Source organism: Zingiber officinale, chromosome 8A, assembly GCF_018446385.1.
Source record: "Zingiber officinale cultivar Zhangliang chromosome 8A, Zo_v1.1, whole genome shotgun sequence".
NCBI lineage: Eukaryota > Viridiplantae > Streptophyta > Magnoliopsida > Zingiberales > Zingiberaceae > Zingiber > Zingiber officinale.
The window spans coordinates 4,514,431-4,635,051 of record NC_056000.1 but is presented as its reverse complement, the minus strand read 5'-3'; the positions used below and the strand labels follow the sequence as shown (position 1 = coordinate 4,635,051).

Genomic DNA, 120,621 nt, shown 5'->3' with positions numbered 1-120,621 from the left:
TCCCCAGCATCTGTCACCTCGACTTTCGGACAGGATCAAATTTGGCGTCGTCTGTGAGAACACACCTGCATCTAAGCCGAGAGGATGGAAGAAGCTAGACGACTGCACGCGGTGACGCTCACTCAAGAGGAGCTTGACGCACTCATCCAAGCATGACCTGCAAAGATAGTCGAGCAGCAACAGCAAAGAGCGCTAGCCAATCGGCTCGTCCAACAAGCAACATCGACTTCAGGGGGTCGAGCGGTGCACGAAGACCGACCGGAGCAGCTCTCCATCTGGGGGCAGAATAAACTGCCGACTGGCACTCATGGAGAAGCTCCACCCGCGTCGATTCCATTCCACCAGGCATTGTTTCAAACACCCTTTGAGATTGCTCAAGCTCATCAAGAAAGGGACTCTTCTTCAGATAAAGCACCCGTACGGGACGCAAGGAAAGGCAAGGTGCCCCGAGTTAATTCTTCACCCAAACGGATCAATCGCCAATTCTCCGAAGCAATCTTACAAGATCCGCTGCCAAGACATTACACTCCTTTGGCGATCGAAGAGTATAACGGATCAACTGACCCGGACGACCATCTTGGTAAGTTCGATAACACTGTTACTCTTCATCAGTACACAGAGGGAGTCAAGTGCCGAGTCTTTCTCACCACGCTCTCCGGCTCGGCACAACGCTGGTTTAGAAGGCTATCGGACAGGTCCATCCAAAGCTTCAAGGACTTCCGAATGACCTTCTTGCACAACTTCACGAGCAGCAGACGATACCAGAAGACGAGCATCAGCTTATTCTCCATGAAGCAAGGCCCCAGAGAGTCCCTCCAAACGTACATCCAACGCTTCAATCAGGTGGCCATGGGCATCCCATCGGTCTCGTCCGAGACCATGATGAATGTGTTCACCCAAGGGCTCGTGGACGGAGATTTCTTTCGGTCTCTCATCCGGAAGCCGCCTCAGGATTACGACCACATGCTAAAGAAGGCTAGCAAATACATAAACGTGGAAGGGGCCCAGGCGGCGAGGAGGAAGGAAACACCGTTCGAACTATCGGCGTAGACCGAACAGAGGTTGCTAAGCAGCCATCAACCACCATGAGGATCCCGAGCCAAAGTAGCACGGCCACAACACGAATCAAGGCCACACGCCATTCAGCATGTGACCTCCGAGCATCCAAACCCAAAAGGAAAGGTATGGACCCTCATGTTCTGTTCATTCCATCAGTCAGCAACCCACAATACCCGCGACTGTCGTGGATTCAACTCAGTCGCCCAACCGGCGCCCAAAAATTATTGTCGCCGATCTCCATCTCCTGATCGGCGAAATGAGCATCGGAGCGCTGGACGGTGAGAGGAGGCGAGGAGATAATCACAACAACCTCATCGTAGCACCGAGCCACGTGCGAGCAAAGCAGGTCGTCCACTCGGGAGGAGGAGAACAGAAATAACGTCGCCCGAGGCGAGATCAACATCATTGCTAGCGGGCCGACTAGTAGAGACTCCAACCGGGCCCGAAAGTCCTATGCTCGGTGGTTGGAAATCCACGTCGTTGGTTGCAGCTGGGAGAATGTGAGCGGACTCAAGATCAGCTTCGACCCCAGGGATCTCGAAGGAGTTGAAGTGTCACATGCAGCCCCGGCCCAGAGGCCGGGCGGTCCTGGGCGACTGCCCAGGGCCCAAAATTTGGAAGGGGCCCATATTTTTTAAAGTATGTATATGCATATTATTTTAAGGAATTAGGTTAAAGAAAGTTGACTTTTTTTCATCGTGCACTTCACTTCTTGTAAACTTCTGCCGCTGTTCAAAAGCCTCAAATTGCTCCGTTTTCTCATATTTTCTCTATTCCTATTTCTCTCTTAGATTTTTTTTTAACAATTACACCTCTCTTCTTCCTTTTTTCATTTTTATTTGCTCTCCTCTACCTGCGACTCCGCGACGGCGAGGTTGTGCCTTTGCGGTTTTGTCTCTGCTGATCTGCTCAGTGCTCTACACGGCTGCATGCTTGCACCAGCACCACGACAACACCTGCACACAGCGTTGCAAGGGCCAAGGAGAGTGCAACTTCCGCTTTATCGTTGTGATTTGCGAGTTGCGACAGTTGACAGTTGACTCATCTTCTGATCTTCTTCAATCTTCATCATCCAGGTGCAATTATTCCAATTATTCATTTTATATTAAGTTTTTTTTTATCTTGAGTTGATTTAAATTATAGTTTTGCAATTGTTGTGGTTTTGTGCATGATAAATTTATAATATGTTGCCTAAAAAATATATTTTTGGATGCGAAAAAAAAAAAGATTAGAACAATTAAGTGAATCACAAAGAGGTGCTTTGAATAAATTCTTTGTTAAAAGATCAAGTTCTAATGAGAATATAGAAAATCTAAATAGGGATCATATAGATGAGTTTAAAGAAATATATGATGTTAATAAGGAGTTTAATGAAATTCATGACGCTAATAATGAGTCTACTGAAATTCATGATGTTAATGAGAATAGAGATAATTTAAGAGAACATGAAAATGTTATAGTAGATAATGAGAATATTAATATTGATAAACAATTTATTCCTCCATTTGATATATATGATCCAGGGAATTGGGATAATCTTGATAATAATGCACATGATATTTTAATTGAAAAAGGACCTGTAAAAAATTTAGATTATTATCTAAATGTTGCAATTGTTTATAGAATATTGTTAACTATGTCTGTTACCATAGGATCGACTGAAAGACAATTTTATCTATTGAAAAAAAAAGATATTTTAGAAAATCTTGAAATTAATAATATTATAGATGATCTTACATCTAGAAAAATTAGAAGAAGTCATTATAAATAATTTTTACTTTATTAAAAAAAATTGAGGATTTATTTTGATCGTTTCGCCCCGGGCCTCTTAAATATTAGGACCGGGGCTGGTCACATGACGACACCCTCATTATCCGAGTGATAATTGCAAATTTACAATTCACCGTGTATTCATTGACACTGGCAGCCCGGTCAATATCATCTTTGAGAAGACGTTCGACCAACTCCAAATCGAGCGTGGTGAGCTGCTGCCGATGACAACCCCGCTGTAGGGGTTCATCGACAATAAGGTCTAGCTGATTGGCCAAATCAAGCTGGCCATATCACTTGGGGAGGAGCCGCTCCGAAGGACGAGGGCCACGGACTTCATCGTGGTAGACGCCGCCTCAGCCTACAACGTCATTTTGGGTCGACCGACCCTCAACAAATTCCGAGCGATCGTCTCAACCTTCTACCAGAAGGTCAAGTTTTCGATGGAAGACCAGGTAGGAGAGGTTAAGGGGGATCAGTTGGCCGCTCGGCGTTGCTATGTCGAGATGGTCAAGACCGAGGTGAGGTCCGCTCGGAAGACACCCCGGCTGGAGATAAATGTCATAACTGAAAAACCCCCTACTTTAGTTTACGAGGAGAAGGAAGAGGTGCAGATCCACCCAAGCCGAATAGAAGCAACTACATTCATTGCTACCGATCTGGAGGCCAATCAGAAAACTGAGTTGATTGCATGTCTCCAGTAGAACCACGACGTGTTCGCATGGTCGACGCATAAGTTGCCTGACATCTCCCCGAGCGTCGCCCAGCACGAGTTGCACGTTCGACCAGACGCTCGGCCGGTAAAACAGAGGAAAAGATATTTCAGTACAGAGCAGAACTTGATTATCCGAGCAGAGATAGAAAAAGCTCTTGGAGGCCGGCCACATACGTGAAGTTCAGTTCCCGAGCTGGCTTGCAAATGTGGTGTTGGTCTCCAAGTCCCGGAATAAATGGAGAGTCTACATCGACTTCAGAGACCTCAATAAGGCGTGCCCGAAGGACTTTTATCCTCTACCCCGGATCGATCAAATGGTAGATTCAACTGCCGTGTGCGAGTTGATATGCATGTTGGATGCTTACCAAGGGTACCATCAAGTGTCGCTTGTCCGAGAAGATCAGGAGAAAGTCAACTTCATCACGGTTGATGGAACTTACTACTACAACGTCATGTCGTTCGGGCTGAAGAACGCCGGCGCCACCTATCAAAGGTTGATGAACAAAGTCTTCCGACGACAGATCGGCCGCAACATGGAGGTATATGTCGACGACATTCTGATCAAATCGCTCCAAGCGGATGATCTTTGCGCCGATATTAAGGAAACGTGCCAGACGTTGAGGACATATGGAATCAAGTTAAATCCGAACAAGTGTCTGTTCAGCGTAAGAAGCAGACATTTTTTGGGCTACATCATTATCGAATGGGGAATTGAAGCAAACTCTAGCAAGGTGAAGCCGCTACAAAAAGACGCCGCTTGGACAGTTGTCGCCTGCCTGTCCTGCCAGAAATACCACAACCTCTCTCATCGGCCGATCGAAGAAATGAAGGCCTCCACGGTATCCTACCTGTTCGACCAATGGGGCATAGACATCGTGAGGTTCTTCCCCACGGCGACCGGTCAACGGAAGTTCTTGCTTGTTGCAGTGGATTACTTCTCCAAGTGGGTGGAGGGTGAGCCACTGGCAAGAATAATCGAACAGATGGTTCAGAAGTTTATTTGGTAGCACATCATCTGCTGGTTTGGCATCCCTCGTCGGCTCATCTCGGATAATGGGAGGAAGTTTGTCGGGCGAAAGCTCAAGGAGTGGTGTGAGAAGTACGACATTCAACAAGCCTTCATCTCAGTAGCATACCCTCAGAGCAATGGACAGATCGAGGTTGCCAATCGAAAAATCTTGCAAATCCTTCGGGCTCGGCTTGACCATGTCGGAGGAAGCTGGGTCGATGAACTTCCCAGTGTGCTATGGGCGATCCGCACAACTCCTAAGGAAGGAACCGGTGCAACCCCGTTCCACCTGGTGTACTGCGGTGAAGCAGTCGTCCCTGTGGAAGTAGGAGTTGGGTCCGACCAGATACAACACTATAGCAAAGGCAACGCCGAGCGGAGGCTTCTGGAGCTGGATTTTGTGGATGAAGCGCGCGACAAAGCAGTCGTTCGGCTGATGGCTTATAGGCAAAGAATGAGGCAGAACTACAATCGGCAGGTGATCTCAAGGTCGTTCCAGGTTGGCGACCTTGTATGGAAGAAGGTGAAGTTGGTTGGCGATGTCACCAAGTTGGAAGCCCCGTGGGTCGGACCCTTCAAGGTCGTGGAGAAGCTCCGGTCGGGCGCATATTACCTGGAGGATGAGGACGGGAGGCGACTCGAGCATTCATGGAGCGCAAACCATCTCCAGCCGTACCGATCCGGATGAGAGATGCGCTGATGTAATTAATGTATTTTCCATATCCCTGCGCCCTTTAAAATGCAGGGCTGAAATCAAATGTAAATGCTTGCCAAAGTCTTTGTCGATCGACAACACAAATCGTCGAATGGCGACGTTAAACCCAGATCTCCATCGGTAGTCGAGCGACGACCTTAAACGTCTGACTTCCTCGAATCGTCGAGCGGCGACGTTAAACCCAAGTCTCCATCGGCGGTCGAGCGACGACCTTAAATGCCTGACTTCCTTAAATCGTAGAGCGGCGACGTTAAACCCAGGTCTCCATCGACGGTCGAGCGGCGAGCGACCTTAAACACCTGACTTCCTCAAATCGTCGAGTGGCGACGTTAAACCCAGGTCTCCATCGACAGTTGAGCAGTGACCTTAAACGCCAGACTTCCTCAAATTGTCGAGCGAAGACGTTAAACCCAAGTCTCCACCGACGATCAAGCGGCGACCTTAAACCCGAGTCCCCACTAACTGTCGAGCGGCGACGTTAAACCCAGGTCTCCACCGACGGTCGAGCGACGACCTTAAACCCGAGTCTTCACCAACCGTCGAGCGGCGACGTTAAACCCAGGTCTCCATCGGCGGTCGAGCGGCGACCTTAAACGCCTGACTTCACCAAATCGTCGAGCGGCGATGTTAAACCTAGGTCTCCATCGACGGTCGAGCGACGACCTTAAACCCTAAAGGTAAAACCTGATAAATTCCTGAGGTCGAATGGTGGCACAAATCCGCGGAGGAGTCGTCTGTTCGGGATTATATAACCAATAACTACCCCCGATCGGGAAGACTGCGCACAAACATGGAAGAGGGAAGCATCGCTACAACAAGCGAGCATGCATTTCATTAACAAAAAGAGCACCACCGAACGACGAGAATACATTCAAGACTTACAAAAAATTCTTCCCTACAAACTCCTCGCTCACTCAATATAGTTAAAAGTTTCGTCAGGTATGGAGTCGAGGAGCTGGACGCAATTGACAGCACCATCAGACAGGGCTTCGGGGAGGTGGTCGTTCGTCCTCAGCTGACTAATTGTCGCGTCGATGGTCAGCTCAAAAGACCGGACGATCCGCTTGACTGCCTTGTCAAGGAACTGATTCGAGCAGAGGTATGCCTGCTTCATGGTCTCGAAGCAGTTCGTCTCGTCCGCCTGGTAAGTTGCCAGAGATGCACGGGAGGTCTCCAAAGCCTCTTCAAGGAGCCTCAATTGATCTTGAAGATCAACCTACCTAGCCGAACGACTGTCCCGTTCGACGATCAGAAAATCCTCCGCCTTCTTGAGCTTCTCGGCCAAATTCCGAGCTTCTTGGTTCTTCAGCTCCAGGTCAACTATGGCTCAGTTCTTCCAGTTGGTGGCCAGTTCGATCTTATGGTCGTAAGTTTTCACTTGAGTCTCGAGTCGCCCAACATAATGGTCTGATAAGCGAATTTCTTTCGTTCGGCCTCCAAGAGCTTATTGGCCTTCTCCAGATCGACCTGTAATTGGGCAATGGATGGCCCCTGGGAGGAAGAGACTCCCCCAGAAATATTAAGCTTCTTCAGCTCCTCCTCCACAAGCGTCAGGCGGTTGCACACCGCCACGCTCTCCACCCAATACTGCCGTCGAGCGGAAAAATGTTAGTACCGAACAGAGGTAACAACACAAATTGATTATTGCATACATACCCCGGTGGACATTTGCAGGTGGTTGTTGGCGAGCAACCCGGGCGGCATTGTGATGACGCGTGCTCTGGCTTCCTTCCAGACCTTAGCGAGCGGCCCGCGGATGTGTTTCTGATGTTCGGGAGTCTGCGTTTGATCGTCGGTCGCCTGGAACTCCTCCGTTGGGAGGTGGAGAATGACAGTCACAGATCAGCGACCACTCGGGGCTGACTGAGAAGAAGCTGCGGGGCCAGAAGCTTGGGAGGCTGAGGCCAAAAGGATGTCGGATCGTAAGACCCTCCGCTAAGGGCAGTAAATCGGCAAACGAGGGGGTTCAATCGGAGGAAATGACCTCGACTGTCTCAGGAACGACCGAAGAGGAGGTGCCACCACTACAAGAAAATTGGGCTTTTATAACACTTAAAAGACAACGCTTTTTTTTAAAAACGTTGTCGTTTTTTTTTAAACAACGCTTTTAGTGAAAAGCGTTGTCTATTTCTTTATTTCCTTACTAATAAACAACGTTTTTTTTAAAACCGTTGTCTTTTAGTGATTTTTGTGAGTCAACGACAACACTTCTTGAAAAACGTTGTCTATTACCATTTTTTTAGTGTTGTCTATTGTCAAGTTCTTGTCTAAATTAAATCTAGAATGATACAAACCGTTGGATCAAATAAGGAGTTGAAAACCCGCTAGGTTTCACTCGCTCGCACCCACCTATCTTCCGAAAACCTCCCGAACCCCTCTCACAACTTTTCATCTCTCGCCTTCTCCATCCAACTCCTCCTCTCACGCCCTCTCACCTCCGTCTCGCCTGCCACCGCTGCCCTCGTTTCCGCGCAAGGGCAACTCACGTACGACTCCACCTCCTCCTCTGCGTTCGCTCGACAGCTAAAGTGGTTCAACATTAGAGAGGGTTGTCTTGTATTTGAAGGCCTCTTCGAGTTCTACCAGGCCTCCGCTGACGGCTCCATCGGTGCTGCCGTGAAGATCAACCGCGAAGATGCCGACATTGCCATCAACTGGGCCGGCGGACTACACCACACCAAGAAGTACGAGGCCTCCGACTTCTGCTACGTCAACGACATTGTCTTTGACATCCTTGAGCTCCTTAAGTACCACAGGGTAAGCCGACTGTACATTTCCTTCTGTTACTCTTCCCTCATAGATTTTGTTCTTGCTTCATTGTTGGCGATCATGTTTAGCGTTGATTATTTTTTGCTTCTATGCAACTTAAGATTTAGTAGTAATTAGAGGCAATTACAGTTTTATTTAATTTAGTTGATTTTCATTTGTTTTCCTAGTCTTAGGAAAGCCATTTCATTTATTTTATGTTCACACAGAAGCTCCATCGACATGAGGACGTTCTCACAAGGCGGCGATGAGCTTTTTGTTAGCCTTGTTGTAGCTCCTGACATCTGTAAGCACACATCAAAATCTCTCCTTTCCTCTTGTTTTTATCAGAATCAAAAGGTTTCAGAATAACAAATTCCGAAAAGTAATCTAAGAGGTTCGTGAAGATAATAGTCATTGCTACAACTTTGGGCATCCTTTTGTTCTTGATCGCGTCTGTGTTCATTTGGTGGAGAAGGAAAAGAATCGAAAGTATGTATGCTTAACCGCTCATGTTAAATATTGCCGACTAGGTGTATGATGAAATGTCCTTATGAGTTATACTTGTTGATTGGTATTTATTTTTCACATTTAACTACTACATTTAGATGTAAGTTTGTTTAATGACACATACTCATTTGCAACACAAAGCAAAGTCATCGAGGTGAACAAGGAAAAAAACATCACCTGGCAAAGTGACAAAGATCACAAATTTGGCAGTGATGTCTACCCTAAATACTTCCAGCAGGGAGGTCTCATATGAGGTGCCAAGCTGTAAGTGCTTTTCTGTCTTTCATTTATATATCATATGTTGTATTTAAGTTGGTAGCAATCATTGTGATAAAATTTGCAGTTGAGCGAGCAAGAATATCTCATTGTTTGGATGAGGACAGCTGCCTTGCCATAGTTTAGAAAACTCTATGGGAGAATTGAGAGAGACCTCGCAGCCAATAAACAAATCTCAATGACAATAGAGAACAACTACAACACTTACAGTTTTGAAGGGGAGAAGAGGTTGGTACTTTCTACTACCTCATGGATAGGTGGGAAGAATGGTTTCATTGGTGTTTTATATCTTACAATCGGTAGCCTTTGCATATTTCTTGTGATAGCCTTCATAGTTCTTTATCTGCTCAAGCCCTGGTAAGTATCTTGCTCCTCTTTAGCATTTATGGTGCACAGTACAATGAATACATTTTTCTATAGTTGATAAGCAAAAATCAGGTTAACAAGGCTTGACTTGGAACTAATAGACTTGTTGCTCCGATTGATTTCAACTTCGATGTTACCTAGTGACAACTCATGCAAGTTGGTTCACTTGTTCTTGCAGGACCCTTGGAGATCCATCGTACTTATCTTGGAACAAAAACCCAGATGGACATTAGTGAAACTTTAAGCTTAAGTTGCATTCAAAAGTTGGTAAAGTTACAAATTTAGTTGCTCTAAATCAAAGTCTGCCAATCATGTGCAAACAATTTTCTTTGAGAATTCTGTAATCTGTAACTTCAATAGAGACTAAAGGAAATACAATGTTAGATCATTGTGCAAATTGAATAGTCATGTCATGTTGACAATAGTATCATCATTTTGGGAATTATGTACTTAGTTTTTATGTACACTGTGTATCTATCTCTATTATATATAGTGTACCTGGTTTTGATGCGTCATGACTCTATTATTTTTGTTAACTTATGGTTGATTTCATTTCTAGGGTAGGGTCAAAGAAACATAATGGTTTTGCAAATATAAAAACAATCATTTTGTAAATAAAAAATCAAATATAATTTTTTATTTCTTTATTTTAAAAAGACAACGCTTTTAAAACATTACAAAAGCGTTGTCTTTATAAAAAAAATAACAACGCTTTTAAAACATTGCAAAAGCGTTGTCTTTGTTACAAACGACAATGCTTTTAAAGCGTTGTCTTTGAGTGAATTTTTAACAACAGTGCTTTTAACAACGCTTTTTTAGTCACATAGACAACGCTTTTAAAGCGTTGTCTATTAGCTTTTTTCTTGTAGTGCACCCTGCTCGAGAGAGCGCACCACCAAAGTAGCCGAACGGGATGGGGTGGTCGTGCGGCGTCTCTTGCGCTGAAGTAAAGGAACCTCACCAGAAGACCCCGAGCCCTCGACTTGGGTGGCAGGCTGCAACTCAGGAGGAAGTGGGTCCACAGTCGGTTCAGTGTGGCGTTCGATCGGCAGCGCCTTCTACTTCAGTTGGCATTGCCTCGCTCTCGCTTTCATGAGAACCGACTGGAGTCAGGCCGAGGCTCGCCATCTCTTTCGCCGTAGCTGCCTCTATCTCAGCCTGCTTGACCTTCATAATACCGAGCACCCGGAAGCGCATCATGTTGGTGCGGGAAGCATCCGACGATCGAACCTAAGTTTTGATAATGACAAAGGATTCAAAGTTAAGGTGCTTTGTTTTCTGACAGCTTTTGCTGAGTGTTTCAGGAAAGTCCTAACTGCGGTTAGGCAAGGTAAAACCCTAGGGGGTGGTAACCCTAGGTCATAGGGGGTGGTAACCCTATGCGGAAAGCCTTGGCAGGTCGATGGCTTCAGGCAAAAGTCCTAGGGGATGGTAACCCTAGGTGGAAAGTCCTGGTGTCGCGAACCAGGTGAAAGTCTGAACTGGCCGGTGAAGCGGATGTTCAGCAGAAAGTCCGGGAGCATTGAGTGCCGAGCAAAAGTCCAGACGATCTGGAGGATCGTACTGGCAACAGGTAAAATCTCCTGAGTGGAGTAGGTGAGGACGCGTTCCCCGTAGAGGACGGGTCGACCTAGGATTTCCGGCTGGAAATCCGAAGTCAGACCCGGACAGTCCGGAGACTGTCATAATTTCATATTCATACTATTATTTTGTGTTAACTTTGTGTTGCAGGTATTTTTGGATTAACATACTTGCAGGTACCAAAAACACAAAGAAGAACTCGGATGAACAGTGTCCGAGGCGCCTCCATGGAGCTTGGAGGCGCCTCGGGTGCGAGCCAGGAAAAGGCCAGCGCAGCAGACTGGAGGCGCCTTGAATGGAGTTCAAGGCGCCTTGGACCGGAGGTTGAAGGCGCCTTGGATAGGCTGAAGGCGCCTTGAACCAGGTCAGTGCTGATCCACGCGGGTGACTCGGCTCGTTCAAGGCGCCTTAATGAACAGTATAAGGCGCCTTGAACCCCCTTTATAAGGGGTCTCGACCAGCAGCTTCAAACATCTTCTTCCAAGTGATTCAAGTGCTACGTGCTGCTCCAAACGACGTTCCGAAGTGCTGCTACTTGTGCCCGACGACCAGGAGCTCCGAATCTTCATTTCTTTGTCGTTGGTATAATTATTTACTGTTGTTTATTGTACTTCAACTTGTAATCGTTTATCGAGCTTATAGTTGTTGCCCACCGGAAGCGATCAAGGATCGCGGGCCTTCGAGTAGGAGTCGCCTTAGGCTCCGAACGAAGTAAACAACCGTGTCTCTGTGTTTGTGTTTATTTACATTTTCCGCTGCTTTAATTACTCTACGAACGCTTTACGATTCCGATAATCAAACGAAATAGCCGCGAGCGCTATTCACCCCCCCCTCTAGCGTGGTTTCGATCCAACAATTGGTATCGAGCGGGGTCGTTTTGAATTGGTGCAACCACCTTTCAAAACAAATTTTTCGCATTTTTTTTTCGGAGTCGAATTAGAATTTAGCCTTATAGCTATATTCTAATTTCGCTTCCCTCGAATCGACTTTTGCTCAAGTAGGTGCAACACCACCGAGTTTTCTGTATTTCTTATTCTTTCATTATTATAATCCAAGACTCGGTCTTGGAACATATTTTGTTGTTTTCTTTGTTACATATTATAAATGGCCCAACAAGAGGGTTTCAACATCGTACGTCCCCGCTATTCTCGAGAGGATTTTGCCACGAAGGAAGAATGGAAACGATCTAAAGATACACCAAACGTGGATGATCATAAAGACGGACCGAAACCGCCAATCGATGACGACGACAAAACTACACCCTGCGAGAAGTGGGACGCCTCTTTAAAAGGTTGAAGCCGACGCCAAAGCTACCGCACCTCCAGTGTGGTCTTACCAAGGAAGAACTCAATAGAGTTGGCCCGTTCTCTCCGCAAAGGAGCTCTGGGAAAAGCTCATCGAACTCCATGAAGGCACTGACGACACCAAGGTAAGTAAAAGAGATCTTTTGCTTAATAAATTATATAATCTAAAAATGCAGGAAGGCGAAACAGCGAGCTCTCTTCACGCGAGAATACAAGATATCCTTAACTCTCTTCACGGAATTGGCCAAAAGATAGAAAATCGGGACGTGATAAGGTATGCCCTAAACTCGTTTCCAAGGAATACATTGTGGGCATCAATAGTAGATGCCTACAAAGTTTCCAAGGATTTATCTTCTTTAAAACTAGATGAACTTTTTAGTGAATTTGAACTTCATGAGTAGACTAATGCACAGCCTACCGAGAAAGGTATTGCGTTGGTTGCAGGTACAAGCCGAACCCGGGAACCAAGACCACGACGGAGAACCGAACCAGCATCAGAAGTTGAACCAGATTCTGACGATGAAGAAGGTGACATTACAACCGAGCTGGTAAACCTCGTGAAGAAGCTTTACAAGACGAAAGGATTCGACAAAAGAGATCTAAAGAAGGCAGTAAAATCAAAGGAAGGCCCACAAAATACAAAGATGAAGTTTGAAGTTACGGGTGTAACCAAAAAGGGCACATCAAATCCAACTGCCCTAACCTGAAGGAGGTCAAAAAGCAAAGAAGGAAAAAGGTCCTTAAGGCAACATGGGACGAATCTTCATCGGAGGACGACGACGACGAGCTCGAACAAACGAGTCTACTTGCATTAATGGCCCGGGACCAAGTCGTCGAATACGGATGCGAGAGCGAGTCTGAGGCCGAGTCCGAGCAAAGCCACGGATCCGTATCCGTTTCCGAAGGACCAGACCCCGCTGTAAGTATTTCCCGGTTGAATACTTTAGTTAGCTATTTATTGCACAAATTAGCTAAGTCAAACCTGAAAGTTAAGTCACTTCTAAAGGAAGTAAGTGTCCTTAAAGAAGTGGCTAACACCAAACCTTTACCTGACCAGAGTCAGACTGAATTACCAACTCAAGTTCAAAAACTTGAGAAAGAAAATTCAAGTCTAACAAATCAGGTTAAAAATTTAGAAAATACCTTAGAACGGTTTACTTTGGGCTCCAAGAATTTGGACTTGATTCTTGGGACACAAAGAGCCGTCTACAACAGAACTGGGCTGGGATACAAAAGTAAATATAGATCTTATTTATCATTAATAAACAAACAAAGTGTTAAATCAGTCCAAGCATGGGTCTCCAAATCTAACTTGGTCAATCAAGTTGGACTTGGCCAATATTGAGTTCCGAAGGATCAAATACACTACCTCGATAAACCATATCGAGGCCATGATCCAGGGGGAGCAAGAAGAAAAACAATCCTAAAAATTTAAAATAAATAAATAAATAAATAAATTAAAACTTAAAATTAAAATTAAAATTCCAAATTGAAATTAAAAATTAAAATCAAAATTCCAAATTGAAATTAAAAATTAAATTCAAAATTCGAAATTGAAAATTAAATTCAAAATTTAAAATTGAAATTAAAAATTAAATTCAAAATTCAAAATTCAATTAAAACTCAAAATGAACCTAATCTAACCAACTAAATTACCCGGCAGGGTAACTGAACATAATCTACCCGAAATGGGTAAAACAAGAGTAGATCACCCGGCAGGGTAATTAAGGTTAGATTAAAACGGACTAAGGTTAACTTGAACCACAGTACTGGTGAAGTTTTTGGATGATAGTACGTTAGGGAAGCTTGGGCATCGCATGTCTAGGAAGATATGGCTTCGACCTGGTGCATTTGGCCAAGTGGAACTGACCGAAGCTACCCTTAAATGGATTCTAACTAGTTAGACCAAGGTTTAGTACTAAGCTCAATGGGTAGGACTATTTGGAAAACCTCGAAGGCATGATTACTTTAATGAGTTCCTTGTGACTCACCATAGCCCAGAAGTTTATCCAAAGAATGCTTACTTGTTGAACCCAAAGCTAAACCTGAATCTAACACAAAGTTAACCCAAACCTTAAAATTGAATTATAATTCATCTCACAACAATTATAGGATTCCCTGATTGAAAATCTAGGTCGGGTGAGATGATTAAGAAATTTAAAATTAAAATTCAAAATTATTTTAAATCAAATTTCAAAATTATTTTAAAACTAAATTTCGAAATTAAACTTAATTTCAAAATCCTTTCAAAAATCTTTTAAAACTTAATTTCAAAATCTTTTAAAAAAAAAAAAAACTTTTGAAAACTCAATTTCAAAATTATTTACAAAATTATTTTAATAAAAAAAAAACTTAAAAATTATTTTAAAAACTTAAATTTCAAAATTATTTTAAACTTAAATTTCAAACTTAAATTTCAAAATTATTTTAAAAAACTTAAATTTCAAAATTATTTTAAAAACTTAAATTTCAAAATTATTTTAAAAAATTAAACTTCAAAATTATTTTAAACTTAAATTTCAAAATTATTTTAAAAACTCAAATTTCAAAATTATTTTAAAAACTTAAATTTCAAAATTATTTTAAAAACTTAAATTTCAAAATTATTTCAAAACTTAAATTTCAAAATTAGTTTAAAAAAAACTTAAACTTCAAAATTATTTTAAACTTAAATTTCAAAATTATTTTAAACTTAAATTTCAAAATTATTTTAAAAACTTAAACTTCAAAATTATTTTAAAAACTTAAAAATTATTTTAAACTTAAATTTCAAAATTATTTTAAAAACTTAAAAATTATTTTAAACTTAAATTTTAAAATTATTTTAAACTTAAAATTCAAACTTAATTTAAAAACTTAAATTTCAAAATTATTTTAAAATCAAATTTCAAAATTATTTTAAACTAAAATCTCGAAATTAAACTAAATTTCAAAATTATTCAAAACTCTTTCAAAAATTTATCTCTAACAAGTTTACTTCAATTTAACTATCGTGAAATCCATTAAAATAATTCAACCACTTACTATGTAGGAATTGGATCAATGGATGTTGGATAGTGGCTGCTCCAGACACATGACTGGAGATAAATTGAAGTTTACTAAACTAACGTACAAGAACTTAGGATCAGTTGCATTCGGTAACGAAGGTCAACTTAAGGTAATCGGAAGAGGTAATATCGAACTCAACTCCGATTTTATTATTCGAAAAGTCCTTTTAGTTGAAAATTTCAAGTTTAATTTATTAAGTATAAGTCAATTGTGTGATAGCGGATACTTAGTAACTTTTGACAAAACCAGGTGTTTAGTTAAAAACATTGAAAATCCTGAAATCTTACTTAAGGGACTTAGGATAAATAATATGTATTCAATTAATCTACCGACATCCTCAAAAAGGTGTTTTCTAACACAAGAAGAGGAAACTGATTTGTGGCACAGAAGATTGTGTCACACTCACACTAGACTCATTTCAAAAATGAGTCATAATGGTTTAGTTAAAGGTTTACCAAAACTAAAATTCATTGAAAATTCTATCTATAATGCGTGTCAACAGGGAAAACAAACTAAGTCAACACACAAATCAACAAATCTTGAAAGAACCAACTCCTTACTTGAGCTCCTTCACCTTGACCTATTTGATTCACATGGAGCTAAGTCACTAAGCAAGAACCAGTATTGCTTAGTAATAATTGATGACTACTCTAGATTTTCATGGGTAAAATTCCTAAAAACTAAAGATGAAACCTATGAAATATTTAGTAACTTTTGTAAATTAATAGAAAATGAAAAGATACTAAAATTAAAAGAATAAGAAGTGATCACGGAGGGGAATTTGAAAATCATAAATTTACCCAATTTTGTAAAATAAATGGATATCAACATGAATTTTCATGTCCTAGAACCCCCCAACAAAATGGTCTGGTGGAACGTAAAAATAGAACTCTACAAGAAGCCGCAAGAACCATGTTAAATGAATATAATTTAAATCACCAATTTTGGGCAGAAGCAATAAATACTGCAAATCATATTCAAAATCGAATCTTGATCAACAAATTTCACAAGAAAACCCCTTATGAACTATATTATCATAAAATTCCTAACTTAAATTATTTAAAAGTATTTGGATGTAAAGTTCACATTTTAAATACTAAAGATTATTTAAGAAAATTCACACCCAAATCTAACAAAGGAATATTTTTAGGATATTCCTCAAACAGTCGAGCCTATAGAGTCTACAATCAAAACACCCTAAAAGTTGAAGAAACAACTAATTTAATATTTGATGAAGAATATAATCTACCAAATATAAATGAGAATGTTGAAGTTGACCCAAGAAATATAGAAGATGATGAAATTCAACCAAATCTTAATATACCAGAGGAACCAGCCCCTGACCCACTTATCAGACCAACAAGGGTCAGTACCTCTCACCCATCTGATCAAATTTTGGGTGATCCAAATCTAGGGGTAAGAACTAGATCCTCCTATAGAATTCAGTCAGATTGCCCTAATTTCTAAAATCGAACCAAAAACAATAGAAGAAGCACTACCTGACCCGGACTGGACCATAGCTATGCAGGAAGAGTTAGCCCAATTTGAGAGAAATCAAGTCTGGGAACTTGTATCTAAACCCTCAAATAAGTCAATAATCGATACAAAATGGGTATTTAGAAACAAGCTAGATGATCAAGGCGAAATAATTAGAAATAAGGCTAGGCTTGTAGCTAAAGGATTCAGCCAAGTTGAAGGTTTGGACTATGATGAAACCTATGCCCCAGTAGCTAGACTCGAATCCATTAGAATGTTGTTAGCCTATGCAGCAAACAAAGGATTTAAACTATACCAAATGGATGTCAAGTCAGCATTCTTAAATGGATTTATTAAGGAGGAAGTATATGTAAGCCAACTCCCAGGATTTGAGGACTTAGGATATCCTAATCATGTATTTAGGTTAAAAAAGGCCTTGTACGGACTTAAACAAGCCCCTAGGGCATGGTATGAACGATTGTCAAATCACTTAATATCCAAAGGTTTCAACCAAGGTCAAATAGATCCAACTCTATTTGTAAAAACTGTAGACAAAGACATCTTCATAGCTCAAATCTATGTTGATGATATAATTTTTGGATCAAATAACTCTAAATTTTTAAAAGAATTTATTAAATTAATGGAAAATGAATTCGAAATGAGTATGGTTGGTGAACTTAATTTTTTCTTAGGCTTACAAATAAAACAAACTAAAGATGGAATATATATTTATCAAACTAAATATGCAAAGGAATTAATTAAAAAATTCTGCATGGAAAATTCAAAAATAATAAATACACCAATGGCAACCAACATTAACATAGACTCTGACCCTGAAGGAAAACCAGTAGATCCAAAGAACTATAGGAGTGCCATAGGAAGCCTGCTTTACCTAACTGCAAGCCGACCCAACATATTATTTGCAGTTGGTATGTGCGCAAGATACCAATATTGTGCAAAAGAGTCACATTTAACCTATGTTAAAAGAATACTTAGGTACATTAAAGGTACTCTAAATATAGGACTCTGGTACCCTAGAACTTGCACCTTTGACCTTCTTGGCTATTCTGACTCGGATTACGCCGGATGCAAGTTAGATAGAAAAAGCACAAGTGGTAGTTGTCAATTTCTAGGACAATGCCTAGTAAGTTGGTCAAGTAGAAAGCAACATTGTGTTGCTTTATCTACCACTGAAGTTGAATACATAGCCTTAGGTGAATGCACATCTCAATTGCTTTGGATGATGCACACTCTTAAAGACTATCAACTGAACTATCATAACACAAAAATCTCAATTGATAATATAAGTTCCATAAATTTAACAAAAAACCCAATTCATCACTCAAGGACTAAACATATAGAAGTAAAGCACCATTTTGTAAGGGATCATGTAGCTAAGGGTGATATTATACTCAACTATGTTGAGTCAAAATCAAATCTAGCTGACATCTTCACAAAACCCTTACCTGAACTTGAGTTCAGCTCACTTAGAAGACAAATAGGAATGTGTTGGGTAGAATAGACAATTTTTTTGGTTATCATTTGCTTTTAAAAATTCTAGGAAAAACAGTTTTCAAAACTCCAATTTTGTTAGATTTTTAAAATTTGGATTTAGCCTAGGTTTCCCCTAGATATCATGTACCCCTAGATTAAAGCCAGAGCATCTCACAATCACCTAGGTATACCTTGCTTGTGTTTTGAAAACTTAGAAAGGCGTGAGATGCATAGGGTATTGCCTGGACTCAAGAATGCTTATATCTGTGCATCAATATGAGTCTGGGCGTTAAATATGCAATAAACATTAATCAAGTTAAGTTCTCCAGCTCTAGTCAAGTCTACCTGGATCAAATTAACTCAACTTGACTAACCATGTGAAAGCTACTGCCCTCTAGGCAATCAGCAAGTAGCTAAAGGTTAGACAATTGGGAAAAGTGTGTTTTAATTTGTTTTAAGGTTCTAATCAAATTACTTTACCTGATTATTTTAAGGCTCTGATAATTAATCAAATTAAACTCAGTAATTTAATTTGACTCATGCTTGGACTAGAAAACAATCTACTGCTACTCCCTGTGTCCTAAAACTAAATATTTTTTTATATCAAAGTTTCTTCAAAATGCATATTCAAAACTTAATTACAGTTTTTCAAAACTTGTCCATGTAATTGAGTATTCAAATATTTTCAAATCTGGTCAACTTTTTATAACGTTTTAAAGTTTTCAAGTGACCTCATATTTTATAACTTCTAAGCAAATCCCTTTATTGAAAATTCAAATACTCATATTTTCAAACTTAGTTAGTTTTAAGACTATTTTAACTAGACTTAGTTAGATTGTACTCTAAACTTAGCTATTTGGCAAAATATTTTCTCAATACAAATCATTTCGAAGCTAAATATATAGCTAAGTATTTTCAAATTTGGCAATCTAAGAAAAAAATGTGTTGTTATCCTTCTTTGAAAATTTTCCTTCAGAAAAATACAAATCCACTTTCAAACTGGTTTATTTTTGATATATGGCAAAGGGGGAGAGTAGGTAAATTAAAGTTAAAAGAAAACTCAAAGTAATTAATAAAAGGAGGGCTTTTATTAAGGGGGAGTCTAATATTACCAAGTTTCCAGCTTAACTGTTATTGCATTTGAAGTTTATTTACTTAAGCTTGGTTTACTTTATGCATATGTTGTTTTTTTTTCTTAACTTTGAATTACGTATTGCCATAATCAAAAAGGGGGAGATTGTTGGTGCGGGAAGCATCCGACGATCGAACCTAAGTTTTGATAATGGCAAAGGATTCAAAGTTAAGGTGCTTTGTTTTCTGACAGCTTTTGCTGAGTGTTTCAGGAAAGTCCTAACTGCGGTTAGGCAAGGTAAAACCCTAGGGGGTGGTAACCCTAGGTCATAGGGGGTGGTAACCCTATGCGAAAGCCTTGGCGGGTCGATGGCTTCAGCAAAAGTCCTAGGGGTGGTAACCCTAGGTGGAAAGTCCCGTGTCGCGAACCGTGAAAGTCTGAATCGGCCGAAGCGGATGTTCAGCAGAAGTCCGGAGCATCGAGTGCCGAGCAAAGTCCGACGATCCGGAGGATCGCATCGGCAATGTAAAATCTCCCGAGTGGAGTAGGTGAGGACGCTGCCCTGTAGAGGGAACAGAGGCGCTTGTCGACTCTAGAGTTTCCTACCGAACCGGTCAGATCCCCGAGACCGTCATAATTTCATATTCATACTATTATTTTGTGTTAACTTTGTGTTGCGGTATTTTGGATTAACATACTTGCGGTACCAAAAACACAAAGAAGAACTCGGATGAGCATTGTCCGAGGCGCCTCCATGGAGCTTGGAGGCGCCTCAGGTGCGAGCCAGGAAAAGGCCAGCACAGCAGACTGAATGGAGTTCAAGGCGCCTTGGATAGGCTGAAGGCGCCTTGAACCAGATAGAGTTCGACCAGGTCAGTGCTGATCCACGCGGGTGACTCGGCTCGTTCAAGGCGCCTTAATGAACAGTATAAGGCGCCTTGAACCCTCTTTATAAGGGGTCTCGACCAGCAGCTTCAAACATTCTTCTTCCAAGTGATTCAAGTGCTACGTGCTGCTCCAAACGACGTTCCGAAGTGCTGCTACTTGTGCCCGACGACCAGGAGCTCCGAATCTTCATTTCTTTGTCGTTGGTATAATTATTTACTGTTGTTTATTGTACTTCAACTTGTAATCGTTTATCGAGCTTATAGTTGTTGCCCACCGGAAGCGATCAAGGATCGCGGACCTTCGAGTAGGAGTCGCCTTAGGCCCCGAACGAAGTAAACGACCGTGTCTCTGTGTTTATGTTTATTTACATTTTCCGCTGCTTTAATTACTCTACGAACGTTTTACGATTTTGATAATCGAACGAAATAGCCGCGAGCGCTATTCACCCCCCCTCTAGCGTGGTTTCGATCCAACACATCATGATGTCGGTTGCAAAAGAAGGAAAGAATCAGTTAGACTCAAGGGAAGAAGGTCAAGAAATTTCTTACCTAGGCTGCTCGGGAGCTTCGTTCGGATCGGACTCAACCCGAACATGTACATAACGCCCTCCGGAAGTAGCTGGTGGATGTTAAACTTTAGGTTGGCTAGCATGTTAGCCGCATGGAGGTATTCCGGCCGGGTCTTGTGCTTCTTCAAATCTGGCTGAGGTGGAACCCCGACCTGCCATTTGGTTCAGAAGCTCGACCGCTCGGGGAGTCTCAAGAAAAAGAAGTACTCCTTCCAGTGTTTATTGGAAATAGACATTTTGTCAAAAAAGACCAGGCCAATCCGAGACTGGAAAAAATAGGTGCCCAGTTCGGACTGTTTGGGATAATAAAAATAATGAAAGACTTGTGGGGTCTGTGGAATGTTGTGCACCCGGAACAATACTACCACGTCGCATACAGCAGGCGAAAGGAGTTGGGGATTGTTGGTGCAGCGGAGGCCGGCAAGAGGGGGGGTGAATTGCTCCTGAAAAAAATAAATATACCCTCCTCGTACTTTCAACTCAACTAGTGCAATAGTTAAATAAAACAGTAAAAGAAAGACACAGGAGAATTGACCTGGTTACAACCAAGGAGGTTGTTAATCTAGGGCAGTAGAAAAAGCGCAGTAAAAAAAATCTCCTTTGCTGAAGGCGGAGAAGCCTTTTACACTTTCAAAAGCTTAGAACTATTGCTAGGAAACACTACAGATTGAATGCTTGAGTTGATATTGAATTCCTAGCTCCAGGGGCCTTTATATAGGTCCTGGAAATCCTATCCTGAGGCTCCAAGGCGCCTCCAATGAGGGTCCAAGGCGCCTCCATGGGAGTCAGCGGATAAAACTTTATCCGCGCGCAGAACGGTCACTTTGACTGGTTGAAGGCGCCTCCAACCTGGCTGAAGGCGCCTCCAACCTGGCTGAAGGCGCCTCCAACCTGGCTGAAGGCGCCTTCAACCTGGAGGGGCCTCCAGTCAGGTTGGAGGCGCCTCCAAGCTGGCAGCTCAGCTCCTTTGACTTCGTTTCCAGCTTGTTGCGACTTCCAATGCTCCGATCTTTTGGGTGATTGTGGCCAACCGAAATAGGGCTCACCCGAACCCAATTTCCGGCCTTCCTCGAGCAGCCTTCCATCCCGGCTTAACGTCCCTCGAACGCCGCGCACGCTCTTCACGCCCACCGAAGTACTCTTCCACAACTCTCTCGTCCTTCGAACGCACCGAGCCCGTCGGCTCCCTTCCCGTGCCTTCCTTCTCGCTAGCTGCGTCTTCCGCTCGACTTCCTGTGCTCCTAAGCTCCTGCACACTCAGACACAGGGATCAAATACAACGCATGACCTAACCAACTTGGTTGATCACATCAAAACTATCACGGGGTCCAACAATCTCTCCCTTTTTGATATGCATCAACCCAAGTTCAAGTTAGGGACAACATAGACATAAATAGTAATAAAGGTAAATTACTAGACTAACAGGTTAAGTACAATTTTGTAATAAAAATTGCAACACCTTTTTAAAAAAACTTTGCAATAAGTAAACATTTAAAATTTTATCTCCCCCTTGTTTAACTCCCCCTTGAACTTGTACCTTTCTCTCCCCCTTTGATCACAGCAAAAAATGGGGTTAAGAAAATATGAAAAAAAAAAAACTTAAGTTAAGTGAAATGTATAGAATTTTAAAAAAAATTCTAAGTTAAAAATGAGAAAATTTTTTTTTAAGTCAAATTTAAATTTTTGAGTTTTCAAAAAAAATCTTCTAAGTCAAAATGAATTTTTCCCAAACAAATTTTCTAAGTCAAAAAAAAAATTTCTAAGTCAAATTTAAATTTTTGAATTTTCACAATCTGACTTTTTAGAATTTTAAAAAGATTTAAAAACTTTTAAAGCATTATTTAATTCTAGTTTAATGCTTTTTCAGAAAGTTAATTAAACATTTTCTTTCAATATTTTAGCTTCCAGGTTGTGGCGAGGCACTAGACCTTCTTGGTTATTGGAGCAACAACCACTTCCTTAGACAAAACTTCCATAAAGAATTTCAATGTTTAATTTTCTCACTGTAAGCTTTTAATTTTTGATAGATTAATTAAGTACAGATTTTGGAACCCAATAGAGGTTCCTTCCTACAGGATTATTCAAAAATCTAGGGGGTACATAGTTTCTTGGTATTTTCTTAAGTTGTCCTTGATGCTTCCTTATATACCAATTTAACTTATCATAAATTCTAATTTTTGACTTTGGAAATTTCTTTAAGCATGTATCATTTTTCAATTTCTAATTTTAAATTTTCATTTTCTGATTTCATACTATCGTACATTTCAAGTGGACATGCTTTTGCTAATTTCATTTTTAATTCATTATTTTCTTTTTCTAATTCAAATAAATCTTTAGAAAGCGATTTAATAAATCGAAATGACTGAGATGGGGTTAGATTGCGTACCTTACTTACCTGATCAGGCGACGCTCCCCCTTCACTGCTGCTTTCTTCTGACGTTCCTCCCCCTTCGTCGATGCTCATCTCTGAGCTGGACGTTTCTTCTTGCTGATGGTTGGCCATCAGTACTAGTCCCGAGAATTCTTCGACTTCCGATTCGGAGGATGACGAATCATCCCACGTTGCCTTTAGGTTCTTGTGTTTGGAGGGTTCTGGCTTCTTGAATTTTGGCTTTTCCCTTTCTTTCTCCTTTCTTTTTAGCTTTGGGCAGTCATCTTTGATGTGCCCCTCTTCGTTGCAGTTGTAACAGCGAACAGTCCTCTTCTTTCGATGATGCCTCTGTGATTTAAATTTGTTAGTACTAAAAAACTTATTGAAGCGTCTTACCAGTAGTGCCGCTTTGGATTCGTCGACTGAGGCTTCGGGGTCAGAATTGTTCATCTTTGCCTTTAAGGCAATGTTCTGACTTGTCTTCTCTGCTCCGTTGGGTTCTGAAACTCGAGATTCGTGAAGTTCAAAAGTGGAAAATAATTGTTCTAAAGTACTTACCTCGAGGTCCTTAGAGATGTAATACGCATCTACTAAGAAAGCCCACTCTGGAGTTCTAGGGAAGGCGTTGAGCGCGTACCGGATAGAGTCCCGGTTGGTTACCTCTTCTCCAAGGTTCTTTAGTTGCGTTATCAGCTCCTTGATTCTCGCTTGGAGTTGCGCTACCTTCTCGTCTTGGTTCATCCGGAGGTTTGTTAACTGGTTCCGGAGGATGTCACACTTTGCTAGCTTTGCTTCGGAAGTACCTTCGTGTAGCTCCAGGAATTTTTCCCAGAGATCTTTCGCTGAGTCGTAGCTTCTGATCCGATTTACTTCTTGTGGTGGTAGAACGCTGAGCAGGTCGAACTCTGCCTTTCCGTTGGCGACGAAATCGGCTTGCTCCTTCTTGCTCCATGTGTTTTCTTCTTTGTCTTTCGGTGCTGCAAAACCATATTTCATCATAATTAGAATATCAAATTCCGTTTTAAAAAATACCTCCATTTTGCGCTTTCATGTGGCGAAGTCTCCGTCGAACTTCGGGGGATGGATGTTCGCTCCGGCCATCGTCTTGATCGTAGTGCTTCAGTTGGTGGTTAGTCCTTCTGAGGTGATCAGGCTCTGATACCACTTGTTGGTGCAGCGGAGGCCGGCAAGAGGGGGGTGAATTGCTCCTGAAAAAAATAAATATACCCTCCTCGTACTTTCAACTCAACTAGTGCAATAGTTAAATAAAACAGTAAAAGAAAGACACAGGAGAATTAACCTGGTTACAACCAAGGAGGTTGTTAATCTAGGGCAGTAGAAAAAGCGCAGTAAAAAAAATCTCCTTTACTGGAGGCGAAGAAGCCTTTTACACTTTCAAAAGCTCAGAACTATTGCTAGGAAACACTACAGATTGAATGCTTGAGTTGATATCGAATTCCTAGCTCCAGGGGCCTTTATATAGGTCCTGGAAATCCTATCCCGAGGCTCCAAGGCGCCTCCAACGAGGGTCCAAGGCGCCTCCATGGGAGTCAGCGGATAAAACTTTATCCGCGCGCAGAACGGTCACTTTGACTGGTTGAAGCCGCCTCCAACCTGGCTGAAGGCGCCTCCAACCTGGCTGCGAGCCTCCCTGCGAGCATTCGGTCACCTTGACCTGCTTTGGGCCTCCCTGCGAGCATCCAATCACTCTGACTTACTCGTCTCCCCGCGAGCACTTGATCACCCTGAGCTTCTCCAAGCCTCCCTGTGAGTATCCAGTCACGCTGACTTGCTTCGGGCCTCCCTGCAAGCATCCAGTCATCTTGACCTGCTCCGGGCCTCCCCGCGAGTATCCGGTCATCCTGACCTACTTGCCTTCCCACAAGTATCCAATCACCCTGACTTCCTTCAGGCCTCCCCGCAAGTATCTTATCACCTTGACCTACTCCGGGCTCTCTGCGAACATCCAGTCACCCTGTCCTACTTCGGGCCCACCCTCAACTTTGTTCAAGGTTGCCCCACATGACATATAATCTGGACCATGACTCTGATACCATTTGTTGGGACAGAAGGATGCCCACATATCTCCATAATGACATGATATTGTCCACTTTGGGCCTAAACCCTTATGACTTTACTCTTGGGCTCTACCCAAAAGGTCTCATACTAATGGAGATATCATGTATCCTTTTAAACCATGATATTTTCTAAATCTTTCCAATGTGAGACTTTGATTGAACCCTAATATTAACGCCCTCTAGTACTAGCCTCATAGATATAGAGGGAGGCAAATACAGGTATATAAGCCTTAGGCATATGGTGAGATAAACCACATGTTGTCAGTTTCTGAGAATCGACCTCTGACCATTATACCAGAGATACCATACGCCCACCGTCTGAGCTAAGCCCTGGGGGCTGAGAGAGATGTCGTACTAAAATACATATATGATGGTTGAATGAAGGAGAGCATCGAGTGTTTTATGTGATCGTAAAATACCTTTAAACTTAAAAAATTATAAAATGGCCGTTAAACCTATTATGTTATATGACACTGAATGTTGAACTATGACTCAAGCATATGAGCAAAAGATGAAAGTTGTAGAGATAAGGATATTAATGTGGATGTGTGGACATACGAGAATGAACAGAATAAGAAATTAAAACATTAAAAAGAAAATCAAAGTTATATCTATTTAGAAAAAACATCGAGAGACATGTTTAAGATGATATAGATATGTACTTATATGAACAATAAATGTTCCGATTAGATGATATAAAACTATGATAAATATACACATAAAATGAGGAAGGTAAATACAAGTATATAAGCCTTAGGCGTATGGTGAGATAAACCACAGGTCGTCAGTTCCTAAGAATCGACCTCTGACCATTATATCAGAGATACCATACGCCCATCGTCTGCGCTAAGCCCTAGGGGTTGAGAGAGATGCCTTACTAGAATACACATATGATGATTGGAATGAAGGAGAACATCAAGTGTTTTATGTGATCGTAAGTATCTTTAAAACTTAAAAAAAAAGTTCTATAAAATGGTTGTTAAACCTATTATGTTATATGACACTGAATATTGAACTATGACTCAAGCATATAAACAGAAGATGAAAGTTGCAGAGATGAGGATGTTAATGTGGATGCGTGGACATACGAGAATGGACAGAATAAGAAATTAGAACATTAAAGAGAAAATCAAAGTTATATCTATTTAGGAAAAATTTCGAGAGACATGTTTAATATGATATGGACATGTACTTATATGAACAATAAATGTTCCGATTAGATGATATAAAACTATGATAAATATACACATAAAATGAGGAAGAAAAAGATAAAAAATACTTATTTAGTAATAATAAAATAATATAAAATTTATTTACATATATATTTCTATAAAATATTATATACTAACACCGAACATCCCATACGACTTGCCCCATAATCATATATCTAGAGAAGTAAATTAAAAAGACAAATATGTTTCTGGAGAATATTTTTATTATTATTATTTAAATATAGATCATAATACAGTTAAAATTAGAGTTTAATAACATAAAAATACTCATATAGTCAACTCTAAGATAAATCGAAATTAAATTTGTCACTCGATTATTTATATATATATACTTTAAATAATTTAACTCGTTTTGATTTAACTGCATGCAAAGGGTAAGGGATCTATTCTTACCGTGCCGAAACGGAAACCTCATCACTAACTAATTGATTAAGTTGTCGACCGCAATATTTAATGCATTCTTATACTGATCCACCTCCTCCCGTCCACTATCACTTCCACTGACACAATTCTTCTTCCCGTCTCCTATCTTTCTCTTTTTCTTTTCTTTCGCTTTACCTCATTCCTTGCTTGGATACTCCAACCCCAATGCCACAACTCTTTACCCCGTAAAAAGTTGAGATCGGCGACAAGAAAAAAGCAAAAGAAGCTAATCTTCCGCCAAAAAGCAGAAAAAGGATCGCCGAGTAGCCTTCTGATCGATCGAAGGAACCGATCCAATACATATAGCGAGAATGCCCGCCGTCTCACCCTTGATCTCTTTCTCTTGGAACCAGAAGAAACCCAAGGAGCAAGAGGAAGAAGAAAGGGAAAAGGTAAAGGGCGTACGGAGATGGCGAGCAGCGGCAAGCAGCCGGCAACAGGCGGAGGGGAGACCTCCGGCGGGCCTAAGATGGGGAGGACGTTATCGAGGAAGATGACACGGATACAGACCACGCATGACGTGCAGCAGGAGGAGGATGCGCCCGCCCCACCGGCCCCAGCCGACAGTGAGCTCGTCCCCGCTTCCCTCGCTTCGATCGTTCCCATCCTTCGCGTGGCCAACGAGATCGAGCAGGATAATCCTCGCGTCGCCTATCTCTGTAAAAACTCCACCTTACTCCGAGCTTAGCTCGTATATTGTTCTTGATGATGTGCAAAGTGTGATGTTGCGATATAGCAAACGTAAATTTCGTTGTTCCTCTATATTTTCTAAACATAGAGCACTCAACTATGCCGGTGCAGTATCTATATACATTATCTAGCTTTTGACCTTTGATCTTGCCTGGAGGGTTGCTCAAGATCTTTAAGCGGTTTTCGCATACTCAATGTATGTAGGACTGCATTCGTTCACTTATCTTCTCGTTTGAGCTATGTGGTATATCATCATTGAATTAGTTCTCAAGATATTAAAGTCCTGTATTTTAATTTTTCAAACATGCCATCTAATTCCCATAACCTCCGTGGATTCAATACCTTCAGTTTTGTAGGATAGCCTAGGGGACAATGACCAACATAAAACTAAAGGGCAAGGGAATTTGGGATAACTAGAGTGTCTGGTAGTACTGACTTTTGTTTCTCCTTTTCTATCGCTTACTAACTGATGAATGCCACCTAGACTTTCTCCAAGATAGTGAGTTTATTTTTCTTTGGTGGTTAATAAAATTTCAAATTGCTAACATTTCCATACTATTCTGCATAATCTTTTTGAAATCTTATATGATTGATGGGAATTGTTTTTTTTTCTTTCTGATCAAGGTCGTTTTCATGCATTTGAGAAGGCCCATAATCTGGATCCTACATCAAGTATGCGTGGTGTTCGTCAATTCAAAACATACCTCTTACGCAGGCTAGAAAGGGTACATATATATTGATTGATAATGATTTTTCCCCCAATATTTTTGTATCTTCTTGATCATGTTGTTTTTTTTGATTAGATTTTACTTGGAATACCAAATCCTAATGGTTTTAAGCTATTAGGAAAGTAACAAAATTGTATATTTTTGTTTCACCAGTCAAAATCTTAGTCTTAACACTTATTCGTTCTTTAGGTGGGATTTGTCTTGGATCTTACAGAGTAAATCAGAATAATGAGGCTGTTTTCTTTTTTGATAAGATTTGCTTGCTATGTCGAATCCTAATGGTTTAAGCTTTTAGGAAAGACACAAAATTATATACTTTTATATAACAAACCAAAACCTTAATCTAATACTTGGTGTCCCTAGGGCGTAGCACAACTGGGGGCGCATGGTTTCGTGACCGAGAGGTCCAGGGTTCGATCCTCGGGGTATCATTACCTGGGGTTAATGGCTTGGCCATGCGCTTTCAACTATGTTACCTCCCTCCATATCCGTGGGACAGGTTCTAGGGGGCACTGATGTGGCGGTTCCACATTTTCTTAATCTAACACTTGGTGTTGTGATTAAGGAAGATTTTAACCATAACAAACATGATTGTTTTAATTTTTTTTACATGTTTACTTTAGTTTGTGAGCATAGATCAAATTGAAAAGGAACACAAAATAAAATTATTTTTTGAATAATGTTAATACATTCATGGTAGTTGCACCAAAATTTGCATGAACTCTACTTGTCCACACAGCTCGAGGGGTTAAGGTTGACTTATGCTCAGAGATCAGAATATCATTTAAACTTAATTGTATTGTTGTAATGGTAGAAACTACACAATGCAACAATAATGATCATTTTAAATATTTACACGTTTGTTTTACCCTGTGAACTTAGATCAAGCTGAGAAGGAACAAATTTTTTTTTTTTTGAATAATGTTGGTACCTTCGTGCATAAAAATTTGCTCCATCTCTATGTAGGACCGTGATCGTTCGATAGAGGGGGGGTGAATATCGATTCGAAAAGTCGAGTAAAACTACGCAGCGGAAAAGTAAATGAACACAGTTGTTTTTACTTCGTTCGGAGCCTGTGACGACTTCTACTCGAAGGCCCGTGGTCCTTGACCACTTTCGTTGGGCAATCACTAGCAATTCGAATATAATTACAAAATGAATACAGGAAATGCTAGTGAAACAAAGTAATATCGACAAAGAAATTAACTAAAAACCGAAGGAGCACTTTGTCGGAGCTTTGTTGGCGTCGCAGGAACGTAGAGCAGCAGGACCAGCAGTAGAAGAGTTCTCAGATTGATTGTTGAAGAAGCTCCATCCCTGGGGCTTCTTTTATACGCCGCCCGGCGCTCGATCCCTTTCAGGCCCCGTGCGACGTGGTAGGTCTAATCGGCGAACTCCACGTGGCGACGACTTACCGATAAAATTCACCTCCGCGCCGATCCTTCCGGCCCGGACCTCTGCTTCCGAAACTTCCTTTCCGCAAAATGAGTTAATCCGAGGCACATATGATTCTCGAACACGTATCATAGCACAATTTATGAAATAGAATTAATAGTAAAATATGACTTAGATTCCATCTTTCCGAGACCGAATCTAGTCGTGATCTCGACTTAGATATCCGAAATGGATCTGCCGGATCGACGCCTAATGTTCCCTTCCCGAACGCCCCTCAGCTCACTTCCTCCAGCCACTTACCTCACTTACCGCTGACGTCCGGCCACCGTCGACCGTCTCGACTTCTCGCCACCATCTAGTCACCCGTCGACCTAGCCGACTTCTCGCTAGCGTCCGGCCACCGTCGACCCGCTTGACTTCTCGCCACCTATCCGGCCCGTCGACCTAGCCGGACTTCGTGTCATACGGCCCGCCGACCTGTCTGGACTTCCCCGCACACTCGATCAAAGTGTCAGACAACAACTAACTTAATCTATTTGTCATTCATCAAACCTAGGTTGGACCGTTTGCTACCCGCACCAACAATCTCCCCTTTATGACAACCGTTAAGTTAGTGAAAGAACGCAAAAAACAGGTACATCGGTTTTAAAGTTAGTTTTAGTGTTTTCAATTTTGGTTTATCTAACTTAACCACCTAACCCTCCCCCTTTGGCATTCATAAAAAAAAACAAGGGTAAGCAATCATAGTGTAGAGTTACCATAAAAAAACACAGCTAATCTTGAAAAAATATCTGAGTTTGGTTCAAAATTCAAAGATAAAAGTACAATTTTTAAATCTAAGTAAAAAAATCAAATTGACTTAGGGGAGACAAGTATAAATTTAAAGTTAATCAAGTTTAACTTTTCAAGCGTGTAAAATTTTTAAATCAGGTTTTTCAAATTTTCTTTTCAAGTTTAAGTAACATTTACTTTTCAAAAAAAATAAATTTTCAACTTCAATTTTTCAAAACAAAGCAAAAATTAAACAAGTAAGATTAAATTTGCCAAAATAAATTTTTAAGGCTAATTTGATAAAAGTTAAATTTGGAAAGTTTAATTTTCAAGCATATGTTACAAAGCTGAATAAGTTTAAATTTGCAATAGTCAACTTTAAATCATTTTTCAAACTTTAACTTTTTGTAAACTAATGTTCAAACATAAGTTAGTTTTAAAAAGCATTTTTCAAACACACAGAATTTTAATTAATTTCTCCCCCTGAACTTGATACTTAAATTTAAACAGCTGTCTAACCAATTAGGTACTAACTAACTATCAGAAGATAGTAACTTTCACTTGGTTAGTCAGATTAAGGTGATTATAAACAGTCAGTGTTTGACTTGACTGATGATCTTAATCTGATTACTGTCTGATTTGTATACTGATGCACTGAAATAAGCATCTTAAGGCCAGACAGTTGGCCTATGCATCTCACCCCTTTCTATGTTTGTCAAACACAAGAAAGGTAAACCTAAGGTGTTGGTGAGATGCTCAAAAACTAGTCCTATGGGTACATGCTTTCTAAGGATTCAAAACTAGTCTAAGGCCAAAACTGTTTTTGAAAAACTAAAAATAGGAAAGTTTTGAAAACAAACAAGTTTAACTTATAATTTGAAAACATTTATTTTGAAAACAATTTTAAAAAATCCTAGTCTATTGAAAGCACATCCCTAATTTTCGACGTAAGTTGCTAAACTCACTTTCGGGAGTGGTTTTGTGAAAATGTCACCTAAATTTGATTTGGACTCAATGTATTTGAGTTCAATATCACCTTTAGTAATATGATCCCCGATAAAGTGGTGCTAATTTCAATATGTTTGGTTCTTGAATGATGCACGGGGTTCTTGGTTAAGTTAATTGAACTTATATTGTCAATTAATACTTTTACATTTGTGATGTTTAAGTTGAAATCTTTTAGTGCGATCATCCATAATAATCATGCAACACATTCACCTATAGCTATGATTCGACTCAACAGTAGATGAGCAACACAATGTTGCTTTCTACTAAACCATAACAAGTGATGAACCTAATAATTGCATCCGCCACTCAGGCTTTCATGGTCTAATTTACATCCAAAGATAATCCGAGTCGAATACCCTATTAGTTCAAAATTATCGTCCTAGGATACCAAATTCCTACATTTGTTGTTCCTTTAAGATATCTAAAATTCTTTTAACTTGTGTCAAATGGGATTCCTTAGCACAAGTATCTTGCGCACATACTAACCGCAAATAAAATATCGGGTCAAAGTTAAGTACAGTAGACTACCTATTGACTCCTATAATATTTTAAGTCAACTGATTTTCCATTTGCATTCTATATTTTCATTTATTGCATGGGTGTTTTTATTTCTTTTGTATTTTCCATCCCGAATTTTTTAAGTAATTCTTTAGTGTATTTGTGTTGATAAATATAATTTCCTTCATTTGTTTGTTTGATTTGTAATCCTAAGAAATAAGTTAATTTTCCTACTAGGCTCATTTCAAATTCTTTTTCCATTAGATTAATAAATTCCTCTAAAAAATCTGAATTTGTTGAACCAAATATTATATCATCTACATATATTTGTGCAATAAATATGTCTGTATTTAATGATTTAACAAACAAGGTTGGGTCAATTTGACCTTGGTTGAATCTAAGTTAGGTAATTTTGGTAAGCCTCTCACAAGTCCATTTAGTTTACTTATATTTCGAAAGTTGGTGTGAGACATTCTTCTATGCCATAACCATGTTTCTTCTTTTTGTGTTAAGTAACACTTAATGGAAGAAGTGGTTAAGTTGATGGCATAGATGTTGTCTTTTCTAAAACCTTTTAGGCTTATGGCGGGAGTATCTAGATGTTTGATTAAACACTCTGTGGATAGAAATTTAACCTTATACCTAGTATCACATAATTGACTTATACTCAGAAGGTTGTATTTAAAATTTTCAATAAGTAAAACATTTGTAATTATAAAGTCTATTTTTAATTCAATATTACCTATACCAATTACCTTGAGTTTGCCGTTGTTTCCAAAGGCAACTGTTCCTAAGCTTTTGTAAGTGAGTTGAGTGAACTTGGTGTGATCTCCAGTCATATGTTTGGAGCAACCACTGTCCAAAATCCACTTGGTTTCCTACAGTAAGTAGGATTTAACGTTAGTCTTTTTATTTATGACCAGACAAAATTTTAAGTTTAAAATTAAAATTTTGAAATTAATTTTTAAGTTTAAAATTAAAATTTTGAAATTAATTTTTAAGTTTAAAATTAAAATTTAAGCCTTATTCATCTCACCCGATCTATATTATCAATCGTGAATCCTATGATTTTGTGAGATGAAATCGATTTAATTGTGGAGTTTTGTTTAACTTGTGTTGATTGATTTAGCTTTGGTTTCCACAATAGCAATCTTCTGATAAACTTAAGCTTGGTGAGTCACATGGACGTCATTAGAAGTAACCAACCTTTCGAGATTTTCCGAATAGTCCTATCCACGAGCTTAGTACTTGGTCTAATTGGTTAGATTCATTTAAGGGTAGCTTCGGCCAGTTCCCAAATGCACGATCGAAGCCATATCTTTCTGGACATGCGATGCCAGCTTCCCTAACGTACTATCATCCAAAAACTTCACCCATACGATTCAGTTAAACTTGGTCTCTAATCCCAATTACCTGCCGAGGTTAGTTTGTTTGTTACCTTGTCGGGTAAGTTAGTTTTGGAGGTGCCAGCTATTCTGGAGCCTCCCCCTGAATTATTGGCCATTAATTTAAATTTTGGTTTTAGGTTTGTGTCGATTCCTTTTATAGTTATAGTTAACTTGGTGATTATTTTGTTGATTAAGGTGTTTAGATTTTGAATTTAATTTAGGTTTGTATTTTGGATTTTGGTTTGGTTTATTCGAGTCTATATAATGTATTTTTTCTTTAGGTATATAATATTGATTAAGTCCTATTTGCGTGGTTAAGCACGCTTTCGGAACCCAAGCTAGATTGGTTGATTGGGTTATTAATGATTTGAAGGTTTTATTTGAATTCGACTTATATCCTAGTCCGGTTTTATTATAGCATGCCTTTTGATTATTTAGGATTAAGTCTAGATTTTTTGATCTTGTTGTGAATTTTTCTAACATCTCCTTTAAATTGTTTATTTCATTTTTTAATGATAAATTCTCCTCCTCAAGTGTTAGATCTTGAGTTGGATTCGAATTTTTTATTTGTTCCTTGAGGTCTTGATTTTCCTCAAGAAGTGATTTGTTTTCATTTTCTATTTTAATTAATTTACTATTTAAACAGGAAATAATTTTAAAAATTTTATTGTTTAAATTAAAGTATACCTCATTCGGGCCTTCGGAAACGAGTACGGACTCGTGGCTTGTTTCGGGTTCAGACCCGTCTTCATTCTGTTTCAGCTTCGTGGGCCATCAGTGCGAGGTGGCTCGATGTTTCCGCTCTTCTTCCTCCGATTCGTCCGAGGAGTCGTCCCACGTTGCTTTGAGGGCCTTCTTTTGGTTGGCTTGGTTTATCGAACTTCGGGGCATTCATTCTTGTAATGTCCCTTTTGTCACCAAGCAAGTCACGCTCTTTCGATCCGAGGAGAACCGATCTTGAAGGTCCTTTGTCTGAAGCTCCTTTTTCTCTAGTGAACATTTTTCTTACCAGTTCACGTGTGTTCTTCATCTTGAGTCTTGGTCGGGATCTTCTTCATACTCAGCTTGCTCTTCTTCTTTGGAGGAACCCGCAAATAAAGCTATACCTTTTTCGGCTCAAGATTAGTTTGTTCATGTAATTCTAATTCACAGAAAAGCTCATCTAATTTTAATTTAGAAAGATTTTTAGAAATTTTGTAGGCATCTACGATTGATGCCCACAAACTATTACGTGGAAAAGCATTTAATGCGTACCTTATTAAGTCTCTATTTTCCATCTGGTGGCCTATCACATGAAGCCCGTTAAGGATGTCCTTGATTCTTGCGTGGAGCTGATTCGCCGTTTCACCTTCCTGCATTTTTATATTAAAAATTTTATTTAAAAGCAGGTCTCGTTTTGTTACCTTGGCGTCGCTTGTTCCCTCGTGCAGTTCGATCAATTTGTCCCATAGCTCTTTAGCGTTTTTGTGTGGACCGACTTTGTTCAGTTCTTCTCTTGTCAATCCACACTGTAGAGTGTTGATCGCTTTATTTTCTGTTGATGCCTTTTTCTTCAAGTATGCTGTCCAGTCTTCATGATCCAGTAGATTCCCGGAGTTGTCCACTGGAATTTTGTAGGGTCTCGTAATGCTCATCCACTGGTCGAAGTCTGTTTTGAGGTAAACCTCCATCCGCTTTTTCCAGTACGGAAAATCGTCCCTGTTGAAGAGTGGAGGTCGTACTGTGCTGAATCCTTCTGTCTGAGACATTTTAGTCCTGCGCACAGACGAAAGAGAAGAAACAAAAAATCCCAAGACTTGGTCTTGGATTAGTAGTGCGGGAAGAGAGAAAAAATAGTAGTAAAAATCTAGATTCGTGTTGCACTAATTTAGATTAATTAAAAAATATTAAAGTAATGATACACCAGTTTTAGAATTAAGCGTCGAACTGAAAACAAAAAAGGAAAAAAAAATTTCACCCCCAGTCTGATTGGTGGTTACACCAAATCAGAGCGGTACCTGCTCTGATACCACTTGTAGGACCGTGATCGTTCGATAGAGGGGGGGGTGAATATCGATTCGAAAAGTCGAGTAAAACTACGCAGCGGAAAAGTAAATGAACACAGTTGTTTTTACTTCGTTCGGAGCCTGTGACGACTCCTACTCGAAGGCCCGTGGTCCTTGACCACTTTCGTTGGGCAATCACTAGCAATTCGAATATAATTACAAAATGAATACAGGAAATGCTAGTGAAACAAAGTAATATCGACAAAGAAATTAACTAAAAACCGAAGGAGCACTGTGTCGGAGCTTTGTTGGCGTCGCAGGAACGTAGAGCAGCAGGACCAGCAGTAGAAGAGTTCTCAGATTGATTATTGAAGAAGCTCCATCCCTGGGGCTTCTTTTATATGCTGCTCCGGGCGCCTGGATTCCTTCCGGGCGCCTGGAATGTGATGTAATCACTCCACGTGGCGACGACTCGGCTGGATAAAATTCACCTCCGGCGCCCCTTGATTCCGGCGGACCTTCCTTCGAAACTTCCTTTCTGCAAAACGAGTTAGTCCGAGGCACATATGTATTCTGCAACACAGATTGTTAGCACAATTTATGAAATAGAATTAATAGTAAAAATATGACTTAGATTCCGTCTTTCCGAGACCGGAATCTAGTCACGATCTCGACTTAGATATCCGAAATGGATCTAAGCCGGATCGACGCCTAATGTTCCCTTCCCGGGAACGCGTCCTCGCAGTCACTCCCCTCCAGTGACTTACCTCACTTACCTGCCAGACGTCCGGTCAGCCCGTCGACCCGTCTGGACTTCTCGCCAGCTATCTAGTCAGCCCGTTGACCTAGCTGGACTTCTCGCCAAGCGTCCGGTCAGCCCGTCGACCCGCTTGGACTTCTCGCCAGCTATCCGGTCAGCCCGTCGATCTAGCTGGACTTCATGCCAGACATCCGGTCAGCCCGTCGACCTGTCTGGACTTCCCCTGCACACTCGATCAAAGTGTCAGTCAACAACAAAACTAACTTAACCTATTTGTCATTCATCAAAACCTAGGTTAGACCGTTAGTGCTACCCGCACCAACACTCTACTTGTTCACATGGCTTGGGATCTTGTCATAGTGTAGAGGTGCTAGTGTTTGAATGAGGGGTATGACATGACAACGATGACATGATACAAGAGAGAAAGCAGAGAGAGCGACTAGGTTTATAGTTTAAAAACACATCTTGCGTGTTTAAATTTAAGGCCTCCCATTGTGTTTATGGCACTATTACTAACAATTGCATCTATTCATTATTTCTCATTTATTTTTTTCTTTAGTTTCCATATTTAACCAGCATTTTCACAGCCCATTTAACTTTTTCCTATTTGCACTTAATCCTCTACTTGTATGTCAATAATTCAATTTCATATATACGCGACACTTTCCCTCAAGATGGAGGATGTATATCATCTTGTCAATGCATGTTATATAAGAACATAATTGCAACCATAACTTTTCTATTTCAATGTTTTATGCTTGCTCAGTGTGTTTATGGGCACCTAGATCACTAGTCATTTTGAAACAGTATGGATAGTTGCTTATTTTCAGAGTACAATTGGCAACTTTCCATCAAAAGATACAATATCCTGATGTAGGATAGTCTGACTTGGCAACTTGTCCTAATCTCTATAAAAAGTGCTTGTAATGTGCACACCTCTATTTTGATACGTCAATTTTCTTTCAGGAGCTCTCTTAAGTATCTAAGGTTTTGAGAAGCAAGCCTGCAATATATATGTCAGCAAACATAACTTTTTAGTGCTAGCTGGGGCCAGATAAACATAGTGAATAACTTAGAAATCTATTATTAAACATTAATTACGCTGCGACCTATATTTCTAATTCTTTTGTATTATAATAGTTTAACTTTAATTTCTGAATTACTTTCCATTACTGTATAATTGTAAATTTTCAGAGTTGACAAACTGGACAAATATGCTTACTTTGTGAATATATTAGACATTTGTAATCCAAAGGGTTAATCATAGTTGTTGTGTGATGTTATATGATTGTTCATATGATTCATTCATCAGAGGACACTTAAGAGTATACAAAAGATGTTTAATAATAAGTTCAATGAAGAAATTAATGAATGGGCATCAGTTATTGAAAACCCAATCATTGTATATTAGTATTGCTAATTTGTTTTTAATGGTTTTTAAGAAAAGAATAGTGTAATTTATTTATTTGCAAAACTTTGTATACTAAATACTTCAAAACATGAGCGTTCAATTCTTTAAATATTTTTGTAGTCTTGAATCTCACTCAACTTGAAAGTGGCATTGCACCTAACAACGTGGAACTGTAAATGGAAATTTTCCTAATCTAGGATGTTCTTTGAGATCTTTAATAGTGGCAACAATGTTAAGTTTGGCATAGGATTTTGTTGAGATTGCCGAGGGGAAGATCTTGCAACATGGCGAAAACTTGACAAATTTAAATTTTCTTCACCTGCAATGTATGTTAGGATTAAATACAAATTTAAAAACCATTTTTTCAATTAGTATAATACCTCGTGGAAGCTACTCACGGGAAGATGATCAATCTCTATATTTACATGGCCTAGAGCACTTGTCCTGGTGAAGAGGTGCTACCATCCGCAAGAGGAGAGAGTATCCACTTTTCTAAATGATGAATGAGAAGGAGATGGTTGAATACCCATAAGGGGGTTGATGACACAATGAGGGAGGTGAGCAGTGATGATGGCCAAGGTTTTTTTGCAAGGTCTTGTAGCACACTTACATTATATCTCTCTTAATTTCTATATGTCTCAGTTCATGAGACATTTATATAGGTCATCCCCAACCACCTTTAAATCCCTATATATCAATTCCTAGGTTTTAGGAAAAAATTTACTAAGCTTTAAAAGCTTATTAATTAGTAGTTCACCTCATAGTTAATCTAGAAATAATTTTAAATGAAGTTATTAATTTTCAGCCCTTGTAAACTAATTAAAATAATTTCTTCAATACTTGTAGAATTTATTTTGGCTTTTAGAATCTTAGAATTTAATTTATTTCTTATTAAATTTATTTTTTGTAGTCCATTTTAATTGCATAAACCAACTCTTAATTTTTCAATCAAACCTCTATTTCCTACAAAAGAAGGAAGCAATTAGGGAAAAAAGAGTGAAGATTTTGTTCAATTATTCCTTTGATGGAAGGAATGAGGGAATGAAAAAGTTTTAAAATTTTATTTGTCTAAGATAAAAATAAAAAAAACACACATTTGATTTTTTTCATGCTTGGATTTGAAATTCATTCTGTGCAAAAGTGAGTTTCTTTGCGCAGAAGCAATATAGAGGAAAATTAGTATCTATTGCTAAAATAGTATCACTATTAGAATCTTTTATTGCAATCTAGTAATTATATGAAAAAATTACTCATAGTATGCAATTACATAGCAATGAATCAATTAATCCAATTATCTTTATTCTACTATCACTAACACATTCATCAATATTGTCGCCATCGTGCTTGTCCCAACTATTTGTGGTTTATTGCATGAATTTTATGCCATCATTATTGAACTTTATTTAAGAATTTTCCAAATTGATTTCAAATGAGATCCTGTTCCATTCCTAAATGATTTGGAGTAAATTGTGTTGGGTCTGGTAGTTGTGTAATCCGAGCATGGGCAAAATAACAGTATAACACCGCTTTGGCGAAATCGAGGCTAGAGTTGGACTCTATCTCTTTAAGACGAATTTACCCCGCACACGACGCTCACGGAACACGACAGTCATCTCCCAAGATACAACGACTTTATCTTGCAATAGCAACACTGCAAATTGCAAGACCTCCGAATTGAAGAAGCATCTTGAACTCTCTAAATGCAAGAATGGAATGCAATGCTTGCTTTGCTTTTTATTAGAATGAAAAATGAGAATGTGAGGGGTCTTATTTATACCAAATAAAAGGGTATAAGAACCTCTTGTTCAATTACATCCCATCCATCAAACTTGAATTGGATGGTCTAGATTGCATCCCTTCCCAAGAGACATAATACCTCTTCGTTAGATGCCTTCTTTTTTGAAATTAATGGTTCAGATTGAACCAATGAAGAGGCACTTAAACCTTTCAAGTTGGATGAGCAAGATTTGTCAATCTTAACCCAACGATCTAGATTTAATTTCTCATTCGCATTAAATTTCCAATAATCCCCCACATGAATGAAAATTAATGTATGCATGTTATCACTTAAGGAGAGGTAGATTGTCTGCGTAGTGAACGTGATGTCTTGAACTACTTAGCCGTTCGTGTAAACTAAGACAATGGTACCTACACAATAACATTTCTCACTTCTTTATGGTTCTCATTGTTTTGTTTGTTTTGGCTATGGACAACATTTTGAATTCATAAGTATTTCATTGAAGTAGTCCATCTTCACACTTATATAAGTGACCTCCTATAAAGAGTATCCTACCATACTCTATTTTTTCAAGTATAAGAGCTATTAATAGTTTATAACTTAACCTCACTATATATTATAGGTAGTACATTTCTATCCTAGGAATGAGAGGGGAAATAGTCCAAGTGCTTACACGAATTTTCATAATTTCATTGTCCCATTGAAACAAGATCTTAGGATCTCCAATTAACAAGGTTAGGTTACTACTATGAATGTTCTTATTTGTAGATTTTTAATCTCATTCCTCTTGATGTGCAACATATTTGATTTCTATTCAAACCTTTTGTAAATGGATCCGCTAAGTTATCTTTCGATTTGACATAATAGATAATTCTGTTAGAGATCAACTGCCTAATGTTATTGTGTCGTTGACGAATATGTCGTGACTTACCATTATACATGCTATTTTGTGCTCTTGCAATTGCCGAATGATTATCACAATATATCATCACGACAGACACTGGCTTATCCCAACATGGGATATCTTCTAAGAGGTTACGAAGCCATTCAGCTTCTTCTGCGGCTTTATTAACTCAGATTCCATGGTCGATCGAGCTATGCGCGTTTGTTTCATGGATTTCCAGGACACTGCTCCACCACCAATGGTAAATACATATTCACTGGTGGATTTAAAGTCTTTTGTATCAGATATCCAATTTGCATCACAATAGCCTTCTAGTACTGTTGGATATCTCATATAGTGTAATCCACACTCTAAAGTGTATCTTAAATATTTAAGAACCCTTATTAATGTCTTTCAATGGTCATCATTTGGATTACTTGTAAATATACTTAATTTGTTGACTGTGCAATATCCATACGTGTGCAGTTAGTGATATACATTAAACTGCCAATTATCGTCGAATATTCTAATTGGGATACAGGTTCACCATGGTTTTTAGCCAAATGCAAGCTTAAGTTGATCGATGTTTTTACAGGAGAAAGATCATATGCATTAAATTTTCTTAGTACAGTCTCAATATAATGAGACTGTGAAAGGATAATTCCATCTAATGTCTTATCAATCTTAATCTGAGTATAACGCCCGCTGTACTCATATCTTTCATATTAAAGTTCTTGGTCAACATCTTTTTAGTAGTCCTATTATATCATGATTACTATCCATGATGAGTATATCATACAGATAATGACAAACGAGTTAGGTGTGTCGTGTGCCTTTGATATATATGCATTTATTGCACTTGTTTATTTTAAATCCATTTGACATCATAGTTTTGTTAAATTTCTCGTGCCACTGTGTCAGTGCTTCTTTTAATCCATATGCTGACTTCACGAGTCTACACACCTTATTTTCTTGTCCTACAGCCACAGATCCTTCAGGTTGCTTCATATATATTTCTTCTTCTAATTCACCATTTAGAAAGGCTGTTTTCATATCTATTTGATGTATCTCAAGATTATGTATTGCATCAATAGCAATGAGTACTTGAATGGATGTGATCCTTGTTACTGGTAAATAGGTATCAAAGAAGTCAAGGTCTTCCTTTTGTTTGAATCCCTTTTCCACTAGTCTTGCCTTGTACTATTCAATAGTTCCATCAGTCTTATATTTCTTCTTTAGGATCCATTTACATCCTAAAGGCTTGATTCCAAGTGGAATATCTACCAATTCTCAATTATAGTTTTGTATGATGGAATTTATTTCACTATTGATGACTTCTTTTCAAAAGGGAGCCTTGAGACTTGATCTTGGTTCATTTTCCAACATATAAGTCATGAAATCAGGACAAAATGAATTTACTATTTTGGCTCTCTTACTGTGTCTTGGTTCTTCATTATTTCTAAGATTAAGATTATCCATATTCGCAGTTTCATAAGTTCTTTTATTTGAACTTTCTTCGTTCCTATCTTTACAAGGAAAGATATCTTCAAAAAATATAATATTCTTTGATTCAATTGTTGTTCCAACATGTACATCAAGAACTGTTGATTTGTGCACTAAAAATTAATATGTACTACTATTATTGACATATCCAATAAAAATACAATCAATTATCTTTGGTCCTATTTTGATTTGCTTTGGCTTAGGTATTTCCACCTTAGCCAAACACTCCCACACTTTCAGATCTATAGAAGGCTTATGACCCTTCTATAACTCATAAGGAGTTTTATCTTTCCTTTTGCGAGGGATTTTATTTAGAATATAGTTTGTTAATAAAATAACCCCCCCCCCCCCCCCGAACTTATCAACATAATATTCATCATTTCTTTAAGAGTTTGGTTTTTACGCTTGATAATCTCATCTGATTGAGGAGAGTAAAGGGTTATCGTTTGATGAATAATGCCAGATTTTGAACAAAATCCATCAAATGGACCATCATATTCTTCTCATCTATCACTCGAATTCTTTTAATTCGTTGACCGAGTTGATTCTCAACTTCATTCTTATAATTTTTAAATGCATCTAAAGCTTGATCTTTGCCTTTTAATAGATACATATAACAATATCTAGTGCTTTCATCAATGAAAGTAACAAAGTACTTTTTATCTTCTCTAGTTTGCATGAATTTTAAATCACATGTCACTGTGAATTAATTCTAGAGGGGTCGTGCATCTTTCCACTGAATGGTAAGATAACTTTGTCATTTTAGCTTAACACATATTTTACATTTATGTGTTGGGTCAACATTAAATGTTGACAATAAATTTAAATTCACAAGTCGTTGCAAAGTATTATAATTTACATGTCCAAGTCTAACACACCATAAATTAGAACACTCGATCAAATAAGCAGAATTTATAATTTTATTGCCATTGAATTCATAGTGTACAACCATTATATTCATTTTAAATAGACCGTTCTCCATAGGCCCTCTACCATGAATTGACCATTTTTATCCATACATACTTATTTGACTCAAACGCTAGCTTGAAACCAACTTTGACAAGAGCCCACACTAGATTTTTTCGGATGTCGGGAACATGAAGCACATCGATTAGGGTCACTTCTTTGCTTGACGTCATCTTCAGTACTACCTTGCCAAGACCAACAATGTTGGAAGTTGCAGAATTGCCCATGATTAGTTTTCTCCCATTAACTAGGGTGTAAGTTGAAAACTGAGACTTGTTAGAGCAAATGTGTCGTGTGGCACAAATATCGACCCACCACTGCCTTGAATTACCCACCAAGTTAGTTTCAAATACAACGACAGTCGGGTCTAATTTTGACATGCCTATTGACACCAAGGTTTAAAATCTCGACTTGTGCTGAGGTTTCGGTTCCAGACCGGAACGATACGATTTTGGTATCATATCGTGTAGTGCCGATACAGTTTCGGTACTTTTTTATTTACATATAATAATTATTAAATAAATATATTTATTGTGTATAACTAAAAAATAAGTTATATATTAATTTTATATAAGTTCTTTGAACAATTTAATATGGTTAGAAAAAATAATTAAATATAGTTTTCTTTAAAAATGTATTAATAACTTGAATTAAAATTAATATATCATAATTATATAAATTAATTGTTTATTCATTGAATTAATTATTAGTTTAAATCTTATATATTTAAAATAGTAAAAAAATATCAATTAAACAATAAAAAATAATAATAAAAAATTATTAGAATATAAATATGATTTATTAGAATTTTTAAGTAAAATTTAAAACCGTAAAAAAGAATTTTTATAATATCAATTAATATTTTTTTTAAAATTTTTTTAAATTATATATATATATATATATATATATATATATATATATATATATATATATATATATATATATATATAGGGATAATTTAATTAGAATTTATGAAAGTCTATTCAAAATATCACATCTCAGTTGGGAATTGTTTAAATTAATTATTTTTTTTTCTTTCGTAACAGTATGCACCTGTGAGCGGCGCTAGAAGCATTGTGCGACGCTTTTGGCGGCGGCGGAGACATCGTGCGACACTTCCGAGGCTAGCGGAGGCGTCGCTCGGCGTTTCTGGCACCGGCAGAGGTGTCCTGCTGTGCTTCTGGGGCAGAAGCGTCGTGGAACGCTTTCGGCAGCACTGGAAGTGTCGCGTGATGCCTCCGTCTGTGCCGGAAGTGTTCTGCGACGCTTCCGGCGGTGCGGAGGCGTCCTGCGATCATTGATCGCACGCAGATGACCGCACACGGAATTTATTCACTTGGGGTGCCGTTTTCACTTATGCACTGGAATGGTAAATTCCGACAGTTTCGGACGGCACAACTTGGCACTTCAAACGCTGATTGACACTAACTTATCTTCAGTCATGTGCACTCGAGTGACTTTCTTTGGACGACTGTCGTCTTTGGCCTTGTGATTCGGTTTTCCATAGTTGTGACATGTTCCTTGGAACTTCTTGGCCCTCCCTTGGCTCTGCCCTTTGTCAGGATACTTTTTCTTCTTGCCAGTGTTTAGTTCCATCAGATTTGCCTTTGCAAATGTAGGCATTTTTGTTGATTTTGATTGCTTGCGATTGTTTTCTTCAATCCGCATTCTTACAATCAGATTCTTAAGTCCCATCTCCTTTCGCTTGTGCTTTAGATAATTTTTGAATTTTCTCCATGAAGTTGGAAGTTTCTCGATTATCACGGCAACTTGAAGGGACTTATTCATTATCATGTCCTCAGCATGCAGATTATGTAGGATTAACTGCAACTCTTGAATTTGAGTTGTCACAGTTTTGGAATCAATTATCTTGAAGTCTAAAAATTTGCCGACAATGAATTTCTTTAGTCTAACATCTTTTGTTTTGTACTTCCTTTCGAGAGATTCCCATAACTCCTTTGCAGTTGACATTAGACTATACACGTTGTATAACGTGTTATCCAAGCCATTGAGGGTACAATTTCGACATAAGAAGTCATTGTGTCCCCAAGCATCATATGTCGCCTTCTTTCCTTTATCAGTCTCGCCGATATTGAGGGGGCATCTTCACATAAGAATCTCACAAGGTTCAACATGGTTAGGTAAAACAATATCTTTTGCTGCCACTTCTTGAAATCGGTACCTGTAAACTTCTCCATTTTCCACATGTGCCAGTGGAACAGGAGCCGTCGATGATGAATTCATCAAGATTGTACGGAAAAGATTCGTCTTAAAATTATTGGATCTGGTGGAGGTGCAATCTGAGCGCGGACAGAATGACGGTATAACATCGCTTTAGTGAAATCGAGGCTAGAGTTTGACTTTATCTCTTTAGGACGAATTTGCCTCGCACACGGTGCTCACGAAATACGGCAATCGTCTCCTAAGATACAACAACTTTATTTTTATTTTGCGATAACAGCACTGCAAATCGTAAGACCTCCGAACCGAAGAAGCTTCTCGAACTCTCCAAATGCAAGTATGGAATGCAATGTTTGCTTTGCTTTTTATTGGAATGAAAATTGAGAATGTGAGGGATCTTATTTATACCAAATGAAAGGGTATAAAAACCTCTTGGTTCAATTATATCTCATCCATCCAACTTGATGGTCTAGATTGCATCCCTTCCCAAGAGACACAATACCTCTTCATTAGATGCCTTCTTTTTTGAAATCAATGGTTCAGATTGAACCAATGAAGAGGCACTTAAACCTTTCAAGTTGGATGAACAAGATTTTTCAATCTTGATCCAATGATCTAGATTTAATTTCTCATTCACATTGAATTTCCAATAGATTCCTCTCAATATAAGCACTCGTGGACTACCACATCCATCATCCATCAATGTAGGACTAGGAACGTGGATCGCTTTGTCTTCCGCAATAAATATTGTCGAGCTTCTTGGCCATGTTTGTCAAATTTATTTGTAGTTTATTTCTAGTTCTATATTAAGAAGTCATGGTGTGAAGTTCCAGATTATGACTCTTCAAGATTTAGAAATATTTCCACTAACTTAAACTTTGAATCCAAGCTTACTTATTACTATGTTGTAATATATAGTAGTTTTAAATACCATTTGTTATATCCCATAGTGGGATTAACATAACATCTTGCAGGAGGATCAGATGGTTAAATTAAATTTGTAATAAATGATGATAGAGGGGTAATATTTATATACCTAAATGCATGACTGTTGCTTTTTTCAGGGCATGACTTATTTTTTATATGGAAAAATTTGTTTGTTATGTTTTAATTTTGTGCTTGCTTTCCATTTAGTGGTTTGGTATTTATTTCGAAGAGTCAAGTAATATTCTATAAATTTGCACCAGTAATGGAAGAAAAAAAAATTTGCTGTACAAGATAACCCGAGGCAAAGTTTTGGCACAGTGGCATACTATATTAGCATAAAAGTTTTGAAGAAAGCTCTAGATTTTTTTTGTCTTTGTTGTATCATAGAAGTGAAAATTCCGTATTGGGGGAAATTTTCAAGGTAAGTGATTCAACACATCTAGTGTAAGCTCTGCATATTATCCACTATTTTACCTTTTTGCTCCAAGTTGGACAAAGCTAGTTAGTATTTGCCAAAGAAGCGGTTGAGAGGGCTGATGCTGATGTGAGAAAGATGGTGTGGTGTTCTGCTACAGTGCTGCATTTTGGCCTGGAGTGGAACAAGGGCTTCTCACTTTATACAGGCTTGACATCAATGTGACTTTGAACCATTCTAGCATATATTTTTATTCTTTTCTGTCAAAAGTGTCATATATCCTACCTTAATTTGAGTGCGAGGCAGTTTTTCTAACTAGCACAGTCAAACAAGTACTTGCCAGATCATTGTTCTTCTACTTATGTGTACATGAGATACATAGGTCTTTGGTAATCTTGTTAAATTTATTTTCTCATGTGACTGCAGGATGAAGCTGAAACAAGGCCACAACTCGCTAGAAATGATCCAAAAGAAATACAAAAGTACTATCAGCGTTACTATGAAACTTACATCAAGGAAGGTGCTGCCAAAATAAAACCGTAAGACTATCATAGATAGACTTTTTGATTATTGTACTTATCAGAAATTTTTTCTATAAAATACTATTACATCTTACTGCTACATGCCGATCTATGCTTGTACAGTGCTGATATGGCTAAACATTATCAAATTTTATCTGTGCTACATGATGTTCTGAAGACTGTGGTACCTCCTGAGAGAGTAGAAGATGAGGTTTGTCTTAAATTTTTGGAGTATACATGCTCTTTTGACATTTTGTATATTTTCTATCTAACATGAATATAGAAAACAGTAAGCCAGTAACTGAATCCATTCTTGCAGATAAAGAGGTATGCCAAAGAAGTCGAGAGAAAAAAAGGTCACTTTGCACAGTACAACATTCTTCCTCTTCATGTTTCTGGTGCTTCTGAAATCATGGAGCTTCCAGAGGTGGCTTACCTATATATTTCCTTCTTGCTTGTGTAGCACTGTGAATTAATTTTTTTTTACTTTTCCCTTTTAACATTGTGGTCCTTACAGATACGAGCTGCATTGTCTGCATTGCGTAAAGTGGATAACCTTCCAAGACCCAGATTGCAGTCCACAGCAAATTCACAAAACCTAACTAATAATACCTTGGTGCATAATGATGGGGATCATTCTATTCATGATTTGCTAGACTGGCTTGGAATTGTGTTTCGTTTTCAAGTAAAGAGCATAGTTTTTTATGAACGCAATCTTTCTTCTGTGCAAATTATACTGGCCCAATTTTTTGTTATTCAGTTGATAAACCAGCAAATACAATTTCTGTAAGTGCAGAAAGGAAATGTCGCAAATCAACGAGAACATTTGGTTCTGTTACTTGCAAATATTGACATAAGGAAAAGAACCCAGGATGATTATGCACTGGTAATTATGTTCCTGCAATGGTATTCCTATGCCCAGAACTTGGCATGTTTACTTTTATGTGCATTTATAGCTCACCCCTCCTATTTACAGTTGGATAGTACAACTGTGAGCAAACTGGCAAAGCAAGTTTTTAAGAATTATCGTTCATGGTGTGACTATTTGCATTGCCCTTGTAACATCAAGTGAGTTATATATAATATATATAATTAGTTGGTTACTTCAAGACAGCATGCAAATTAAACCACATGATTTCAATCTATAATTTTACAATATTCAAAACAGGCCTTCCAGTTTTGAGGCTTCCGGTATTGTTCATGAGGATGCGCAACAACGGGAACTTCTTTATATTGGTTTGTACTTCCTTATTTGGGGTGAGGCTTCAAATATTCGGTTTATGCCTGAATGCCTTTGCTACATATTCCATCATGTAAGTGTAGTTTTATACATTAGTGACTCTTGCTTAATGCATACTAAAATTTTGTTTTATACATTAGTGACTCTTGTGTAATGCATACTAAAATTCTTATCCGATGTTCTGTTAACAAGAATGTAAAATCCAATCTAAAATTGTGAATAGAGAAAGTTCAGTTGGGATGTAATTATTATTAAAAATCATATTTTATGGCTAAAATGTTTTTTTTTTTTTCCATTTTTTATCATTTCATAATACATAGTAAGGTGTTTGTCACTATCCAGGGTGAATATGAACATCTATAACCTTCATAGGATCTACTATACTAGAAACTATTATTCATACCATGTACATTTCATGATGCCCAAACTGTTCAACAGTTAATTCCTGCTTTAAGATTGATAAGAATAATGTTGTCACTTTGATCAACCATATAAGTGTCACATATGCAACATCGACTTTCATCAGGGGCAATTATATCTATATAATTACCATGTGTTGATTAATTAAACAATATTATTATGTCAAAAATGGATCTCTAGTCTAAGTGGTGGGTCTAAACTTTGTACACAGTCCTAGAGATTCTATGTGGGCAAATTTAACATAACAACTGATAATAAAAGACATCTTAATTCCTCTTATCATGGTTTTTATTTTATTTTATTTACCATATAAAAGATACTATGATTGCTTTGATTATTTTTTATATTTTTAGCATCTGACAAACATAAAGTTCTTATTGATCTGATTATCGAACTTGTTTGTTAACATTATGTTCATTTTATGAAGTAAATCATAGTATTAACCAAAAATAATTATGTGGTTCAGATTTTAAAAGACTTTTTTTTTTGTAGACTGAGGAAACAATATTGATATTGCATGATTGTATCTGTTTTCATTGTGCTATAATTTTATAGATTAAGTGAAAAATAGTAATTATAGAGTTGTGCACCTCTGATAATTATTGAAGGGGAAAGTTCATAGTGTCCAAGTAACTTTTTTTTTATAAAAGGATTCTTGTTTGTAATAAAAGATGGGTGACATTAGCCATCAAAATACAAAAATGAATAATTTCATTGAAATTGTTTGATTGCCATTCTCAAAGCTAAATTATTATGATGTATTAATTTTTTGATTACAATTGTAGTAATAGTTGTGAATGTTTCATGTGATATAAGTTTGCTATTTATGATGGAGGATTGATGACTTTTGCCCCTAATAGGAGAAAATGGATTATTTGATGCAAAATTGTTCATTTATGATTGTTTTCCTTCAGCACGAATAAAATTCATAATTTTTATATGTCGTTTTTTTTTGTATGCATTTTTATTGCAGTGAAGTTGTTTGTGATGAAGGATGAGTGATATTTTACCCTCAAGAGGAAAATAAATAATTTCATATAAAAACAAAATTCTTTTTGGATTAATTCAACACGACAAAAATAATGAATTAAACTAACATTTCATTCCAATTCTAAGTTCAATAACAAATCTAAATGAATACAATACAAAAATACTCTCTAAATATGTCGGTCGTTGGGGAGGAGGGTCGAGGTCACAGATTGCCACACAAAGTGGCATATGGTCATTGATTTGGCTATTAGAGAGGGAGAAAGGAGAGAGATGGAGGAAAAGATGAGGTGGTGGCACACGACTAGAGAGGGAGTGAAAGGGGGAAGGAGATGAAGGGGAGGTGGTTGGTTGGATGCAGAAGAGGAGAAATAGTAGGCGACTGTAGGAAGGCAGTAGATTGGAAGAAAAGGGGATGGCTAATTTGGTTGCAAATTAACCACATGTTAATGAACAATCTGTGTCTGGAATAATAAAGGATGTTTATGTTCGCTTAGTAGTAAAATATATAAAATAAATAAGTTTAAGCATTAGTAAGCTCGGTTTGTTAATGTTCATAAAAAGTTCATGAGTAATTTATGAACAAACTTATTTATTAATTTGTCTAAAATTTAATTATAAATTCATTTCTTATTTTTTTCAACTACAAATATAGCAATATATAAAATTTTATAATATTAAATTATTCATAATATGCTAAAAGGACATAGCATATAAATTTTCATGGATCAGACATTGATAACAACACTATTAGTTGAGCTTGATAAAAAGCTCGAGCTCAGCTCAACTTGATAAGGTTTTTAATAAACAAGCTTGAATAGAGTCAAACTTGGCTCTACTTGTTTATACCCTTAATGGTTGATGGGTTTTATAATCAGTTGGAAGAAGTGAGGAAATGGGGAAGGATGAGAGGATTTAGGTTTTATGAAAGGGATGGGTAACTAGAGGGGTCGCTAGCTGTTTGTTATCACTAGTGGACTCGACTTGGAATAGAAGTTAATTTGTCACAAGTTTTTCCATTTACATTGATACTAAAACACCTTTTCTTAGTCAAGTCATCGCCTAAATGAGATAGCTACCCTCGCCCAAGTTACAAGTTGCTCTCTCACATCTCACTTGCTAAGAGTTCACCTCTTGGGATTTTTTTTTAACATTATACCATTCTCACTCTACCTAGACTTCTCGTTTGCCAAGAGGTATCACCGTTGAATCTTCTTTCAGTTGCTTAGTATTTGGCCCACCTTGATCTATTAGAATTTCATTTGTCAACACCTGTTGGACTTCCAAATTCTATCTGGACTTCTCTTGTCAAATGTTCAGTTGTCCTCAATCCACTTGGACTTCGCTAACTCTTATTAATCTTTTTCATTGTGCCTGCATACTTGATACACATGTGTTATCATGATACACATGAAATCATAGATATATCCTAACTTAAACTTTGGTACAAATATTGAAACCACATGCAATACTAAAATATTTTTTGTAGCAACACAATCGCTATGCTGTTGTGACACATGTGAAGGTATATTTCATCATAATTTCTTCCTCAGCGGCCTCTAGCTTGGGTGAAAATTAGATTTGTTGCAAGGTTTACTCACAGCATTATTGTGTCTTGGTGATGATTTTAATAGTGCTTGCAGATTGCAACATGTAACAAAACTGTCACAAACAGTTGCGGCATATGTATTTTTAGTGGGTATTGTTGACGGGTGACTCATATTTGGATAAGGTTAATATGAGGGATGTTATGGAAGAAAAATCTGTTAAGATTTTTCGTAATAAAATTCTGTTAAGATTTTATATAATAAAATTTTGTTGTGATTTTTCATAACAAAATTCTATTACGATTTTACCGGATCTAGGGTTTAGCATTATTTATAGGGATTATTGTAAGCTTATTGTACAACAACAAACATAAGAATCATTAGATGTGATTCTCTTGTGTAGAGAGAATTCTAATAAAGTTTCGGCCGTTTTTGTGAAGTAGGCACATCGCCGAACCACGGTAACTTTTCTTCTTTCTCTTCTTCTCCTTCCTCATGTTTGCTCTCCTTTTGTGTGTCTTTGTCTTATTGCTCCGCGCGATCTCTTTTCTCTCTTCCTCTTCTTTTGCGTTTTAGAGGTTGAGAGGTGTTGCCCTCTCTTTGCGCAACAAATATAGTTGGTATCTTTTCTCTCACCACTCTCTCTGTTCCCCATCTTTCTCCTTTCCTCTTCCTCTACACTTTTTCTCTCCTACAATAATCTCATCTTCATTGTAATTAAGGTATCCTCTGTAGCATAGTTGTGACACTTCTTTGTAAATGAAGTATTATAATCTGTAAGAGTGCAAAAAAATCTGAATATTTAAACTCATTATGAGCATATACTAAGCTCCCCTAATATAACTCTTAATGGTGCAAATGACTGAATCGTATTTTCATTTGAGCAACTCAAAAGTAAGGTTTTCTCAGAAAATATGACTCCAGAATTTGTAATTAAGTAACAACTAAAAATGAAAGACTCACTAGAAGTAACAAGAAACTCATCTAAAAGGCCTTCATCTAAGTCCAACCAATGTGGGCTCAACGTGGTTTGGATCCATGAACTGTACATAAAAACCCTAAATGCCTTTGAGAATTGAAAACTTCTATCTAAATAACATGTATTTATTTCTTTTGTGATTGAATACAATTTCCATGCTGCATCAATAAAATGATATACAAACAAATAAAATAAATAGTATAACAGTAGACTGCTATATATAACTTACTATTTTATTCTTGCCAACATGGTATTTATATTCTTTTGATACTAACACTTGGCTATTTTCATCAGTTATATTTTTTTAATACTTGCCATCAAATTCCAACCTTCAAATTTCTTGTTATATTTTTTTCATGTATGTTAAATGGTAATTTAATTATAATTTGTTATTGATAAATCAAATAAGATGGCGAACGAGCTTGATGGAATCTTAAACAGTAATGTTCATTCAGTCACTGGTGCTTTCTTTGAACCTATATATCAAGGCGAAGAAGAATCATTTCTGCAGAATATTGTGACTCCAATCTATAAGGTTTTGGTAAAGGTATTTGTATATGTCTCACATAAGTTGAGTGTTTATTATGCTATTATTCACCTGAATCTTCCTATTGCGTCCTCTTTGTAACTACCCATACAATAATAGATGTCTGTTATGTTCAAATGTGGCAGGAAGTACAAAGGAGCAGACATGGTAGTGTCAGCCATTCAAGATGGCGAAACTATGATGATCTGAATGAATATTTTTGGTTAGTAACTTTTTAGTTCAAATTCTATTATCCAAGTGTTTCACAAAGTAATTCCTCTATTGCAGGTCAAAGGAGTGTTTTCATGATTTAGGTTGGCCAATTAATCCCGAAGCACATTTTTTTATGCATCCAAAGGCCACAAAATCTGAGGTTATCTTCATACCCAAGTATAATGATGGTTATTTGTTAGTGAATATTTGATTTTTTGCGTAAGCTCTTTAAGTAAGTTGCATAGTTCAGTTTGCCAGTTGTCATTCTTAAAAGATCTTGAGTAGAGAGAATATGGTTATGAAATAAATTTTTTGCTCCACAATTTTGATGCTGACAATACAGCAGCATAATTCTTTCTAGATTTGAAACCAGTATCAAGGATAATCGCCAATATGACATTCCAATGCATGCAAGTGCTACTTTGTTGTATCATGTTGCTCCAATACCACTGTTGGGCTTTTCTGGGTTACAGACCTTAAGTATCCTTGACACGACTAATGGTCATTGAGATCGTAGGTTAATAGCTACATGGGTACAAGTTAAGACTATCTACTTGAGGTAGGAAGAGGAGAAAGAAATGAAGACTATTTGAGGAAAGAGAGTAAGGAAGAAAGGAAGGGATTTTTTTTCTAGTTGAAAAGAAATGAAAGAAGAGGATATAAGAGAAATAATAACTTTAGATCTTTGATCTTGTCATTTCTAAGACATGCAGGGTTAATTTACTCTTTTCAACATTTCTCTCTTCTTCTCTCGTCCACCCACTTTTGGAAAGAATTAAAAGAGATTCAAGTTGTTTTGTTATTTACCTTATTTTTTGTTCCACCAACAAATTAGACAAAGGTTTATTTTCCTCCTCTCTTTTGTTTGGCCTCCCTTCCTCTCAAGTGGATACAACACAAGTCCCACATGAAATATTTAGTCACGGTGGTATTATGCGTTCTGTACACATGTATTAGTTCACTTTTGATAAATATAATCTTGTCGCTCTCAACTTGGTGTCAAAGTTTAAGGTTGAGTTTTTCTTTTCCTATAATAGTGAGGCTGTGTATTTCACATGATGATAACAACTCCTTTTCTTCTTCACAACAAGTTTCTATCTTCCCTACTCTATTCTAATAATCACTATTTGCCCTCTCCTCTTTCCTCTATTTCACTTTGTCAGCACCACTGCAATTATCCACTGTGCAAAACTGTAGATACTAAAGCATGAAAATCAAGAATACTGAAATTCTTAAACTGTAAAAACTTACAGTGGTACGTGTGACATCAAGCATATTGAGCGATTGATGCTAAGAAGATTGTTTTTCTTACATAGCCGCTCTATGAGCGATTATTGCTAACAAAATTGTTACATTTTACTTAGCTTATTATTCCAAATGAATCAGAGACACTCTTATAACGACACATAGCCTCTCTCTTAGTGGTACATATCCGTTATCCAGGAAACATCTAATCTCCTGGTGACACACAACTATTATTTTGGATATATCCATGTCTTGCTATTTATCTAGATTAAATAATCTTCATTTACATCAATATGAACATCTCTAATCCCCCATAATGACTATTATGTTAAGAGCATGTTTTACATTCAATATTTACAATCATTTTTATACATAACAGAAATGGGTCGACTAGTGAATAACATCAAAAGATGTAAATCTCTTTAATCTTCTTTTTTAGCTAGAATCTATTCATTCTAATCAGTCGCTTTGCTAGTTATACTCCATAGACCAAATCATCCATAACCATAGGATATATGTTAAAGTAGCCGTCACTAATTAAAATTTCAAGTAAACAGCTAAATAGTCACTTAAGGTAAAACTGAAATTCACTTATAATCTCAAGGGTCTCACATAGTAGAGAAGCAGAGATTTATTCTCCTACTACCCTTATTGTCGCAATAATACATGTGGTATGAATTAGATGCTACGATGTTGTTCTCTTTATTAAAAAAAGAGTGCATGTTGTTCTTAAATTTAACATCGTACAAATTTTGATTTAGATATAATGTCTAATCCTGAATTCAACTCATGAATTCAAATCTGGCTTCCAACAGGTTCAATAAATGGTGGGTACATTTATTTCAATCATTATTAACACAAATGATCTAATTTTGACACAATTATTAAAGAGACCTTAACTTATGAGTATGTCTCTGTTTATAGTTACATAAGTTGTCCCATAAGTAACGACGGTCTTACCTCTATTTATACTTAACAAATACAGACGATTGTTCATGTGAGTGGGCTAATCTCAACCTGCCATATGCTCATCGAGACTTCGATCCAAATGTAACAAAGACAACATATACTGAATAAATTATGACAAATCACAACATCAAATCACAATATCTTATTGTTATTACAATATTGTTACATTCTACAAAGTCCCAAAGACTTTACATGCTCTTTAAATGTCTCTCTATTCATTGGCTTAGTAAAAGGATCTGCAAGCATAGCGCGTGCAGGGATATACTCAAGAATTACCTTTCTTTTAGTCACAATATCCCTCACAAAGTTATATTTTATAGCTATATGCTTGCCCTTGCTATGATATTTGAGATTCTTCGAGAAAGCTATTGCTGTTTGACTGTCTCAGTAGACAGTCCTCACAATCTTCAGATGTTTCAAGAACTTTCTTAACCTTTCTTGCCCAACCGCTGAACATGCCACATATTCAGCTTTCATAGTTAACAAAACTACATAAGCTTGTTTCTTGCTATTCCATGAGATGACACCACCATTCAGCAAGAACATATAGCCTGATGTAGTTTTTTTATCATTCAGGTGCCAGCTCAATTTGTATCTGAATAGCCTTTTAGACTTATTCTTGAAAACAAAGACAATAATCTGTTGTCACCTTCAGATATTTGAATATCTTTTTTACCGTCTTTCAGTGTCTTGGTCTTGGGTTTGATCAGAAGCGATTGACTAAGCTAACAACATAGCTGATATTGGGATGTATACACAACATAGTGTACAACAAACTGTTAATAGCACTGACATATGATTTTTTTATTCATCTTAGCTATTTTCTCAGGAGTTTTGGGACACATACTCTTGCTCAAAACAATATGTTTCATAATAGGTATATGTTCTACGTTGTAATTAAACATGCTGAAATTATATAATATCTTATTTATATAAGACTCTAATAGATCCAAATTGGTCTTCTGTCCATCGTTCATATGGGGTAGATGAAACTGACTATGAAGACACTTTGTTAAGTATATAACTGCAGCTAATAATGCATCTCTCCAATAGGATATCTACTAATTGGCCTGCACCATTATAGACCTAATTATTTCAAGAAGAGTCCTATTTCTTCTTTCAGCTACCCCATTTTGTTGTGGAGTCACTAATACTCCCTCTATCATTACATATTATCTTGAACATATTAGACAAATATTTCCACATGGTTTGTGTGTAAAGTCTTAATTTTACGTTCCGTTTGATTCTCAATTTCGTTTATATAATGAATGGAGCAATCTAATGTTTCAGATTTATGAGAAATCGAATACACATGACCGAAACGAGAGAAATCATCAATAAATGTAATGAAAATTTACGTGAAATGAGATTTTCAAATCTAGCTTTTTGCATATTATTTCTGAAAATAATTTCAAATTCATTGTCGTTACCTTCGGAGCGTGCTAACCACTTCCCTTTATCTTTATCAGTTCCTTTTTCTTTCCCCTTGCCACGATCGTCGCCTCCGCCACTAGATGCACCACCCTTTCTCAATCTTTTCAAAATTCCTGACATGATGTATTGAGTCTAGAAGGGAAGGTTGGATTTGATGAAGAAGAGAAGGAGATGAAAGGAATCATAGAAGAGGGAGCGTTTGTCTTGGAGAATAAGGTGGAAAGATTACGATCTAGATCTAGAAAAATTCTTGAGAGGGTGGGGGTAAAGTTTGTGAAGTGGAGTAGGTGAGGAGATTGAGAGTTGGAAGAGTGGTGATGAAAGAGGGGAGTTGGAGGTCTCTTGATGAGAGGTAGGAGAAAATTTGAGTGTGAGGTGGAGGAGAAAGGAGTTTGGAGAAGAAGATGAGAAGGGAAGGTGGATCATACGGTCGTGCCTTAGGGTGGCACGACCGTGTTTGGGGCTAAATAACCCCGTGGCGCTGAACCGACATGGTCGTGTCGAGGCACATGGCCGTGCCGTGTGTTTTTCTATGAATCTTGGCATGGCGGTGCCATGCGCGTGTGTTTTTCTATGAATCCTGGCATGGCGGTGCCATGCGTCTTTCTGAGACACATTTTTTTTTTCGGTGTGGAACTACCATGTTGAATGATACAGCCAAGTTGTGCATGGCCGTGTCAAATGATACAATCATGCCATGCCTTCTTCTGAGTTTGGAGGCACAACCGTGTTTGATGGGCACGACTAGCCCATGTTTGATGGGCACGGCTAGCCCGTGTTTGATGGGCACGACCAGCCCATGCCTTCTTGCAGATGCTTGACACGGCCAGGTGAAGGTGACACGACCGAGCCTGTAAATTTACTCTGTTTGCTCCCGGTACCATTTTTCTTAGGCCTTCCTTTTCTCGGATGCCTCCACGCCCACAGAAAAATTTGTGGCCAGCCCATGGAAGCTAACTATCCTGAAAATACAAAAAAAAGAAAAATAAACACACTCAAACTTTAGAATAGGAAATGCAAACAAGAAACTAATTGACAGAACCCTTGGGTTGCATTTTAAGAAGCGCTCGTTTAAGGTCATGAGCTCGACCGCTCAGCTAGGAGCCTTTGTTTTGAAGGGGAGATGCTCCCTTCATCATGGTAAAGTTTGCTTGTCCCCTCCTTCATCCAGGCATGCGCCAAAATGATATATTTTTTGTTTTGGGTGCAGGGTTGTTTTTCTTTTTTCGCCGGATTTGGTGCTTCATTTAGCAGTTTCTCTTGTGAGTGGTGGTAATCTTCTTCTTCTTGGTGGACTTGATCCACCCTGTGGCAACGACTTTCAGAAACTAGGACTTGATAAGAAGGCTTAGACAAATCGAATTCTAGCATTTCCTGGCCTATTTTCAATGACAATCTATGATTCTTAACATCAATCAGTGCTCCTGCATTAGCGAGGAAAGACCTTGCAAGGATTACAGGAATTTTAAGATCTTCTTCCATGTCGAGAATGACAAAATCCATAGGAATGATGCACCCCCCCTACTTCCATCGGCACATCTTCTATGACACCCATTGGGTATCGACAAGTATGATCAGCAAGTTGTAATGCCATGGTGGTTAATTTGAGATTATTAAAACCCAATTTCTTGCACATAGGGTAAGAAAAGAGACTTACACTAGCTCCAAGGTCACAGAAAGCCTTACCGATAATTGTGGTGCCAATCTTACACAGTATAGAAAACTTCTCGAGTCTTGAAGTTTTGGAGGCAGTGTGTCCAAGAATAGAGCGCTACACTCTTTTGTCAAAGGCAATAGTCTCAAATCCTTCTTTCTTTTGCTAAATATGATCTCCTTCATGAACTTTGCAAATTTTGACATTTATTACAAGACATCCAAGAGAGGGATGTCAATCCAAAAACTTGTTAAATTCAGCATTTTTCATTGCTTTGGAGATTCAATGAGGGAAAGGCATGGGTGGTACAATTCTTTTCGATGGATGCCCTTCAATCGGTGCGGTAATCTCTTCTTCCTCTTAAACAACCCTATCATAAGAGGTAGAAAGAGAGAACTTTCCATTATACTCTATCCCTTTGTCTTTAGCGGTCACTTGGGGCTCTCACAAGGTCCATCTGCTCATTAGTTCAATGCTGTTGCAATGTTCCATGGCAGGGTGATCAAGCCATCTTTGCTACAATGGAAATTGACTTAACACATGGAAGTCAATTGGTTTATGTGATACCTGATACTATGCTTACAATTTCTGACTTTTACAGAAATATACAGGTGTCAATACTTGCAAGAGGATATGAGAACTGGCGAAACGGAGAAGCCAATTTACTCATAACCCGGGGACTGGTAGGCAGACTATCTAATACTCCTAATGTTGGCTTTGCATATGAAATACAGAATGTAGTTGATTATTTAGCAAGCCATGGAGTAAGGACACTTCCTGGAAGAAGTTATAACACCAGAGATGTCTTAGGACATAACTGGGTGATCAGGCAGTCAACTGTTAACATACCAATGCAACCAACGGAGGTCAATACAAGAAACATGCTTGATGGCAGTGTTTCTTTACAATTTGACCAATATCAGGCAGCAACTTCATCATCTCTCCCAAAATTTAATTCAAAAGATGAGGAGATACAATCGGATGAAGAAGAATTGACGAGCCATACAATTGGAGTACTTGTGGAAGAAAGAGGACCTGAATTATTGGTCAAAAGGCTATCTTCACTAGCACAGCTACCTGTCAAGCGAACGTCAGGAGCCGCGGGGTATGATATTTCCATTACTCATGCTCAAGATATTCCTGCTCTTGGTAGATCTTTATTACAAACAGGTATTTGCATCCAAATTCCACAAAATACATATGCAAGAATAGCTCCCAGATCAAGTACAGCCTTAAGAGGAATCATTATTATGGGAGGTGTCATCGACTCGGACTATCGAGGAGAAGTAAAGGTTATGACTTTCAACACAACTAATGATGACATATTTCTTAATAAACAAGAATGTATTGTACAATTAATCATTGAACAGATTGCTACACCAATAGTGAGGGAAGTGGAGCTCTTAGGCTCAACAGAAAGAGGGGCATCTGGTTTCGGATCAACAACAAACCCAGCACCTCAAGAATTGCAACTATGTTCCAGCAACAAAGCTAATCCCTTATGCCAAGGGTGTTACTACTGTTGCAGTGATGAAGATTGTGCAGCCGAATATGATAACTACGTTGCACCTGATCCACAATACCAACTACTGAAAGGAAAGGCAATTATTCAAGAAGAAGCACCAATCAAACGTGTTTCAGGATATCAACCCCTTTCGGAAGAACAACTATTGGCTCTACAAAAGCAAGCTAGACAGTATGCAATAGAGCAGCACAAATACTATGAGGAGGAGGCTTATCAAAATTTAATTGATGCACCTCCATCAATAGAAAGAAGTCTTGCTATTACGCGAAAATGTATACGAACATCAAGAGAATATCGGCGTGAATTACAAGCAGAACTTGATGCCATACAGAACTCTTCACAGCAATCCTCCAACTCAGGACAATTTTTGTGCATGTTTACTGAGGTACACAATGATACAGATGATGATGATTATCTTGATTACCTGCAATATCTAGCTTTGCAGGACTCACCAGAACAGCTTCATAATGAGGAATTTATCAATCCCTTTGCGGAAGATGGTGGGGAAATAGTGGCTGCGGGAAGTAGCAGTGCAATTACTGAGTGGGTTTCTGATTATCCACAATTAAAGCAGCTGCAAGAACAAATTTATTCACAAGCAGAGTCTGCATACAGACCACCTGCTGATACCACCATGAATCCAGTTGGATACCCACCTAATCGAGCTCGAGCTCGAGCTCCTAAGGAAGAACCTGTAAGTATTGCGGCTCCACCTACAGCAAGGACAAAGTTTAAGCATAATGATCAAAATGAATGGTGGAATCTACCTACAGCCCAACAACAAACAGGGGCAATTCTTACACTTCCACCCCAGCTTCATAAAATAGAAGATGTTTTTCTAAGGTGGGAAGCAATTACTAAAAATATAGTAGCCTTACAAAATTTTGCAGATACTCAAGATAAGGCTGACTATATTGAGAGCTTACTGGGAGAAACAGAAAGATTAACATGGATACAATGGCGAATGACTTATCCAAATGAGTACCAGGAATTAATCAATTCTAGCGATGGAAGGAATGGTACTCAAAACATTATTTCCCAGATAAGAAGGGTATTCCTGCTTGAAGATCCATTTCAAGGATCTACGGATATGCAAGACAGAGCGTATAGAGATTTGGAAAGATTAAATTGTCAACAGGTAAAAGATCTTATTCCATTTCTAACTGACTATATGCATCTTGCCTCCAAAACAGGAAGATTATTCACTGGACCAGAGTTATCTGAGAAATTCTGGCTTAAACTTCCTGGTGAACTGGGCAGGCGCATAAAAGCAGCATTTGAAGAAAAATATCAAGGTAACACCATGGGTGTTCATCCAAGAGTTATATTTACTTATAAATATCTGGAAGAAGAATGCAAGAAGGCTGCCTTCAGCAGATCTTTGAAAGATCTAACCTTCTGCGATCAAATGCCCATTCCCAGATATTATAAGGATCCAAAGAAGAAATATGGGTTGAGAAAGTCAACAACTTACAAGGGCAAACCTCATCAGACACATGCAAGGGTGGAGAAGAAGAAACACTTATTGCGTAACACTACTAATCTACTTTATTAGTAAGCTCGGTTTGTTAATGTTCTCCTTTCTTATCCCTTACAGACTTTACAGCTTAGCCTATCTTACTTTACAACTAAGGCTAGATTCCTTTTGTACGGCTCCCCGAGGCTCAATCCATTGAATTGGAATCTGCTTTGATTTAAAGTAGATCTTTTGGATTTTTGGGCTCACCACGCTCCATCTTTTATGGTGGTGTGTCCACCATTTGCTGAGTGATGTCTTGTAATTGCAGAAAAGCATTGAATAAAGATGTCTTTACAGCTGTGACGCTGGGTAAGGCATCTTTAAAGTATAGTCCTTTCTGATGCTCTCCTCGGATACTGAAATCGGCTTCTTTGATATCATGGATAAGCTTGAGCTCGAGGATATTGTGGATGAGCTGGTCCGCCACGGTCTTTTCAATGTCGGCAAGGTGTCGTCTGGCATCTTCCTCATGGATAGTGCATACCCATGGGCCACGGCTACAGGTATCGTTCTTCATTTCTCCTTCTTCTCCACACAGAAAACATTTGCACTTCTTGTTACGCAATAAGTGTTTCTTCTTCTCCACCCTTGCATGTGTCTGATGAGGTTTGCCCTTGTAAGTTGTTGACTTTCTCAACCCATATTTCTTCTTTGGATCCTTATAATATCCGGGAATGGGCATTTGATCGCAGAAGGTTAGATCTTTCAAAGATCTGCTGAAGGCAGCCTTCTTGCATTCTTCTTCCAGATATTTATAAGTAAATATAACTCTTGGATGAACACCCATGGTGTTACCTTGATATTTTTCTTCAAATGCTGCTTTTATGCGCCTGCCCAGTTCACCAGGAAGTTTAAGCCAGAATTTCTCAGATAACTCTGGTCCAGGTTTTGTTCCGGCCTTCTTGGAAAATTTCCTGGTGTCCTTGAAGAAGAACTCGCCACTTGTGCTATTTGAGTATCAAACATCTTCAAGTACTTTCGATGTTGTTCATCCTTGTGTTCAATTGCTTGGTATCGTTCTTCATTTCTCCTTGGTTGGCAAGTATCTCCTCAAGGAGTTTCTCTATTCTTGATAATTGATTGCTTTCTTAATGATCCGGCGGTAAGAATGGGGGACCCACAGATGGGGTCCCGTCCGAGCAGAACCAGAGATTACCCAGCCAAAGGTTTGGGTTTCCGACGCCAAAGCAGGAGAACCGGAGCCGAGTGGCCGAGCGGAGGTGTCCGCTCGGCCGAGGACAGAGTGACCGAGGTGTCCGCCGGCCGAATCGCGCGAGGAACAGGGTTAGCCGAGCGCCTATTCGCCGCTCGGGATATGGTACGTCAAAGGCATGATGATTAAGACGGCACTATTAAAGGCCCCACCATCACGTCACGGAAAGTAACGGTATGATCTTATGGATGCCCTTCCGACAGGCCCACACCTAGGTATGGTCGAAAGCGGTGATTGCTTCAATTGGTGTGCCCAGGCTCCTTCGAGAGGTCTATATAAGGCCTCCACTTCTTCAACCGGAGGTACACACAAGTCTACTTTTTCTAAGCCACTCTCTTATTCCTTCGCTTAACTTGGCCGAGGGCCGTCGGGACACCCCCTCGGTTTTGTTGCAGTTCACGGAGCACTCGAGATCCAGCAGGAGCGCCACATCCCCGGCTGTCCATCTCTTCGACAATATTGGCGCCGTCTGTGGGAACGCACTGCATCCGAGCGGAAGCAATGGACGAGGCGGAAGACTACATCTTGTGACACTCTCACAAGAAGAGTTTGGACGCTATAGTCGAGGCGAGGGCAGCCAAGACAACGCGAGAAAAGGAGAAAGCACAGTCGAGCGGCAACAAAGAAACAACCTCGGCAAGAGCGCCAAGCAAGGCATCGCCTGCAATATGTTTCAACAGAGGGTTCCTCAAGCACTCTTCCGTACTCCCAAATCGCGCCCGCCACGGGAGCAAGGATCTTCATCCAATGAGCCTCCGCTCGGGATCATAGGAAGGGCAAGCTCCCGAGCGAACGCACCACCCGAGCAGGTTCACCGACAGCCATACATCGGGATCCGTTGCCAAAATACTATACACCACCGATCGGAGCTATGGGACGACCACCCGACGACCACTGGGAAGTTCGACAAGATCGCCACCTTGCATCAAGATTCATGGCGTAAAGTGCGTATTTCTCACCACTCTATCGGAATCGCACATAGGGTGGCTGCCGGACGGCTCTATCCCTAGTTTCCGGGAGTTCGAAAGGCATTTCTTCTCCAGCAACCGACGTTATCAAAGGACAAGCGCCACTGTTCACCATCAAACAAGAACCAAGAGAATCTCTCCAGGTATATCGATTTAATCAAGTAGCGATGGACATCCCCACGGCCACCTCGGAGATGGTAAACGCCTCACGCAAGGCCTCGCGGAAGGGGACTTCTTCCGCGCATTCACAAACCGCCCGGAGACTACGACCACACGCTACATCGGGCGAATGAGTATATAAATGTGGAAGAGGCGGAGGCGCCGGTGGAAGGAACTCACGCCAACGTCCGCCCACGCCGAACTGAAGGCACCACGCCCATCACCCACCAAGAGGACCAAGAGTTGAGGCATCCCGGCACATGCGAAGTCCCGGTGGTCAAAGAGGTAGCGGCCGAGCGGTCAAAGATGAAGAAAAGAGGGTATGGACCCCAATGTTTTGCTCTTTCCATAACATGGCTCCCACAACACCCGTGACTGTCGGGGCCTGCCTTCAATCACCCATCCCGTACGACGGGTGGCCCTCGTCGATCGCCTTCACCCGACCGCCGGCAGCGGCATCAAGAGTCCGGTCGGCGAACATAAACAAGATCTCCCCGTTCCGAACGTTCCACGTCCGTTCCGACGAACCATACTCTACATGGAAGAGGAGAATGAAACAACACCTCAAAATCAATATTATTGTGGGTGGGCCGACCGGAGGAGATTCACATAGGGCGAGAAAGGCAGCTCGTAATCCATGAGGTGGGTTCAGGCAAGAGAAGGCGAGCGGACCCGAGATCAGCTTCGCGAGGGAGTTGAAGTGTCGCGTGAGGATGCCCTTATCATCAAAGCGGTGATAGCCAACTACACCATCCACCGTATCTTCATCGACACTGGCAGATCATCTTCGAAAGGCCTTCGATCAACTACAAATCGATCGAGCCGAGTGCAGCCCCCCCCCTCTACGGGTTTACGGGCAATGAGGTTCTTCCGGTCGGACAGGTAAGACTGGCTATCTCTTTAGGGGAAGAATCGCTCCGGAGAACAAGGACAACAAACTTTGTGGTGGTCGACTCCCCTTCATCCTACAACGTGATACTGGGGTGACCGGCGTTAAGCGAATTCCGAGCTGCTGTGTCGACGTTCTATCACAAGATCAAATTCCCGGTCGAGGACAAAATCGGTGAAGTACGAGGAGATCAGTTAGCCGCTCGGAAATACTATGTGGAAATGGTCCGAGTCGAATCCAGCGCCGCGCGAAAGGCTCCACGGATCGAGGTACACGCCATAACCGAGAAACCTCCTGCTTTAATTTATGATGAAAAGGAGGAGGTTCAGATCCATCCGAGCCAATCGGAGGCTACAACCTTTATTGCCGCCGACCTGGAGGACGAACAGAAAGAAGAAGTGGTCAAATGCCTCCAGATGAATCATGACGTCTTGCGCTGGGAGTAGTGGCGCAGCGCCTTCTTGAGAGGCGGCCATAAGTCTCTGCTGTCAGGGCACAAAGGGGAAGAAGATTTCACCACCACGGATTTGTCTCACACGGGAGGATAAGCTCCGTAGACGAAGCCATCATTCGGGGTGGGATCGGCAACTGCGGCTGCTCGCTCCAAGCCGCAACAAAAAGGATGGAGGACGAGGAGCAGCACATCGGCCAAGGTTTTACCCTCCTGCTTAATCCGATCCTCCTTCATGCCGCTCTCTCGGTGTATGCTGGACGTCTACCAAGGCTATCATCAAGTGCCGCTCACCCCGGAGGATCAGGAAAAAGTTAGCTTCGTTACACCGAACGGGACGTATTGCTATACGGTGATGCCGTTCGGACTGAAGATTGCCGGAGCAACATATCAAAGATTGATGAATAGGGTCTTCCGCGAGCAAATCGGACACAACCTGGAGGTCTATGTAGACGACATCCTCATCAAATCCTTCCGAGCGGCCACTTTATGCAAAGATATGGAAGAAACCTTCCGTACACTCAGAAAATATGGGGTCAAGCTAAATCCTCATAAGTGTTTGTTCGGCGCCAAAGGAGGACGTTTCTTGGGCTATATTGTGACCGAACGGGGTATTAAAGCTAATCCTAGCAAGGTGAAGGCTCTTCAGGACATGCTACCGCCCAGAAACATGAGGGAAGTATAGAGGCTGACCGGTCGGATTACAGCGCTATCACGCTTCATCTCCAAGACTGCCGACCGGAGCCTTCCGTTCTTCAAAATCCTCCGCAAAGCTACAAAGTTCCAGTGGAATGAAGACTGCGATCGGGCCTTTGAAGAACTGAAGACGTACTTAAATTCCCTGCCTGTGCTGGCCAAGCCAGCTGTCGGCGAACCATTGTACATTTATTTATCCTCAACGGGATCAGCGTTAGTCCGGTCGGGAGGTGAGGAACAACACATATATTTCCTTAGTCATATCTTGAAAGATGTTGAAACCCGCTACACCGGACTCGAGAAGTTGGCCTTCGCTCTGGCCCCGAGACTTCGTCCTTATTTCCGGCGCACACGATTATCGTAAGACCAATAGCCGTTGGGACGAGTGCTTTAAATCCGAAGCTTCGGACGGCTCATCAAACGGACAACCGAGCTAAGCGAATTTGATATCCAATATCAACCCCGCCGCTATCAAGGCACAAGCCTTAGCCGATTTTGACGGAGGTGCAGGACCCGGAACCCGGTGCGTGGAAAGTGTTCGTGGATGGATCGTCCACTGGACACGGGAGCGGAATTGGCATAGTTTTCTTGTCCCCACAAGGAGAGCGGATACAACTCTCCGTCCGGCTAGATTACCGAGCGACCAACAACGGCGTAATACGAAGCCCTTATTCTTTGGATCGCAGCCGCCGACACGCTTGGAGCCGTCCGGTCGCCTCTATTCAGATTCCTCGTGAAATCTCGGAATTTTCGAGATAAATAGACAAGGCTCAAGCTCTACGTGGAGGCCATTGAAAACTTAAGCTCAACTTTAGGGAGGTGATTATTCGTAAGATCCCGGGCGGAGAATCAAGTGGCGGATGAACTGGCGTTATCCCGGTCGGCTCTCGAGGCCGATCGAGCAAGTATCTTTAGTAGCATATCGATCGGATGGAGGGCATCACATACCCGAGCGATTGGAGGACAACTATCGGAGTTTTTGCGCTCGGGAGCTACCCCATCCGACCGGGAAGGAGCTCATTCTCAAGAGAAGGGCTAGTCGGTTCACCCTCGTAGGAGATCAACTCTGAAGGCCTTCTCCCGTCCGCTCCTAAATCGTCGCTGGGAAGATGCCGAGTACATCCTTCAAGAAGTGCACCAAGGTTCGTGCGGTGGACATCCAGGCGGACGGTCGTTAACCAGGAAGATTTTGAGCCGGGTATTTTTGGCCAACACTTCAAAAGGATGCTGCCGAACCATGGCAAATTGTCTATCCCGAAGTATCACAAGATGTCCCACCGACCGCGTATTAGATGAAGCATCAATCGCGGCCCGCCTGCTCGACCAACGGGGATGAACATCGTGGGACCCTTCCCATGGCTACGGGCGTGGAAGTTCTTATTGGTGGCGGTCGACTACTTCTCAAAATGGGTGAAGGCGAGCCACTTGCAAAAATATCCGAGCGGATGGTTAAAAGTTCATATGGAAAATATCATCTCGCTTTGGCATCCCAAGACGACTCGTCTCCGACAACGGACGCCGATTCAGAAGCTCAGGAAGTGGTGCGAAAGTTATGGCATCGAGCAAGACTTCACATCGGTGGCATACCCCCAGTAATCAAGCCGAGGTAACCAACCGAGAGATTCTCGAATTTTACGGGTGGGAGGAGGCTGGGTAGACGAGCTCCCGGGCGTCCTATGGGCTCTCCGCACGACACCAAATGAGGGAACGGGCGTCACTCCATTTCATTTGGTATATGGAGGCGAAGCAGTCATCCCGATTGAAGTTGGGGTGGAGTCCGTTCGGGTACAAAATTATGATGAAGATAACGCCGAACGGAGGAGCATGGAGCTAGACTTGGTCGAAGAGGAAAGAGCTAAAGCGTCCGTCCGGCTGATGGCGTACCGGCAACGTATGAAACAGAACTACAACCGGCGCGTGATCCCCAGAGCCTTTCAAGTAGGCGACCTAGTTTGGAAGAAAGTCAAGCCGGTCGGAGATGTCGGCAAGTTGGAAGCTCCCTGGGCAGGACCCTTTGAAGTGGTCGAGAAGCTCCGTTCGGGCGCTTATTACCTCAAGGATGCGGAAGGTCGGATGCTGGATCGGCCATGGAGTGCAAATCACCTTCAGCCATATAGAGCTGGGTGAGAGGTGTGCTTTTGCTCTATTTTGTGTAAATTCAAAATAGCTGTACTCCTTTTATCGCAGGAAACAAATTATTCCCAAGACATTCTGTGTTCATAACCGAATGGTTGGTTATCCGAAGGCCCCGTGCCGCTCGGCCGGAGGTAAATTATCGGAGCCAAGCGCTCGACGACGAAGGCCCCGTGCCGCTCGGCCGGAGGTAAATTATCGGAGCCAAGCGCTCGACGACGAAGGCCCCGAGCTGCTCAGTCGGAGGTGTATTGTACGAGCCAAAGGCTCAATTCCGAAGACCCTGTGCCGTTCGGCCAGGTAAACGTTGTCCAAATTAGGCTAGATACGCCGACGAGCTCCGTCGTTAAAGATCGAGAGCCGCGCCGACCGGCTATAAATATCCGCGTCGACGAGCTCCGTCGTTAAAGATCGAGAGCCGCGCCGATCGGCTATAAATATCCGCGCCGACGAGCTCCGTCGTTAAAGATTGAGAGCCGCGCCGACCGGCTATAAATATCCGCGCCGACGAGCTCCGTCGTTAAAAATCGAGACGGTCCGGCGCCTATAAACCCTCCGAGCGGAAGATCGTCTAGCCCAGACGTTAAACCGTAGAGACGAGCCGGCGTCTATAAAAACCGAGCGGAAAACCGACGATCACCATCGTTAAAAATCGAGACGGTCCGGCGCCTATAAACCCTCCGAGCGGAAGATCGTCTAGCCCGGACGTTAAACCGTAGAGACGAGCCGGCGTCTATAAAAACCGAGCGGAAAACCGACGATCACCATCGTTAAGAATCGAGTCGGTCCGACGACTATAAATACCCCGGGCGGACGAACGAATATCAGAGAATTAAGTATTAAAACATTTAGGCCCGCTCGGGCGTTGGTCCTTCGACACTTGGCATTTGTTAACTTCACACAGGCTAGATACGTGCAGAGCGAGTAGGCCCTCCCGCTCGGACTTTGTTTAATGGGTTAAGCTGATCGGCCGCGTGACGGAGAACACTTAGAGCATGACTGAGACGCTAAGCATAGTACGTCGGATGAAGGGCACAAGAGACGAGGTCATAATCTAGCCGTGCATTTCAAAACAAAGGGCGTCCCATCGTACAGAGCGTCACGGAACTCGAAACAAGATAAAGACACTCTTCACATGGTCTTAAAGTCATTCAAGTCCCCACGAGATCGGTAGATGGTCAGTGCAGGTGGCATTCTCACTAAGGCCATAGTGACCTTAACGGCCTCGGCAAAGGTGGAAGAGACGTTGCCGCCAAATTTCGTGCCGAACCTCTCCGAGCGGAGGTAATCTTGACGTCAGCAGCCAGACGACTCGGCTCCCTTCCTTGTACTTTCTGAGCGCCGTCCGGGAGGCAATTAGTGAATCTTGGAGAACTTTCTCGTCAACCTCCGCTTTAGTGCTCACCGAGCGCCCGTCCTGCTCGGCGCTTAATTGGGTTTCAGCTCCTTAGAATCTTGATCTAGGGCTCGGACTTGACTTTCATCTTGTCGGATCGATCGCCCGCTTCTTCCGGCCATTGGCGCGCTTCACGTCTGCGTCGCGCTTCTTCACCAAGCCTTCAAGTCGAGCCACCTCAGTAGCCAGGTCGTCTGTTCGGCCTCGCTGGCTTGTTTCTCCCGCTCGGCCTGGACCCCGAGACTTGGAGCTTTTCCATAAGATCCTCCAGCTCGGCCACCGATGGCTAGTGGCGATTTGCTCGCGAGGAAAATAATAAAATCAGAACCGAACGAGTACGGCACAGAAGAAAATGAACCTACCGGGTGGCTCGCCGCGTGGTTATCGCCGAGTCATTGGGCGAGGGCCACTCGAATCTGGGCGTCCTCGAAAAGTTTGGCGAGCGGACCCGTCAAGGTTATTTCATGAACGGGGCTTGATGGCCGATCGGCAGACAATAAATATTCCTCCGATGGGAATCGAAGGGTAGTCTTGATAGTCGGGTGGCCGGCCGGCACTTCCTCAGTCGCAGTCGCCTGGCCCGAGGACTCTCCTATGGTTGAAGTTTCGCCCAACCGTCGTAAGCGACGACGAGTCCGTGGAGGAGAGCCAGAGGGCTGTGCGGTGGGCGAGGCCACGGGGGTCCTGATCTGCGAAGGCGTGCGATCTGGAGAAGCGATCTCGATCGGCGCCTGCGGTTCGCCCTCTTGGGTCGGCGGAAGGCTGGAGTCTCTTCGACGTTTCTGCCGAACTTCCAGTGGTGAATCCCCGGCTTGGTGGAGCGGAGGAAACAGGATCCGCCTCAACCTCCGCTGCGGATTGGGTAACTCGCTTTCGGATCAAGGCCCCTCTCCTGCGTCTCCGCCGGTGGGTATAAGACCCGCTGAGTTCTTTTTAGTAGCCTCAATTTCCACGGCCTTGATTTCATGATCGGTAGCCTCGAGCGCCACATCACTTACCGCAGTGGAAGAAATTAAAATCGCTTAGATAAAAAGGCGAAGGAGTAAAGAGTCCTTACCCACGGTAGGGAAGATTGGCGAACGGAGATAATCCAAAATGTACAACACCCCTTAAGAAGCAATCGGTCGATTTTGTCACGACCGGACAAGCGCTTGCACGCAAGGTAGGTCGATTGCTCGACTCGCCGAGCTCCTACTGGCTCAAGACATGCCGCCATTTGGTTCGAATGCGGGCCGCCGAAGACGATATATAAGAAGAACTCCTTCCATTGCTTGTTGGAGGTCCGTGTTCTCAAAAATTTGAAGCCTATTCTACTTTGGAAAATAAAAGTACCCAACTCGGATTTTTGGGTAGAAGAAGTAGTGGAATATTTTGGGGTCAAGTGGGATATTGTGCAGCCTAAAGAGGACGACCATCCAATTCGGCACAAGTTGGCCGAGCGGGATGCGGAAATAATTACAAACTTCCAAAATAAATGGATGGGTAGGAAATCTAAGGCCGCCCTAAAAATCGGCGGGTTATGGGGTCGGTCGGTCGGGCCGGCTACAACTATTTCATGGTCGTTCGGGATCCCGTAGGTCCTAACAACGCGCCGGGCGCGCTCTTCATCGAACCTACTCTCCATACTCATATACCACGGACCGTGAACCTCGGTAGCGGGTACAGAAGTGCTCGCCATGACTAAAGAAAGGACGGAAGCCTAGCAATACTTGGAAACAAGGGGACGAGAGAAGAGAAGAAGCTTACTGAGGGAAGATCAAAGGAAAGAATCCCCAGGAACTCGAAAACCGTCGGAAAGCAAGCACTGGGAGTCGCCGGAGTAAGCTAGCAGCAGGCAGCTTCGACAGACGCGTGATGAAACAGAAAGTGCGGCGTGAAGGCCAGAACGAGGGTTTTATACAAACGAGACCGCTCAGCCTCGTCCGTAGGAAGCAGGGCACAAGAGGCGAGGTCATCATCTAGCCGTTCATTTCAAAACAAAGGGCGTCCCATCGTACGGAGCGTCACCGCCACTAGAGACGAGCCACGTGGTGCTCTGTCACCGAGTGCAATTAATGCGCCCATACCGCGCACACTTCGGCTTAATGAAAAAGACTTGCGTGATTTTCAAGAGGATTTAGACAAGCAAACATCCAAGTTGGGCGCCAAGGCATACAAAGCGAAGAGCCGAGAGGCTAAATTTGGCATTAGGGCCGAACGACTCAAGGGATATCAGCAACAGTGATAAGGCGACGACCGCCCGCTCGGACACACAGTCCAGTCAGTCGGACTCACTGCCTCCTTCGACTAGACTTGAAGGGGAGGCAAGTGATCCGGCGGTAAGAATGGGGGACCCACAGATGGGGTCCCGTCCGAGCAGAACCAGAGATTACCCAGCCAAAGGTTTGAGTTTCCGACGCCAAAGCAGGAGAACCGGAGCCGAGTGGCCGAGCGGAGGTGTCCGCTCGGCCGAGGACAGAGTGACCGAGCGGAGGTGTCCGCTCGGCCGGAATCGTGGCGAGGGAACAGTGGTTAGCCGAGCGGCCTATTCGCTCGGCTCGGGATATGGTATGTCAGCAAAGGCATGATGATTAGACTGTACGCAAGATGACACTATTAAAGGCCCCACCATCACGTCACGGAAAGGTTGATACAGTAGCAGTATGGTCTTATGGATGCCCTTCTGACAGGCCCACACCTAGGTATGGTCGAAAGCAGGTGATTGCTTCAATTGGTGTGCCCAGGCTCCTTCGAGAGGTCTATATAAGGCCTCCACTTCTTCAACCGGAGGTACACACAAGTCTACTTTTTCTAAGCCACTCTCTTATTCCTTCGCCTAACTTGAGCGTCGGAGGGCCGTCGCCGGGACACCCCCCCCGGCTCGGTTTTGTTGCAGGTTCGCCGGAGCACTCGAGGATCCAGCAGGGAGCGCCACATCCCCAGCGTCTGTTGACTCCTGGTTCGGACAGGATCACTTAATATGCTGCTGGTTGCCCTTGTTCTCGGTTGTTTCTATACGAGAAGTTTAGGTGGTTCCTTCATCCAGGGTTATAATTGTTGGAATACGTATTGTTTTGTCTTTAATTGAAGTTACCTACTACATCAACTTATTTGATTTGAGTCAATTGTACAGTAATGGCTCCAAGTAGGCAACTTTCCTTGTTATGCTCAGTGCTTCCTCATCCTTCACAAGTAGTAGATATAGTGTTCACCGGATTGACTTACATTGTATCAAACTTCTTTGTTAGGGCATTATGTTTTGCAGAAATTTGATTCATTGCATCAACATCATACTTTCCAGCTACTTGAATTGGTTCCCATTTCTCTCTAAAGCTCATTGATGGTGGTTTAGTACTACACTCTCAATAATATCTTCAGCTTCGCCCAATCCCTTGTTCATTAATGGTCCACCTGCTTCGGAGTCCAAAGAGACCTTAGTTTGGTAGTTGCTGTCGTTATAAAAAGTATGTATCACAAGCCACTTCTCTAAACTGTGATGGGGACATAGTTTGAGCATCCCTTTAAACTTATCCCATGCTTCATACAAAGATTCACTCTTATTTTGTCGGAAGCTAGCAATCAAATTCCTTATATGTGCTGTTTTGTTTGGAGGGAAGAACTTCTCAAGAATATCTGCTCTCATTGTTCCCATGAGGTGATGTTGTTTGCTGGTAGGGAATTCAACCATGCCTTTGCTTTGTCTCTGAGAGAAAGTCCAAATAATAGTAGTCTAATTGCCTTGAGAGGGATCCCATTCATTTTCATGGTGTTGTATATCTCATAGAAAATTTCTAAGTGCTGATTCAGATCTTCCCCAAACTGGTTTGGTTGTACTATGGAGATGAATGCAGGTTTAATTTTAAAATTATTGGCCTCAACTGTCCTGGTAATGCTAGATCTGATGCCTCTAGCATACGGTGCTATATAATCTTTCAAAGGTTTATCTGGCATGGTTCTCTAAACTTGTTCTTCTTGTGCTTGTTTCAACAAGTTTCTTCTCCTTCTAAAAGTTCTATCAATCTTTGGATCGATGTGTAACAATTTTTTTATAGTTATCAATCTTCGCATAAAAGTATGCAAGTGAAATCAGTTTGCATTATGAAAAAAAAATAAAATGCAGAAATAAAGGGAAGGAAGTGCAGAAAAATAGTCACAAAAATAAAAGGGAAAGGTGTCTAGAGCAACTCTAATACTAATCTCCTAATATTACTCAAAACTAGCCTCGACAACGACGCCAAAAATCTGTTGATCCTCCACATGTGCACGGAATAGTCACGAAGTAATAAAAGATATCAATCCTTAGGGTCTGGTGAGTAACCACTAGGGATGTTGCAAAGTGAATTGTTTAAACTATCGAATTTTTGAAGGGTTGTTAACGTAAAGGAGAATGAGAGCTATAGAGAGAGAGCTAGAGGAAAAGTTGTTGAGGAAGACTAGCTTAGGAAGGTAGACCTAGGATTTCAGTTTCATTGTGATGCTTCTTGGTGTAATATGGATCGCCAATCCCTCAATCCTCTATGTTTATGTCTTGTAGGGAACCTAAGTGAATATCGATGCTACCACGGTCTCACCGGAGTGCTCTCCCTATTGACATCCTATGCTACTAAGTGGAGAGGGTAACATAGAAGGTTCGGTCTAATAGTTATCCTCCGTCACCAAGGGACTTTCGGTTGTACGTTCTAAATTACCCTAATCACCTCCTAGCATAGAATTGGGGAAAACCCATTAAGCACTAATTTGACTTTCCCTTGTATGGATTTGGCCTCCATTTCAAAGGAATGCTCGAGATGCCCGGTTTAGTGGTTACCCTCTATCACTAAGGGAGCCCCGATCATACAATCTCGAGTATTCCCACTATATGGCGACTAATCCATACATCTATTTAACCAAACAACACATGTATGCGTCAAGAATTCACATATGCATTCAATCAAACAAGAACTAAACATAAACATGTCATAGAAATGAGAGATGACAATATCCATAGAGTTTATATCCAATTCGCATCACAACTAATTCCTTGTCCTAGAAGTAGGAGAATTTACTCCATATACAAAGGATTAAGAATAGAAGACATGACAGAAAGCATTCTACAACTCGAATCGATAAGAAAGGAGAAGAGATGCTTTAGCCTAAGAGAGAACGGAGTCTTCAAGATCTAATCCTTTGCAACGGAGATGAGCGGATGAAGAAGGCGGCTTCGGATTGTCCTAAAAATCCTTTGAATGTGATGACGGCTGCCCAAGATGTCCTCTTCCAAGGAAGAAAACTTCCTCCCTAAAAATAAGGGGAGGAGTTCCCCTTATATAGCGTCGGGGTCGTGTGCTCTAGTCCTATGAAGCGCATGATCGTGTCGAATGACACGGACATGTCGTGCACACGATGTAAGTCGAGGCACGTCCGTGCCTGGTAGGCACCGCCAGGCCGTGTGTACGAGTTGAGGTGGCATGGCTATGCCATTTGACACGACCCTTCGTAATGGTTCGTTGAGAGGGGAGGCACAGTTGTGCCATTTGGCATGACCGTGCCGTGTGTATCTCCGGGATGAGTGGCACGACCGTGCTTCAAAGCACGACCTGCCTATGATGGGTATTGGAAGAGCTTTGTCACGTGTTCTTTTTCCAATTTTTCTCCTTGTCAATAAAAACACAAAGAGGAGCAGATCTTCGAATAAAACAGATAGTGGGCTGATAAAATGATGAAAAGGAGTGCGATAGCATAAACCAAATACAAGAAATGCAAGTAAAATGTGTGTCAATAAATGTCTAAATACATATATGATCCACGCGCATCAGTAGGTCACAATCACTTATTGCAATTTTAAATTCTCAATTTATATATGAATATATATCTATGTTAGAATTTAGTGTTACAAATTATTAGCATATGATGAATTTTCAATTCTGACAATTTAATTAGTATGTATAATGGTCATCAACGATATAATATCAATATGGATAACCGCCACAAATTATATGAGTATCAGCATGTATGAGTGTCATCAATGATATAAATATGATAAATCAACTAAGAAGTGAATCACTAGGCTCCTCAGAGCGTAATAACGCCATCTGATATATGGGCTAACAACCTCTCAATACATAATAAATATTGACCGTGGGTGACTCACGCTACCACAACTCATTTTGCCGGTTAGGTACTCTAGTATAAGGCTAGACTCAAAATTTTCACTTTTTAGTATTCCATTTTATCAATTTAATATCATTATTATGTTTATTTTTTTATCACAATTGTTTAATTTTAAATTCACATCTTATCATATAGCCTGAAGCCCTGAACGATCAACCAAGTTAACCTTTTAATATAAAGCATGTCAATTTATTTAGGTATCATCATAGGATCCACAGGTTAAAAGCTATAAACATGAAGCTACAAGTATCAATAATAAAAAGTATCAATGGAAAATTAAACAAATCTAAAGACAGATACCAACGACTCAGAACATCCATTTTAATTTTTAAAACAACCCTTCCCATTTAATTCTCGTATGAAACCCATATGTGAACATGAAATGATATTCAATTATTTACCCTCAATTTGATTATTTATAACTCATTTCTCTATTTTTAGATTTTCTTTCAATCTCATTTTTGAAAATATTTATGTAAGCATATATAATCCATTTTATTTATTTATTCATGCATAAGATCAAATATATGGAAGTCAAAGGATCTATGTATTCACTTCTATATACAATAAAAGTTTAGTGTCAATGGGTCATTGTGCTGCACTCGAATTCATATATGCAAGTACAATATGAAAATAACTCAAATAGTCAAAATAATATCTAATAAGAATAATAACATAAAATCTGAACCTTATCTAAAATTCAAAGTAATATATGAAATTTAAGTTTAGCAATATTAGACGTAATGAGACAAATGTTAAGATAGGAAATGACAAATTACCCAGAATCGAGAGGTTTAAATATTTAGGATTATTTTTGCAAAATAATGGAGGGATTGAAAGAGATATTTTATATACAATACAAGCAGGATGGTTGAAATGGAGAAAAGCGCCGAGTATTTTATGTGACGGTAAAGTACCTCTAAAATATAAAGGTAAGTTCTACAAAACCGTAGTTAGACCTGCTATATTATATGACGCTGAATGTTGAGCTATGACTCGAGCATATGAGTAGATGATGAGAGTTGCAGAGATGAGGATGTTAAGGTGGATGTGTGGACATAGGATTGATAGAATAGGAAATGAGAGCATTAGAGAGAGTCGGAGTTCCATTTATTGAGAGAAAACTCTGAGAAACACGTTGTTTAAGATGATATGGGCATGCACTTAGATGACCAATAAATGCTCCAGTTAGGCGATGTGAAATAATAACAAATATATATATCAAACGAGGAAGAGGAAGAGACAGACAAAACAAACTTAGTTGGCAACAATAAAACAAGATAAAATTTATTTAAGTATAGACGATGATATAGTAGGAGATAGAGTTTAATGACATAAAAGGATCCATATAGCCGACCCCACTAGTGGAATAAAGTTTGGTTATTGTTGTTGTAGTAGTATCTATTACTCGAAGTCAGATGAATCATTTTTTATCTTGCTACCTCATAATATTCTCCATTTCTAAATGAGACCTCCACTACTATTTAATTACAACTTTATTTATCCAACATAAATAGAAATTGATTAAAATAAAATATACCTTGAAATTTTCCTTTGATGGATGAAGCCATGGAGGCATTTCGTTGATACACTCCAACCATTTGAGTACTTGCTGCAATGAACAGCAGCAATAATACTTGCTGTAGTTGGAAGAGGGCAGCGGAGAAAGGGCTGATGGTCGGTTGCCAGGAAACCAGAAGAGGAGGCTTAGAGCCGACTGTTGTGGGATGGGAGAAAAGGAAAATAAAACAATTGTTTTGCTGGCTGGAAGAAGAGAAGAAAACTATTGCTCTTGCTAAAAAAAATGACAAGTAAAACCTGCTGCTGCAGGTTGGAAAAAATTTGAAAGAAGCTTGCTGATGGCCGGCCAGAAGATGGCTGAAAAGAAACAACAATTGACAGAGGACAGGCCGCTGCTGTTGCAGAGGAAGGAGAGGGGAAAGGTTTGCTGCTGTTATGAAGAGAAGAAAGGGAGAAATATAGAGGAGAGGAGAGTCGGCGCGTGGAAGAGGGCCGGCATGTGAGGCGGTGGGAGAGAAGCACGTATGCACGCGTGGGAGAGAAAAAATAAGAGAGGAAAGAAAAGTTTCCTCAAAAATTTCCTATTTCATTTTAAATCCATCAATCAATTTAACCCTTTTAAAACTTGATTTGATCATAACTTAATCAAATCAAGTCCAAATGAATCTCAATTTGAATTTATTTTTCTTTATAAAAAATCAGTACTTAACAAGAGAGGACATTGAATTTCTAATCTTACTGTTCTTGACAACACTTCTCTCTTCACTCATTGCAATATTAAAAATTGGTTCGCCATTGTCTCTATTTTATACCCTCCTTTTCTTCTATCAAGTCTTTTTACAACTTAATCTCCTCTCCTACATCTTCACATATTAACTGCTTATCAAAATAATAGTTACTGGAATCTTAATTTCTCTCTTCCTTTCCAACCCTTAATAATTTGTCATTTTGTCTTCGCTAAACTTTTCTTTCGTTTCTTTTTTAGTTTTTGTGGTATCCTTACTTTGGTAGAGAGTTAAATGAAGAAGATTATATTAATTCTTTGATGACTAGATTAACTCTCGTTTGAATCTAATGCTATAATTTTGTAACATAATCTAAAATTTGTAGAGTCTAAACATGATTTTAACCTGAAGGCACACCCCAATTATTCTTAAAGTGCTATTAACATTACAATGTTAGAGATCTTTAAAAATGCATTCAAATCTTGATGTCATAAAATGCTACTATGAGATCAATAATTAATTAGTCTGAATTAGATCTAGATGGCTTTTGACCAATGTGTGAGGTTCAAATCTGTACAACAATAGTTATGATAGTTAGGAGGGGATTAACCTTGTCTCTGATTCCAAATGAGGAAATAGTCTTACATCCAATGTGTTGTGGTGACACCTCGTGGTGACCAAAAAAATCTGACTGATACCAGTATCACAGGTCTTTTGGTTCGATTAGTAAATAATAATATGACAATAATCCATACCATAACAGCATAAGGTGCAGATCGTTATGCAACTTCAAAATGTGGGTCAAAATGCTTGTTTGACACCTTAAAGTTACAAAAAGTTTGAAGTGCATGTTAACATAAGATATGTCTATTACGCTTTGGTTTTTCACATTCTTTATGCTTTACTGGACTGGTTAGTCTCATGTGACTTGTTGACACAAAATAAGGCTTGGAGCTGAGCGGCACATGTTGAATGGCCTTTTTCACCCCTCAAACAACAAGACTTGATTGACTTGTAGAAACTAAAATATATATTCATTTATTCTAAATTTTAATTAAATTTGAATGAAACGAGCTACATTTTAGAGAATCAAATGACTTGCACTCGTAATTTTACTCTGAGGTATCAAATGACTTTGAAGTTTGAATTGCAGTAATTATCAACTGTCTTACTGTTGTGGTGGTTATCTTTTTAATAAACAGATCCAAGCAATTGTGATTGTTTCTACCATGATTAATGAAATTAAGTTTATCTATTCATTCTGTACTGTGAATGTTCTACCAGCAGCATGACCAAAATATTACTGGAAGAAGAAGGCTCAAAACAAATTTTGTTGAAGTTCGTACATTTTGGCATTTATTTAGAAGTTTTGAACGTATGTGGACATTCTTCATACTGGCTTTCCAGGTAAATTTTGTTTTATTAGTGGAATTATCTTTGTTGGAAAGACACTTTCATGGTTAATGGATTCTCTAATGCCATTTCATCCCCTCAGGCCATGCTCATCATTGCATGGAGTCCCTCAGGATCACTCACTGCATTCTTCGACCCAGATGTCTTTAGAAGGGTATTGAGTATTTTCATAACTGCAGCATTCCTAAATTTTTTCCAAGGTACTAATAGTCTTATGCGATGATATTGTCTTCTAAACTTATAAAATTTTGTTGAACCAGCAGTCATGGTACTTCATTGAAATATCTTTCCTTGGTTGTGTTTTGAATCTTCCAGCTACTCTGGATATCATTCTTAGCTGGAAGGCATGGGGAAGCAAGCAATACACGCAAATACTTAGATATCTATTGAAATTTGCAGTAGCAACTGCATGGATAATAATTCTCTCAGCAAGCTACTCTGGCTCAATTGAAAATCCTACAGGTCTTATCAAACTCTTCAGCAATTGGGCTGGGAATTGGAGAAATCAGTCACTTTATACTTATGCCATCATCATCTACATGTTACCAAATATTTTTTCTGCTTTGTTGTTCTTGCTTCCACCATTGCGGAGAAGTGTTGAACTCTCTAATTCGCGTGTTTTTATTTTGCTCATGTGGTGGGCGCAGGCAAGTGTTTCCTATTGCTCAGAAGCATTTTGTTGCCAATGTTGGATACATTCTTATAGTACTCTATTTATCTCAGCCCAAGTTATATGTAGGAAGAGGCATGCACGAGGACATGCTTTCACTTCTCAAGTAAGCTATTTGCATCTAGTTTGTTCAGAAATGATTTTTTCTTGACATATTGTGGCTGCTGTGTCAATTTGACAGATATACTCTTTTCTGGATTCTATTGCTGATCAGCAAACTTGCATTTAGTTACTATGTTGAGGTAAAAATTCTGTCCATACCTCATGTGTAATAACTTTAAATTTTTTGATGAAGAAAGGATAGATTGTTTTTATTTAAAATTGTCAAAGGCATTAGAGTTAATAGGGTTATCAATGCGATGCAAGATGCATTTTTGGCAGGGATCACTCCAAGGTTCATTTTTGTGGATTTTTGGGAAAATTCTTTCGGTTAGAAATTAAAATTCATGTTTTTTTTTCCATTTTGCTAAAATTGTATTTTGGAAATAAATTAATCTAGGAAAATCGAAATTTGATTTCGAATTGATTTCCTTATTCCTTAGGCATGATATTATATTTTTATTTCCTGAGATACGTACTTCTCATTTTTTGAAATATTTCCCAGATTTGATTATTGTAGCTCGTTTGATAAATACGAGCAGTTTTTGGTTAGGAAGAAATTGATAATTAAATAAAATTATTTTGAGTGTGTTATTTTTGAGATTTCCTCACTATTTGTGAATTAGTAGCGTAATCCTTTCTTTTGTTTGTAAGATTTTCCTGGTTATTCTATGTGAATCAACAAGTTAATCCTGTGTTACCGTACGCTTCTGCTACATCATCTATTATTTATTAGGTGCACTAGTTTCAGTTCTATATTGGTACTTCTAGTTTATTTTACCATGATTCCTAATTTATTTGGCACCATAATCTTCATAATGACAAGGAATTTTGTCATTGCTATGTTTGACACCTTAGATACCAAAAAGTGTCTAAGCTTGTTGTCTAAACTTAATGCTGATGATTTTAGAGACATCTTCCTAATTACTTTAAATGTTAGAGTTATGCAGTTGGATAAGCTTCTCCCCATCATGCCCTTTCACACTATCTAACCCTTATAATAGATAGAAACTTAAATCTTAGGGTGCTCTTCCATTTCACTTATATCAGACATGCACATGCGGATACTTTTAACTTTTACCATGCTTCTTCCATCTTCTGATCCACATGGATTGATCCACTCTAACAGTTCATTCGCAATCTGCTGAACCATGTGACGACTGAGATCATCTTTGAGGTTGTGACGGTCATGCTGTAGGATTTTGAGTTTCTATTGTGAGAAAGTTGTGTATGTTAGGGTTGTATCCTACACTTGATAAGGACCCACCAAATGTGCTTCCCCAGAGTTTGCACACGCTTCCTCTTGTTCCAAGTTGTAGTGAGTGTCTTATCTTAGTTACCTTTTTGACCCATAAAGGTACATCTACTGCTGTTGCATCGCGCATCGGCTGAGAGCACATGTAACTGACTGCGGTAATAACTCATACCACATAGGGTATGGGTGACACAAGGTAATTTACCTTGTGCCGATGAGTCTTTTGTGCTGGTGTAAATATTAGAATGGAAATTTTTGGTTGTGCCAGGCAACATGGATGGGTATTTGATTCCTTGGGATAGATGATGTACAAACTTCTCTCATAATGGAGGCCATGACATCATCCTAACCATTTGAACGATTGGATGACCTCACTTTCAAGATTCTTAGAGGCTATCCCATATTGAAATCATATGATGTGTGATAGAATTCCCCAGGACCCGCATAGCAGGAGCTTCGTGGACCGTCCTGCCCTTTATGATGTGTGATAGAAGTGAAAAACTTTTTCTTTCTCTACGTCCCCAACTAGGGAACTCCGCCCCCATTCATTTGAGAAAGGTGTTGTCTCAATGTTAATGAAGGGTGCTTTGTTGAAATGCTAAGGTTATCTAGCCTTTTCCTATGATTTTTTATGACTTACACGTGAGTTCTTGATCTTGAGTCAATCTTATTGATTGTTTTACACTTTTTGTTAGAGTGATGAATGCTAGTAAATATGAGTTTCTCAAATTTGGCCTTAAATTATTGTCTTGTTAGTCAATTTTTTTTGTTAATTTTCTCAAAATCTTTCTTATATTTGCAGAGAAATTTTGTCTTGTTCAAATATGGTTTTATAACCCAAAGAATTATTACTGAATACTTCAACAATTTCTTTTACTTTTTTGATTCAAATCAACAATATCTATCACTTCTTGGATTCAAAATCAACTCGTACTTGTTGCAACAATATGATGTAATCAAGAAAAATTTAGAGAGATTAGACAACTCATGCGTGCTAATCGCAAGTGCACGGTCGTCGTCAAGTAGTAAAAATATCGTCCTTTGATACGTGTTGTTGACTACCAGTTTACTTGCAAAGGAGGCTATCTAGATGAATCGAATTGGGAGAATTGTTGTGAAATCAAAGCGAACTAGGAAAACTAAGAGAAGTTAATGAAAAGAGAAAACCAATTCTTGAGACAATTCTAGGATTTCAGTTTCACCACGATGACCATTGATAGTTTAATTGTGCTTCCCTCTCTTACCTCAATGATAGATTATGTTTGAAGGTGGTCAACAAAAAAATCCATAAAAGATAAGAATCAGTTAACAACACTGAGCTAGTAAGAAAATGCTTAGAAAATGAAGACACACATGGATTTACCTTTTTCGGCTTATTGCACTCTCGAACGAAGTGACCCTTCTTCCTGCAGCTAAAGCAAGTCAACTTGTTTTTAGGTTTCTTTCTTGTATTCTTTCCTGTCTTCTTGATTGAGTTATGTCCCACAGTAGCAGCTTCTTTCTTCTTTCCCTTCCCTTTCTTGAACCATTTTTTTTCATGGATCTAGATGATCCAATAGAACCGACAACCATATAGGCTAATCCAGAAATCCTTGCGGATTCAACTCTCTTCGCCTCCAACTCTACATGGTGTGAGACGTCAGTGAAAGTCTTGATACTCTTGAGTTAGGGTCTGCTTCATGGTTTCCCAAGAATCAGGAAGGGAACGAATAACTGCTTGAACCTATTATTCATCGGTCAACTCATGATCAGTAGTTTTAAGCTCCCAAATCATGTTCGACATCTTCCTGAGGTGTTGAACCATTGACACATTCAGACGCTTCTTGTAGCTGTCAAACTTGATCGTCAGCTGTCGAAGCTTGCTCAGACTTACTCCACTGTATTTCTCCTTAAAGGCTACCCAAACTGCATGAGCCGAAAGATATGACTCATACTCAAAAGCTAGGTCATCTATCATTGAACTAATCAATATGCCCTTTGCAGCGGAGTCATTTTTCTTCCATGCCTTATACGCACCAAGATTTCGTCTGGTTGTATAGTGGGATCATCTATAAGTTCTACCATAACCTGATTTACAGCCTCCAGAACTTCTTATTCTTCAAGTATATACTGTATCTTGAGGTGCCAGATCTTATAGTTATCTCCATTAAGTTTTTCACCCTTGTTGAGTTTAGCTATAATATTTTTGGTTGTCATAATCTATCATAAATAAACACATTATTTAGTATTTAGTGTAATTCATATGTATGTAATTTATGATCGATTCAATATTAACTTGAGTTAGTTTACAAAATCAAGTGATAACTACGTTTTCACTCATCATTCGTATGACCAATCAAATCAATATTGATCAATTCTATTACACACATCCCAACTAATAAACTAATCATTATTTATTATACTTATAATGAACTAATCAAAGAGTATCATGCATCATGTAGTGTAAACAACATAAACAAACATATGAATGAACATATCATTAATATAGATATGCTACATATTGTTAACATATAACAAACTAACATGAATGAAATAGACTAATATTTTTCATACATAACGACAATAACAATAATAGAATTCTAATAAACTAGATAGGCTACCACCATTCCTACTAGGATAGACACTAGTGCAGTGGCTAACATTATCCATTTCAGTCTGGACTCATTTGGGGTAATCTCAAGTGGGACAGCTTCAGAATTCTCCATCGGATTCACAATCGGATATTCTTCTGGATCTTCCTCGATCATTTCCAGGTCCTCTTCAAACTTTTCAGGATCATCTTCAGCCATATGGTGAAGTAGTTCCTCACACAATTCTGAATATGTGACGCGTCCTTCATGACACCCCCATATATAGGCTGATATGATCTTAGGATTCTCTGGCAATGAAAGCATCAAAACCCAGATCCTATAACTGTCTAGGACTGGAACTCTTCTCGCTCAAGTTTCCAAAATAGGTCATTAAGCCGTCTAACGTGTCCGTCGACTTCATAAGCAAAGTTATACTCTATCTCCTGAATTTCTTCCTGAGCTGGTTTCGCCGCACTTCGCGACGAGTTAATGTGGTAATCGTCCGTGTCATTTGAAAAATTGAAATTAAATAAGTCAGTACAAAACTGACTAACTAGTACAAAACCAGCTTAATTCAATTTATACAGGCATAGAATTAACATAATAAATCAAGAAAAACAAATCTTCTTGATTTTCAGGAGTCTAAGTCGACTGACCCATTTGACCGGTCGATCGGGAATCCAGATCCTAAGTTTGGCCCATTGTCCTCAATTAGAACCGATCTAATTAGACAGGGATTTGCTGTACCTATGTTCTGTTATTGTTTAATCTAAGTCTATTTCAACCAATTTCAGACTTATTGATCAAACTCAGGTTCGTTTGATCAAAGCAATGCCCATTGATTAAGTCCGACTCATTAGAACAAATCTAATCCATTTGATCAAATTTGACCCATTAGAACAAATCTGGTCATTTGATCATATCTGGTCTAAGTCCAATTAAATCAACCCAAATCAATTCCAATTTGGATCAAACTAATTCGACTAAATCAACTAATGATTTAAACCTGACCAAGACCTAATGGTCTGATTGGATCAATTTGGTTTGAATCCATTTGGCTTGAATCAGACTGATCAACAAAAGAAGGAAAAAATTTTCCTTTCTTCACGTGAAGCTCTGCTCACGTTTTTTTAAATAAAACTTATCCATGCAATAGAAAGAAAAAAAAACGTTAAAAAAAAATTCTTACGAAGCACTGTGCTTCGTCATCATTGTATCCTTTTTTTTGCCGCTTTCTTTGCTGCACACTATCCACGCCGCCTCAATCGTTGCCTCTACGCAACTGCGACAGACACGGTCGCTTAATGGAGGCCAATCTCTGGCCTACTGGGGGGGGGGGGGGGGGGGGTTTGACGGTCTTATCCGATGTAGTCGCTCTTGACCCGACGAGGTTGTCGTTGGTTGTTTTGCCCGTCCCGGACACCAGCACATCATCGGCCAGCCGAGACGCCATCGCCGGCCACGAAATGCCGTCACCGGCATATCCCCGTGGCCCAAGCCCGACTTTGATGGAAATCGTGACCCTGTTGCAATTTTGGTGTAGTGCGTGCCAAGCAGCAGTGCTAACACCGGCGGTGACTTGGTCGCTGACCTGCGACCCTGTCGTTGGTCTCCTACTGCCGTGATGTGGTCGCCGGCACTTCTTTGCAGCGACCTAACGTCAGCCGGAGGGAGATTTTCGGTGGAACAGTGTCATTCGTGAAATTTGCAGCGTGTTCAGCGATGAGAAACCGCAAAGGATATAGTATAATTCCTAATGCTCTGATACCATTGTAGGAATTATATATTAATTGCATAAAACAATTAAACACTTACAACGATCTTCCGCAGATCTACAATCCGGAAGAACGATCACAAAATCGGAAAACTCTCCGCAATTTCACAAACCAAATCCTGCAACCTTAGATGTCTTCCTCTCGTTCTTCCACACCTCTCTCTCTTTTTCTCTTTCTCGTGAATGATCCTTGGACGCACTTCTTATAAAGGGAAAATAACCCAGGGGCATAAGGAACAATTTGCCCCTAATAAGTGGGCAATGCGGGTTTCCTCCAGTTCCCATTTCCTCAGGAGGCGGGTTTGGTAGAATCCTACTCATACCCAATCCGAATACCCGATTAAAGTATTTTATATATATATATATATATATAAGAAACAAATGCAATTGTAGGTGGTAATAAGATATTTGTGTAGGGTATGGATATCTTATCCTTTGATAGGAATGGGGATGGGGATGAAAGTTGAATACTCGATGGGGATGAGGATTGGGATGGGGATGAGGATGGATATAATAAATGGGGATAGGGATGGGGATGGAAGATATGGAATCTGTCCCATTTGTTGGGTTTCGTAGCAAAATGAAGCATTAAAATTAAATGTAGTGGAAAAGAAACCCACCAGAGATCTATGCAAATCCATGTTATATCATTGGTTTGGAAATAATGTTTGATATGTAAAACCCTTTTGCATATCTAGAGAGTCTTGTCGATCTCAACACAATCCTCCAACGGTATCCACACGAGCACAACTGCCACCCATCTCACGAGCACAATTGGAGAATCATAATATATTACCTGTAGTGCTAGCTACTATGCATATATATAAGTTTAGATAAAACCCTAACTTCTAGGGTTTTCTTATCAGATAAGATATGTTCATAACCATAAGTCTTATCTAATAATTCTGCAAAAGGTGAAATCTGTCACCTTGGCAGCAAGTCTTATCTAATAAGATTTTATAAATCGTTGTCAAGTCTTATCTAATAAGACTCAAATAAAACATGGCCAAGTCTTATCTGATAAGACTTTATCTAATAACGTGGTCAAATCTTATTTACTAAGATATTATCTAATAATGTGAGCTTCATTTACTTTGAGTTTATTTGAAAAGCCCAAATAGATATTAGATTAACCATTTATCCAATAACTTTAGATTCAATAGTAATCCAATAAGATCCAATTAGATTAATGTGGAACTTTTATTGTATTCCCAAGACCATTGTCATCCCTAGGCTACCACGGCTTGGTCATGATTCGTACTGCCTTCTCCGGTTGATGCTCCATGGTTAACTTGGCTTCTTGGTTGATCCATGGCCGTGGATCATGCTGCAATGTTGGTTTTTAGGCTTCGCGTCTCCAAGTATGCTCCAACATCAAAATCTCCACTTCTAGTCAATATAAAGTGCAAACCGTAATCATACAAACTAAAAAGAAAAATGAATGCAAATGCTAAAAGTTAACACAAATTATGCTTATGTAATATAGTAAATGCATGCTAAATAAAACCAAAAATATATGAATGATTCACACACATTAACAACTATCTTCTTTTTTAGGTTCTATTCTTCAATGAAATTTTTTTTCCTGAAAACACATTGTGCTGAAGGAAGCCATAATGCTTTAGAGCTAAACAATTTCATACTTGATTCTAATGTTTCTATTAGGAATGTAAATATATTAATTGTTTTTTTTTCTTAAATGCTCAAGCTTTTCAAATAAGTACATAGTAAATTAACTTTAATGTGACATTAGAACAAGAGATTTAGTGGTCAAAACTTGTCTATGTCAAAAAATATTATATTATGAATTTATGTATCTGGATTTAGCCAATCAAGTGAATTATATACTATGAAGGAAAAGCATCAAGGATATAAGTATACAATTGATCCATTTCCAAACACCAGCTTATTAATTAACAATTTCATATTATTATCTAATTTTCTTTGTTTTGTCACATCTTTTTCCTTTTTATCACGTGTTTTACAGATATACCCTTTGGTTGAACCAACAAAAATGATAATGGCTATAGGAGCTCCAAACTATGCATGGCATGAATTCTTCCCTTACTGTAAGAATGCCACCAAATTAATTAGTTTATCTTTGTGGTGTTTGATTAACTTATCATGAATCTGTACTATCATGATGCAGTGCAACATAACATTGGCGTTGTAATAACTATTTGGGCACCAATTGTTTTGGTATGCATTTCTGCTACCTCTATTTTTGTGTTCATTTCATTGCTTACAATAACCATTACAAGTTGTTAGGTTTATTTCATGGACACCCAAATATGGTATGCTATTTTCTCGACTATTTTTGGAGGTATTCATGGGGCATTCAGCCACCTAGGTGAAGTAAGGATTTTTCTTTGTTCTCTTCAAATAAAAAATGTCAACATCCATACTATATCTCTTGAATCTCTATTTCTTTCATGGATTGACAATATATTTTGATAAGACTACTAACGAGAGTAAGTATCCTCTTTGAGATTGGATTCTTACATCATGTTGACCTTCCATAGATCCGAACACTGGGGATGCTAAGGTCTAGATTTGAAACAGTACCATCAGTTTTCACTGAAAACCTGATGCCAACACCAAATGAAAAGAATAGCAAGGTATTATGCTAATCATCATTTCAACTATGGGATCTATTATGTGGCCGATGAACAAATTAATAAATTTGATTTTAAATTTGAAGTATACATTGTCTTACCATCCAAGCTTCGAATTTGCAGGACCAGATGGAGAGGATGAACATAGCCAAGTTTTCTCACATATGGAATGAATTCATCAGCTCTTTAAGGGAGGAAGATTTGATCAGTAATAGGTTGTGATTTTATGAGACTGGACTTAGCTTTAAATGACTATTGTTGTAAACAACATATTTATTTGGTTTCTTGACATTATTAAGGGAGAGGGATCTTTTGCTTGTGCCTTATTCTTTCGGAGATATATCTGTTGTACAGTGGCCTCCATTTCTTCTTGCAAGTAAGGTAAAAATTCATCTTTTGTAGCTGTTTGTCTCCTTGATTTTTACTTGATTGTTCTGGTGGACCACTAATCTTAACATGTCAATATTAGCAGATTCCTATTGCCCTTGATATGGCGAAAGATTTCAAGAAAAAGGATGACAAAGAATTAATAAACAAGATAAAACATGATAAACACATGACTTCGGCTGTGATAGAATGCTATGAAACATTAAGAGATATTCTTAAGGAACTGTTGATTGATGAACACGAAAAGCGGTATGCAAACTGTTCTGTCATTTTAGTTAATTTTTTTTATTTGCAACATGGAAGTTTACTATCAATTTGTAGGAATTTTCAGTTAGCTAGAAATGCACTCTTGTTAATATTTTTCTGTTAGATACTCTTTTCCCATACAATATTATGTAATATACCGTACAATCTTCAGATCTATAGACAATATCTGTAAAGCCGTGGAGTCGTCAATTACTACTGAGCATAATTTTCTGGTTAAGTTCCGTATGAGTGAACTCCCCTTGCTGAGCGCCAAATTGGCAAAGCTGCTAAATCTTTTGGTACGTGTGCAGCCCTCTATCTTCTATTTTCTTCCTAATATTTCTCAGAAGACAACTGATATGAATCACAACAGATATCTTGTAACAATTTTCTGTTTTCTTCAGAAAGGTGATAATGAAGATGTTGAATCATATGAATCACAGATCGTCACTGTATTGCAAGATATTATGGAAATTATTACACAAGATGTGATGACTAGTGGACATGGGTAATACATAGCTGACAGTTTATCATCGATGCAGATTTTAGTTCTAATCGCTTCTCTTTCATATGAATTATGCTTGGCAGGACTTCATCCGTGGAAGACAGACCCAAATTCTCAAACTTAAACCTAAATATAATGGAAGATGCATCATGGAAGGAAAAGGTGATTGTATCTTCAGCTTGCTTTTCTTAAGGATCATGAATTGCTTTCATAAATTACCTCCTTTGGATCATTTAATAGGTGGATAGACTCCATTTGCTATTAACAATCAAGGAATCTGCAATAGATGTGCCTATAAATTTGGATGCTCGACGCCGCATCACCTTTTTTGCTAACTCCTTGTTTATGGATTTGCCACCAACTCCAAAAGTTCGTAACATGCTCTCTTTCAGGTAAATTTGTACCCAGAGATTTTATGGTACTAGCATATAATAATTTTCCTTTTACTGTGTTGTTCTGGTTTACACTTACTAATTTCAGTCGATACAGTTTACTAGTAGAATGTTTACCAAATCAGACAGGAAGGATAAGGGTTCATGCGATAGGGAGGAGAGGAGGAGAGGGGCTGTTTACTACCCAACCAAAACCTAACTTAATTTGCCTCGGCCTGAAACAGGCTGGTTTAGACCCCATTCAACTTGGTTTAGTTCTAACTTAGCTGACACTAGTTTGAGGTCAAGTTGCATCTTATGAAACCCCAAAATGTTCTCCACCTAAACCAACCAGAAATTGGTAAGTAATCCTAATGAATCCCAAATCTTATACAAAAACCATAAATCAGTTGTTAAACATATCAATTCAAACCTCAATTAACCCAAATTACAACTATCTATACCCTAAATAAACTCCAGAATATAACACTTCGGCTTTATCTTGACTTGGCTGAATACCTACATTGTTATGTTTCTTGTAAACTTGTTTCTTCATCTTCTTCGACTAGGACTCCCCTTGAGAAGACATCGGCAATCTTTTTCACTGTGATAGGCTTGATGCAATTATTTCTAACAAGCCTTGTTTGCGGAAGAAAACAGGACACAAATTTGGTTTCTAGATTGTCACAAGGCTTTTGCTACACCAGGCATTAGTCAGATTGACTTGGTTCCTCTTCATTTTTTTTCCTTATTATTTTACTATTTTGAATATAGTTCTTATTTATAGTGCTTTCCTGATCCAGTGTCTTGACACCTTATTATAAAGAAGATGTACTTTACTCTGAGGAGGAGCTTAAAAAGGAAAATGAGGATGGAATATCTACACTGTTTTACTTACAGAAGATATATCCAGGTAGAGATTGTCTTATCTATTTAGTTTAAGTCATGCATATCTTATGTATAGCTTTATGGTGAGATAATAGCCGACCTCAAGCAATCTCAGCATAGAGCTTGTTATTTCTTCTATGTAATTTTCTATTACCGATATAGGTGATTATAACTATTTCTGTTAACATTGCTCTGAAGATGAGTGGAAGAACTTCCTTGAGCGAGTAAAGTTTGACAATAGTGAGAACATGGATGAATTGCGTCATTGGGTGTCTTATAGAGGCCAAACACTTGCTAGAACAGGTTTATTCTCAGCCTAATGTGATTTAGTGCTTGCCCAAGCATAGAGTAATTTCTTTAACATTTAAGAGCCTTTGTTTTTTTTTAGTGAGAGGAATGATGTATTACAGACGTGCTCTTAGGCTTCAGTGCTTCCTGGATACGGCAAAGGATCCTGGTTAGTTTTTGCTTACATGTTGTCATGTCACAATCATTTTTCAGAATATGTTCGCACTCCTTAGAAATGCACATTTCATTCAATAATGGTATTTACTTGCAGATATCTTGGGTGGCTTCAGGACTTACTCACCAGATGAGAATAATCAGGACCATATACTAGCACGTGCACTGGCTATTGCTGATATGAAATTTACTTATGTTGTTTCATGCCAGGTCTATGGAATACAGAAAAAATCTACTGAAGCTAGGGACAGAAGTTGCTACACTAATATACTCAACCTCATGTTGAAGTAATCCAGTATACTGTTTAATAAACAGTTTTTTTATTATTTCGTTAACAAATTCATTTTTTAAGTCCCATAAATATACTGCAGCCACCATTCACTACGTGTTGCTTACATAGACGAAGCTGAAGAAACTGTGGATAACAAAACTCAGAAATGCTATTATTCTGTTCTTGTTAAAGGCGGTGATAAATTTGATGAGGTAGTTTGTCTTCAAACTGCTCGACCACATGGTCTAATCTTTATTTTAAAGATCATGAAATTTATTTCATGGATATTCGTTTCTTTATGGTTGTTCCATAATATTTACATAGGTGATTATATAACACAATATCAACATTGCAGGTGATATGTTTATGCATAATCCTCATCACATGCCTTTAAATACCTTCTGTTAGTTCTTGGTTCTTCCTTCTATATTTCTGAAATTTCTTGAACTGGAACCCTGATACCAAACAGAAAATAGTGTATAAAAGGGTATTCAGATTGAGTTCTGTGATTGTACCTTGGAATTATTTGATTTGAGGACGACATAATTGGATCCCAATTTTTTAATTAAAAATGGATCTCAATTAATAACAGAGAGGAGGGCTAGAAAAAGAATATCAATATCTGTAATAATTTGTTAGTGTTCTGAACCAAGTGAAATGTGCATGCATATACTGATTTTCTTATTTCATTGTGCACTAATTGACCTGGAGGTAGATCTGCATGCATTGTTAGAAACAGTGAGTGGCCAATGTGCTTCTTTGTGATAGAGATAGAAGAAGGTTAAATTCACAATCAATATGGTTAAGGGCCGACCAGTTGCCATAATCAAGTAATTTCCTTCCCTTGAACTGAAAGTCATCATTAAGAAGGCAAATCTTATAATGTATGCATTTGTTTGTTCATTTGAAATTCCATCAACCAATTAGTTTTTCATTATCTTTATACCATTTTCATTTTTTACAATTGTTTGTTTTCTGAGGATCATTGATTTTTTATAGATGCATTTACTTCTTATGAAGTTTGGTATATTTCATGATAAGGTATATGTAGTGATAGCTAGTACATAATCTGATTGTTCTATGCTTATTGTGATTTTTTTTATATATTGTTCATCTCAGGAAATTTACCGTATCAAACTCCCTGGTAAGCCAACAGATATTGGTGAAGGGAAACCAGAGAACCAGAATCATGCAATAATTTTCACTCGAGGAGAAGCACTTCAGACCATTGATATGAATCAGGTAGCTCACTTTTGTTCATTCATTGTTTCAGAAGATTCGACTCACTATTTTAATTTTTAGGATAATTATCTTGAAGAAGCATTCAAGATCAGAAATGTTTTGGGTGAGTTTTTAAGACCCAAGTATCAGAAACATCCACCCACAATACTGGGTCTACGAGAGCATATTTTCACTGGAAGGTTGTGCTTTGGTTGATATTTCATTTCATTGTGAATACTACAGTTGGACTTGCAATTTGTTAAGATATGAAGTTCTTTGGGATTTTATCAACTAATTTTCTCTTTAATGTCTTCATTTATAGTGTTTCTTCACTTGCTTGGTTCATGTCCAACCAAGAGACGAGCTTTGTGACTATCGGCCAAAGGATTCTGGCAAACCCTCTCAAGTATGGCTAGTGTAAATATTACCTGTGTCCAAATATATGGTTTGTATTTATAATCACCTATGTCCAAAAATATATGGGTATGTGCAATACTAAAAATTAGATAGCTGTATTTAGTCTTGTTTGCATAACCATCTGATTTTTCATTATGGCATACAATTACAGTTTGCTTCTTTCTTCAACAATTGTGCATCTGTATCTGCAATGATTAGGTTCTCTCAGTTACGAAGTGTTGATAGGTATCGATCAAAATAAATTATTCTTGTCGTCTTAACCCACCTAAAAAAATAATTTTTGCCCTGCTTGCTGTTTGTGAAAGTGACTAGATGGTTCTCATTCTTATTCTTTAAATATGTACATATTGCATAGTTTTTTGGTAAAGCTCTAACAAAATTAAATTTTTTGCCAGGGTTCGTTTCCATTATGGCCATCCAGATATTTTTGATAGAATTTTCCACCTTACTAGAGGTGGCATTAGTAAAGCTTCAAGAATCATAAACTTGAGTGAAGATATTTTTTCAGGTGATATTTTGAAATGTACATGTCAATTAATTTCAAAAAATATTATCCTTGCCACACTGGACTATCTGTCTTTCGGTATTTCTGATATTTGATGATTTCCAGGATTTAACTCAACTTTACGTGGAGGAAATGTTACACATCATGAATATATGCAAGTAGGTAAAGGGCGTGATGTTGGACTGAATCAAATTTCCATTTTTGAGGCAAAAGTCTCTAAGGGAAATGGGGAACAAACATTGAGCCGTGATGTTTATCGCTTGGGTCGTAGATTTGACTTCTATAGGATGTTGTCCTTCTACTTCACCACTGTGGGCTTCTATTTTAGCAGCATGGTGAGCAATTTACTAGTATCTGTTTACTATTATAGTTTATGATGAATTAAATAAGTTTACCTCTATTACTCTTGTTAATGTTGCAATTCACTGTGTGGAACAAAGCTGATTGCTTACAAAATTGCTGTTGTTAATTCCATACCACGACACATCTAAGGAAAGTTCTCACAGATCTTGGATTGCGCTCCACTTATTATGTAGACGCCTATATTTCTTCAAGAAATCAAAATTTGCGCTCATTTTCTTCTTTCCTGTTTATGTTTTTTCTCAAGTTACTGGTGGTTTACCATAGAATGTGATGTTGGACCATAGCACAGTGATATTGAGTTTGACTTCCCTTTTGAAGTTAATTGTTTCATGATGCCTGGATCGATCTTTTCCAGATAACTGTTCTTACCGTCTATGTCTTCCTATATGGGCGGTTATACTTAGTCATGAGTGGACTGGAAAGGTCAATTCTGGAGGATCCGCGCATTCAGCAAAACAACAAGCCCCTTGAAAATGCTCTTGCTTCACAGTCAGTCTTTCAGCTGGGCTTATTGCTTGTTCTTCCTATGGTAATGGAAGTTGGTTTGGAAAAGGGATTTCGGACGGCTATTGGTGAATTTATAATAATGCAACTGCAATTGGCTTCTGTTTTCTTTACATTCCAGCTTGGTACTAAAGCCCATTATTTTGGAAGGACAATACTGCATGGAGGTGCAAAATATAGTGCCACTGGTCGTGGTTTTGTGGTATTTCATGCTAAGTTTGCTGACAATTACCGTATGTACTCACGCAGCCACTTTGTGAAAGGATTGGAACTAATGATTCTCTTGGTTGTATATGAAGTATATGGGCATTCATACCGAAGTTCATCTTTATACCTGTTTGTCACAATGTCTATGTGGTTCTTGGTTGTGTCATGGTTGTTTGCTCCTTTTATATTCAATCCGTCTGGATTTGAGTGGCAGAAAACCGTTGATGATTGGACAGACTGGAAGAAATGGATGGGAAACCGTGGGGGAATTGGGATTGCAGTGGATAGGAGTTGGGAATCCTGGTGGGAAACTGAACACGAACACTTAAAGAGCACAAGTATCCGTGGTCGAATGCTAGAGATTATCTTGGCTCTACGTTTCTTGATCTTCCAGTATGGAATTGTTTATCACCTGAACATAGCTCATAACAGCAGAAGTGTTCTGGTATTTCATTTTATTGGTCTTGTTTTCATTTGTTTTAACTTTTGAGAACTACTTCTACGTACACTGTTATTGTTCGTTAACATTCTTGTAGGTCTATGGACTGTCGTGGCTGGTGATGTTGACTGTGTTGTTAGTTCTTAAGGTACTCATAAGCTATATGAAAATTGAGTAGATCAGTCAAATCAAAACTTAACAGATATTCAAACTGACTATTATTTTTGTCTCTTCTATCACTTATCACTGCAGATGGTTTCAATGGGGAGACGTGGTTTTGGTACTGATTTCCAACTCATGTTCCGCATCCTCAAGGGTCTTCTCTTCCTTGGCTTTGTATCCGTCATGACAGTCTTGTTCGTCGTCTGTAACTTGACACTATCAGATGTCTTTGCTGCACTGCTGGGCTTCATGCCCACTGGCTGGTCTATTCTTCTGGTGAGTAAAGTGTTTAAGTTGTTAATTAAAGATTCCAGTGTGTTGAAATTTCCCACAAATGCTGAAATTTAATTTCTCGTGCCAAGATTGGACAAGCATGCAGACCTCTTGTGAGAAGGCTAGGATTCTGGGACTCAATCAAGGAGCTGGGAAGAGCATACGAGTATATAATGGGAATGGTAATATTTGTGCCAATTGTTGTCCTTTCTTGGTTCCCCTTTGTTTCAGAATTCCAGACGCGTTTACTCTTCAACCAGGCATTTAGTCGAGGTTTGCAGATTTCCATGATTCTTGCTGGTAGGAAGGATAGTAACATGTACGGCAGCTAAAGCATTTTAGATTTCTCGTGTTCATGTCCCCCCACCATACAAGTTTATTTTTCCTCCCCTATTTTGTGAATTTTAGTAGTACCGCTTATAGTTACATCTGTTGTTGAATTAGTGTGTACGGACTAAACTAGATTTTGCAAATTAAGTTGAAAGTACTGATGTTAGGTGAGTTTCCTTATTTTCTGTGTTGGGGATATGCATTTGGATACACACGACTATATGAAAGAATTGGATCATTTACTCTTTAAACTAGATTTTGCAAATTAAGTTGAAAGTACTGATGTTTGGTGAGTTTCCATATTTTCTGTGTTGTGGATATGCATTTGGAGACGCACACGACTATATAAAAGAATTGGATCATTTACTCTTTAAGACCCTTTCTCACAGCCAATGTTGCTGTGTTTTATACCTTTTAACACTGGACTTCTTTTTTTTCCTTTTCCACATAATCTTCTATTATGTTCATCCTTATTTTGAATATGAATGTCATGCCCTAAGTGGGTTCATAACCACCCATAGCCATTTCATGACACTTAAGCGTCAAAATCAACTATGCTGCAAAAGAACCAAGTATTTTAAATTTTGTGCACAATCAGTAACCAGCCAAACCAACTGGAAAACCAAAAGAAAATTTTATATTTTTAGCTTTTAATTTGAATATATAAAAATACAATAAACATGTAATAACGTGTGAATTTTAGAACTTTAAATTATATATATGTTTTCTATTAACAATTAGGAATATTGACATTTTTATTTATTTAAACAATAATTAGATTAAATTATAAGATGATCATTTGACTAATTAAGTTTGGTAAAAATTAACTTGATCCAGCTCTTCCTTTAAAATAAGTTTTTATAACTGAGGATGTGTTTTTTTTATTTTTTTATTTTTTGCAATTTATCGAAAGGAGGAAGTGCATCAAATCAACCACTTCTCCCAAAACCCGGCCTACGTTGTTAGGTCTCAATGCATGGCTGCTTTTCCATGCTGAGGTTGTTGCCTGCACCCACTGCGTCTCCGTTTGCGCTGCGCAGTGCAGTGCGTTGCGGTGCAGTAAGCCGGTCAAGGAGGTAGTACGGCAAGGGTCGTCCCAAGGTTTTGGTTGTTTCGCAACCAAACAGAATCATACACCTTCCCTAGCTCTGTCACCCTTCTCATCCATGTCCCATCTGTTCTCTGCTGCTCTCCTTCCACCGCATGCAGTGCCTACTTACTATATACATCTGCACGCACGAGAAAATGTCGCATATTTTCCTGGATTTCCATTTTATTTTTTTAAAAATTATTTTCATTTTCCGTTCATTTTTTAATATCATAACGTCCATAAATCATCCATACTTTTCCGGTTATTAATGAAAAAAATTTCACAGGATTAAATCGGTCATTCTATTTTCTTGAAAAAAAATATTGATCATAACTAATGGAGAAACTCTGTAAAATATATACAGCTATTTAAGATGCAATCTTAACTTATTTAATTCAATTTGTGTAATTTTTGCAAAAAATGAATTACAACATATAAAACTGTTAAGTATGTTAGAAAAAAAATAATCATCATATCTTTAACTTTGCGATTTTATCAGTCATTCCTTTTAACCAAGCTATTTGCTCTTTGGTTGTTACTGGGTCCCTCCTCTATATCAAGTCAGACACTAGCACTAGAATGGTACCGATGGTTTCTCTCCTCTTTCCGACACTGGTTTTTTCTTTATTATGCACAGAGTTATTTTCAACCTTATTAACCTCTTCTTTTTTTAAAGCACTCGATCGTTCCACTTTAAAAACAATTTCCCTGTATTGTGGCCTCACCCTCATCGACTCCCTTTAATTTACAGCCATAAAGACACTCTTCTTGTTCCTCCATGAAGACCTCTTAGTGTTCATCTACCCTCTTCCCCAACCTCCTAGCTCTTAAGTACATCCTTTACCGTCAGTATTGAAGTTGCATTTACCTAAACTCTAAACATGTATCAGACACTCTGTTTTTTCTCTTGGTATGTGTGCTTTTCCTAGTGAATTACGTGTTCAGAGTAGTCAGATGAAATATGTTCACACAAACCCTGCCGCCCTACAAGGCATAACACAAATGTCCTAAATAAAAAAATTATCGCCAGCAACCTACAAAATCTCCTAAATATATTTTTTAATGCATCAAGGACCTATGAGTTGGATCTCATTGACAGACCAAATCCAATAACCTTCATTTATAACTTTTTAAAATTATTTGATATATGAGTAGTACTCTATTGGTAAAAATTTTACCAATAGAATGGATTCAATTTATTATCTATCTATGAATCCGTTCTATTGGTAAAATTTTTACCATCATAATAAAACCGTCGGTGAAAGGGAAAAAAAAAAAAAAATCATTGGAGAGTGAGTGGTTCATGGTTTATGGTTCATTAAATTAGCGAACAATCAAGATTTCTAGTCCGGCGTAGACACCGATTGACAGTTTTAAAGACGGTGGACAAAAAGGACCAGAAGGAAGCAGAGAGATAATAAATGTGTCCATCTCCCAAAAGCATGCACATGAACCAAATCCACAATCCCTTTCTAGCTACCCTCCTCATCTCCCTCCCTCCCTCCCTCGCTGCGCTTCAATTATTTCTCTGATTTCTACTTCCACACAGCCACAGATGCGGACCATCATGGTGAGAAGTCCCCACGAGTCTTCCTCCTCCTCCTCCTCCTTCTCCAAGAGGCACTTCGGCCAGTGGATGATCGGCAGGGCATCCGAAGACAAGAAAAAGAAGAAAGAGGAAGGCAAGGTGGCCGCCGAGGAGATAGTCGCCTTCTCGACTACTTGCGATGACGACGACGAAGCTGACGTTGCGCCGCCCGTGAAAGCAGGGGCGCGCAAGAAGAGATCCTCCTCCTCTGCGGTGGCGGCGGTCGCGGTTCGCGTCTCGAGGTTCCGCACGGCGCTGGCCACGGCGGTCGCAGGGAGGAACCGACCGGTGGGGTTCGGGCCCCGCGTGACGGGCACCCTCTTCGGCTGCCGACGCGGCCACGTCCACCTCGCGTTCCAGGCCGACCCGCGCGCGTGCCCTGCGGTGCTCATCGAGCTGGCGACCCCGACGAGCGCGCTGGTGAGGGAGATGGCGTCGGGGCTGGTGCGCATCGCCCTCGAGTGCGACCGCCGGGGCTCCGCGGGCGCCTCCGCTAAGAAGCTGGTGGAGGAGCCTCTGTGGCGCGCCTACTGCAACGGGAGGAAGTGCGGGTACGCGGTGCGGCGCGAGTGCGGGCCGGCGGACTGGCGCGTGCTGCGCGCCGTGGAGCCGGTGTCGACCGGCGCCGGCGTGCTTCCTGCGGGAGGCGGCGGCGGCGGCGACGCAGGGGAGACGATGTACCTGAGGGCGCGGTTCGAGCGAGTCGTCGGATCCAGGGACTCCGAAGCCTTCTACATGATGAATCCCGACGTCAACAATGGCGGACCGGAGCTGAGCATCTACTTGCTCAGAGTCTGAGACTTTGTCCTTGTCCTGTCCAGTCCAGTACTGCTTCTCCTCCCTAATCAACTTAATTAATTAGCTGGTTCTTTATCTGGGCCTGCTAATTAATTTCTCATTCGGTTTTCTCCACGATCGTAATCTCCCCTTAATCATCTTGTACTGCATAATTGTAATTAATTAAGTTGTTTAACTCGAAGCCACTTCGACTAAGTAATAGATCAGAGGAATCTTCATTCTCCAATCTCCATTAATAGGAATTAAATTGAATGTATGTTTGTATACATGGATCGCAGCCCATCTTTAATTTCCTTCCTTCCTTGCACATGCAAGAGATTGGAAGTAATAGAAACACTTGTTTATGGCACATGGCAACTTAATTGTTCTCTGTACTCACACTTCGACTCGCGTCTGCTCCAAATTTTACTCCGTGAGACTTCAGTGTGTTTTCCACAAAAGGAGAGGAAAGAAGAAGCACAGTGAGAGAAAGGGCAGGGAGAATTTTCTTTCTTTTTCAATCTTCTCCAGGAAAGATCAGCATGCTCGTTTCCGATATGGTTCTTTATATAATTAATTTAAGGAGTGAGTGAGCATGGATTGCGATGCTGCACACCTAGTCGACTTTGCTGGAGTCAAACCGCGATGACTTGTCCTTCCCTGTGGTCAAGGCTCGAGGTGAGTGTGACAAACATTATTCAATTTAAAAGTGGAAGATTGCGATGCGATATAGTCGTAATAAAATAATCAGAGCATTAATTGCCTGTGCAAGCGTGACATCCACATTGCGAAGGGGTACATGAACCCAACGAAAACACAAAATGACACAGAGGTTCTTTATCGGTTCCCTTTTTCCATCGATGATCTGCGACAATGATATCACTTACGTATGTGAGTAAACAATTAATATGATCACGTAAAACTGCATCTTCAGGATCGAACAGAGGAAGTGCTAGTGCAAAAGAACAGTGAGCTTATAATTAATTACCAAGTAAACGTAGTTTGTAAACAAACAAAATTGAAAATATTCGGTCATTGTGAATTCTTTGACCACCGAACACACTGCACACTTAATGGTCCCATCGAGTCTTTGCTTAACTTTGAGTACCAAGGTTGTCTACCTTTATTTTCTCCATCTTAATTTATGAACATGTTGTTAATTAAATCATAGTCAAGGAAATAATTAAATCATTTTCTTTGTATACTCATTTTAGAAAGAAAGAAAGAAAGAAAATGGCATTGTCAAATTAATGTAAAATGCTTGGGTGAGGAGGAGATCTTTCAGCAGTAAATAAGAATCCTCCCTTTTTTAGATAGAATCTACTTTGATTCTCACTTAGAAAACATTGCTGAAGGTGTGGATTAAAAAAAGGAGGAGATCAGAGTTAAGATGATGAGGTGCAATTAGATTTGCTTTGGGTTTGAGAAGGAGAATCAAGAATGAAGAAAAGCGAACAGGTGGGAAGGGTAGGGCCGAAAGAGAAGGCTGCTGCGGTGCTGGTGGTGGTTTGGGAATGTGAGCTCTTTAATTTGTCGGTAAAGGTCATATCATCTCATCTCATCTCATCTCATGTCATCTAGAAGGACAGAGAGAGGTTGCCCGTGACAGGGGCGATATGGAAATCTTGGTCGAATTGCTGCGCCGATTGCCGAGCCTTGTGGGGGTCTCGTGGTCCAGGCGAGCCCCGTCAAAGCTGTAAAAGTTTGTGCGGGTTCTCATGGGCTTCCAATTTTGGTCTGTAAATTGTGATCGTCATCGACTTTCCATGGCGTCGCACGCGGGCACGATTCGAGGCCGATACGAATCGCCGGGAGCTGAGTTTTTATTTATTTATTGTATCGAAATGTGTTCTTGTTTTTATTATTCAGCACTAAAGGAGAAATTTCATTGCGACGGTGTGGCCGCAACCCGCAAGGTGGAAGTAGACGTCGTGGCACCGCTGTACTGTCCTCGACGGGAAGTGAAGAAGGAAGAAGGTAGCTCCGGCCGCACCAGACGTGGCCGACCATTCTGACTGCAGGTCGGCGCACAACCGGGCCTTCAATTCCGCCGCCTGGTTAAATGACGATGCTGACTGCAGAATCATGAATATTCCATCTTGAAAGCTTAGTCTCACTCCGACGAAGCTTGATTTCCTCGACGAGGCAGAGGTAGAGATGAAGGCAGCAGGCATGGTCCTGGCGGATGAAGAGGTTACCATCGTCGTCGATGGTGAAGAAGAGGCAGGAACAGGAAGGAGTCATTCCAAACCATAGTTCGCAGAAAATGGAATCATGGGTCCTATGAAAAATCCTTCAAATTTTATGATATGTAATTAATTTTTTTTTTTAAAAAAATCTAAAATCTAAATAGTTTAATAATTTTACCACCAATTTAAATAAACCAGTAATTTAACTATAATTCTAATATAATAATACATAGTAATATTTATATTAACATATCATATCAATAAATTGAAGAGTTTAAAATTTCTATGATAATAATCATATTCAACTTTAAAAATATTCCCTAGATTTAGCACAACTCCGTTTAAAAGTCAATAAAACAGTTAACATAACGAAAACTATTGAATCTTTTATTCGAACACGAATATCGAAAATAATCTTCTAAAGACGTATTAAGTTTGTAGAATACCAAACAATAGATATTTAAAAATTTATCATTTTAGGAAAAAAAAGTGATAACATTGTTATTGACAAACAACTAACTTAAAAAATAACTAAACAGATATTTAAATATCTCAAAGTCTTTAACTCTAACTCTATAAAATAATCTAAATTATAAAATAGTCTAGAAGATAATAAAAAAAAAGACAAAATCTTTCAAACACTTGAAAAAATTTTAAATGATATTTTTTAATTTGAAACTGAGTAGTTACGAATTTCACTTTATAACTAACTCTAAATCTTTAAATAAACTTCAATCTAATATATTATAGGTCTCATGATTCTATTAAAATTTTATTGATACTGCTTTAATCTTATTGATCATATTTTGATTTTATTATAAAAAATATCCAACATGATTTAGAATCAATTCCGTACTTCATATCATACGATCGCACAATCAAAGCAATTTTGCAAACTAGATTCGAAATCCATAGAGATAATAATTTAAAATAAAAAAAATTAAGAATAACATAAAGAGGAAAATAAATCTAAACACATAGATTTTTTTTAAACAAACTGTTTTTTTAATATGTGTGATCATATGAATTTTGACACAATTTAGTGCTTAAATTCTAAAGCAACTTTTTCTTAAAAAAAATTAGCACTACTCTTTGGTATTATAACAATATAAAATATTATTAACTAAGATCCAAATTTGTACTGTTTATAAGCGCCGAGTAAATTTACAAAATATTATTATTTTAACATCATAGCATTAGGGGTGTGTGACTTATTAATAATAATAATAATAATAATAATAGTGAGATCATATAAATTTTGATACAATTTTCCAAGTACTCCCGGGCCTATCATATTATTAGTGCATATATTAAAAAAAATGGAACCACTATGTTAATGGCCTTCCACGTGACAGCTCTAAATGATACGTAATAAAAAAAAAGGTTGGATTTCTGGATTGATCGTCACATGTACTTTTCGATTTATCTTGATATTCAATAGGAAATTTTCATGAGATCAGATCGATCATCCTAAAAATAATTAATAAGACTAATTAAAATTATTATTTTATTTTATTTTATTTCTCACATGGTAGCTCCAGAATAAGATGTTGAAATACAAAGTGTTAAGTTACTATAAAAAAAACCTGAGATTAGCAGTCAAATATTTCGTCATAATTTTATTAGTGGAGTGATTCAGAGATGGAATTATGGTGGAAATTTATTTGTTAGAAAATTCGTCGGGAATAATTTTACTAATAGAATCTAAATTTTGTCAGTAATTCATTTAAGTCAGTAAAATTTACTACAGAAATATATTTTTTGTAGCAAAATTTTCTAACAGGAACTCTATTTTTGTCGAAAATTCCATTTTGATTTTACTGACGAAAATATGCTTTTCCATCAGTAAACAATCGATATTTACTGATTGAATTTTTGTTTCCGTCAATAAAACGTTTCGATATTTACTAACAAAATTTCTGTTTCCGTCAATAAAATGTTTCGATATTTATCGACGGAATACAGATTCTATTGGCATTTCGTCGATAATTTATAAAAAATTTATAACCATTTATATTCAAGATCTATCCTATCTATAATTTCCATATATACAAGAAATCATCACAGACGTTAACATTCCGTACATTAACATCCATACAATCACATTTCATATAATCCACACATAAAAATACATTTTATATATCTTAACAATCTATATATATAAAATCTATAATAGAAAAAAACTAAATTATCTAAATACATAACATAAATACATCCATATATAAGACAACAATAAAAAATGTAAAGTCAAATATGATTGATTTATATCATATTTATATCTTACTATTTTATTAAAAATCTCCCCCCTTTACTAACTAACTTTAGTGAAGCCTAAAATGCATTTACGTTAATGTCCTTTTTTCTATTTACACTAAAAATAATTCCAAGGTTTATTAGTAATTCCACAAGCGAAACATGTGATGTAAAGTTCAAGACTCGGTTGCGACATATTATTATGAATTTTTCTCTGGTTGTTTTATATAAAAAAATATAGTTCTCTTTAGTCCCACATCTTAAAATTGACAATACTATGATGAAAGAAGCTTCTATAAATATTTTGGGCTGACGATGTTAAAAAATATACTTTTCTTAGTTTTTTTTACTAAGACAAGTATAATATTAAAATAAAATATTTTTTTTACATAGGGAAGCCCGTTATAGTAGTTACTAATGTATGGGTCTGACGAATCTTACCCAAATAATTAATTATTGGTTTATAAGGGTGATACTAGAAAATCCAAATAATTCAGATTTTCAAATACCCAAATAATTTATATATTATTATATTAAACACGCAACGCGTGTGCACGATCACACTAGTATAATTAAAAAATTTACATATATGTATAATTAATTTGGATACTTGATAGAAATGAGCAGATGATAATGATCATCAATATGTTAATAGGTTAAGACTCTTGAAACATATAGTAATACAATAGTTAGAAATGAGTAGATTAGAATATCAAAATAAAATAAAAATAATTGACATGGTTTATGTATAATAAATAACGTTGCAGTTGAACAAACCTTAAAAAAAAGCTAATTACCACGGTCTGATAGGTCTTGAGTCTCCTATAACTCAAAACCATGTGGTGTATGTGCCTGGATGAAATTAACCACGACCACTCGCATATGAGCTATGAGAGCATCATGATTGACTCTCCTCCGATCGTCCTCAACTCTCCTCTGCTCATCATTAGCCCTCATCTGCTCCTCAACGACCATCCATTGATTCATCCTCTGATCCATTGAGGCAACTTAAGCTCGTAGTTCTTGATTTTCCTATTTTAAAGATTGCACCTCAGTAGAAGAAGAGGAACCATCACGCCTCCTAGGAGTCTTCAAACGATCAAATACAACTTTGACTTGGGAGTCAAGGTCATAGAGGGTGGAGTTTTTTATCCACCCACCAAAAACATCATAATAAATCTTATTTAGCGCCTTAGTGGATAGAGGCTATAACCCCTCTTTGCCGATGGTTGAGATGCTTGAGCTACTCTATTTATCATTTGATCCGCGTGGAAAAATATTGTTGGATTGTGAATTCGTTAGAGGGGGGCGAATAGTGATTTAAAATTAAATCGTTTATTGAGTTAGAGTGCGCAGCGGAAGAATAAAATCAGAGCAAAGCTAACAGAAACCAATTTTACTTGGTTCGGAGCCTTCGTCGACTCCTACTCCAAGGCTCACACTCGTTGAGTGCTTTCGACGGGCAATCCACTATCAATTCGTTAAAATATTACAAGTGAAAGTACAAGAGTTTTTAAAGAAGATATACCGACAACAATAAGGAAAAGAAAAAGTAGCGCGTTGTCAGAGAGGCTTCGCAGCGTCGCAGGAGCACAGCAGAGCAGAGCAAGCGTTGGAAGACGTTGTAGTGAATTGTTTTTTTCTCCAGGGCTCACCTTCCTTATATAGGAGGCTCTGGGCGCTCGGATCCCTTCCGGGTGCCTGGAGTGTGACGTAGCCCAGCCAACCATAGAGCTCCACGTGGCAAAGCGGCGAGGAGATATAATTTGCACTCTAAGCGCCCGGACCCCTTCCGGGCGCCCAGACCCCTTCCGGGCACCCGAACCCCATTTTCCAACAGCTTCAACTCCCTACAAGAAAACATTAGTCCGAAGCACAATGCAAATTATATTACCCTACAAAACAAAGTGTTAGCACAGTTATAATAATCAACCAGAGTATTAATTAGATTCCATCTCACCGAGACCGGAATCTAGTCAAGATCTCAACTTAGAGTTCTGAAATGGTTCTAAGTTGGATCGGCGCCTAAGTTTCCTTCCCGGGAACACACTCTCATAGTCACTCTCCTCTAGTGACTTACCTTAACTTACTTGCCAAACGTCCGGTCAGCCCTTTGACCCGTCTGGACTTCGTGCCAGCTATCAGGTCAGCCCGTCGACCTAGCTGGACTTCGTGCTAGACATTCGGTCAGCCCGTCGACCTATCTGGACTTCGTGCCAGCTATCCGATCGGCCCGTCGACCTAGCTGGGCTTCGTGCCAGACATCCGGTCGGCCCGTCGACCTGTTTGGACTTCGTGTCAGCTATCCGGTCGGCCCGTCGACCTAGCTGGGCTTCTCCTGCACATTTGGTCAAAGCGTTAGATTACAATGAAACTAACTTAACATATTTTGTCATTCATCAAAACCTGAATTAGATCGTTAGTGCTAACCGCACCAACAATCTCTCCCTTTTTGATGCAATGACAACCTGGTTAAGTTAGTGAAAAAAAATACAATAAATAAGCACTTACAAGCAATGATGTTAAGTTAGTCTTGTTTTATTTTTGGTAATTTTTCATTGCTAACTAACTTAAACCACCTAACCCTCCCCCTTTGACATTCATCAAAAAAGAACATAGGAAAAACATAAGCGGTTAAGGAAAATAATGCAATAGAGAATCCGAACTAAAATTAGACTGACTTGGGGGAGTTTAAAGTAGAAAATTTTAAAAATTTTGCTTTAAAAATTTTCTTTTAAGTTTTTCAAAATAACTAAGTTTTGAAAAATAGCTAACTTAGGTTAAAAATCAACTTAACTTTCAAAATAAGATTACAAACAGAAGGCAAATTTAAAAATAATTTTCAAACATAAGTTGTATAGAAGCTAATTTTCAAAAAGTAAGCTAAGTTTGTAACATCCAAAAAGCTAATTTTTAAATTTATAGTAATTTTCAAGCATTAAGTTCTGAAAGAGTTAGTTTTATTAAAATAAATTTGTATAAAATTCATCTTTAGATTATAAAAAGTAAGTTTACAAACTCTGATTTTCAAAGTAAACAAAATCCAATTTTCAATTTTCAAAACTGAGTTTGTAAAGTCCAATTTTCAAAAACTTAGTTGATTGATCTATTCTAAGGCTAAAGTTGATTTTCGAAAATTCTAAAAATGGGAAATTTTGAAAACATAAAAGTTTTATCCTAGAATTTAAGAAAAATATTTTTTTTAAAAAATAATTTATGTAATTTAAGAATCCTAGTCTATTAATCAGAACAAGACAAGTCAATATCTGAGATGAAATATAACTGAGTCAAAATACAATAGTCACGATAAAGTACACATAGACAGTAGCAATCTAGTCTGTCAGGATGATGAAGAGGGTAGTCCGGACCCCAAGGAGCGTAACATCTCTATCAGCTCAGTATGGCGGGTTCGGTCATCCTCTCGGGAGCTGGATAGGTCACGTCGAAGGTCGAAGATCTCTTGTCGCACGTCTCGTCGCAAGTCGGAGACCTCCTGCGGCATCTCCCGTCGTAGGTCGGTGACCTCCTATCGCATACCTCGATGAAAATCGGAGACCTCCTGATGGAGACTCGTTATAGATAGCTCAAGTCTGGTAACTCGGTCGCCTAGACTGTGAGGAGCTGGACGTGGTGCTCGGGCTGGGGGCGGTGCCGCGGCTGGAGCGGCCTCACCGAATAGTGTGACCATAAACTCATCCTGCTCTGCCTCCTCCTCCTGAGCATCTGGGTCAGGCTGGTGCTGTGCCCCCCTCCGCCAAGATAGGACACCCTCACCATCTATATGGATACCTTCTAAAGAGAGGTTCCTAGATCCTACAACGTCAAACTCAGTCAGGACTTAGACATCACCTCTGGTGACGTCAATACGTAGGGAGACAATATATGCTGTCAAAATGTGACAGTATGACATGTGAACTCATGTGCTGGTGGTGACTCCAGCTGAGTAGATAATAGTTTGAAAGATATATAGGCTAATATCTGTATCTAATCTATGGCAAAAGACATAAAGGAGAAAAGAATGAAATGGATGCATTATCGTGATGTCCCGAGTGGTCAACGAAAAATGCAGGAGACTAAAACCCTATAAAGGACATAGTAGTGATCTCGAAAGGACACTGAATTGACCTAAACATAGTAACAGTGGCCACTCATCCCCCCCCCCCCCCCCCAAAAAAAATGAATATATCGTATCAAGAGTAATGCGCGAGTAAAGATCACCAAATGGTAGATCCCTAGGAGGGTAACACTGAAAAGTGCACGTAGATAGTCGTAGACCTAAAAAGGTCTGAATGATGGTAGGGGATAGCATGATATCAATACCAGCTACCCTATTAGTATATGTAAGGTCATCTACCTTAACTAAGTTATTGTACAGTTCGACACATAAACCTATGTTTACTGAACTGGTACAGTAAATAAGGTTCTGCAAGCTGTAGTAGTCAATGACCTCTACAACTGGAATGTAGGAGCGCAAGAAAAACTATCTATCTAAACACCTAGTCCAGATAGGCATATAAATGGTGGAGTCAAACTTAATCCTAAGTTCTTCTCAGTAGGGAACCTAGGGTCAGTACTAACGGTCCAGCACTAGTATTAGCACGTTTCCTACTTTATTAAAGAGAACTAGATTAAGCAATAAATTATAGGAAATATTTAAAACTTTTAGAAGAAGAATGAAAGTTTACCGACGTATTGTGAGAAAAATAGTAGAACTGATGACCTCGGTTGACTTGCAGCAGCGTAATAATCGAAGAAATTTTAATTTTAATCCCTCCCACGGTAAAGCTCAGTGAGAGCCTTGGCAAGAGTGGAAATGTGAGGTGCAAGGAGAGGGGGCGCCCCTGCCACCCCTTATATAGGGTGGTCCGGGCACCCGGATCCACTCTGGGAGTCGGGGTGGGGCGTCCGGAGTGCCTTCTGGGCACCCCGGAAGGCTATGCCTGGGGTGCCCGCCCCTTGTTTTAGACCGTGTATTTTTTTTAAGTTAATTTTAAATAATTTTTAAGTTAAATTAATTTTAAAGTTAAGTTAAAATAATTTTTAAAATAAATTTTAAAATAATTTATTAATTTAAAATATTTTTTAAGTTAAAATATTTTTTTTAAAAATAATTTTTAAGTTAAAATAATTTTTTAAGTTAAAATAATTTTTTTAAAGTTAAAATAATTTTTAAAATATTTTTTTTTAAAGTTAAAATAATTTTTAAAATAATTTTTTCAGTTAAAATATTTTTTTTAAAAAATAAATTTTTAAGTTAAAATAATTTTTAAGTTAAAATAATTTTTTTTTGAACAATTTAAAAAAATTTAAGATAATTGCTAAATTAAATTTTAAGTTAAATTAATTTTAAGAGAATTTTAAGTTAAATTGAATTTTCAGTTTTAATTTGATTTAATTTAATTCATTTTAATTTAATTTATGATTTTGGTCCTTGGTTATCTCACCTGATCTAAATTTTCAATCAGAGAATCCTATAATTTTGTGAGATGAGTTAAATTCGATTTTTAGGGTTTGGTTTAACTTTGTGTTAGATTCAGGTTTAGCTTTGGGCTCAATAAACAGACATTCTTTGGATAAACTTCTGGGCTATGGTGAGTCACTTGGACATCATTAGAGTAACCATACCTTCGAGTTTTTTCAAATAGTCCTATTTACTAAACTTAATACAAACCCTTGGTCTAATTGGTTAGGATCCGTAAAGGGTAGCTTCGATTAGTTCCACTAAGTCAAATCCACAAGGTCGAAGTCATATCTTCCTAGACATGCATAAACAAAGTTTCCCTAATGTACTATCGTCCAAAACTTCACCAGTACCGTTGATTAAGTTAAACTGTTATCCCTTTAAACCAGTCCTAATTACCTTGACGGGTAGGTTAGTTTTTGGTTACCTTATTGGGTAGGTTAGTTTTGGAGGTGACAGCTATTCTGGAGCCTCCCCTTGAATTATTGGCCTGTATTTTCAAGTTTTAGTTCTAGGTTTATGTCTGTTACTTTTATAATTATATTTAACTTGATGATAGTCTAATTTTTAGTGGATTTTAAAATATTTCAATTTTGATTTAGTTAGTCTAGGTTTGTGTTTTATGTTTTGATTTGGTTTATCAAATTTTATATAGTATATTTTATCTTTGGGTATGTAATATTGGTTAATTCCTACTTGCGTGGTTAAACACACTTTTGGAATCCAAGCTTTAGTTTGTTGTTTGTGTTGGCACAACCGCCAGCACGACTAGCTACATGTTGGCGACTGACACAGCCGTAAGTACGACCAGCTGAGTGCTGGTGGCCATCACAATTGCTAGGCGCGTGTTGGCGGCCAGCGCGTGCTAGCGTCGGGAAGAGGGAGAGGGGGAGGGGCGGAGAGAACTCACCGAAGAATCACTAGAATAGCTAAAGATTGGGGAAGAACACACGCACAAGGAAAATCAGGATTGTGCCCTAGGTTTTTAGGTGGACTTACAGACGGAAATAATTCGTCGGTAATCCTTGTATGGTATTATCGATGGAATTGATATTAAGTTGATAATATCTATTTAGTATTATCGACGGAATATGCGTTCTGTCAGTGGTTATCAATGGACATTGATATTTCATCGCTAATCCCTTAGAGTTTAAGGTTATGACTTGTCTTCATGATGAAAATAATATTCTGTTGATAATTATCAACAACAACAACAATAATAACCAAGCCTTATCCCACTAGGTGGGGTCGGCTGTATGAATTTTTTTATGCCATTGAGCTCTATCTCTTACTATATCATCATCTATATTTTAAAAAATTTATCTTGTTTTATTGTTGCTAACCAAGTCTTTTTTGGTCTTCCTCGTTTGATATACATGTTTATCATAGTTTCACATCGCCTAACTAAAGTATTTATTGGTAGTCTAAGTACATGTCTGTACCTTCTAAAACATGTCTCTCAGAGTTTATCTTCAATAGATGCAACTCTAACTTTCTCTCTAATGCTGTCATTTCTTATTTTGTCCATTCTCATATGTCCACACATCCACCTTAACATCCTCATCTCTGCAACTCTTATCTTTTGCTCATGTGCTCGAGTCATAACCCAACATTCAGCTCCATATAATATAGCAAGTCTAACTACTGTTTTATAGAACTTACCTTTAAGTTTAAAAGATACTTTATGGTCACATAAAACACTCGATGCTTCCCCCCATTTTAACAATCTTGCTTGTATTTTATGTAAGACATCTCTCTCAATCTCTTAATCATTTTGTAAAAATGATCCTAAATATTTAAATCTCTCGATTCCGGATAACTCGTCCTCTCCTATCTTAATAATTATCTCATTACTTCTATTATTACTAAACTTAAATTCCATATATTCTATCTTTAATCTACTAAGCTTAAAACCTTTCACTTCTAGTGTTTCCCGCTGATATGGGTTAGGTTTTGTGGGTCTCCTGATGAGGAAAGAAAAGGAGGAAGGAAAAGCAAGAGAGATAGGCTAATATCGGTCGAGACATACCTTCATGATGAAGGTAGGGTAATATCGGTCGGGACATACCTTCATGATGAAGGTAGGGTAATATCGGCCGGTACATAACTTCAGGAAGGAGGTAGGCTAATATCGGTCGGGGCATACCTTCATGATGAAGGTAGGGTAATATCGGCCGGGACATAACTTCAGGAAGGATGTAGGCTAATATCGGTCGGGACATACCCCGATAGGAGGTAAGCCTATATCGACCGAAATACGCCTCCCCGGAGAAAGGCCTATATACTTTACAGGAAGTAGGCTAATATCGGCCGGGACATGCCTTCATGATGAAAGCATGCTAATATCGGTCGGGACATACCTTCATGATGAAGGTAGGGTAATATCGGCCGGGACATAACTTCAGGAAGGAGGTAGGCTAATATCGGTCGGGACATACCCCGATAGGAGGTAAGCCTATATCGACCGAAATATGCCTCCTCGGAGAAAGGCCTATATACTTTACAGGAAGTAGGTTAATATCGGCCGGGACCTAACTTCAGGACGAAGGTAGGCTAATATCGACCGTGACATACCTTCAAGGGGAGAGCCAATACGGGTCGGTCGATCAATACCTCGGAGAGATACTAGACAAAATGCAGTTTATTAATATAAAAAGGATGCAGATAGAAACTGCATGAAGCTGCATGAGAAAGGATAATAAATGAATATTTCAAAGAAGATAATTAACGAGGATATCTGTAATATGTAAATGCATGACAGGTGTTATATATTTTGGCGGGAAATATGCTCCCAGATTATTTTGTAGGTACTAAATGACAAAGAAGGTACATCTGGGGTACAAAAAAGATTCCTTAAAAGTCATTTACCACAAGTATGCCGCTGACATCATCTCATAACGAACTCTAACAAACCGGGGTCCACTTCATGACTACGGAGGTTATATGAAGTGGTATAAAAGGGGGAATCCTCTCCGTTGGCAGGGTAAGTTCACAAGTTCACATCATTGCGCACATTGATAACCCTAATTTTCTAGCTACTGTTCATCTTCTTCTTCCTTCTTCCACACCAAGAGAGATCACTAACTTGAGCGTCGAAGGGCCTAGCCAGGGATTCCCACCCCGGTCTTAGGTCACTGATGATAGTGTTGGCCGGTCTCTTGTGCGCAGGAAGTCTTGGAAGCTCCGAATCTGGGTGTCTCTTCGATTGGGTTTCTCTCTCGTCATCGGATCTTCGTACAAGGAGGGCATTCGGTGACTCTATTTTTCCCGATCCGCTTTGGGTTTCTCGGATCATTGTTCTACAGGTATTGTTCTTCATCAGCGGTGGGTTTCTTTCTTCCGGATTTCCGTCATGTCCAGCTTCTCAGATAGGATCAAATTTGGCTCCGTCTGTGGGAATCTCACCTGAATCTGAGACCACATGATGGAAGAGGCCGGAAAATCAAACCTACTTACTATCAGTCGGGAGGATTTGGATTTTCTCATCAACTCCCATGTCCAAAAAGCCTTGCAGCAACAACAACAATAACTTCAAGCTCATACTGGAGCTACTCTGCCAACAGCTCATAATCCGACAATATCAACTACTGAGCAGCGGAAAGGAAAGGAACTAGAAGAAGAGGAACATGCGTATTTTCCTCCAACTGTTGTTTCTCCGACGAGGCGTCCCCGAGCTTTCCTTCGCACTCCTATGGAGCAAGGGGGTAGAAGGCCTGTGTTCCAAGAATCCTCTGGTGAAGCACCTGATAAAGAAAAGCGTAAGATCAAGATGATAACTAGTGATAGCTCACCTGAGAAGGTCATCTCCCCATTCTCTCAAAGTGTACTGGATGATCCGCTTCCTAAGCGGTATCAAAACCTGCAGATTGGGGAATATACTGGAACAACAGATCCAGAAGATCATCTGTTGAAATTTGAGAACGTAGCATTATTACAACAATTCTCTGATGGAGTGAAATGTCGGATGTTTCTCACTACCCTCGGAGGAGCTGCACAGCGCTGGTTCAAGAGATTACCAGAAAAATCTATTCGAAAATTCAAGGACTTCAAGAAAGTCTTTCTACACCATTTCTCTAGCAACAAGAGGTATCATAAGACTCCTTGGAGTTTGTTTTCAATCAAGCAGTCGACTAAAGAATCTATTCGAGCATACATCAAAAGGTTCAATCAGGTAGCTATTGATGTGCCTAATGCTACTACTGAGATATTAGTAAGTGCTTTCTCTCAAGGTCTGAATGATAATGACCTCTTCTCCTACCCAAATTAAAGAGAAAGCTCCAGCCCCTGTGCCTCCACCCAGAGGTCCTAGAATAACTCATCCACCTCATCGACAACCAGAGTATCGTCCACAAGCTGTACAACATGTGGAGATACAGCCAGAGGCACCGAGGAGGTGGTGCACTTATCATAAAACTAGCAGTCATCATGCTGAAGACTGTTTTGTTTTAACAAATAGACGAGTCAACAGGGAGCGATATCAGAGGCAGAACTACTATCGACAACAATACCCCAGGCAACAAAGTCCACCCAAATTGGAATATCGCCCGATCGAGACTCGGCAGGAGGCAATACCAGTCCCGGCCGGTACTAGTCAAGTATCAGAAAAAGCACCTTCTGAAGCTGTGATGACTCGACAGGAAGAAAACAGAAACAATACTGCTCGAGGCAATATCAATATGATTGCGGGCGGACCCACTGATGGGGATTCTAATAGAGCCAGAAAAGCACATGCCCGAAGATTGGAGATTCATGCCGTAGGGTGCAGCATGGAACGAGCAGCCGACCCTGAAATAAGTTTTGGGCCCAAAGATCTTGAGGGGGTAGAAATACCTCATGATGATGCTCTGATCATCAAAGCTGTGATAGCCAACTACGCCATTGCTCGCACCTTCATAGACACGGGTAGTTCCATCAATATTATATTCAAGAAGGCTTTCGATCAACTACAAATTGATCCAAGTGAACTTCAACAAATCGTTACTCCTCTGTATGGATTCACGGGCAATGAAGTACAACCTTTAGGTCAAATAAAGTTGGCCATTTCACTGGGAGAAGAGCCTCTGATGAGAACCAGGAGATCTTATTTTATGGTGGTAGACGCTCCATCCTCTTACAATGTGATATTGGGTCGACCTGCCTTAAACGAGTTTAGGGCGGTCGTTTCTACTTTTTGTCAAAAGATCAAATTTCCTGTGGAGGATCAAGTTGGAGAAGTACGGGGTGATCAGAAGACAACCCGAAAATGTTATGTAGAGATAATTCGAGCTGAAGCTAACACCGCCCGAAAGATTCAAAGAATGGAGGTTAACGCCATTAGGGAAAAACCGCCTGCCCTGGTCTATGAAGAGAAGGAAGAAATTCAGATCCAGGCCGGTCGACCTGAAGCTACTACATATATCGCGGCCGATCTTGAGCCTACTCTGAAGGCTGCATTAGTACAATGTTTGGAGAAGAATAATGATGTATTTGCATGGACTCCCAAAGAAGTCTCGGGCGTTTCTCCTACCGTTATGGAACATTCCTTGCATGTTTTCCCGGATGCCCACCCGGTCATGTAAAGAAAAAGAAGTTTTAGCGCGGAACAAAATCAAATCATCAAAGAAGAAATAACCAAACTTATGGAGGTGGGATATATTAGGGAAGTACAGTTCCCAAGCTGGTTGGCTAATGTGGTGTTAGTCTCTAAACCAGGAAATAAATGGCGAGTCTGCATTGACTTTCGGGATCTCAACAAAGCTTGCCCGAAGGACTATTATCCGTTACCCAGGATTGATCAGCTTGTTGACTCCACCGCCGGATGCGAATATATCTCTATGTTGGACACTTATCAAGGTTATCATCAAGTTCCCTTGGCCAAAGAAGATCAGGAAAAGGTCAGTTTTATAATATATGAAGGTACTTATTGCTATAATGTTATGCCCTTTGGACTAAAAAATGCAGGAGTAACTTATCAAAGGCTTATGAATAAGGTTTTCTAGAGGCAGATTGGTAGAAATATGAAAGTATATGTTGATGACATCTTAATTAAGTCTCTTCAAGCTGCTGATCTGTGCAGGGATATAGAGGAAACTTGCGAGACTTTAAGACAATATGAGCTCAAGTTAAATCCAAGCAAATGCTTATTCAGCGCAAAGGGAGGAAAATTCCTGGGATATATGGTGTCCGAACGGGGGATAGAGGCCAACCCGAGCAAGGTCAAGGCACTGCAGAACATGGAGCCACCGCGCAACATGAGGGAAGCCCAAAGATTGACAGGCCGAATCACAGCCTTGTCTAGATTTATTTCTAGATTGGCCGATCGTAGTTTTCATTTCTTTAAAATACTCAGAAAGGCTAATAAGTTTCAATGGAATGAGGAGTGTGATAAGGCTTTCCAAGAATTGAAAGATTATTTGGCTACTCTCCCTGTGTTGGCTAAACCTATAGTAGGAGAAACTTTGTGGGTATACTTGTCGGCTAATGAAAACGTCATAGGTTCTGTACTAGTTAGACAAGAGGGAAAGGAGCAACAACCTGTATATTTTTCTAGCTATTTATTAAAAGGAGTTGAGTGTAGATACACTACGCTAGAGAAATTAGCTTACGCCCTAGCATTGACTGCTCGGAGGTTGCGCCCATATTTCTTAGCACATGAGATTATTGTATTAACTAACAGCACTCTTGGGCGAGTGTTACTCAACCCAGAGGCATCAGGATGGCTGATCAAATGGACAACTGAACTTGGGGAATATGACATCCAATATCAACCTCGCTCGGCCATCATGGCACAAGCTCTAGCAGACTTCATCATAGAAGTTCAAGGCCCCGAGGAAGAAAACACCTAGAAGGTTTATGTAGATGGTTCTTCAACTAGACAAGGTAGCAGAATTGGTGTTCTTCTTATATCACCAAGGGAAGACAGACTGCAACTCTCCATCAGGTTGAATTACAGAGCTACCAACAACGAAGCAGAATATGAAGCCTTAATAGCCGGCTTGCAAGCTGCTCGGCATATAGGGGCAGCTCGAGTCCTTATCTATTTCGATTCTCAATTAGCAACTCAACAACTATCAGGTAATTTTGAAATCAATAATGATAGACTTAAGTTATATGCTGAAGCATTTGATAAGTTGAAGTCCCAGTTTCAAGAAGTAAATATACAAAAGGTTCCTAGATCTGAAAATCAAGTAGCAGATGAATTGGCTAAATTGGCTTCTGCTATAGTACCATGGAGTTTAGATAAGCCCGTGGAACAAACTCTGTTAGTATCTTGTATTGAAAGACATGCTGAAGCAGAGATTCAAAGCGATTGGAGGGCTCAGATCATATTATACTTGTAGTAAGGTATTCTTCCTAGTGATGTAGAGCAGGCAAGAGTATTTAAGAAGAGGGCCGCTCAATACACTATGGTGGGAGAACAGTTATATAAAAGGGCTTTTTCCAGACCTTTGCTTAAATGTATTGGCACAGAAGATATACAGTTTATTTTACGAGAAGTTCATCAAGGTTCGTGTGGTAGTCATATAGGGGGAAGATCTTTGGCTCGTAAAATTCTGTTAGCAGGATATTTTTGGCCCACTTTACATGAAGATGCTAGCAAGCTGGTGAGAACTTGTGTTTCTTGTCAAAAACATCAAAATATCCCACATCATCCTACACAGTTATTGAGAACCTCTATAGTTGCATGTCCTTTTGATCAGTGGGGCATGGACATAGTACGACCGTTTCCTATGGCAGCTGCACAGAGAAAATTCCTATTGGTAGCGGTGGATTATTTTTCTAAATGGGTGGAGGCAGAACCACTTGCTCGAATTACCGAAGATGCAGTTATTAAATTTTTATGGAAAAATATAATCTGCAGATTTGGCATTCCTCATAAATTGGTCTCTGATAATGGAAGGCAATTCCAAGGGGATAGGATTTTAGATTGGTGCAATAGTTACGGCATCATTCAGGCCTTCACTTCCGTAGCTTACCCACAAAGCAATGGTCAAGCAGAGGTAACTAATAGGGAGATTATTAGAGGTCTAAAAATCAAACTGGATCATGTTGGAGGTAGCTGGGTAGATGAATTACCCAGTGTTCTTTGGGCTCACCTCACTACACCCCGGGAAGCTACAGGAATCACGCCTTTTCAGTTAGTTTATGGAGGAGAAGCAATAATTCCCATCGAGGTGGGGGTAGAATATGATAGATGGCGATTATATGATGAGGACAATGAAGGTCGACGACTTATGGAGCTAGATTTGATAGAGGAAATAAGAGATAAAGCTGCTACCCGTCTTGTATCATATCGACAGCGGATGAGGCAAAACTATAACAAGAGAGTGATACCCAGATTTTTCCAAGTGGGGGATTTGATATGGAAACGAATTAAACCTGTTGGAGATGTCAGTAAGATGGCACCACAATGGGGAGGACCTTACAAAGTGGTAGAAAAGCTCGCATCAGGTTCATATTATCTTCAAGATGCTGAAGGGAGAATTTTGGAATGCCCTTGGAGCGCTAATCATTTACAGTCTTATCGAACCTGACCAGATCATACTATTTAAGAAAGTGTTCACAATTATTTGAAGTCCCTGGTGAACTGAGGACAAATATACCTACAGTTTATGTACCCTACTTCTTTTAATGAAAGCCAGGCAAGACAAATATCATCACTGGAAATAAGTATGGTTCATACAAATTGATAAATATCCAGAAAACCTTCATTTCCTATTTCGAGTAATCAAGAGAAGGAAATCCCAAAAGGCCTATTTAGCTCCCCTCAAAGTCAAGAAACCTTAAAAACTGTCAAGAGGAGGAACCGGAGACTCTAAACCATCTCAGAAGCAAAAGTCGATCGGGAAATTCTATGAAGTAACTCGGTCAGGCCTTCATAGGAGGAACCGGAGACTCTAAACCATCTCAGAAGCAAAAGTCGATCGGGAAATTCTATGAAGTAACTCGGTCGGGTCTTCATAGGAGGAACCGGAGACTCTAAATCATCTCAGAGCAAAAGTCGATCGGGAAATTCTATGAAGTAACTCGGTCGGGTCTTCATAGGAAATTCTATGAAGTAACTCGGTCGGGCCTTCATAGGAGGAACCGGAGACTCTAAACCATCTCAGAAGCAAAAGTCGATCGGGAAATTCTATGAAGTAACTCGGTCGGGTCTTCATAGTGTTGGTTGCTACTCGGAAAACCTATAGGTTCCATTGTACAAAAATTTTGTACAAAGGTTTGAACCTTTTCCTAGCTACCATGTGTTCTTTTAAATTAAATTTTGGATCGCCTGCGGAACTTAACACGTTTGATCCAAAACTTAATCTATTTGTTCTTTTAGGTTTTAACTTGGATCTCCTGCGGAACTTTACACGTTCGACCCAAGTCTCCTTAAGTTATTAATTCCATTAAATATTAATTTTCATAATTGGTTCCCAGTACTGACGTGGCGAGGCACATGACCTTCTTGGATATGGGAGCAACCACCACCGACTAGACAAAACCTTTTATAGAAAGCTAATATTTAATTTCCTAAAATAACTTTAGGTTAACCAAAGAGAACAATCAAATCACAAGGAAAAGAAAAAACAAAAGAACACAGCATCGAAAAAACATATTCGAAATTCTAGAACGTAAGCCTCTTGTATTTGGTATTATTTCCATAAATAACTAGCATGATGCGGAAATAAAAAGTACTAGTTATACCTTGTAGAAAAACCTCTTGATCTTCTACCGTATTCCTCTTCTAACCTCGGACGTTGTGTGGGCAACGATCTACCGAGATGAGAAAACCACCAACCACCTTCTTCTCCTCCAAGCAAGGTTCGGCCACAAAGGAAAACTTCACCAAGGAGAAAAACCAAAATACTAACCAAGTTCCAAGAGATGCTAGCTTTCTCTCCTTCTTCTTCTTCTTCTCCAAGTAGTATCCGGCCACCACAAGAGCTCCAAGGGAGAGAGAGAGGATCGACCACCACAAGAGGAAGAGAGGGAGAGGATGGCCGGCCACACCAAGGAACAAAAGAGGGAGAGAAATAATAGATGTTGTGTCTCATGAAGGCACCCTCACCCCTTCTTTTATATTCCTTGGCCTAGGCAAATTAGGAAATTTAATTACAATAAAATTTCCTCAATTTCCTTGACATGATTTAATTGAGAAAAATAAAATAAAATTTCCCAATTAAATCTTCATTGGCCGGCCACATCATTGGAGAACAAATTGGACAAGTTTCAATCAACAATTAAAACTTCCTAATTTGTTTCCGGAAATTTTAAAATTAAACTTTCTCTTTAAAAATCTCTACATGGTTAATAAAAGAAATTTCTATAATTTTAATTTTACAACATGTGAATAATTTTTAAAGAGAAAATAAAATATCTCACCAATCTACAAATAAGGAAAGAGATCTAATCTCTTTCTTTAATCTTTTGTAAATTTTACAAGAGAGATAATTTAATTTAAATTCTCTTTAATAAATTATTTCTTCCACATAATAAAAATTAAAATTAAAATTCCTTTTTAATTTAATTTGGCCGGCCCCCACTAGCTTGGGTTCAAGCTAGGGCCGGCCACCCCAATTTATACCTAGGCCGGCCCTAGCTTGGTTCCCAAGCTAGCTTGGTCGGCCCCCTATTGGTGGGTATAGAAGGTGGGTATAGGTGGGTATAGAACTCTATAAATAAGAGGCTACGATAGGGACCGAGAGGAGGAATTGGTTTTGGTCTCCCGATAAAATTAAGCATCCCGTGTTCGCCCAGAACACACAACTTAATTTTATCAATAATAATTCATTCCACTAGAGAACTATTATTGAACTACCGCACCAATCCCAAATTACATTTTTGGGCTCCTTCTTATTATGAGTGTGTTAGTCTCCCTGTGTTTAAGATATCGAATGTCCACTAATTAAGTGAGTTACTGACAACTCATTTAATTAATATCTTAGTCCAAGAGTAGTACCACTCAACCTTATCGTCATGTCGGACTAAGTCCACCTGCAGGGTTTAACATGACAATCCTTATGAGCTCCTCTTGGGGACATTATCAACCTAGTATCTCTAGGACACAGTTTCCTTCTATAATCAACAACACACACTATAAATGATACCATTTCCCAACTTATCGGGCTTATTGATTCATCGAACTAAACCTCACCCATTGATAAATTAAAGAAATAAATATCAAATATATGTGCTTGTTATTATATCAGGATTAAGAGCACACACTTCCATAATAACCGAGGTCTTTGTTTCTTTATAAAGTCAGTATAAAAGAAACGACCTCCAATGGTCCTACTCAATACACTCAAAGTGTACTAGTGTAATTATACAGTCAAGATAAACTGATACCTAATTACACTACGACCTTCTAATGGTTTGTTCCTTTCCATTTTGGTCGTGAGCTACTGTTTATAATTTATAAGGTACTGATAACATCATCTTCTGCATGTGACACCACATACTATGTTATCTACAGTATAAATTAATTGAACAACTACAACTAAATGTAGATAATTTGACCAAATGTGATTCTTTATTCATAATGAATGTTTAGAAAGCTTAGGCTTTCAGTATACACTCCAACACATAGGAGGAACCAGAGACTCTAAACCATCTCAGAAGCAAAAGTCGATCGGGAAATTCTATGAAGTAACTCGGTCGGGCCTTCATAGGAGGAACCGAAGACTCTAAACCATCTCAAAAGCAAAAGTCGATCGGGAAATTCTATGAAGTAACTCGGTCAGGTCTTCATAGGAGGAACCGGAGACTCTAAACCATCTCAGAAGCAAAAGTCGATCGGGAAATTCTATGAAGTAACTCGGCCGGGCCTTCATAGGAGGAACCGGAGACTCTAAACCATCTCAGAAACAAAAGTCGATCGGGAAATTCTATGAAGTAACTCGGTCGGGTCTTCATAGGAGGAACCGGAGACTCTAAACCATCTTAGAGCAAAAGTTGATCGGAAAATTCTATGAAGTAACTCGGTCGGGTCTTCATAGGAGGAACCGGAGACTCTAAACCATCTCAAAGCAAAAGTCGATCGGGAAATTCTATGAAGTAACTCGGTCGGGCCTTCATAGGAGGAACCGGAGACTCTAAACCATCTCAGATGCAAAAGTCGATATGGAAATTCTATGAAGTAACTCGGTTGGGTCTTCATAGGAGGAACCGGTGACTCTAAACCATCTCAGAGCAAAAGTCGATCGGGAAATTCTATAAAGTAACTCGGTCGGGTCTTCATAGGAGGAACCAGAGACTCTAAACCATCTCAGAGTAAAAGTCGATCGGGAAATTCTATGAAGTAACTCGGTCGGGCCTTCATAGGAGGAACTGGAGACTCTAAACC

At 39.2% G+C, this 120,621-nt stretch overlaps 2 protein-coding genes and 1 non-coding gene across 7 annotated transcripts; all 3 read left to right on the top strand.

The window, feature by feature from the left end:
• Window positions 1–26,748: 26,748 nt before the first annotated feature.
• On the top strand, window positions 26,749–95,133 carry LOC122012025 (callose synthase 7-like). 5 transcript variants are annotated; one of them, XM_042568475.1, is made up of 43 exons: window positions 26,749–27,359; window positions 28,015–28,115; window positions 46,374–46,486; window positions 46,592–46,679; window positions 46,788–46,895; window positions 46,986–47,153; window positions 47,265–47,354; window positions 47,445–47,536; window positions 47,637–47,781; window positions 52,051–52,188; window positions 52,314–52,390; window positions 52,456–52,540; window positions 78,291–78,413; window positions 78,502–78,619; window positions 78,735–79,066; window positions 79,143–79,195; window positions 79,271–79,331; window positions 86,775–86,856; window positions 86,937–86,986; window positions 87,056–87,142; window positions 87,310–87,405; window positions 87,526–87,617; window positions 87,702–87,783; window positions 87,875–88,038; window positions 88,208–88,334; window positions 88,440–88,543; window positions 88,624–88,702; window positions 88,781–88,932; window positions 89,715–89,824; window positions 89,998–90,102; window positions 90,188–90,256; window positions 90,359–90,548; window positions 90,633–90,744; window positions 91,652–91,774; window positions 91,835–91,953; window positions 92,076–92,159; window positions 92,566–92,678; window positions 92,781–93,010; window positions 93,394–94,194; window positions 94,286–94,336; window positions 94,441–94,626; window positions 94,713–94,805; window positions 94,884–95,133. In XM_042568475.1, exons 1-43 carry the CDS (start codon window positions 27,110–27,112, stop codon window positions 94,953–94,955), a joined length of 5,715 nt encoding a protein of 1,904 aa, XP_042424409.1. In that variant the 5' UTR covers window positions 26,749–27,109; the 3' UTR covers window positions 94,956–95,133. The 5 variants fall into 5 exon arrangements, with proteins under 5 accessions (XP_042424409.1, XP_042424407.1, XP_042424406.1 ...); XM_042568473.1 differs by having other exon boundaries at window positions 78,294–78,413; window positions 94,713–95,133; XM_042568472.1 differs by having other exon boundaries at window positions 94,713–95,133.
• LOC122013108 lies at window positions 72,099–72,204 on the top strand. The gene has a single exon (XR_006120449.1). It is a non-coding gene; the product is annotated as a small nucleolar RNA R71 (small nucleolar RNA).
• A 2,281-nt stretch (window positions 95,134–97,414) lies between the features above and the next one.
• LOC122012026 (protein MIZU-KUSSEI 1-like) lies at window positions 97,415–98,628 on the top strand. The gene has a single exon (XM_042568477.1). The coding sequence runs from the start codon at window positions 97,599–97,601 to the stop codon at window positions 98,427–98,429; it is 831 nt and encodes a 276-aa protein (XP_042424411.1). The 5' UTR covers window positions 97,415–97,598; the 3' UTR covers window positions 98,430–98,628.
• Window positions 98,629–120,621: the final 21,993 nt, after the last annotated feature.

Excerpts from the sequence above, each read along its gene's own strand:
- LOC122012026 (XM_042568477.1), top strand. The coding sequence starts at position 97,599 with ATGCGGACCATCATGGTGAGAAGTCCCCACGAGTCTTCCTCCTCCTCC.
- LOC122012025 (XM_042568472.1), top strand. The coding sequence starts at position 27,110 with ATGGCGAGCAGCGGCAAGCAGCCGGCAACAGGCGGAGGGGAGACCTCC. Across the intron at positions 90,103-90,187 it reads CCAAACACTTGCTAGAACAG|TGAGAGGAATGATGTATTAC; the intron begins GTTTATTCTCAG and ends GTTTTTTTTTAG. Across the intron at positions 93,011-93,393 it reads GCTTCTATTTTAGCAGCATG|ATAACTGTTCTTACCGTCTA; the intron begins GTGAGCAATTTA and ends GATCTTTTCCAG.